Source organism: Mytilus galloprovincialis, chromosome 6, assembly GCF_965363235.1.
Source record: "Mytilus galloprovincialis chromosome 6, xbMytGall1.hap1.1, whole genome shotgun sequence".
Classification (NCBI taxonomy): domain Eukaryota; kingdom Metazoa; phylum Mollusca; class Bivalvia; order Mytilida; family Mytilidae; genus Mytilus; species Mytilus galloprovincialis.
In genome coordinates this window covers 90,713,572-90,846,203 of record NC_134843.1, presented here as the reverse complement: position 1 = coordinate 90,846,203, position 132,632 = coordinate 90,713,572, and the positions used below count along the sequence as shown (strand labels likewise).

General features: G+C 31.7%; 4 protein-coding genes across 5 annotated transcripts; 2 read left to right on the top strand and 2 right to left on the bottom strand.

The window, feature by feature from the left end:
• Positions 1-4,357: 4,357 nt before the first annotated feature.
• Positions 4,358-13,264, bottom strand: LOC143080677 (glutathione peroxidase 1-like). The gene is made up of 2 exons (XM_076256653.1): positions 12,440-13,264; positions 4,358-5,081 (listed from the first exon to the last, which is right to left on the bottom strand). Exons 1-2 carry the CDS (start codon positions 12,632-12,634, stop codon positions 4,617-4,619), a joined length of 660 nt encoding a protein of 219 aa, XP_076112768.1. The 5' UTR covers positions 12,635-13,264; the 3' UTR covers positions 4,358-4,616.
• Positions 13,265-27,855: 14,591 nt separating this feature from the next.
• Positions 27,856-58,823, top strand: LOC143080676 (calcium-activated chloride channel regulator 4-like). The gene is made up of 13 exons (XM_076256652.1): positions 27,856-28,030; positions 32,907-33,195; positions 35,743-35,872; positions 41,371-41,527; positions 43,451-43,583; positions 43,999-44,108; positions 45,107-45,328; positions 45,939-46,226; positions 49,198-49,413; positions 50,392-50,665; positions 55,065-55,220; positions 56,642-56,851; positions 58,156-58,823. The coding sequence occupies exons 1-13, from the start codon at positions 27,881-27,883 to the stop codon at positions 58,551-58,553; spliced, it is 2,733 nt and encodes a 910-aa protein (XP_076112767.1). The 5' UTR covers positions 27,856-27,880; the 3' UTR covers positions 58,554-58,823.
• Positions 58,824-69,214: 10,391 nt separating this feature from the next.
• Positions 69,215-119,584, bottom strand: LOC143080675 (calcium-activated chloride channel regulator 4-like). 2 transcript variants are annotated; one of them, XM_076256650.1, is made up of 13 exons: positions 119,366-119,584; positions 89,800-90,082; positions 88,504-88,627; positions 85,486-85,648; positions 83,913-84,045; positions 82,931-83,040; positions 78,084-78,305; positions 76,951-77,238; positions 74,864-75,082; positions 74,157-74,430; positions 72,882-73,046; positions 71,273-71,482; positions 69,215-69,746 (listed from the first exon to the last, which is right to left on the bottom strand). In XM_076256650.1, exons 1-13 carry the CDS (start codon positions 119,528-119,530, stop codon positions 69,340-69,342), a joined length of 2,763 nt encoding a protein of 920 aa, XP_076112765.1. In that variant the 5' UTR covers positions 119,531-119,584; the 3' UTR covers positions 69,215-69,339. The 2 variants fall into 2 exon arrangements, with proteins under 2 accessions (XP_076112765.1, XP_076112766.1); XM_076256651.1 differs by lacking the exons at positions 89,800-90,082; positions 119,366-119,584 and adding an exon at positions 87,431-87,508 and having other exon boundaries at positions 88,504-88,629.
• A 2,663-nt stretch (positions 119,585-122,247) lies between these two features.
• Positions 122,248-127,683, top strand: LOC143078412 (dermatopontin-like). Its single transcript, XM_076253285.1, has 5 exons — positions 122,248-122,316; positions 124,015-124,256; positions 125,405-125,536; positions 126,043-126,163; positions 127,462-127,683. Exons 2-5 carry the CDS (start codon positions 124,016-124,018, stop codon positions 127,511-127,513), a joined length of 546 nt encoding a protein of 181 aa, XP_076109400.1. The 5' UTR covers positions 122,248-122,316; position 124,015; the 3' UTR covers positions 127,514-127,683.
• The last annotated feature ends 4,949 nt before the right edge of the window (positions 127,684-132,632 follow it).

The following is a 132,632-nucleotide window of genomic DNA, read 5'->3' as shown; positions in this document are numbered from 1 at the left end:
AAAGAGATTTTAGCATGGCTCGCGTATATTATTTTACGATATCAATGTGTAGAAAACCCGATAATTTATACATATTCTGCTTTCTTGATGAAGTTATTTTAAAAATACTGAGCGCATAGAAATTGGCATAATACAATCGAATCAAAGCAATACCTATCCTAGTGTATCTTTCACTCAATTAAAAGATCGACACCATCTTATTTGATAGCGATTATTTTTGTAGTCACCACTTGCTTGTTTAAGGTAACGATAAACATTTACATTGTGAAGAACTACAACGAACCAAACAACGAGAGTAGTGATAGATGCGCTGTTCGACCCCTAAAATCCTGGACACTGGACGTCAACGCCATACCATAATGTTGGACCCTTCAACCCTTAAATCGCAGACACCACACCCTTATATTGGACTATTTGACCCTTTAATCAGGACACCGACGCAATAAGAAGAAATATTGTCCGTTTATGAGTATCCCTATTTTGACATTTTTACCTATTATGTATGTTTTTTTCATTCACACATCGTTGTCAATGTAATGGAAGTTGATGCGATTGTCATACAAGTGAGAGGTTTGGCGCTATAAAACCAGGCTCAACCCACCATTTTCTACATACGACAATGCCTGTACCAAGTCAAGAATATGACAGTTGTTGTCCATTCGTTTGATGTGTTTGTGCTTTAGATTTTGCCATTTGATTAGGAACTTTCCGTATGAATTTACCTCGGAGTTCAGAATTTTTGCGATTTAACTTATTATTCGTTTATAACCACTCAACCCCCCCCCCCCCCCCCCCCCAAAAAAAAACCACGAAGGTGTATTATCAGTCAGTCAGTCGGTTATATTGTAAAACCTTTTCACTGAACGAAAGGACGATTTGAATAATAGTTGATGTATAATGGTTTAGGCGAACAGATAAAACGGTTGATTTATGTTCCCGGTAGGAACAACATCAACCGTTTAAGCGAGTTGCTATCATGTGACAAGAACATCATGGATTTAACGCCATATTCAAGTTACAATACACAAATCAATCAAAGATTTTCAGTTCGCGCATTCTGTACTTTGTTTTTTAAAAGAAGTTATAGATCTATATTATTAAAGACCAGTCACAACCTTTGATACATATACATATGCTCAGTTTATAGCATATACTATCAGTATAAAGATTTACAGACAAGCCATTGATTGAAATTTTTGTATGAAGTATGTTGCGTGAAATGCCAGTAGTCCTATGGAACGCCTTGTATCAAACTTTTTGACAACTGCAGTTTATTGTATACACAAGCAAACACATATCATAGTATCCAATTCAATAAAACTGCAAGTAAGCTAATTAGTCATAAAACCAACAAAAAATTATTTCATCGAATGTGAAACCAACATTGCAATTCATTGTAAACATATAGATTTTTTATGTTACAGAAAGTAATATAGCAATATACGGTTACTGAATCAATACATTTATTGCTTTCATAAAAAAAGAAATAAATCAAATATAAGGTACCGGTACTTCATGTATCTCTAACAAATGTAAAATTCAAATAAAATATTTTAACATTTAAAAAAAAAAAAAAAAAAAATAAATCAAATATTGTTTGTTTTTAAAAGCGAATTTTAATGTTTAACAAGAGTAAATATTTATTGTCATTACCAATATGATAACAAGATTTTAATAATAACGAGCAAACAAAGTTATCTAAAGTGTTCATAATCCGTCAGATTTCAAATTGAGGAATTTATAAAATTATTAAAAAATCTGCTTCTGCGTACAATTTTCTACAGAAATATAAAAACGACTACGTATGAACAAATTATGCTATTTTTTAAAACCGTAATTGCAAATTCTGAACAATCTTGAATCAAACGTGTGTTGTAAACATTCAGAATATCGTCAACCAGAATGAAATAAGATATTTTTTTAAGCTATGGCACCAATGGGGAATCCGCATTGATCTAATGCATTCTTCTTAAAAAAAGACTTCAAATAAATTTTAGGGAAATCTCTGCACACGGTCTTTGTACCAGGCATGATGAATACCTGTTCACAAGTATTATTTGTGGTTATTTAATTTTCTATAAACAAAAAAAATTATAAATAATGTGCACGGAAGAATCGTCTATATCGGTATAAAGAACAACGCTTCGGTCAAACAACCAAATCAATCCAATGACATAAAACTGTTTTTTTATAAGGCAAAGGTATAATTTAACAAAAAAATTTAATTATCGAAGTAAAGTCTTCAGTATGAAGAAAATCACTAACCGACTCAATTAGTTTAATCGTGTGAACCTGGTATAGATCAAAAGTTCAAAGTTTGAGAGAAAACGATATTTACATAATACATTCATCAATTTATAAAAAAAAGAGTATAAAATTAATTAAATTATAAGCAGTGAAATTAAATTCTCGTAGTAATGAACATTGAATAAAAAGAACCGGATATACATAAATGCTCTACATAACGTATTATAATATTGATTCACAAGGGTTGAAATTTCTATGTAAGTCACTCACTTATGTCATTCTACTAATATTTGACTTTTACTTCAATTTAATTTAACGTTAAGTTTAAAGAAGCAATTGAAGTGAAACTTTCCAAATGGCGAAAAGAAAAGTGTAATGTCTGTAATCTGAGTGCATACTTTAAGGTGGCACGGTAGTATTTGCATTCCAGAATTTAGGTTGCTCTTTTGTGTACCCTACTTAGGTAAATGTATCTAAACAGTGTGATTGGAAAAAATACAGTATCAACTGAACATACTTTCCCAAACTGAGGGATGAATCAGGTGTAGAAACATATGAAATAATTTTACATACAGATGAAAATGAATTTTTGAGAATTTTTTTAAATTTTGTATTCACTGCACCATAAAATACCTAAAAGTACTAGTGGCCTTAGGTTTTTAAAAATAGCAAAAAAAGTAAACGGTCATGATACATATTCAAATTCATTTCTGAATAGTTAAATGAAAGTACTTCAGTTAACTGTGATTGTAGAATTGTTTGCAGTGTTAGAAAGTGGTGAAAATTCTAAAAAGGCTATCATTATCCCTTATGGGCCAGGAAATACTACCGTGCCACCTTCAAGTAGGATAATCTAACCTTGTTTTTAATTTTTAGTTGTTGTTCATTTCATGCAAACTGATATGCCTATTTTTACAGTATACCTTTTTAATCTTTGTTTTAGTTCTTAAATTTTAAGTTGTGGTTTAATTCTTGTTTTGCTCATTGAATGTAGATGTGCTTTAATTTTAATAATGTTTCAACTCGTACATGTGTATCATAATGAGCAAGTTGACAGTTTATATGCATTGTAATATATGATTCCTACACATCTTATCTACATGAACTCTGTAGAAAAAAATATATTCAAATCTATCTTAAAATTTTGTCTATCAGTCTATTGTTAGCTTTTGTTAATATTGAAATATAAATAGATTATTGAATTTTTCACGTATTGATAAAGTTAATTATCAGCCGTTCAACCTAATGTGAATTTTGGTTTAGCTCGTTGGCTTCGCTTACAAGTCAAAATGATTTTCCATGTGGCTCGCGTAAATTATTTTTATACGATATCAATCTGTAGAAAACCCAATAATCTATTAATAACCGGCGTTTCTGATGAAGTTATTTCATAAATACTGAGTGCATAGAAATTGAAATACTTCAATCTTATTACAGCAATACACATCCTAATGTATCATATACTCAATTAAAAGATCGACTACATCGTAATTGATAGCAATTTTTAACGCAAATGGAAATCGCAGTCACATCTTGCTCGCTTTAGTTGACGAAAAACTTACTTTGTTAAAAACTATACATTGAATTAATAACACCAGTTTATAAAAACTGTGCACTTATTGTTTTTACTCATATAAAGCGGAATTCATACACAATGTGTACAAATCCGTCCCCCTTTTCCAGAATGTAACCTCCCGAATAAGACTTAAAACGCCGGATGTCACAAATTGAGCAGAATCTGCTTACATATCTGAAGCACATGCCATCACCCCCAATCTTGGCGAGGTTCGTTCTGCGCAGTATGTCTGTCTTAAGTGGTTCTTTGTTGTGTTTTGTGTACTATTGACTTGTTATTTGTCTATTGGGCCATGGGGTTGTCCCTCTGGTATCTTTCGCCTCTCTTGCACCACAGTAACATCTCAAATGAAATGTCTGCATTATTGTCAGGACTATATCATTTTACTTATCACTGAAATAATTAGAAATTAACATGATTGAAGAAGTTTGCTATTTATGTAATATAAAGGGACCAAACATAATGACTCTTCGTTATTCGTCCTTTTGTGTTCAGTTATTTGTGTATGTCAATCATAAAAAAATAACTACGAAGTATTCAGACTATTTTTTTTCTCAAGCATTTCATAAAAAAGTCCCTGTATTATAAAAGTGTCTATGAAGCCGAGAATATATTTTGTAAAAAAATATAGTTTGCATAAAATATATATTGCATGGAAATATTGTCATTATGAAAAGACTTTGACCCAAGTCTATGCATACGCAATTTTTGTCGATGTATATGATTATTAAAAGATAGTATAAATATATCCACAGCTTTCTCAGTATTCTTTTTCACATACATAATTTATGAATCAGTGATGAACAACATGAAGATGTTCCTTTGGCTGCTTTGGTATTCGTTTAAGTTGTATTTCTATATCTCGTTTGATTTGTTCGAATGATGCTTTTTGTGTATAACGTTTTACTGGAGTTCCATCATGCGATATAATAAATTTCTCATAGTTTCCACTAACGTCATGGCGCGTAACGGGATCCCAGCAAATAAATGTATGATCTCGCGAGATTTGACAGTCGTCGTCTGCTGGATACGGCTGTTTCATTTTCAAAAATTCATAAATCGGGTGACAATCTGATCCATTCACTAAAACTTTAGAAAACAAAACGAATCTAGGCTCAAATTTTGACCCTGGTCGTACATAGTAGAAGAACGGTGACATTTCCGTGTTCTCCAGTGGTTCCAGTTTTCCAAGTTGATTTGAGGGAAACACAAGAACCACCAGTCCTCTTGTTCCACAAGTACTGACAAGTTCATTCAGCTGAAAATAAATAAAATACGAACAAATAAAATGTTTGTAATGATAATTACTTATCTAATACAACGGAATTTATATATTTATTTTTACATAAGAAAAATATTATTTGCTATAACCACTATTACCTTACATTTCTAGGAATATGATTTGTTAAAAGCGACCTCGTGGAGATCGTGTATATTTCATATTAGGTTAGTAGGGAGGCGGGGCTTATTTCAATACACGGTAAGTAGCGGATTTACGACTTATGCACTATAATATTTAATTATTTAAAAGTATTGAAAGTTCTGTTTAATATTGTTATATCAAGGTTGTTGATAATAGATATTTATCGTTTACATTAGTTTTTGGTGAAAAACAATTGAAGAAGGTTCTTAAAATTGAACACTTGAACACTTTAATACAGAAATAAGAAGATGTGTTATGATAGCAAATCAGACAACTTTAGTCTAAATTAATCAAATAAAGATAGTCGGTAAGATACATTCGTTACATAGTGTGCTAGTGACCTAAAATGATATATACAGGGTAAGTAAATTCCATATGGGGTTCGAGCTTCGCTTTCATCCCATATGGAAATTACTAACCCTGTATGTATCATATTAGATCACTCACACACTATGTAACTAATAGTACACCCCAAAACCCACGCACGTTTATTATCGGTCAGTCAGTTATATTGTTAACCCTTTTCACTGAACGAAAGGACGAATCGAATTATAGTTGATGTATGGTTCAAGCGAACAGATCAAACGGTTGTTTTATGTGCCAGGAGGAACCACATCAACCGTTTAAGCGAGTTGCTATCATGTGACAAAAACATCATGGATTTATCATTCAACGCCATATTTAAGTTACCATACACATCATTTCTTAGTTCGCGCTTTCTGTACTTGATTTTTTAAAAGAAATTATATATTATTAAAGACAAGTCATAACTTTTGATACATATACATATGTTTAGTTTATAGCTTATACTTTCAGTATGAAGATTTACAGACAAGCCAATGGTTGGAATTTTTGTATGCAGTATGTTGCGTGAAATGCCAGTAATTCTGTGGAACGCCTTGTATCAAACTTTTTGAAAACTGCTGTTTAATGTATGCACAATCAAACACATATCACTGTATCCAATTGAATAAAAATGCAACTAAGCTAATAAGTCATAAAATAAACAAGAACATTATTTCATCGAATTTGAAACTACCATTACAATTTATTTAAAGAAAAATCATTTAATAGGCCCCACAATGTAAACATGTTGATTTTTTATGTTACAGAAAGTAATATAGCAATATACGGTTACGAAATCAATACATTTATCGCTTTCATAAGGAAGAAATGTTAAATTATGCAGCGCTTTATGCACATTCAAGAATGCTAAAGTCAAATATTGTTTGTTTTTAAAATCGAATTTTAATGTTTAACAAGAGTAAATATTTACTGTCAATATTAATATAATAACAAGATTTTAATAGCACAAGCAAACAATGTTATCGAAAGTATTCATAATCATACAGATTTCAAATTAAGGTAAACATTAAATTAAAGTTAAAAAAAAAATCTGCATCTGCGTACTAACTTATAATACAGAAATGTAAAAAGGACTACATAATTATGATCCTTATGATAAATTATAAATTTAATATGTTATTTTGTTTACACTGTAGCTGCAAATTCTTAATAATTTTGAGCAAAACGTGTATTGTAAACATACAGAATTTCGCAAACCAGCATAAAATAAGATGTTTTTTTACGTATGGATTCAATGTGGAAACCGCGTTGATCTAATGCATTGCAGCTTCTTAACAGGACTTAAAACTAATTTTAAGGCAACCATCACAAGCGTGTTTTGTATCAGTCATGATAAATACCTGTTCACAAATATCATTTTTTGTTATTGAATCATCTAATAAAACCAATATATAAATAATATGCACGGAAGAAATTTTTGTATTGGTATAAACTTAAAAAGAACAACGATTTGGTTAAACAGCATAATCAATCCAATGACATTTAACTGTTCTTTTAAGATTTTAAGAGTCAAAGGTGTAATTTAACAAAAGGAAATCTAATTATCGAAATAAAGACTATGTACAGTATTACTAACCCGGTTCAATTACTTTAATCGTGTGAACCTGTTATAGATCAAGTTCAAAGTACGAGAGAAAAAGAAATTTACATTATCAATTCATCAATATATAAAAACAATGAAAAAAATAATTAAATTATTAGCAGTGAAATTAACTTGTCGAAGTCATGAAAAAAGGAATAAAAGAAACAGGATATATAAATGCTCCCCATTACGTATTGTTGTGTTCATTCACAAGAGTTGACATTTCTATGTAAGTCACTCACTTATGACATTCTACTAATATTTGACTTATACTTCATTTCAATATTGCGCTAAGAATAAATAAGCAATTGAAGTGCAACTTTCCAAATGTTGAAAAGAAACGTTTAATGTCTGTCATAGTGCATTTTTTTTATATCCACGTAAAATATTTATCGGGGGTAATATGACTATGATCAGATATTTTGTTCGGTTTCGTATTAAGGGCATACGATAAAGTTACAACACTTTAAAAAGAACGTTGACATGGTTAGTTACTTTGACCTGAGACTACTATAACTGCAGTTGTAGTAGCTTTTTGGTATATTTGTACTGTATATGGATCATCCTATATATTATTATAACTCAACACTACAGACCGAGTGTCATAGAGGCGAGCCACTATATTGATAAACATACGACCTTCAACAAAGAGCAAATACAAATTGAGAATGGAAATGGGGAATGTACCAAAGAGACGACAACCCGACCATAGAACAGACAACAGTAAAAGATCACCAACAGGTCTTCAATGCAGCGAGAAATTCCCTCACCCATACAACATAGCTAGCTATGAAAGTCCCCGAAATGTAAAACAATTCAAATCAGAAAGTCTTTATGGATAATGGCATGAGTTTTGTACAAAACAATTATCGAAAAAAAAAATATGATAAACATCAGTCTGTATGTAAAACAACTTGCTTGTATAATTATGTAATGTTTATTAGTAAGAAACAGCATATGAATGGAATTTATAAATAAATAATCTCGAATAAATATCTAATTTTACTTTCTTAATAAATCAAATTGATGTGTAAAACAGATTAAAAACCCTTATGTAATTTGAATCGTTTTACCATCTGATAATGACTAAGTTTACAATGTTACAATTGTTCTATTTGTACTGATATATCAAAAAGGTATTTTCTCATGGCAGAGACATTGATTGTTTGACTTTTTAAAAAACAGATATATAATGCATTTTATGAAATATTCATCTACACGTAACCACCCAAAAAGCTTTAGCGTACAATAACAGTGTTTCTTAGTGAAAAGTTTACGTTAATCAATAAGTGCAACACAAAACAATACATTCCATAGGATGTATATATATTTAAATAGAGAGATCAGTTATTCTTTGTATATTTCTATAGAATGTACTACTTACTGTTATTTACATTTATATGACTTATTTAATATGATGTAATGATTTTTGTTATAAACATCTGAAAGTTGATTAAATGGTTTGATATCTGAACTTACACCAATATTTTATCAATACACCACACACGGAGTACAGGCAACTTTAAATTCTTTGAATCACCGAGATGCATATTTCCTCTTTGTAATATATAAAGGCGTTTTGTAAATTGTTTTGTATATACCTTTGCAATGTTAATGATAATAGGATAAAAGTAAACGACCTAATAATAATAATGTGTGGATACTAGTATATCAAGACTCCTTAATCAATCAATCAGTCAGTCAGAAATTTGGCAATGGCTGTTCATAAGTGTTCAATGTAAATAATTTTCCATATGACCAGGAAACTGAAAGGATTACTGAGGATAAGAAAAAAGGTAATTTCTTGGTCTTTTTTATCGGTAGTGAACCGGTATCCCTTAAAAAGTGTGATGTCTGTTTGGTTGTTCGGGATGTAAAAATTCGCAGCAAGTTCTGGTCACAATAGTGATGAGTTAAAGCAGATGCATTTTAACATGTTAATGCCACACTCTCGGTTATTAAGGAACTAAGCAACAACTCTATGAAGGAACCGTAGAAGGTCTTTTGCAAGGCTAATTTTCTGTCTCTCTCTATTCTTACCTAATTGACCATTGTCATCCCAAATTATTCACGCAGCCTCCTGGTCGACCAACATTGTATTTATTGTTAATTATGTGTTCTTGTCCGAAAAAAAGGCATAAAATGTGCTACTAGACGTAAACAAAATAATACATATACAATCAATCCTACGATCAACTAAAGAGCAGACCTGAATTGGAGTTCATACAGAAAAACACATACAGAGGCCGTCTCCAACAAAACACACGATAACGGGGTTAAAATATTTACCTTGAATTATTTTTTAGAATGGACGTATTTTTGATAAACATATCATTTTCCCTGACGTGTAAATAGCCCATTGTCCATTATTTGTATATTTTGAGAAATAGGTTAATCCACATTGAACGATGATAGATATGTGATAGCACTGAACTTGTCCTAATATTAAAATATTATGAAACCTTTGGATACTAATTTCAAATATTTACTTTTGGTGAATACCTATCAATCTGAGCATTCAATATTAAAAAAATATTTACCCCTTGAATTGAACTGAAAACAGTCAACGATATATGTATAAATGTTTTAAATTTAGTGATACTTCGTCCAACCAAAATCAGAATGCATTAAGGATTCTTTAAATAAATGTTTCCTTTTAGTTGCATTTACGTCAATAATTTATTGAAAAGTAAGTGGTCCTTAAAAAGTTTTTTATTTATTTTGCAAGTTCCGTAGTAACATCAATTGTACATTCACATATGCTTTGTGAATCAATTTCCCTGACGTACGACCATACAGTAACGTATGCGTGAAAGAAGTCTTAGCATTTTTAATTATTTTTCTACAATCATTTATATATTTGTTTGGTTTTACTCTACGTTTAGGTGCCCAACAATAACTTCTTTGATGATGCATAGTATCATTGTTTGTCTATCGAGACTAGGTATCAAACCAGATTTAATCCATCATTTTCTCTATCGAGACTAGGTATCAAACCAGATTTAATCCACCAATTTCTGCTGTGAAATTTGTGATTAGTGATTGTTCCGTTTTGAATTTTCCTCGTAGTTCGGTATTTTTTGTGATTTTACTTTTCATTCGAAATTTTATTATTACTATAACTTGTGTAACTTGTATAAGTACTATGTAATACCTATAATAACATATTTCCATGCTACCACCCCCCAGTAATTATGATGCAATCGATATAAATTTACAAACTATATTTTCTTTTTTAAACGAATATTTGAGATCACTCAATTATTTAGAACAAATGTTATTAAACAATAATTTTTTTTTATCACAGGACGCGCGATGGCAAAGCAGTAAACGGATGATATGCGATACAAGAAAACAAAAGTCACAGAACTACACAGAGCAAACGGATCGTATTAAAACTGAGAGTCAACCAGCAATGAAAATGTGAGGACAATGCACTATATAAGTACCAACGTTTTCCATGTGTTAGTATTTAAAATCTCTCTTTCTTATTTTTTTTTGCATCAGTTCTGTTACCGTTAGTTTTGCTGTCCGGTGTTTGTTTGCTTTTATGATTTGCAACAAGGAGTTACATAGTAAGACTACAGCAAATGAAGATTAATGTTCGGAGTGACGAACTTTAAACAAAACCCGGCAAAAAGATATCGCATTAATCTTCATATGGTGCGTTAAATCATCATTAATATGAACATACACAATAACGATCATTAAAAACAAATAGTGACTGCATTATAAACTTATTTAGCCAAACATTAAGCGACTAAAGTCAATTAAAGAAAACATACTTATAGGATTCATTTTCATTTTGCACCCTTATGTTCGTTCGTAAGTAGGATGTTATTATGAAAAGTGTGTATAAAATTAGATCACACACAACTTTGATTTCAGGATTATTGGCTGTCATTATAAACTTATCAAACTTAACATTTAACATTTATATGTGTTGCTAAGCTAAACAAAAGTACGTCTTCTTCATAAAATTGTTTGTTTTGTGTTCCTTTATAGTTTTGTTATTCTAGGTTGTAAGTAACCAACCGAAGTTTGTTTGAAATGTGATCGCATAATACTGTGGAAAAAGTCATCGGCGATACCAAACTTATAATTTGGTACAAGAACATAAAAACAATTCGTATGTCGGATGTTATTATTGCAAGAACATAAAAACAATTCGTATGTCGGATGTTATTATTACAAGAACATAAAAACAATGTTATTATAATAAAAAGTGTGTATAAATCAAGATCACACACGACTTTGATTTCAAGTCAAATGGCTGTCATTATAAACTTTATATCAAAATTAAATTTATACGTGTTGCTAAGCTAAATAAAAGTTCATCTAATTCATGGAATTGTATGTTTTGTGATCCCTTACTTTTTTTCTTATATTATTCTTGGTAATAAATTATCCAAAGTGATCACATACTATTTGGGAAAAACTCATATCGATACGAGGCTGATAATTTGTTACAAGAACACAACAAACAACTCATTATAATATATAAGATAAAAACAAAAACAAAATACCCAGGACTACTCTAACATAACGGTACTTGAAATTCAATATTTGTTCAACTTGAGATGCATTGCGTCTTATCCCTGTCATTTTATGCAAGTTATCTTACTGTAAATATTAATATGATAGTTTTATTTACTATGCACATAATCTTAAACTTGATTCATAAGTGTTATGACTACAATTTATAACGCATTTCTTAAACAGTCGGTATATATTAAATTATACGACATCATAATCCTAGCCAACAGCATGTCTGAAATGAAAAAAAATGTTACCCTTCGAAATTGATAGCTTTGATAAAATATTTAAACAATTTGCGCCTGAAAAAACATGTATAGTTATGATTTATAATATTGCCTATGGTTTGTCGTTTTCTTATGTGTTGTTTGGTGTGTTCATTTCTTTTAAACCTCATTTTAGGTCGACCTGATTTTTGTCATGAATTCTTGTCCGATCATATTCTATATAAACTTTGGTTAGTTATACCTAAACAGTGACACTCAAACACAGTGAGCGCGAAAAAAAAAAAAAAAAAACCTCGACGATTTTTAGAAATATACGCACTTTAACTTTAGTTTAGCCATATGTTCTTGATACTGGTACCGACCTAAAATATACTAAATATGTTATTTAAAAAACCTTTTTTAAAACTACAAATGTTTCTTTCGTTCCTTAAGCATCAATCGATTGCTGAAAGACACCTCTTTAATGTATAAACCAAAATCACCTGTAATAATTCCTTTTTAGTATTCTTGTCACAGCTCGCCATGTTAACCACCAATGTTACTTTCCCGTCATACTTAGAAAACTGTTCCATTTTACCATTAGAAAGTACAGCTGACAGTTCATAGAAAGATGAAACACATGACATCGGTATCAGCTTCCCACATGACGATGCCGGACTATGATTGTGGTTGTTCATCTCGAAGTTCTGCCAGAATTTCAAACTATATAAGGAGCTACCACATCAAATGAAGACGAAGTTTCTTTTATTTTAAAATGTATCTTCTCCCATACAGTTTCAAAGTGTAATTTTCCTTTTGCCTTTTTGTATTCTTTGTTTCAGTACTATTGCAGTCCTTAAAATTTCTATTAATATTTCTCTGTAACAGAGTCAACTTAAGTAATTGAGTTGTATATCTATGACACCACTGTGTGTTTATTAATTATTCCATGTATCACTAAAGTATTCAATTCAGTATATTTCAATATACTCCCATTATACTTTTGCTTCCGCTCGATACAGTTTCTACAATATATATATTTTCTCTTAAGTGGAAAATCAAATCACGACTTCAAACGTCCTCTCATATCAAAATTTTTCTATTGATCGAAGATTTTATTTCATACAAATTTAAACAAGATGTAAATCCTAGACCTTTCAGCACAGATAAAAATTTAATCCCGTAATGAATGTATACAAGTTCTTTCAGAAATAGCCCAGGTGAATCCTGTTATATATGTTACCTTTTATTCATACTCTAAACCAACCTATGCCATTTCTCGATCATCTATAAAGTTTCCATCTTGATGGTAAAAATCTATAATACCTATATAAACGACAGGTGTATATAGATATTTATTGTATATGAGTTTAACGATACAATTATTTGACATTTTTAGTAAAACTTGATTTAAATATATTTCATAGAGATCGTAGCTAAAAGGAAATAAGAGAGTTGTTTATAACGTTAAATAAGTACTTATTGGACGACCTGATATGTTACAGGCATTTTTATTTATTCGGTCATTATTGTTTTTAAATATTTGTTATTGTTTTAAGTATATGTAAATACTATATGTTAAATATTATGCCATAAAGTTCTAGTGATTAAAATATTGAATAACAAATAAAAAAGGTTTTATAACAATAAGAAAATGTAAGTACATTTGTATATATTTGACACAGCCATCACATGAAAAGTGCACATTCGATTGAATGTTGCATTATGCACAAATCGGAAGCGTCTATTCTATTTTGAGTTTTTCTCCAGTTTGCACACAGAAAGAGGAACTGTGAACTGGACTCTCGTGAATATGACAAAAAGTTTTCTTCTTTGTTTATATTTTTTAGGAATCCTTCAATTATTGAAAATAAATCGCAGTTTGATTTTTAAGAGAGAATCGTTAAAAATGTTGAAAAGTTTCATACAGCTATTTTGGTGCAATTTTTGGAGTAAATACTATCCATTTGAGGTAAAACCATGTTAACCAACGTAAAATGTATAAAAACAGTATACTAAATTATTTGCTCCAATGAAGTATTACACATATATATTTCATTCTACTTCCATGGTTAGTCTAACTAATCTGATTTAATCGTTTTCATTAAAAACCTAATATGAAATAATCAAATTTACCGGTGTACGTTTCATTACTCAGCGTTCATAGTCGTGTTTGGGAATATTTATTAATTGATTATAGTTTATCGTGCAAGATAACAAATCCTTGATCCTTTAAATTCCTTTGAAAAAAGATCGTATACCCCCTGCCAAACTTTTCATGTTTTATCGACCAAAATGATATAATATTTCAATGAAATCAAATAATTATTGCGTGATTGCAATTTTATTACTTTCGATAAGTTTTGTTAGGTACAGGCGGATACCTTTAAAATAGAAGTATATAAGTTTATTTCTGACTAAATGAAAATCAGACATTAATCAATCTAAATAGATTTTACTGTAATTTTATATTCACGATTATGTTGGTCATAAAGACTCTCTGCTATTGACCAGACTCGAAGGGTTTCTGGGGTATGCACATATTGTCACCTAGACACCTAATGCTAAATGGGGTCGGTGTGAGGAATGAATATATCTAGTCAGTCACGTACGTTTCGACTGCGAACGTTAATACCGATGCCTCTTCAAAAGAAAGTGGCACAGTATCTGCACGTTAAACTAACTCTTTGATGGATCCGACTAGCAAACAGTCTAATGCATTATTTCCGCCCCTTATCTATCACCTCTTTTTCTGCGGCAGTCTAATTTTCCAGTACTTTGTACCGGTCCTGCTACTTTTGCATAGCATAACTATTACATGCATCAACTGGCAAATTGTTCTTTTCTCAGTATGCATTAAACGTTAACATAACTAAAAAGCAAAACACATATATCAATATAAAAAGTAAGATCACAAAAATACTGAACTCCTAGGAAAATTAAAACGAAGAGTCCTTAATAAAATGGCAAAAATCAAAAGCTCAAACATATCAAAGGAATGGATCACAACTGTTATATTCATGACTTGGTACAGGCATTTTCTGTACGAAAATGATGGATAGAACCTGGTTGTATAGCTAAATAAACCTCTTACTTGTATGAAATAAAAGGTTTGTGACATTTACCTGATGTTTTACCAATAGATTATCCTTTACTGAGTTTTTTTTTTGTTTTTAATGCATGTGTTATGATGATATATCTGTTTCCGAAATAAGTGTTTGTGACCATAGATCAATATATCAGTTGTGTTTCAATTGTAATAACGATTTTCTACGGTAAAATATGTTTTCCCCCAACAAAACAGAGTTAATTATAATGCGTGAATTTTTAATATTTTTATGAAATCACCAATAGCGACTATCATAAATTTCTCTTTTTTGTTTTGACCAGCATTGAGTGACACGATAGTGTTATATAGTGGAACTGAAATTACTAACCAATCGCAGCACCTAATATAACCCCAGATATTTTTTTAATATTTAGTTTAATGTTGTGTAAAGAGTAAAATCACAAAAATACCGAACTTTGAGAAAAAATTAAAACGGAAAGTCCATCACCCAATGACAATATCAAAAGCTCAAACACATTAAACGAATGGATATCAAATGTCATATTTTTCACTTGGTAAACGCATTTTCTTATGTAGAAAATGGTGGATTGAACCTGGTTTTATGGTTAGCTACACCTATCACTAGTATGACAGTCTCATAACATTCCATTTTATTGACAATAATTTATGACAAACAAACAGACATACTAGGTAATGTTTTGTGGACTGTTAGTCTCTTTATTGGGGTTTTTGGATCAGCATGTAGTTTGTTCTATCTTATATGGCTTTATTTTCACCTTTGTTTTCTTTTTTCCTATTTTTATTTATATTATCCAAATATTGAAATGCCTGATGGAACGGGTATACGTACTCTTGAGACACTCGATTTGTAGTCGAGTGGTTTTCTTGGCTTTAGTAGACACAAATAAAACACTTCTCAGGTTTTAGATGCTAATTTATTACGACATCAAAAACTTGTAAACAAAAGACCCTGTTATTAAATATAAATTTATAAACAACGGTTCAAGAATAATAGCATGAGTACAATGAGAACTCAATGAATTTCCAATTAAAAAATTTATACAATCTGTTAATACTTTCTCTTATTTTGTTATTCTAACAAAATATCAATGTAATCTAATTGAATTAAATCGCTTATTGATTTTACACTATTCAATTGTATAATAATGTCTTGAAAATACAATTACATTTAAAACTAGATTCTACACGAAACAAACTAAATAGCTAATGTTAAGCAAAAGCAAAGCAATTAAAATAAGCATAAGCAAACAAAATAATAAGCATTGATAGCAAAACATATATAATCCAACTCAATGCTTACCTCACACTTAGATGCGAAGGTCAATAATATGGGATGGAATATACAGTACATAGTAACGCCTGAATATAAGATAAGGAAAATGCACAATTACACTAATACACATTTTGTACATGAAACTTTACTTTTTGTTTATATTTACTAGTTTAATGAAAAATACTACCCAGATAGTTTATATTAATATCTTATGGTTTTAAATATTAACTCATAAACGTTTTTAATACTTTTTATGGTTTTTAATTATTTAATCAATTTAGCTGTATTATCCGTCAGTCAATCAATCACTCATTTCAAATACACTAGAATTATTAATTAAATGACAATTAAATATATGTGAGTAATCATAAATACCTAAATGAGGAATATGGTGACAAAGTAACACAGTGGCTGAGTATAAAGACTTAAATGGACATCAGAATATAAATTATGTTGAGCTTAGAATCGTAAACATCATTGACAGACATTATGGAACTACATAATGAACTGAGAGCTTTATTGGTAGCAATGAAGTTGGATGGAAAAGAGCAGGAATGGAAATTCACCGCCAGTTCTGACCAAGTACCGGTTCAACTCACTTGGATCAAGGCCAAGGAACCAGATACTGCATCTAGGAAACTTGAGTCGGCCCTGAAAAGCAAGAACAAGCCACCATCTACCAGGAGACGCAACGCTAACCGTTACGCCCAGTGGATGGCCAACAAAACAGCCGTTGTACCTGCTGCTCAAAATCAACAAACCACCAGCGTAGACCACTTCACGCAAACCGAGGCAAGAGACAACATAGTCTGTTAAGTACTTACACCAACAAAGTACAAAGGGGAACCAGTTGGGGTTGTAGTCAATAAGGATATTGTCGTCAATCCTTACAACCCAAAAAAGGCCTGCCATCGCCTGGTATTCTACACCTCCACAAATGACAGAGGCAAGCGCAGTATGATCGACTTCGATGAAGGGTTTGACATCATCGACCCAGACCTACTGCGCACACCACCACACACATCGCCCGTCATCTACACTGAATCGAAAGAGGCAATACAAACAGCCATGATAGCAGAACGACCTGATACTCCATACCAGCCACAACAACGCAGTCGGAGTAAAATGAAGGCCAAACGACAAACAGACACCGGTCTGTAAATAGTTTTTTTCAGTCCGCAATGTCCAGACAGGATAGCCGGACGTAAAACATCCACATAATATCATCAGACCTGTAATAGGCATTTTTATTATTCAGTCAGATGCAATTATTGTTTTATATTAGTAATATCTATTACCATAACCAATTTTATATAAATTATATTACACTAACTCAACTGGTAAATGCAGCATTATTTGTACAATCTTTGGAAAGCGAAAAAGCGAACCTCTGTCAGCTTTTACCATGTTTCGTAAACAGGGCCAAACCAGAGGTGACTGATGGCCTAAATTTATAACATTTGTTTTTATAACCAATATTTAAAGTTGCCTCCCTCCGCTCCATTTTGGATGTTCTATATCCAGCAGTGGCGTAATTTACACGTTTTGAATATACACCACTTTAAACCTCCCAATTGATACGATATTCCCGTGATTGCATTTCCTATTATGATTTTCTTGATAGAGGGTTGTTGCTCACAAGGAAGCTATTAAATCAAGAGTTCCAAATGGTGAAGTTGAAATCATCTCTTCGTAAATTTTACGGACATCATCTCGAGTTGGTTGACCGTTATGGAATAACCCTTTCACACATGATATCGAATATGTTCCTTACGTCGTAACTACAATCCCCTTCGCTTTCATAAATGTGACCTACCGAATTAGACTATTAACCGGATTTGTTATCTCATAAGCAACACGACGGGTGCCACATGTGATGCAGGATCTGCTTACCCTTCCAGAGCACCTGAGATCCCCCCTATTTTTTGGTGGGGTTCGTGTTGTTTTAATTCTTTAGTGTTCTCTGTTGTATTATGTGTACTATTGTTTATCTGTTTGTCCTTTTCATTTTTAGCCATGGCGTTGTCAGTTTATTGTCGATTTATGAGTTTGACTGTCCCTCTCTTATCATAGACGCAAATTTGTCCTTTTCTATATGCCTTTTTATGTTTCTTTGACACATATATGACTTGACTCTGAACTTATATACATCCCCGTATTGTGTTATTGTACTATGATAAATCGTGTATTCTTGTCTTTTAAGTTTCGCTAATATGCTTGGTCTATAAACCATTTTGTGCTTCTTTGTTATATATTTGTTGGGTTTAAAATGATAAAATTATAACACAATGTTGACTTTTTTATTTATAAAGTCTATTTGTTTTGTTCATACATCGTTGTCAATAGAATGGAATTTGATGCGACTGTCATACAAGTGAGAGGTTTAGCTTGCTTTAAAACCAGGTTTGATCCACCATTTTCTACATAAGAAAATGCCTGTACCAAGTCAGGAATAAGGCAGCTGTTATCCATTTGTTTGGATGTATGTGAGCGTTCGACTTAACTATTTAATTAGGGACTTTCTTTTTTGAATTTTCTCTGGATCTCAGTATTTTTGTGATTTATTCTTTTTAATATTTACTCACTTCCTACATTAACCTTAATTCTCTCGAAACCAGGAGTTGCATAAGGCCTCCACGCTGTTATTTCACTTGTTATGGTATACAAATGTCCGGCGTCCATCTGTCCGTCCGTCTGTCATTTTGTCCGTCTGTCTGTCTGGCGTAAACATGTCGAACTGTAACTTGGGAACGACTTACCCAAGTTTCATGAAACTTAATATAGTTGTTTCTTATGATGGTCAAACTATCTGTATACTTTTTGGTGAAAATAAGATTTAAACTTTTTGGGTTATTGGACTTTGTAACTTAAATAGGGATGCGTTTTTTTCACATGTCGCAACGTATCTCAAAGACTATTTATGATTTTTGCTTAAAACTTTACACACTTCTTAGTTATATCAAGCTAAAGATCTTTATACATTTTGGTGATGATTCAAAATTTTATTTTTGAGTTATTGAGTATTTTGTAAAAAAGGGGGAGGGGGTTTTCACATGTCGCACCGTATCTTAAAAAGGATTTATGATTATTGCTTAAAACTTTATACATTTCTTAGTAATGTTTTTTATGATCTTTCTTGGGCATTGGTATTGTACAGTATTAACATTCTTTTCGTCAAGGTTTGTGAGTTTCCATGTTTCACACCCATACAATAATTCTCGCTTCAAGCTATTGTTTTTAATCTGATATTTTTAAAAACCAAATCAAAAGTTGTTGAAAAAAATTGAAAACAACACGCTTAATAATTTCTTGCGTCCGAAGCGCTTCCGAAGGAAACACCTAAACGAACTGTGACTCAAACAGTAATTTATATATTTAATAACATTTATGTTAGCAATTTTTTTCTGCACCATATGTGAATTTTAACAAAAAATATCTCTTTGGTTATGGTCGAGGCAAAATATGTGAAAATGCAAACCTAATACAAACTTTTAAGAGCTGAATACACCAAAAATACCTTATGTACAGCCAAAACCGGAATTCCTTGATTTTAAAGGATATTCAAACTTTTATATCATTACTATTCTATTACAAAGAGGACGGAAACTAAATAGGGACTATTATATTTTCTTTGCCTTTCTTTAGAGAGTAATCATGGAAACCTGTTTAGATAATTTTATTGTTGGTGGGTTTTCTTTTCAAGATAGTATTTATAATTTTTATTAGATTAATGATGAAATGTCTATTTAGCATTTTATATGTTCTTCATCGTTTTTTTGTAAAGAAGTGGCAAATCGTTACGACTCCCACAAAGGGAAAAGGCGAACTACTCTTCCACGTTTAATCTCTTTGGTCAATTTCAGACTTTTGAAAAGACGGGTTTTAGTTTTGTACGAAGAGTATATGTTATATACGTGTAATTGTACAACTTAATCGGTGTGAAACAACTGGTTAATTATTGTGTGATACCAAGTATGTATTCAAAAATAAAATAGAAGAATGTCAATGATATTGCAATGAAGGGCGAAATTAATAAAGTTTGGAATGGAATGTGGAATATGTCAAAGAAACAAGAACCAGATCAAAGAGTAGAAACAGCCTAAGGCCTAAGTAGAACTAAACTCCAGAAACAATTTTGATTTTGCCATTTGCTTAGGGACTTTCTGTTTAGAATTTTCCTTTTAAGTTCGGTATGTTTGTTATTTTAATTTACATTATAAGTAAGTAATGTAAGAAATATGCATATACATATAAATAAACTCATCATAGATACCAGGACTAACTTTTGTATATACGCCAGACGCGCGTTTCGTCTACAAAAGACTCATCAGTGACGCTCGAATCCAAAAAAGTTAAAAAGGCCAAATAAAGTACGAAGTTGAAGAGCATTGAGATTGATGGTGGAAAGAAGAACAACAAAAATTAAAAGAAATAACAAAAGAAATAATATATATAAACTTGCTTATTGAGTACATCTCAACGATGCCCATTTTTTCCCTTACAAAATAAGATTAATGGTGTAACATGGAAGCCAAAAAAATAAATAAAAAAAAGCTTAATCATGTAAGCATTAGAAAGCATTCCTTCTAAGAAAAAAACTATCTTTGGACTTTGTACACATTTCTAAGAACAATGCGCATTAGTTTGTACGTCAACTTATAACCTTTAGACATATATACTGTTTGTCTGCGTAGTGAATAAAGCGAATATAATATGAGAAGACGTTTGTCCTTACTGAATACGATGAGTATTGACAAAAGCGAAACCCTAATCTGTATCAATTTAAGGATATTCGCTTGTCATATTTTGGATTTTTTGTCAGATTTTCGAAATCCTCTGGTTTCATCCATTTGAATGCCTTAACAAATTTTGCCAATTGACCCCCATTATTCTTTTGATATATATTTAACATTTATAAGTATAAGCCATCTGTAAAAGTCTGATAAATTTGTTTATTAATAGTTTTTGGAAACTTTAACTGGTCAATGTTAAAGCTATGCAAACTCAAGAGAACACATTTTCCCACCAAAATTTCAAAGGCTAATATCTCGAAAGCAAGCACATTGACCTTTATATTTTTTTTACACTATTTGTTCCTTAATGAATCCCCTATCAATATACATTTATGCTATGGAAAGCTTATTATTTTGAAACTGAGTAGCGAACTTCCTAAAAGATCTTTAACAAAGAATTATTTGCACATGCTATGCAATTTCATTCAGGTATTACATAAACAAGGGCATAATATATTCCCTCGTATTTTTTCTTGTAAAATCGGTTGCTAATGCAGACCTATAATAAGCCAAACAAAGTAAACGGTCATGATACACATTCAAATTCATTCCTGAATAGTAAAACGAAAGTACTTGAGTTAACTGTGAATATAGATTTTTTTGCAGTGTTAGAAATTGGTGAAAATTCTAAAAAGGCTATCATTATCCCTGATGGGCCAGGAAATACTACCGTGCCACCAATAAAAACGTTGAAGAGATAAAAAAGGATAGAAAAGATAGTCAAACTCGGAGAAGGAACGTGTGTTTTTCACGATAACGACATTTCCTTTAATTCAAAGATATTTCGAACTTTTATAGCATAGCAATAATTTTGAAAATTACAATTTACTAATACTCATTAATTTACCTAGCTTATTTAATGGCTCACTATACGGATAACATTGATCACGGTGTGGATACATCTGATGGTGGATTCTCAGTCCGAGGGTATCAGCAGCTTTAACATGCTATCTAATTGTGTCCGTTTATAAACATTGAAATTATACAAAAACTAAAGTTTCAATTCCCTCAGGCATAGTTGGCCTTCAGATGGACTTGGCTCTTTTGTGTGTCCTTTTTGGTTTATAGCTCTACAACGTTTTCGGTCTTCATATATGCTTGGCGTTTAAATATTCGGCTTTGAGCGTTCTTGATGAAGGTAAATAGGAAACAGTAATTTGAACGCATGCAATTTATAACGTGTTTTTTTTGTAGAGCCAAATTTCATTTCGTTTACGTATGCCGTTTGAATAAACGCAAACAAATTATTTTGATGGATAGTTTACGACAAGTCCGTTAGATTAGACGTAGTGCAGCAAATCTTATAAGCATTACTACGGTTTTCATAACTACGAAAAAATATAAACAATATCTGGTTAACACTGCTATGATAAAAATGTAATATTAATTGTTTTACTGTATTTTCCCCGTTGATTTATAAACCAATCAAAACACCCAATACATCAATTACGTCTAATTTCCATACTTACGCATCCGTTATCACAATGTTTACGGAAAATATTTGTGAACACCACGTTGAATTTTAACAAACGTTCCCGTTAACGTCACCGTTAAGTTAACGGATCAGTTAGTTACTCGATGCTTAACATACGTCTGCATAAAACGTAATGCTTCATCGACACAAGACTGGAATATAGTAAATAAGATATGAGTTTAATGCGATATTATTACAGTAGACATTAACAGAGATTAAGGCTGAGGTGTTATAATCTTTCTGAAAATGGACAAAACATGCAGAAAACTCAACAATCATAAAAACGGGATATAACATCAAATTTTACGTTGGTGTATATTATAGAGGGCTATGAATTAGATACGATCTTTGTAAAGTTATTGACACTTCGAATACAATTGTTGTTAAGGTTGACAAAAAATAATGTGTTTTCACCTCAAATCTACTCATGAGTAGAGTACAGTCTAACATGTCAGTCAATTTAACAAAGTTTAAAGGCCTAGCATGTAAAGGTTTAATGCATTTCTTCGTGATTCAGAAAAATAAAATATTTTTTGGATTTTGATTGGCATTTTATTCCGAGCAGGAGGTGTAAAAGCTTAGTTGGAATAAATCCTTCAGATGCTCCCACTCCGGTAACAACTGTATTGAATTATATTGATTATCTTTGATTGGCATGGACAATAGACAGACAATATATATCTTCACAACTATTGGCGAGTTAAAAAGTGTAACTGAGTCGGCAGTTTCAAATGTAATTCAGGTTGGGTTTTTAAAACCACCATGCACAAAAAACAAAATGCTCATCAAATCCAGGAATAATTTTATCTGTCTGAAACAGTAAATGCATTTAACTTTAAAATATCTAGTAGATGACCGGCCTTAAAGGAGCACTAGCTACATATATAAAAAACCTAATATATTATTGTTTTTGCTCAATCATTAATGAAATGAAAATAGTGAAATTATAATTTGATTTCAGCAGCCAGTATAATTCAATTTTGTCTAAATAACATAAAAAAACATTGATTATGAATTATTCACTTGTAAGTGAATAATTCGCCCTCATTGAATCCGTATTCATGTGAACTTCAATTTAACCCCTTACCTTGGGACGAATAACACGTGAATTGTACGTGTACAGATATTTAAAGGAAAAGAATGTCAACATTGAAAGTGAAACAAAGGTAAAACATTTGATTCGATCAACAAAAAACATTTTTATACAGGTAATCATCTATAATATGAAATTAACAAGACCTAGAATAATCCAACAGCACGAGTTTGGTTAATCTATTTATATCTATATTTATGTTTACATTGCTTATATAGTCATCGGATGACTTTAGAGGTCAACTCGATAATTAATTATATGAGCGGTAGACTAAAATACACACGAAACGAAGCTACGTATTTCCGTGCCCGTGCCGTATTAATTGTTAATTTTAGACTTTTAATAATTTGGATAAATATTTCACATTGTCATAAATCAAATATGAATATTTGATTAAAATCGGTGAACAAGAATTTGAAAGCTAGTGCCCTTTAAAACTTTTCCAACTGCACAGGTAAGTATGTACTCAGAGAGCACTTTTTGAGATGGAAATACAGCCAATTTTGACCATTTGTTTTGATGTACCTGTAGGGTTATCAATTTAAAACTGTAGTAAAATCTTGAACTGACAGATTGCTATAAATAAACAGGGCAATGAATTATAATTGCCATCGCACAATCTGGCAATATGGAACACTATTCTTTGGTACCATTTTCCGTGTATTAAAGAAAACTTGTTCTTCGTTGGAAATTCATGGTTTACCAATACTCTAGAATTCCGCGAACATTGGTACCCATGAATAATGATGGATACACAATGGGTCGAATCAGTTAACAAACAGATAGGACGACTATCATGGGATTCAAAGATCTAAAACTGCGAAAACTTGTTTCTCTTGAGTCTACCCAGAGACATATTGTGTCAGTCAACAAACTTGTGATAGTGACCGTAGTACTAACGTTGTATCGATTCTTCCTCATAGCTCTGTTGGAGCACTTTGTGTAAAAAAACACACCCATACTGTGAGGCGGAGGATATGCTGCTACTAAAAAGTAAAATCACAAAAAAAAACTGAACTTAGAGGAAAATCTAATAGGAAAGTCCATAATCACATGGCAAAATCAACTAACAAAACACATCAAAAACGAGTGGACAAGAACTGTCATATTCCTGACTTGGCTAAGGTATTGAAAGTTGACAATTAAGGTTGAATTTACCACGTTTGTCATAAATTATAGTTTATAGTCGTCCAGCTGTGTCAATATCGAGGAAAAAAAACAAGATAAAAAGACACTTTCTGCTTTGGGTGTATATCCTCAATCTTAAATCAACGATATATGAGACGCAAAACCTCACTGAAATGTTGGTTATCGAGAGACAGGACATCATCAATATATCTGAAAGTGAAATTAAAAGCTTTGCAATATTTGTATACCTTTAGTTTCTTTGAGAAAATGTTGAATGAGTTCTGTTTCATATAAGTTCAAGAGAAAGTCGGGTTATAGGGGCACATAATTATTACCTATTCGAATACCCAATGTCTGTTTAAATGTTAGCTAACTAAATATTTCATCGATCAAAAGTTTTTTTGAAAATATCTGCCTTTGTTTTTCAATCATTTTCTTTCTTCACAAAATAAGATTTTTCATGAAATACAACAATGATCAGATCCCCAACTTAACAAAATATATGACAATTCATAGGAATACACTGGTCTGGTTTATGACAAAACAATAAACGAAAACAAACACAAGAGACAGTGACCAATGCCAACCACTGAGAAAAGGTTCCTGACTTGAGAAAGGCCTATATGAGTGGTAAAGATAAAAATAGGGTATGATTGCCAATGAGACATTTATCCACAAAAGTTCATATAAAGTTGATATATTCAATTATAGGCAAGCATACGGCCTTCAATATTAAGAAAAAAACCCCAACTTATGAACTTCTATGAAAGGCCAAGACATGAAAAATATGAAACAAGTCAATTGATAAAACTAACGACCTAATTTATAACAAAGTGATTTACGAACAAAAACAAATATGACAAACATGAACCAACGACGACTGCTTAACAACTGGCTTCTGACTTGGGACATGCACCACAAGAATTCGGGAGGTTAAACATATTTGCGAGCGCTCAACCCTCCCCTAACCTGAGACAGTATTGTACAGTACAACATAAGAATTATGTAAAAATCAATTGAAAAAGGCTTCACTCATCATATGGATACCAATAGAAACACATTTGACAAAGTCAATAAGTGGACATGGACGGGTACTTATACATCGACACAACAAAATCACACTGATTATAGATCTTAGAGTACTCACAGTTACTGACAGCTAGTTCTAAGCAAATAACAACTAATAAGATAATTTAGTGTCTTAGACTTACTATCGAGCATTATTTACCAAACATCCAATGGATTTAGAGTAAACACGTCTCTAACAGTCAGTGAAAAAACATGACCGTGTGCATTGCCAAAATTAAGGCATACCGAGAATGTATATATGTTTAATATTTAGTACGGTTTTAATTTACTGATATCAAAATCCATATTAAAAGCAATAAAACAAAATTTAAAGATATAATTACAGTGTTGAAATAGGTAACCTTTTAGAATAAGTATATTTAAGAGATGGATAAGTTTACACAGATCGTATAGAAATTTCGGGGCTCGGTTTACAACATCACCGTAAAATTTAGAGTGTGATATGTGATATTTCGTTCAGAATAAATTTTCTACAGGTACAGCTAAACTTTAAGACAAATCTTTGTATCTCAGAACGGATTTAGTAAAGGTTTTAAGTAATTCGTGGTAAAGAATCACTGATTCGATAATTTACAAATAAAACAGGTAACGCTCATTGAAATAAAAAAAAACGACACTACAGATCTAACTCTGTTCGATAGAACTGAATCTGCAATAACTACGTTCAGAGGAGCAACACCACACATTATGATTTTACAGTTATAAGTCGACAAAGTTTTGACTCATCACATTTCCAAGATTTCCAAAATGCACAAAATAGCTAATATAAATACAAAAGACACACGTTTCGGTTATTGAGCGTACAAGTTACTGAAAGCTAGTTCAAAGCTGGATACAACGGATAAATAAATATTGTACACTCCGACTATAAGTATCACTACACATCCAACGGATTTAATGTAAAACAACATGCGGAACTGGATATTTTGCATACTTATACAGCCAAAACGGACAACCCCCATAAGAAGAAGTTTTATAGTTCGATTCTGTGTGTGTTACATCGTCGTTTGTTTTGTGTTCTGTATAGTTGATGTGTTTCGCTTGATTTGGTTTGTAACCCGAATTTGTTTTCTCTCAATCGATTTATGACGAACAGCGGTATACTACTCTAGCCTTTATTTACTGCCTGTTGGGAAAGGTCCAGGGAGAATAATCATTGAGTGACTGTCAAAAACTGATTCGGTCACCGCTATGATGATAGCTATGATATTTCTACAAATTACAATGAACTTTATTCAACAGTGAAAATTAAATGAATTTGAAATAAACATTAACCCTAACTCACAAACCAGTACGAGGGATTAACTGAACCAAGGCAGTACATCGTCAAAAAATGTCCCCATAAATATATACATACACCATTTCTTTAAAAATCACCTATTAATTGCATGAATCATGAATGTTATTGCTGACAAGTGGTCCCCTCAGGATTAATTTAATTAAATAATTAATTCAATTATATGGTCATTTTTTTAATTTCCTGTTTCCTAAGGTATGATTTTTTTCGAAAAAAAAAACAAAGGCCTTTCTTATCCCAGGTATAGATTACCTAAGCCAAATTTGGCAAAACTTTTTGGAATGCTCTTCAACTTTATAATTCTTTTGATCTGAGCGTCACTGATGAGTCTTATGTGAAGACGAAACGCGCGTCTGGCGTATTGAATTATAAGCCTGGTACCTTTGATAACTATTTCATAAATTCCTGGAAAGAAATGAATTTTATCACTAGTGTTTTATCAGTTCATATTTTCAACTTACACAACAAAAACGAAAGCCAAAAAAAAAAAAAAAAATACCCATAGGAAAACCACATTATTAAAAATACTTGTTTTGGATAAATATGATCGTAGGAAAAGTCACTAGACTCATAACACAATACAACTGCAATATTAAATGACCAAGGTTGCAATGAATTGTTCCTAACCATTCACCGGTTAAATGTGACGATAAAATAATTTTATTCAATGTGCTTCACGTCTTCTTTGTCAGATAGACGTCTAACAATGAAACTAATATTTTTGATTTCTATTTGTCTAAGTGGGCTAGGTTTTGCTATATCGACTATATCACTTACAGGAAATGGATACACAGACATATTGGTGACAATTGCAGATGATATTGCCGAAAATACACAACTGATTTCGATTCTTCAGGTACTTATAAAAGCTTTTTCAAATAAAACATTGATTTTATTAACTTCATATTGATAATACACCTGTACTGACTTGTACTGAAATAATGAAGAAATGGTTATTTGAAAAAATTCGAAATACATAGTTAAAAGATATTAATAAGTAAAGATTCTTTAACTTTATACAGTACAGTGAAATGGTAGATCGTCGTTATCTAGAATTTTCACTAGATAAAGATAACAAAGTTATCCACTTCGTAGTTCAGGACAGCATATACCTCAATAGCATACTAAAGCCTTTTAATTATTTTAATAAATGTGTAAAGGGCCACTAGTTTCGAGATATAAAATGACATTTTAAATATGACATTTTTTGTTTAATCATTTAACTAAAGTGAAATAGTGAAATGATAATCGCCAGTATGGTTCAATTTTGTCAAAATAAGCTAGAAAAAACATTGATGATAAATTATTCACTTGCAAGTGAACAATTTAACCTTAATGAATCCATATTTATGTGAACTTCAATTTAACCCTTTAGTTAGAGATGAAAAACGCATGAATCGTGCGTGGTGAATTATTGAAAGGAAAAGAATGTCAACATTGAAAGTAAAACGTAGGTAAATCATTGGATCCTAAAAACATCATTTTTATACAAGTAAAAACGATGATATCATATATTTTTAATCTATAATATGAAATTAAACAGACCTAGGAAAAATCAAGTTACACGAGTTCTATATCTTTCTATATTTTGTATTTATATTTATGTTTATATCGCTTATGTAATCATCGGAAGTCCTCGCAGGTATAGTCGGTAGTTAATTAGATGGCGTAGAGACTAAAATACAAACGAAACGAAGCTACATATTCTTAAGCCCATTCCCTGTAAATTCTTTATTTTATACTTTTGATAATTCGTATAAGTGTTTTACATTGTTATAAATCAAATATTAGAATTTGAGTCAAATCGGTGATCCGGTGCCCCTTTAAGATAAGTTCATTGAATAAATAATAACGAATCATTAAAATATATTAGTGTTGTCAACGGTTAATCTGTCGAACGACCGAATACCGAATACCAAAACACTAACCGGTTAACCGGACTTTTTTTCAATTTTGATAGATTTGATATATATTTGTATTGAAATCAATAAATAGTTATTTTTATTTAAAAAATGGCGTCGAGGTAATTAATTTGACAGATCAGTTGTCCAGTATATTGTTGCTATTGTTAATCCTAAAAACATAAAAATTAATTAAAGCTCGAGGCAGGATATTAAAGAAACATAATTAGTACACATATGTTTTTAACAGTAACTTTAAATCAGTAATGGGATTAAATTTTACTCATTACTTCATTTCATTTTTGATCTAATATTGTGTAAACCTACATCTAAATGCGCAACCTCTGTAGTGCAAGGCTTGGTCTTACATTAAACGAAATGCTAACTCAATAATTGTGAAATGCAAACCAGTGTGAATGTACCCAATGTATACGTGATAGTACGAGTTACATGCTTAAAGAAACAAGCAAACAAAGTAGAGAAACATGTCGTACGGTGACATATAGTTTTCATTTCTGTGTCATTTTGGTCTCTTGTGGAAAATTGTCTCATTGGCAATCATACCACATCTTCTTTTTAATAATTAATAACTGAAACACTCCACATTATTTTCGGAGACAACAAGAGAAAAGGAAAGAATAGTCGGTTTCAGACATATTCAATTCTACGAGATCTAGATTTTTTTTTAATTTTTCAATCTAAAGTTGGTACAAACGCCCAATATAGTTGATACGGTGTATTTGATTACATTAGATGTCAAAATTCGCCAGGAATCCTCACAGGCAAGCCTTATAATGCCAAAGGACAAACTTCAATTCAATAAGCGTAAATTTATGACTTGGATGAAAGGTTGTCAAATTGACACTCATACCACATCTTATCTATGTGTAGGATACTATTGATAAGGCTGTCAAACACTAACTTAAACTACCGTTTAATCGGTTAATCGGTCGAACGATTTTTCTTCTAAATTACGAGAGAGGGATGAAAGTTACCAAACGGATAGTCAAACTCATAAATCGAAAAAAAAAAAACTGACAACGCCATGGGTAAAAATGGAAAAGACGAACAGACAAACACTAGTACACATGACACAACATAGAAAACTAAAGAATAAGCAACACGAACCCAACCAAAAACTAGGGGTGATCTCAGGTGCTCCGGAAGGGTAAGTAGATCCTGCTCTATATGTGGCACCCGTAAGATACCGCCCTGTTTGACTCATTTGTTTTGAAATTTTAATGCAATCAGTTTTCAATGCGCTTTGGCGAAAATTTTGCGTAAGCTTCTATACATTTGTAGGAATATCATGGTTTAAGAGCAAACACACGGGGACCATGTATATTTGATATGGGGCTAGTTATTTAAATATACGTTTAAAAATTACGTCCCTTTATAAAAACAAACTTGACGTTGTTAACAAATCTGAAACATTTTGCCTAAACAAGAGATGAAGACATTGATGATGATCGACTGGAAACAAATGCAGTCAACACACCAAAGTTTACAAGTTGTTATTGTTGGTATTTTGTTTTTTTTAAATAGATCAATGAAAATATATAATTAACAATTGATCACATTGTCACTAGTCTAAATACTACATGCTATAATAGTTGGTAAGATAAATTAGTTACACAGTGTGCTAGTAACATCACATTTCATACCTATATACACTTAAATGCGTAGAATTTTTTTGTGTAACATATATGTACTTTTAACTGACTCCATATATATCGTATTAGGTCATTATGCTCACTGTGTAACTAAAATAATCTACCTGAATTCACAAAAAGAGGTATTATAAGAGCCTTCATTGTTTTCTTTTGACCCCTGAAAAATGCAAAAATAGTAAAACTAATCAGACATTCACTACAATGGTAATTTGATCGATAAATGAATAGGTTGGTATAATATGAACACTTTAGTGCATAAAGGAAACTTGGACGTCATGAATCAAAAAAAAATTCGAATACTTAAATCCGACAGACTGGTGTCGTTTATAACATTTGAATAATCTAAAGAATGTTGTGCCGTACTTTTTTTTATTTTCGAGTTCAAGATCTAATAAAGTGACCACAAAGATCTTGCAGTAACAGTCATACATGTTAACCGTTTGTTCTGCTTGTTGATATAGGACACCCATAGGTGCAGGAGTTTCACGCTACACTGAAGACCCATTGGTGGCCTTCGGCTGTTGTCTGCTCTATGGTAGGGTTGCTGTCGCTTTGACACATTCCCCATTTTCTTTCTCAATTCTATTTAACATTTGATTTGATCTAGTTTTATGGATTTCCGCTCAGATCGACCTTTGTTACTACTTTTTATATGGTCCTGATTTTTTAATTTTATGTTATAAATAAGGAATATGCAACATTTGATCACTAAACACTGAGAATGCTTAACAGCCGATTTCAATCTTCAAATTAGAGACACTACATTACTCGACGCGAATCAATATTCTTTACAACTTATTTGATCTGCTTTTCAAAAAAATAAATAGAATTTAGAATGTCTAGAGAAAAGATTGAAATACAATTATTTCGTAATTATAGGTTAACCCGACTTTTTGTATTACTCATATAAATTTTGTGGACATAAGCTATTCAAATAAAGTACATGATGTCACGTTTATAAAAAAAGTAAAAATAATTATATTTATCTGTTATAGCATAATTTCATCAGCTCAGTTGTCATTGTTTGGACACTGACATGATTTACAATACATATATATCACTTTGTAATACTGATAATTTTGTAAATATTCAGATAGCAAGATAAATGTAGCATATGTTCTAATAAACCTTTTATTTTTGTTAAACGACCGCAAAGTAATAAAAAGTAAAACCACAAAAATAATGAACTCCGAGGAAAATTCAAAACGGAAAGTCCCTAATCAAATGGCAAAATCAAATGATTGGACAACAACTGTCTTATTCCTGACTTGGTACAGGCATTTTCCAATGTAGAATGGTGGATTGAACGTGGATTTATAGTGCTAAATCTCTCACTTGTACGACAGTCGCATCAAATTCCATTATATTGACATCGATGCGTGAACAAAGAGTAACAAATAGGGGTACAACAACAACACGAACCCAACAAAAATCTAGGGGTGATGTCAGGTTTTCAGGAAGGGTAAGTATATCCTGTTCAACATATGGTACCCGTCGTGTTTATAAGCCATTCATAAAATATATCCTGATATGAGAGTAAGAAAATGTTGTTTGATTGTCAATGAGACAACACCCAAACAGAGAGCAATGACATCTATAGACGTTAACAATTATAGGTCACCGTATGCCTACAAAAATGAGCAAAACATCTATCTATTTATTCCTATTGTTCCCACTCTTTAAATAAATGAGTAATCTTTAATGTTTATTGTCTTCACTATAGTTTGTTAAATTCTAAAAAAATGTCGATAAATTAAAATGGACCGATCCAGTAACCTCTAAACAGAGTTATTTCTGTGTTTTCCATTAGCATATGACGAAACCCATCAACCATTTACCCCTAGATAACTTGATTATATTGATATGTAATAAGTGGTCTAAATGTAGAAAATTGAGTTCAAGGTCAACTGCCAAGGTTATGTTCTAAATTTGGAAATTTGCTTGTTATCGTTTTCCTAAGCAGTAGCAGTTAACGAAAAGTTTTGAAACTTGTCGATTACGTCATAAAGCAACTTTGATACATTTGAGTGGAATTCGTTAAGTTACTTTTTATAGTCCCCCCTGTTATGTTCGAAATGAGTTTACTTAAATTGATTAACTACAGTCATAAGGTCCGTTTAGATTTTTCATCATTGTATATTACATTTTTGTATTCTAGGATTGGTTAATTGAAGCATCCAGGAAACTTTACATTGCATCAAAATATCGTTTTTTCTTTAAAAAAATAATAATTCGTATCCCAGAAAAATGGTCAAACAATGGCCAATACATTGTAACAAGTGCATCAACTAATAAAGAAGGAGATATACGTATCGAGTCTCCAAAAAAAGACATGAAAAGCAATCCTTATGCATGCTGTTTGCCCGCGTGTGGCGTTGGAGGACAGTTTATACATTTTACAACAGATGTTATGATTAAAGGAGAAAATGCAGGATTTGGAAATTTAGGTAATAAAAGTAACTTTTTAAGTTTTACTATTCAATTCAATTATTTATTAATCAAATGTTTACGACATATATGTTTAAGTGACATATAAAACTTTTGTGAAAGTCACATTTCATTTCACTTTGGTATGTTGTAATTCATTGTTGCCTGGATCTTTCTTTTTCAAATGAAAAAAAAAAAATCATTATTTCATCAATTTGTACCCAAAATTTCTTCTTGAAATCAACCTATTCGGAATTCAAATTTAGGATTCAAAGCATCGAGTGTGATACGATATTTTTCCACTCGAGACAGTTAAATATTAGAAATATATCTGTCAAAGAAAGGATAAATTTCGCATTACATGCGATTTGGTTGTGGAATCTGTTTCTCTGATTTTCAAACGATACGCAGTCAAACGTATTCTTCTTTTCGAAGTTGAGACATCAATACATAATCAAATCGTAAAGGTGACTGTAAAACTTATGTTGTTTCATTTTCAGTCATTCTTCTTCATACTCAGTTTCGTTTTAATTGTTAAAAAGTGCTCAAACCTTTAGCCTGGGATAGTGTTTTATCAGTACAAAATATTCAATTTAAAAAAAAAGGCTTAAAACATCAGATCGTCAAAAAGCAGAAAAGAAAACACTGTAAATAAAAAATCTTAATGAAAAAAGTTATTGAACTAAAAATGTTCAAAGTTACTGAAAGCTTATCCAAAGTCATTTATTTATATTACATAAATAATATTTACTAGACTTAATTAAATCAATCTGTACACATCCAATTAATTAAGTATGAAAAAACCATAAAACAGAATGGGAAAAACATGATTCAGTCAATTTTCCATGATTTAATTTTATCACTCTTTGAAGGTACACATTTTATGTCACCTTTCCGCAGCAGTATTTGTGAGGGCATGTCCTCATTTTGAACTACCGAATAAGACTATTTACCGCCTTTGTAATAACATACGCAACACGAAGGGTACCACATGTGGATCAGGTTCTGCCTACCCTTCCGGAGCATCTGAGATCACCCCAAGTTTGTGGTTGGGTTTGTGTTGCTAAGTCTTTAGTTTTCTTTGTTGTGTATTGTGTAATATTTTTTGTCTGTTTGTCTTTTTGTTTAAGCCATGGCGTTGTCAGTTTATTTTCGATCTATGAGTTTGACTGTCCCTTTGGTATCTTTCGCCCCTCCTTTAAGCTGTGTTTGTAAAGTCTCTCTTCATTTATACATTAACCAAGCGACTGGGCACACATGATGGCGATGGCTATATAAATGTTATGCTTGTTTTTTTTAAATTGAAAAAAGTCAGCATAGTTACCAGGATTTAAATTTTATATTTACGCCAGACGCGCGTTTCGTCTACAAAAGACTCATTAGTGACGCTCGAATCAAAAAATGTTTAAAAGGCCAAATAGAGTACGAAGTTGAAGAGCATTGAGGACCAAAAGTTCCTTAAAGTTTAGCCAAATACAGCTTAGGTAATTTTTCATGAGGTAGCTATATACACAGAAGCCCAAGATTTAAAAAAAATTAAAGTTTTGTTAACAGTTAAGGTGGTATGGGTGTCTTCCTCCATCTTGGATTGTAAAAAACAGAGAACCAAAGGTCCAGATTTTTTATCAAGTTAGCAGAATGTGATGCAGGAATGCAGATATTTAATGTGAATTTTTATTTAAAAGAACCAATTTATAAGAATATAACTTATAAATATTGATATTTTTGCAAATGATGATTATTTTTGGTTGTTTTTAAAAATAAACTAAATTGGCATTTTAAGGGGAGGTAACTCTAAAACAATGCATTTTCTGAAGGATTCTACATGGAATTTTCCTATTTTGTATTTTAGCTGGAAAAAACGTACGGTGACCCTATCTTTTCTTTTGATATTCTCAAAGCATTGTCTGAAAGCTATCTTTTCCTTAAGTATTTAACAATTCTATCATTTTGTTCAGTTTTTAATCACAAAATTGTGTTTTTTCCTGTATAATCCATACAAAATTTGTCATTTTGTCACGCCCTGTAGTTTGAGAAAATGCGCGGTGACCTATCATTTTTATAACATTTTTCAACATATATCAATAGATACTACATTTTGGCAAAGTATGAACAAATTCTATCATTTTTATTTTAGACTCCCATACCACCTTAATTTATAATTATAAACATATCAATGATAACTCAAGTCAACACAGAAGTGCTGACTACTGGGCTGGTGATACCCTCGGGGAAATAAATCTAATTGCGTTTCTTCCGCTGGCTTATCAGTTTAAGGATTTGTTCATTTGTATTGCTGACGTATCAATACAAATGCTGAGAGTAAATTTAAACGTTAGAGTCATAACATAGCAACCTCATGCAAATCACAGCATCTTATATCATTTGTGGAGAGGAAAAGCCGATGTTATAAAACATACAAGTAACTGTCTTTAAAAAAAACGTAAATGAGTAATCAATAATAAATTAAGTACTCAATACTATTTTGTCCGTTCGACCTATTTAGTATGAATTTTTTTCCCTTTTATATGATATCTAGTTTATGTTTTATACATTTATTTACACAGCTACAGTGTTGGTACATGAATGGGGACACTATAGATGGGGCCTTTTCGACGAATATCCCACTAGCAGAGATACATATACAAATAAAATCATCCAGTTCTACTCACATAATGGAGGTTGGGAACCAGTAAGGTAGCTATAGTTATTCATGTCAATACTATTAAAGTTATTGCACTAATTTTAGGAGCATTGTCGAGTAGTATATATTTAACAATCCTGCAAATGATCTTAGGAAGTGATACATGATATACAGTGTATAATATCGCTTTCGAAAATTTAATTTAAAGGGAAATGCGCATTCTTGAAGTAAAAGTATTAAAGTATATCAAGACACCTCATCATGGCATTTAATGATTTCTTCACCGACATAGTTTGCAAAATATTTGCCATCGAGTTTTTTTGCTGAGATAAATATAGACAATTAAGACGCACACATATTTTAATTTCTTATTCATTTTATAGCATTTGGTCGATATTCCTTTGTATAGACTATTACTCCTTGGAAATATCATCAGCTCAGTATTCACCGAGTTTAATTCGGACATGATTTTGACATGCCAATTTTTAAAACCTTTTTGTTACATTGAGAAATGATTACATTATAACTAATGCGATCAAAGTTGACCTTATGTGGATAATGCTCTTCTTTTTTCACTCTTTTGACCATATAATATATGAAGTATTCGATTATTTATACACTCTTGTCTTTCAATAAGACAGTGTTTGAATGTTTTTGGTGAATGAAAAAAGATTTTGCGGAAGAATTGAATGTATAAAGAGTCATTGTTTATCACACTATGTTCTACAAAACTACAAAAACTGTCATATTTAAGCTTTTGAAATTTTATTAATAGAATGGAACCAGTCGTATAATTAGATAGAAAAAGTCAGTGAATGTATATCCATACACAGAAAGGCTACATCTTATTTCAGCTTCGTGTCGGTTTTACGAAAAATCCCAGTATACACGGAAGCGTATCAGGACCATATTTTTTTTCTTTTGTTTTTCTATCTTTTGACTGTTATCTTGGATTTTAACTTTAATCTTGGAATCTTCAACTTTAATCTTGGAATTATCAACTTTAATATTTGAATTATTAATATTTCGATTTTTAGAAGTATTTATTGCATGTTATTATTCTACATACAAAGTATCATAACAACTAGCATAATGGTTAAAAATAAATGATGTATATCACTTTAAAATTACTCATTTAGAAAAAATTCAGGATCACCCCCATACAAATAACGATATCCAAATTTCTACAAGTATATATTGGAATTCTGATTTGTATTGGATTTTAATGAGTTGAAATGAAAATTATTAATAATAATACTTTATTACCAAAAGCAATAAGCTTATAACTTAATATACATGTTTATATAGATTGCAAGTACGTCTGAAATATGATATAAATATTTCTGTGACTGTATGTTGCATTGATTTGTAGGATCCTTAACAATAGATATTTCAGGTGATCTGTAACAATTCCATCGTCATGCCTTATATATGATGTAATGTATTACGACGCTGGATTCAAACTGATGAGGAAAGGTAAACCCGGCCACCGAAAGCTTTATTATTTGTGAAGCCCATGTGGTCGAGTGGTCTAGCGCGTCGGATACAGTGCAGGCGATTTCGTATAACGATATCCCAGTAGCATGAGTTCGAATTACGGCGAGGGAAGAATAAACATTTGCGAAAGCAAAATTACAGATCTAACATTGTTTGGTTGATATTTGGACGATATATATAATTCGTATATATATATATCTACAACCAGTCTTAAAGGGTACAACATCATAAAAAATAACAATAAAATTAAAATGAACAAATTTTAGATATTTGGGATAACGAATATCTGAAGGCGCTCGATTGCGTAATAAGCTGAGCATTTCGATCTATACTTATGCTATGTTTGTTTTCGCATTCTCGGATACCATATCTTTTAGTAGTGATTTTGTACTTGAGAATCTACGGAAACCTAAAACAAACTGTGTCCCAGTTACATTTCAAAGAAATACTATAAACTGCGTGATCGACATAACCACGCCCAGTGACCGTGTTTGTAAAATAAAACACGCCCAGTGGTCTTATCCCAAATAACTAATGGTATTCCTGTAAGATTATAAGAGGTCAAATAATCATATAGATCGTGATTTCACCATAAGGCGATACCGGAACCGAAACCAAAATAGTAGTGAGGTAAATGGTAAATGTTTATAATGTTAATTAACTTAATTTTACTCAACCCTTTAATTTTATTAAATTGTTTGAAATTTTATGACACTAAATTGATTATAACTTCACTTCATCAATTTACATTGATTCCCAATCCACTATTATAAATAAATATATTTAAACTAAAAGAGATTATGTTTCATGTCCTTTGGTTACTTATCTATTTGAAGATGGTGACCCACACTTTGGATGATATATGGGGTCTCAATAATGATGAAGAGAGATATCCGGCTTTAGTGACTTAACAAAAAAGCTAATGATATCAATGAACAATGCCCTTTCCTGGATCTTGATATCTTCATCTTAAACGAAAAGCTTAATACAAAAAAAATATGATAAAAGACATGATTTTTCATTTTCTATTGTTTAATATTCATTTGTAGATGGTAACATTCACTTGTCACCATCCAATGGTGTTTAAAGTTATCAATCTGTTTAAATCGATCGAGTATGTAACATCGTATTTGATTTGTGACGTCAGAGATCCCAGGCTTTTCGACATTACCAACTAGTCACAACATTTACTTAATTTTATCAACGGTGCAAGGACATCATTCGTAAATTCAAATCAACATACATACATCTTATACGTTCAGGTATTTCACATCAAATCCTTTATTGTAATATTCTTCACAAAGCACACAAATTTCGTCATTCTACTCAAAAGCTAACCAAACCTTTAAACAGACTTATTTAGAAGGATATAGTTACGAGAGTGTTATCAAGTCATTAAATATAGCATATTTTGGAATTCATATTTATTCAGTTTTTTCATCGATAATCAACACATTTATTATAAAACCATTTTTTAATATGATACGAGTTGTGTTCTCTCATATATTTTATGATGGCAAGAAACTTAACCCCAGACGGAAGGGTTTGTGATTGATTAATATATGATGGAGACATAATAAAGGCAACAGTAGTATACCGCTGTTCAAACTCATAAATCCATGAACAAAAAACAAAATCGGGGTAACAAACTAAAACTGAGGGAAACGCATAAATATAAGAGGAGAACAACGACACACCACTACAATGTAACTAACACACACAGACACGGACCAAGCATCAGACAAAATCCCACGAGAATTCAAAGAAATACTACAAACTGCGTGATCGACATAACCACGCCCACTGACCGTGTATGTAAAATAAAACACGCCCAGTGGTCTTATCCCAAATAACTAATGGTATTCCCGTAAGTTTATAAGAGGTCAAATAATCATATAGATCGTGATTTCACCATAGGACGATACCGGAACCGAAACCAAAATAGTAGTGAGGTAAATGGTAAATGTTTATAATGTTAATTAACTTAATTTTACTCAACCCTTTAATTTTATTAAATTGTTTGAAATTTTATGACACTAAATTGATTATAACTTCACTTCACATAACTTTTCAACAGTTGAAATTAAGGTGTGAAGTTGGCATGTCAGTAACTGCTAGTAGTCCTTTGTTTATTCGAGCGTCATGATGAGTCTTTTGTAGACGAAATGCGCGTCTTGCGCAAATAAAAAAATAAATAAATCCTTGTATCAACGATGATTTTATTATTTTATCATTGTAATTTTTATTAGTTTCTTCAGTTACCTATTCTGACATCGGATTTGGACCTTTTCAAACTGAGTCTATAATGCGTATTGCCTCGTGTTTGCTTATTCTTCATCGGCTAGATGTCTAGAGGGAAGATTAAAATTTCATAAAATTTTCTAGCCTGCCAAACCTGTGGCCTTTTTTTTTTTTTTTTTTTTTTTTAAAAGTTTATTTAAATATTACATAGTTTAGTGTGACGTCTATTTTCATTGAAATTGTACACATTGCTGCGTGCTGAGGTCTACCTCCGGATGAGGGATTTGTCGCTGTGTTGAAGACCAATTGATGGCCTTTTTTGTTTTCGGGTTTTTGTGTCTTTAATACATTCACTATTTCCATATTCAACGCGTTTGGAAATTGACAGTTCACATAGTTGTCAATATTTATACACCTGTAAAAAAAGTTAGTATCTTATGTGGTATTGAATATCGATTAACGAACTGACCGCTTAATTAACATTCATTCTTTGCTGTCAATTACCTACAATGCAAAATTCTTTCATATGTTACATATTTAAGGAATAACAGTACTGTAGTTGAAGATATGCCACCGTCAAATAGGGACGAAAGATACCAGAGGGACAGTCAAACCCATAAATCGAAAATAAACTGACATCGCCATGGCTAAAAATGAAAAAAGACAAACAGACAAACAATAGTACACATGACACAACATAGAAAACTAAGGAATAAGCAACACGAGCCCCGTCAAAAACTAAGGGTGATCTCAGGTGCTCCGAAAGGGTAAGCAGATCCTGCTCCACATGTGGCACCCGTCGTGTTGCTCTAGTTATAACAAATCCGTCAAATAGTCTAATTCGTTAGGTCAAAATCATGAAAGGGAAGGGGATTGTTGTTACGACATAAGGAAAATATCCGATATGATTTGAGAAACGGTTATTCCATAACGGTCAACCAACTCGTGATGGCGTCCGTAAATTAAGGAAGGGATGATTTCAATTTTAACATTTGGAACTCTTGGTTTGATAGATTCCTTGTGAGCAGCAACCCTCTATCAAAAAAGAAAATGCAAGCACGGGAATATCGTATCAATTGGGAGACATATACCTCGTATGCAGGTGCTACTGGAATGTTGCTACTTAGAAATGGAAAGTTCAAAATTGGAAAGCTGGAATCATCTCTTTTGTCGCAAAGTTTTGTTTTCAACCGACCCTCATTGTCAAATTCTAGATGTAAGTCAAGATATGAGGCCGAACTGTATCGGTTGTATCCCTTATTTCTAGTTCGATGGGATAGATGCGGTCAACATAGTCACCAAATTTTGAATTATTTAGTGAAAGAACATCATCTATATAGCGGAAAGTAGAGTTAAATGATATTGCTAACTTCTTAAATGTATAAATTTGACATTCAAAACTTCATGAATGATTTTGGTGCAAAGACGTCATGGCTGAACATGACGTCATAAAAATGAAAACTTACAACATGGAGGTTATTACGTTAACTCTGCATTTCAAATTCGGATATCATTACATTTAAACGGCGAATTCGAGGTAGGTATGGTTTTATTTTTGATAATATTGCAGTAATCGACAATAGTTGATCCAATCAGTTCAAAATGGTGGGTCCCTCCTTAGTTACGCCTGCTCAACTGTGGATTTGACGGTAACTTTTAGCCAATGAAAAAAGTTGTTACAACTTATTGCATTAGAACCTTGAATATTCTAAATTCTTAAGAGCAAAAATTTAAGTAAAAATCTCACACCGTTAATGTTGACATACGATAAGATGAAATGTATTATCAATTTTAACAGTGTGATTTTTTGTAGGTGTACAACGGAAATTGAGGGAAAGATGTTTAATTATGTTTCCAACAGAAATTGTAAACTAGATTCGAAAGGTAAACCAGAATCGGACTGTTCTTTCCAACCAGATTCTGGATCGAAAGCAATAGCATCAATGATGGGACATGCATACATCAGTTCGGTAAGTAAATATTAAAATTTAAAATTAGCAAGGATTATCAAGAAATTTAACATAAAACAATAGCCCCTAAATGTTAATTTACGTCAATTTAAACGCTTTTCCACCAATTTATAACAAAAACACATACACACATAGAAAACGCATTTTTCTTTTGTTGAATTGATGTAGCTTTTGTTAGTAGCCTGATGCCTTTCATCGTCGGGATGTCACACAGTACATACTATGATGTTACTCCATCAATTTTCTCATTTTTCTATATAAAATGACAGTCACGTACTTTATAATGGGGTGGCAGGAGGAAGTAAAAGTTCTTATCCTGATTTTCAGTTGAAATTAAATTTTTCCAGACAAAAGAGAAAAAAAGAAAAAAAAACACGAATAGCTCGTTAAAAACTGTTGAAAAATAATCTACTTGTTTGCGATAAAAATATCATAAAAAACTGAAAAATATATAACATTCATCCCATTTCATAGACTAAGATGATACAATCAATTACACAGAGACATTATTTTGACACCGTAACAATTCAGGTGAACCTTGCTTCATACAGTTACAGTATTATTTTCAAATTGTAACTAGAGTTCTAAACTTTATATCTAGATATTAGTCAGTTTTATTTCATATTGTGAATGAGCCGTAAGGTGAACGCATCAGAAAAGATTATTCCATTTGAGTGTGGTAGGTAGAACACGTATAACACATTTTAGGATTGCATACAGAAAGACATGCCTACGGTAGATCTTTACATTTTATCAATGCTGAAACCCCTCGGTGTGTTATACGTTAAAAAAAAACCCTTTAAATACTTCATTCAAAAGTCACAATATAATATTTAATTATAACATATACAGTGTAAAAGTTCCGTCTAGCCATGGGAATGCAGAAAAAATCTTTGCAAGCAATAAATTTCAGGATAAACGTAGTCGGCGCGGAGGTACTCGGGGTAAAATCCAGTGCACTGCCACTGGTTGACCATGACTACTAAATTATTCATCTGCCACAGAATTCCCCATATCAAGTTATAGTGATACATGATGTTGATTAGAACACGAACAACAAAACTGAACTGCAACAAAAAATTAACAACCCCGCCAATATATACAGAAACGGACTATTTGATAACAACTGCTATATTCCTGACTAGGTACAAAACATTAAAAAAAAATGGTGGACTGAATCTGATGTTATGGCAATGTTTAAAAAATTTCTAAAATGACAATGCTACTGGAAAGGATTACATAACAAGCAGACAAAAGTACACTCAACACAGAGACATGCATAAATAAATCACAACATGTAAACTGCAGAATAACAACGGACATCTCACATTAATGACACAACAGGACACCACAAACTGCAATTCATAAAAATGGATCAACGCCACAAAACGTTACGTATTTTTGTGACGTATTTATAATCTTGAAATTAATTAAATTATACGGAATGAGATACTAAAATTAACATTTTGCAATAGTAGTCCAAGTAAAAAATTGACCAAGTTTATAGTAAATGGCGATTGAAAAGTTGTGAAGGAACGAGAATGTATCAAATTTTCATATATTGAAATAGAACAAGCAAGATAATGGTGTCTCATAATTTTGTTTTTCTGAAAATGTAGCACATTGCTTTGTTGACAACCCTAACATGGAAAGTAAACTTTAAAAAAAATGGCCCTCTCCGTCTACATTCATGTGTAAGCCTTCAGAAATGTAAACAATGTTGCTGTTATTCAACAATTCCCGACTTCAGAATTATCTTGATGGCAATAAAATGTCATCATTTAGTGCTCCTTATCTATAAATTATTAATTATCAAAGTACAGAATTATCAGGTTATGGTTTTTTATTTTCTTATTTATATTAATCATCCATCAATATAAATGTCATGATGCTAAAAATAAAAGTAAGTATGTTTTTATGTAGATTTCTCAATTTTGTGATTCCGATTCAACTGGCGAAAAAACGAAGCACAACGCTGAAGCCCCAAATATGCAAAATGATAGATGCAGTGGACAGAGTTCGTGGGACATCATAAAACAGCACAATGATTACAAAGGTATTATAATATACGAATGAACATAGAAGTTTTTTTTTAACTACAGCAAACGAACTTCAAATTCTTCAAATGCAATGTCGCTTGCCTTTTAATGTCTTGCTAATTGATTAGATGATAAGCTAGCTGATAAAAATATGCTCGTTTGATACTGCTTGAAAAGAGGAGTGAAAGATACCAGAGGGACAGTCAAACTCATAGAACGAAAACAGACAAATAATAGTACACATGACACAGCATAGCAAACTAAGGAGTCAGCAACACGAACCCCACTTAAAATGTTTGATATCATAAGGCTTAGGTATCAAAGTGAAGAAAAAACCTTATAATTTATCACAGTTCACACGACCAAGATTTTTTCAACTTGTTTTCTTATTTTTTATACCATTACTATAATAAAATTATATTTTCTACACAGCAACATCTCCAGGCAATGCATTTGCTAATACCAGACCTGAAATTATTCTCCAGCAAACGCAAATTAGTGGACGGTTTTGCTTATTGATAGATGTTTCAGGGAGCATGAAAGTAGGTAGTTTCTTGTACTCAAAATTTAATTTAAAAAGGCATGAGATTTGTTGATAAATAATTGAAACTAATAAAACTAAGTCTGAGTAATGTAGCCAGTGAGAAGTTATCGGACTATAACTTAAAAACCTTTTGTCTACATATTCAAATATATCAGACTGAACATTACACTTGTATCATACTTGAGTATTTGGGAGTGTTGATTTGAATACAAGTTTGATTTTTATAGTATTACATGATAAATGATTTTGTTTCACCGTTGTAATTAATGATTTTGAAATGTTTATCGAGCTACCGTATTTCATCTTTCTTGAATTTGGTTGATTGATTATAGCTGGAAATTTGTTATCAATATACTTGTTTATTTTCAAGAAAAATACAAAGCTATGAACATATGAGAACTTCTCGTACTTTAATAGATATCATACAATGCTTATCTTATGTTTACGATATGGATATCAACTTTGAAATTCAATTAGATTACCACATTTTTGTTACTTTAACTAAAGCATTAAATAAAGGCAACAGTAGTATACCGCTGTTCAAAACTCATAAATCCATGGACAAAAAACAAAATCGGGGTAACAAACTAAAACCGAGGGAAACGCATTAAATATAAGAGGAGAACAACGACACAACACCGAAACGCAACACACACACAGGTTTAATTCACCATTTACTACATAAGAAAATGCCTGTACCAAGTCAGGAAAATAGCAATTGTTATCCATTCGTTTGGTGTGTTTCATCTTTTTATTTTGACATTTGATAAAGGACTTTCCGTTTTGAATTTTTCTCGGCATTCAGTATTTTTGTGATTTTACTTTTTTTTTTAGACATTATACCGTTGGTGAAATTGGAAAGAATGTTTAATAAAGAACAACGATTATAACAAGCCATAAACTTCACATTCCTTACAATTTGAGATATGTCCTGCAAAAAATAGTAAGGTATTCTTGATACTTTTTAATATGCCTCAAGCTGTTTTTTTTTTTCAGAATTTTATTGACGATGCAAGAGACGCGTTGACAACTGTTATTAAAACTATACTTCCGAACGAAAGCTATGTTGGAATTGTTAGTTTCAGTGACAATGGTCACCTGCTGAAAAGAATGACAAAGATAACATCAGAATCAGATCGAAATAGTTTGGCCTATAGTTTACCGGCCACAGCGGTTGGAGGCACATCAATAGGTGCGGGCTTAGAAACATGCTATCAGGTAACTCCAATTGAATAACATTTTAATTAAATAAGTACATATATAATGAAAAGATGCGGTAACTAAATAAAATCGCGATACTAAGTAAAGGAAACACAGAAAACACTAATACTTAACTTGCTAAACATTGTGCCATTAAATAATTTCTAGTTAAGGAACAATCACTTCAAGCAATAGACATGGAAACTAAAAACAATATATGTTAATTTGAAGAGGCATTTTGAATTTTTAGTGGCGGATTCAACTAGGATTACAGTTATTTTGTTTTTAGTTGTGTATCAAAACAGCCAATTGGGTTGTTGTTTAAACAGAAACGCCATTGATAAGTATAAAAGGTCTTTCATTTAACCTTAGCTGAAGGTCTTGAGTATTGTAGTTCATATAAAACTTAACTGTAACAATTGTATCTTTAATAAAAAAAATTCTTATAATTTTTAAAATATTACTTTTGAATGTCCCTCTGGTATTCGCCCCTCTTTGAAACTTGAGAAAATATGATAAATGCAAGTTTCTGATTGTTTATGAAAACGATGTAAAGCATTATTTTTAAATATAGTTTTTTTTGTTAAAATGTATTTAATTGAATATTGTTTATTATGAATGATTATAGGAGCTTTTGACTTTGAACAATGTGACTGGATCGGTCATTTATTTAGCCACTGACGGAGAGGAAAATGAACCACCATATACAGAAGAAGTCCTTCCAAAATTGACGGAAAAAGGAATTGTGGTACACACGCTGGCAATTGGAAGCTCGGCTGATGAAAAATTGAATAATATTTCAAAAATAACAGGAGGCTCCAGTTATTTCTATTCAAGTGAAACAGTTGATTCAACCTCCTTAATTGATGCCTTGATTGAACCTTTTACCGAATCTTCAAAAGATAAAATTATACGTGTAAGCATTAGTCTATGTGAATAATTACGAATGGAAATGGGGAATGTGTCAAAAAACAACAACCCGACCAAAGAACAGAAAACAGCCGAAGGCCACCAATGGGTCTGCACAGCGAGAAAATCCCACACCTGGAGGTGGGCCTCGGCTGCCTCCTTTACAAATATGTGTACCAGTTCAGTGAAAATGGACATCATACTTAATTCTAAAACATATAAATTAACTTAAACTAAAAATCTCAATAGACTATCAAAAGCCAGAGACTCATGACTTGGGACGGTACAAAAATGCAGCGGAGTTAAACATGTTTAGTGAGATCTCAACCCTTACTTGTTCATTGATAGTATTACTTGTGTAGAACTAAAGCCATTATAAATCTCTATAGTGTACTGTGGATTCATTTATTTTCGTGGGTATCACTTTTCGTGGATTGAGGAAAACTTGCATTTTCGTGGATATTTGATTTCGTTGTTTTGCCTATCTCTACCAAACAAAGTCCATACAAATTTTGTTATTCGCTGAACATTTGAATTCGTGGTTTACCTGTATCAACGAACCCCACGAAAATTGGTTTCCAACGAAATATAATAAATCAACAGTACTTACTGAAGATATCGTTATTGAGAGCCAATATATCACCCAGATATCTTAAAATGTTATTACGTTTTTGTATCAGATAATGCGTCGATGGGTCTTTTTAAATTTGAATCATTATTCGTAACTCATAACAATACAGAAACAGGTCCGCAATAAGTGTACAGTTAGTCTCCATTGGAATTCCGATAACTTAACAATATGCGAATTACCATATCGACAAAAATGTTATTTAGTAAAAATTCAAGGGCAGTTATTGTATGAAAGCAGGTCCAATTGGTACAGATTTTTTGTTTGTTGTTATTAAACATATGTGTTCTCGAGTCGATATCATTGAATATAAAATTGAGAAAGAAAATGGTAGGTGTGTCAAAGCGACAACAACCCGACCATAGAGCAGACAACAGCAATATATGAGAAGAACATAACCCGTGTCATGCAAACAACTGTTTTTTTTAAATAAATGTGTTTAGTTCCGATGCAAAGACCCTATAAGTGAATCAATATTAAAACCAAAATATGCAATCTTTATTGACCTGACAACAGTATCGTAACTATATCCCTTCTTAGTAAGTATGTTTAAAGGTTTTGTAAGCTTTTGAGGTGAATACTGACATTTTTGTGCTTTGTAAAGAATATTACAATAAAAGATTGGATGTGAAATACCTGAACGTATAAGATGTCTGCATGATGAGTTATATTTACGAATTATTTCCTTATACCGATGATAAAATTTAGTAAATGTTTTGACTAGTTTGTGATATCGAAAACCCTGGTATAATAATTTTTCAGTAATACATAAATTCTCTCGCTAAAATCTAATACGTTGTTACATACACGAGCAAATCGTACAAGTTGAGATATATAAACACCATAAGATGGTGACAAGGGAACGTCATCATTTAAAAATGGATAATTAACGATAGGAAATGAAAAATCATCTCTTTTATCATATTTTTTTGTATTAAGCTTCCCGTTAACGATATACATATCAAGATCGAGGAAAGGGCAGTGGTCATTGTTAGTATTAGCTTTATCTAAAGTAAGTTCACCAGGTTAAATTTCTTTAGTATCCATACTTAAGTCGTCATTATTGAGAGCCAATATATCATCCAAATATCTAAAAGAATTGTTAAATTTTTGTATCAAATGTTGTTTCGATGGGTCTTTGCTAATTTTATTCATAAATTGTAACTCATTACAATACAAAAACAGGTCCGCAATAAGTGGTGCACAGTTAGTCCCCATTGGAATCCCAATAACTTGAAGATACACGGAATCTCCAAAGCGAACAAAGATGTTATCAAGTAAAAATTCAAGCGCATATATAGACTAGTTTTGAAAAATTATGACTCACTGTACAATAGCCTGCCATATACATTTCCGTCTTTCTCCTGTCTTTCACTTTGGAAAAAAATTGAATTTCCACCACAAGTTATTTTTTGGTACAAAACAGATTTAAATAAGATAGAAACATAGGTAAGGCAGATCAAATTTATTCGTTCATAGTGTGTTAACTTACGTTGTTTATGAGTTTAGTCTTCCAATTTGATATTTTATCGTGTGTTTTTCTATGTTGTGATGTTATACTATTGTTTCAGAAAAAGGGATAATGTTTGGTACCAAACGTTTAACTGTTTAATCCCGCTGCAAATGTTTGCACCTGTCCTAAGTCAGGTATCTGATGTACAGTAGTTGTCGTTTGTTTATGTTTTTTATACGTGTTTCTGGTTTCTCGTGGGTTTTTTTTTTATAGATACGACCGTTGGTTTTCCCGTTTGAATGGTTTTACACTAGTAATTTTGGGGCCCTTTATAGCTTGTTGTTCGGTTGAGCCAAGGATCCGTAAAGAAGGCAGTACATTGACCAATAATGGTTTACTTTTATAAATTGTTATTTGGATGGAGAGTTCTCTCATTGGCACTCATACCACATCTTCCTATTAAAAAATCTTGTTCCATTTTTCTTCAACACATTTTTAAATAGTTGAAATGAAAATAATAAAAAAGCAGTTGCTTGCTCCTATCTGAAAAAAAAAATCATAAGTAGGATTATATCCATGTAATATATATTATGAACAAAAAGCTGTTTATATTTATCACATTTCAAACTAAATCAGCTGTGGTTTGAACAGGAATACACGAAGTGTCTGATTCTTGTTGATTTAATATGTGCAAAGAATTAATAGTTCATGTAGTACTGTCTGTTTATTACTCAAACTGATTATTATTATAATAGTTTTGTCTATATGCAACGGATAAAAATTCTGAATGAAATAATTTTATGCATCTTCAATCTAGGAAATAGTAAATCACCTGAAACGAACTATTAACTGATCTTTTATTGTTTTGTTCAATGTCTAATTAGTATTTATTTTTAGATAAAAACTGTACATGCTGACATTTCGACACACCAAGTATTTGAAACAAATTTTGTCATTGATGATACCATTGGCAGAGACACCATCGTTCAATTAACGACACATGTAGTGAGGGATGTTAATTTGACAATAAAACATTCAGAAATGACTTTTACCAAAATAGGCACTGCAGGAGATAATAGTGTGATTTACGTCAAGATTCCAGGTATCGCACAGGTATGCAACAATGATGTACACTGTACCTGTATTGTTTTCACTAAACACGTTGATTTTTTTTTATTGTTTTGTAAATAAGATGAATATATATCTAGATAACTTAAAGAACACAATTTACTATCGTTTTTTTTCAAAGACGTCAATTTCAAAATACTGTGCTACCCATGCCTTTATTTTGTAAAAATTCAGAGAAAAAAAATACACCTAAGCAATTCTTAAAATATTTGTGTAATTTTTGTTTGCTTCTTGATATGTTTTTTCCTTTATCTATCAACGATGAAATGAACATTCGAATGATATCAGAAAAATATTTACAATGATGACTATTTTTTTAATTTTTTGCTACTACCATACAAGTGAGAGGTTTAGCAGGCTATACAATTAGGTCTAATTCACCATGTTCTACATGTGAGCATGTCTATACCAAGTCATGAATATGGCAATTTGTTATACAATTGTTTGCCGTGTTTGAGGTTTTCATTTTGCCTTTTGATAACGGACTTCTCTTTTTAATTTTTCTGCGGATTTTTTTTTGTTATTCTACTTTTTGCATATCAATCTATACAAAAGTTACATATACTGTGGATTCATTTATATTCGTGGGTATCAATTTTCGTGGATTCAGGGAAACTTACATATTCGTGGATATTTAATTTCGTGGTTTTACCGAAGTCTGCATACACGCCTTCGTAAAATTTGTCATTCGTTGAACATTTGATTTCGTGGTTTGCCTGTAACAACGAAATCCACGAAAATTGGTATCCCACGAATAATAATGAATCCACAGTACAATTATTGATCTTTGAATAAAACTTACTGCTTAATATGGTTGTATGACCTGGAATATTAATCACTTAACCCTGCTTATATAACATGCATGGTAAAAAGGTCAAGGTTTATGGTTAATATGCACTGTTCAAGCCTGTACTGTAACGGTATGATTGCAACAGTCACATCATAAACATGCATATTTTTTAGATTGGAAACTATGATGTATTTCTCTCTTCTACAACACATGATATATCTGGTACACTAAGCATCTTTTCAAAACCTGTGTCATCAAAACAAGCTGTTCTACAAGTAAACGTTTTGAATACAGAGCCAGAAATACAATACAGTGCAAGTCTCCTCTTTCCGTTATATGCAGCCGTTTACAAAGGATCAATGCCAGTAACCAATGCAACAGTCATGGCTGTTATTGAGAATGAAATTGGAGATAGTTTCAATACTGTATTGAAAGACAACGCTATAGGTAAACGTATTTAAATGTGTGTATATATATGAGTGTGTGTGCGTTTTAAAGTCTATCATATTAGTTTGGTTGTTATAAATGAAATGAAAAAGACACCTCTCTGGTGATGACTGACACAACATCGTGATACTAAATAAATAAGATGTTGTACTATTGCAAACGATATAACTCTCTTTTCAATAAAGACCAAATGATGGAGAAGTGACTTTGATCGCTGTAAAACACAAGAATTAATAAGTGCAGCATTCTTTTTATTATATTTATTTTATTTTATCAAAACACATAATGCATAATGATGATAATATACAAAGGTATATAAATTATTCTTTACAATGACAGATAATTATAATTAAGCTAATTTGAACAATTCTTACAATTACTAATTCTTAAGAACAGTTTCAGTTTTCTGCTGCAAACTAATTTGTCTATGTTTTGTTTTATTTCTATAGTAAAATTTTGAAGAAAAAAAAAATTTGATAGAGAAAAATATAAGAAAAAAATCAAAAATTTGTCAAAAAAAACCCAACAAAAAAACCCCAAAATATAAGTTTGAAATTTTTAGGAAAAAAAAAGAAGAATTGGCCATCTGCGGTTTGCTCTATAAATTACTACTATTATATGGTTTCTGATTAAAAAAAGATGGAAAGTAAAGAGCCAGATTTATAGGATAAATTAGCAAATTTAAAAAAAACAAAAGTCTCATGTATTTGTGTGATTGTTTTCAGTATAAACACAGAAAGAGCCAGATTTATAGGTTAAATTAGCAAATTTAAAAAAACAAAAGTCTCATGTATTTGTGTGATTGTTTTCAGTATAAACACAGAAAGAGCCAGCTATTCCATTCTCTCTCAAACTGTTCTTGGTTTTGTTTGTAAATAGCTACAGTTTTTTCAGTACAGTACAGATCATTTAACTAATGTTTGATTGCCTGAAGTGATAGAACTTTTTTCAAACATCGACTTGAATAAATATAATACTTAATACAGAGTAATATCTTATTTTGTACAGTACAGTTTCTAACATCAAAAACACCAAATAAAAAAGTCTTACAATTATAGTTTAGTGTTATGTGTGCTGTAGGTGAAGTCCATCTATCAAAATTTTCTAACAAAATTTGTACTTCTTCACATTCCCACAATATGTGTATAATGGTTTCTGGTTGTATATTACAAAAAGTACAAAGAGGACTTTGTACAAGTTTTATCTTTTCCAGGAAATAATTAGTAGTCAAAACTAAGCGGTTTATCCGGTATTGGAACCACTGTGCTCTACTATTTGTAGTAGTTTTAAATGGAAGTGTATAAATGAGTTTCATTTCATCATTAGTGACACCAAACTTTTCCATAATTTTCTTTTTATTTGTTTGTTCGGTAAGATTTTTTTCTCAATATAAAGTACACATCTTTAGAACCTTTTTTATGTCTAAAAAAATCTTGATATTATTAGGAATGCTTGGGTAACAGTTCTTAATTGGAGATGCAGCATTTTTAACAAAATGTTGTGAATACTGTTGAACACAAGAAAATCTGTACGTTTGTGATACACGTCCTGAAATTTAGTCAGAGAAAAAAATTCTCCAGCTTCATCTAATTAATCATTTACAATGTGTACACCTTTGTCATACCAGTCTTTGTAGAAAACAACATCATTTTCTATTTTAATTTTCTCATTTAATAAACCATAAAGGCATATTCAAAATATATTCCCATGTATATTCAATATTTAATGCAACAACTTCTTTCCAGGCACTCAAAACATCTTTCCAAAATGGATGTGTGCATATATTCATACTTTTTTCTATGTTTTTGACACCTGTATTTTCTAATAAATCAAAATCAATTTCTTAGAAAGCAAGAGTTTCCTGTAATTTGTTTTATTATTATTCAACCTTCTAACCCATGTACATTTCAGTGATTTTATGAAAGGTTTCAAACGAATCATTTTTTGATCCCTTTCAAAATAATCTTTCACTAATGTTTCTCTCTTAACTTTACCAACTGGTTTTTGCCAAACAAAACTATAAAACAAGTTATCAAGTTTTTGAATAAATCTGGAGTCTGGATTTGGCAATGATGAAAACAGATGGATAAGCTTTGGTAATGCCTATGTTTTAACCACTCTTATACGCCCAATTGGAGTTAAGTTTCTCTTGCTCCATTGCTTTAAAACAGATTCAATCTCCAATAATTTTTTATCATAATTTAATCGTATCATTTTAAATAAATCTACATCAAAGTCTATTCCAAGGTACGAAAAATTATGTTTACCCCATGATAAGTTTAAGCTAGTACAAAGTTCATTCTGACTGTTTATCATACTGCCAATCCATAAAACCTGGGTTTTACAGTAGTTAATTTTTAAACCTGAGATTTCCCAAAAATAATAAAGGTCTTTCATGCTTCTCATTAGAGATTCTTCAGATCCATCTAAAATAATAGCAGTATCATCAGCAAATTGAGACAATTTATTTTCAATACTAACAGATTTTAACCCTTTTATTTTCTTATTGTTGCGAAGCTAAGTAGCTAGTATTTCAGCACACAATATAAACAAATAAGGAGAAAGCGGATCGCCTTGTTCACCCCTTTCAATGTTAAATTCTCACCCAATTACGAATAGATTGTTCAAAATTGAAAAAAAATTAATACTTCTTGTAGAAAATCCCATGATAGTGAATCGAAAGCTTTTTCGAAGTCTACAAGTCCTGGTAGGTTTTCTTCTTCTGCTATTTGCATCAAGTCATATAACAATCTTGTGTTTTATCCTATAAATCGACCTAGAACAAAGCCAGTTTGATCAGGATCAATCAAATTAATCCCAATACTTGTTTAAATCGATTAGCAATAACCCCTGATGCAATTTTGAAAGAAGTATTAAGGAGAGTAATTGGCCTCCAGTTTTAAAGAAACTGTCGTGGTTTGTCTCCTCTAGGTAGACATGTAATTATACCTTGTTTCTGTGTAATGGAGAGTTGACCTTTTTCAAAACCATAATTTATGGATCTTATAACAAATGGACCAATTTTCCCCCAAAAAACTTTGAAAAATGCAGCTGTAAAACCTGATGATCCTGGACTTTTATCATTTTTCCTTGCTTTTAAAACATTTGATGCCTCATGTAGACAGATTGAACCCTCTAGTTTATCTGACTCCTCATTTTTTAATTTGTTAACATTGTATTTATCAAAAACAGTATCAAAATTCTTAATTTTATCTTTAACAATATTTTTTTTTGAGAACAACTCTTGATAAAAAGATTTAACCTCTTTGAGAATATCTTTTTGATTATTAATCATTTCTCCATCATCTTTTTGTACTTTTGGGATAATTTTATTCGTAAAATTTCTAGATTCCAAATTACAAAAATATTTACTAGGTTTTTCACCTTCTGAGATCCATATTGCCTTGGATCTTAGTACACTCCCTCTTTATTTTTTCCCTCTAATGTCCTTAAGCTCTTGTTTTTCCCTCAAGACTCTGGAAGTCAGTATTGCTATTAATATTTTCTTCTGCCCTTTGAATCTCTTTTGTAAGAATTTCTACTTTGTCCCTCTCTTTTCTGTTCTTGTAACAACTAAATGCTATAGTTTTACCTCTTATTTCCATTAAAATGGTTTCCAAAAAAAAAAAAGTTGATCATCGATACTTAACAAAAAATCGTTATTTGTTATATACACATATTGTATATTTTATGTGAAAATAGTCTATTAAAAATCAATCTAGCGTTTTAGATTACATATTGGTTTAAAATTAAACACAAACTATTTGTTTAAGTATAGACATGATATAATAGAAATAAAAAACAAAAAAACCCATATAATAATGATATATCATATTTAAGACAAAAATGTACTATTGAAATTTTTATGCCAATAGTTTCACAGTTAAAGTTGAAGATATTTAACTTTCACCATTTTCGTTGTTCACATCTTTGGTTCTTTCATATTCAATTCTGTAGCTTATATCATCAAAAATGTCAAAAATGATTCGGAGCCCATCTTTTTTCGTCCCAAATACAGCTCCATTGTAATAGTATGCTACCTCAATGTCTTTATGGTGTCGTAGTCCCTTCATGATATCTCTATTTCTGATGGTAATGTCATCATACAATTTCACATGGTTCTTCATTTGTTTCTTTTTTCTCATAATTGCTGTTTTTAGCTCACTATTCACCACTTTAACAATCACTGGTGGTACTCCAGGTTTGTACGACCTCAGCCTGTGTATTGCCACTATATTTCTCTTTTCCAGCTTTAAATCTAGGTCATCTTTCACTGTTTAAAAAAAAGACTCCCTAAGAAGTGCAGCATTCTTTATTCTGACAGCTGCTTTTCAAATGAGGTAGGATACTAAAATCAAATATGCATATCTATATACATATATACATTTTAACATTTTAGGTGCTGACGTCTCATTGAATGATGGTATATACTCTTGTTATATTCTACCAAATGAATTGAATGCTAACGGTCGCCTAAGTATCAAAGTTATAGCAGAAGGATACTCTGCAAAAGTTGTTGTGGAAGTAACAAGGGCACCTGGAACAAAGTTTACTGGTTTGTTGTTTTTTACTTTCGGTATTTTATTAAAACTGATACAATATGTATATTGGCAATTTCGTTCTAAGCATCATGTGTATATATATATAACAGCACTTCGAGGCAAAAAATAAGCTACTTTGCATGTTTGAGTTACTTGTTATTTTTTTAAACTATATATAGAGATATCATCTATTTGAAGAAACCTTTACAGCTATTTGTTTTTATTTATAATGCAATTAAAGGGTAGAGTTTCAACAAACTTGAAACATTCAAGAAAATATATTGTAAAAAAAATATTGTATAGATCCCTGAAATGAAGTTGGCATACATCATTGTGGCAATTAATAAAATTACCAGATCTTTGTAGTATATAAACTCATCATAGATGCCATGATTGATATTTTGTATATGCGCCAGACGCGCGTTTCGTCTACAAAAGACTCATCAGAGACGCTCGAATTAAAAAAGTTCATAAGGTCGAAATAGAGTACGAAGTTGAAGAGCATTGAGGACTAAACATTCCTAAAAGTTTTGCCAAATTTCCGTTACAACTGAAATGCAAAGTTTTAAGGGTATACGTGTACGGTAATACCAACAAAAACAATCTAAATATATAAAGAATTGTGGAACTGTGCAAAAGTACAGGATCTCAGAATGTTCGGTGCTAAAAAATAAAAAGAATCTTCCATTTGATTAAAAAAAAAAATGGACCTGAGATCACCCCCAGTTTTTGGTGGTGTTCGTGTTGCTTAGTCTTTAATTTTCTATGTTGTGTCTTGTGTACTTTTATTTGTCTATTTGTCCTTCTCTTTTTAACCATGGCGTTGTCAGTTTATGAGTTTGAATGTCACTCTGGTATCTTTCGCCCCTCTATTTGTGATTTTTTTGCACACCTCTCATGAAGGTCAGCAGTTTGGGTTATATGGTAAATTTTTATTGAAGCCAATTATATGAGAAAAAAAAATATAATTGTACCCCCGATTTAAAAAATTGGGGTATCAAGTTTTACCTCTGTCTGTCCGTTCGTCCGGTATTCGTCCGTCCATTCACCAATGCAGCTGTTCATCCGTTCGTCCATCCCATGAATACGTTTCGTCGCATATTTCGCAGGAACTACATCATAAATATTATTAAAATTTGGTTTACATGAGACAACTATACCTTGTGATGCGTTTTCAGATTCATCACTCAACAACTTCCTTTTTACAGAACACTTACATCATTTTACAAATGACATTCAAGTTAACTTTCGTCACATTTTTCTCTGAAACTACATTACAAGGATTTCTGTGTTTATAAGAGCCAACTTAACATTGTGATGCGTTTTCAGATTTATCACTTAACAACTTCCTGTTTACCGTCAACTATTTGGACGGGGGTATCATCAGTGAGCATTAACTCGTAGTATTACTTGTTTATTTTTTTTTTTATTGCAGATGATTTTGAAGAGCAATCTATTAGTCCATTCATGAGAGTTGCTCTTGCTAGAGAAATAACTGTGAAAAATTATACACTTCTCGATAAAAATATTGATTTGATCCCACCATCCCCAATTTTAACTCTACAGTTAACCAATATCAGTAACGAAGACAACACATATACCATAACATGGTATGCAGTCGGCGACGATTTAGATAAAGGAAATGGTAAATTATCACCAATAATATAGATTGATATAAGAAATAGTGAACATCTGTGTGTAGTATTTGTAAATGTGTATGACATACATTCGAAAGGGGATTGTATTAATAAACTAAGATTGAGTTCACTACCATGTCCAAGTATCTTTCCTTTTTTTTATCAAACACCATCGTCTTCTCATTTCCTTGTTTATGACAATACATAAATACCGGGTTAACCGGGATTTTATTTGACATAGGCAACATGACAGGTGACACACTTTACCTGGTATACGCACTTTTTAACCTTTCAGAGAACATGGAATGATAGAAAAAGAATATAAACTTTCATACTATTAATAGAATTCACTTACTAATTTGTCATAAACAAAAGCAAGAACAAAGAATAAGCACCTTAAAAACTGTTCTTTATCATACGTCAAACTCACGCAACATTTATCCGCCCAGTAGCAAAACTACAATTGCATGAACTTACGAATACCCCTAGTTTTTGGAGGGGTTCGTGTTGTTTATTCTTTGGTTTTCTGTGTTGTGTCGTGTTTGCTATTGTTTTTCTGTTTGTCTTTTTCGTTTTTGGCCATGGCGTTGTCAGTTTGTTTTGGATTTGTGAGTTTGAATTTCCCTTTGGTATCTTTCGTCCCTCTTTTATACCATACAAGGATTAAAATGTTATTCGCTGGACGCGTGTTTTATCCACCAGAGACTCACCAGTGAAGCTCGAATAAATAAAGCGGAAAGAAAAATGTAGTACGACGTTGGAGAGCAAAACTATATATAAAACATCGTGCATATCTCACTAATATTTCAACCAGGAACTGGTTATGATCCAGAATGTCTGTTTTTGGAAAACTGACGTCTATGTTGGATAATATCAACATTTCATGACTGTAGCAGGCAAGCAATTTAACAAATAACAAATGCATGAAATATTATTAATAAGTCCCAGATGTCCATCAAATACTTTGTAAGAAATACCATTTTCGGAACTGTACTGCATTACACAATCAAACAGAATGAAAAAGAAAAAAGTACATGAAAAGTTGTATATATTAATTATAAGTACGTCAAATTTCATATTGAGAGACGGAAAATACCGACAGGATGATCAAGTTACATAATCGAAAAATAAATTAATATTGCCATTACAATTAACTAAAGACGACCAAAGACCATAACAGTCTACTATAAAACAGACATATATCAAGATAAAGATACAGAAATACAAGAGACAATTATTCGTAATCCAAATACGTAATATGCAAATATCCCTGAACAAAGTAACATGCAATTTATGAACTTTTATTTTGCAGCATCTAGTTACGACATTCGATATTCTGATAAGTTTCAAAAATTGAAAACAGACCCTGGACGCCAGCAAACCATTACTGCTGGAATAATTCCGAAAGAACCTGGTGAAACCGAGTCTTTCGTTTTTCGAATACCAAACATCCAAACAAACACAACATATTATATAGCAGTAAGAGCAGTTGATGATCAAAACAATACCGGCGATTTGTCAAATATCATAAGCGTTTCTATACTAAATGACCAATACTGGTTTGATGATGAAAACACAGACGGCCTCAGTATTGCGGTCTTGGTGGGAATAAGCATTGGAGCTGTTATCATAGTTGCTTTCTTCCTAGTCTGCGTTATAACACTCATCAAAAAGAAAAAAGTTCCTAGAATGTCAAATTATGCTATATAAAATTCAATTTTACAGCAAATTATTTTTTACGATTGTGCTGACAAACAGAACCTTTTTTTAAAATTATCATCTGGTTACACTATATTAATCCTATATCATTGTTTGTGAAACTGTTAATTGAAACACCATGTCCAAATGAATAAATTATATATGACGTTTGTAAAGAAGCTTAAGGCTATAGAAATTGCATAAACTAACAGTAGCATCGTAATTCCAATCCATTTGTGAATATAACACAAATCATTTTGATTTCAACTTGTAAACACTTGTTTTGGGTGTGTCTATATATAGCTAGATATTTAACAAGGTTCAAAGATGATTGACAAATCAGTCTTAAAGTTTATGATGAACCACACTGGACTTTAATTTGTCCACATAGGAAAAATAAGAGATATATGAGATATATCAAGGATTTTCTAGTATTGCCGTGACTTTCCTTTAACATGTTTTATAGTTCGTTTCTGTGTATATTACATTATAACGTTGTGTCGTTTGTTTTCTCTTATTTTTGAGTGTAAATTCACATTGCGATAAGTACTTGTCTATCCCAAATTCATGTATTTGGTTTTGATGTTATATATATTATTCTCGTGGGATTTTGTCTATGTGTGTTACATTTTAGTGTTATGTCGTTGTTCTCCTCTTATATTTAATGCGTTTCCCTCGGTTTTAGTTTGTTATCCCGATTTTGTTTTTTGTCCATGGATTTATGAGTTTTGAACAGCGGTATACTACTGTTGCCTTATTTTATACATGTATGTGTCTATCTCTTGTCAGGAGCCTGTAAATCAGTGGTTGAAGTTTGCTGTTGTATATCATAATTGTATTTCGTTCATGGTTTTTATTTAACATAAATAAGCTCGTAAGTTTTCTCGTTTTATTTGTTTTTACATTTGTCATTGCAATGCCATTTATAGCTGACTGGTAGGGGTTTTGTGCATTGTTGAATGCCATACGATGAACTATAGTTGTTAAATTCTATTTCATTTGATCTGGTTAAGAGTTGTCTTTTTGGCATTTATGCTACCTCTTCTCACTTTTATATGATACATGTATTCGTTAGCTAGACAGTGGTTTTGTTTTATCATGTGTAGTTTTGTATTTAATCAACAGTTAGGACTCTTCAATTGCATTCTTTTACTACTGTACGGTGTCTTGTATTGATCTGGTGTGTAAAATGTCATTGTTAAAACGTGACATACATCATCGACTCGATCACTCTTTCTTATACATTGCACTGAAGCTTTTCTATTATTCTGCTAGTTTTTATGATTTTGACAACAGAAAATAACTTTCACCAGACTATACAACAATTTCTTCTTTTTTTGTAGTCTTAAAATAAATATGACAAACAGTGTATTGACCTGTTACAAATATAAAATGATGATTAAGATAGTAATGTTCCGTGTTATGAAAGTCTGAATTATAATAATATATTATTTCAAAATAAAATTAGCACAAATTGGAGAGAAAAGTACATTTAACTATAACGCTGCAGAAACGTATGAGTACCACACACTTTTTTTTAATATATTACTCGAATACTTGTGTTATCTTATTTCTTATCCAAGTTTAAGTGAAGCAGTTGTTATACGTCGGTCAAAGGATGTTGCTGAGTGTAATTTTACCACTCTTTGCAGGTTCTGCAAAATTGTTTGTTGGCTAGTTTAGAATAAAATAAAGTCTGCGTAATGAGCAGAAACACATAACAAAAGCAAAGCAAGATTAAAAAAACAACGATTTTAATGATGCCGAATTTATATATCTTCAAAAGAAAGCTGGCGTATTAGCCTTGTGTAAAATAATTTTATATCCAAACAAGCTAACCTCTTAAATACATGTATATAATGAAGATATTTTTACTATTCTTATATATTATACTAAATTGATACCAAAACGTCTTAAAAATACTACCTTACTTGAACGATTTTTGGTCCAATTAATTTTATCATATACTACAATTTCAATAAACGCTTTCTTACGTTAAATTTTTATCAAACTTTCGTATTCTAAATAATTCATCTCCAAGCCGAAAGATCATTTTGTCTATGAGACTTTGCACAAGTTTTTTTCTTATTCCTATGTACTAGCATCTTGATAATAATGAATTGCTCATGTGTTCATTCTCTCCGTCTAAATCACAACCAAACGTTACTGGCAGACGGACACGCTTATGCCAATTTACAAAAGACTACTTTTCACATTAAATTAGAAATATATAATATAACCCAATATATATTGTAGTTGAAGATATACAACACTTAAAGAACAATAAAAATAAAAATGCTTCAGTTATCGAGGAAAGGTTTATAACGCCAACATAGGAAGAAAATAGAAGTTTGTGATGTGTAGTAAAACGTCACCTACGGTACAAAACAATTGATGAATTCATATATGCCGCAATTTTTGCGCCTGTCCCAAGTCAGGACCCTCTGGCCTTTATTAGTTTCTTGTGTATAATTTGGAGTTCACTATGGCGTTCATTTTCACTGAACTAGTATAAAATTGAAAATGGAAATGGGGAATGTGTCAAAGAGACAACAACCCGACCAAATAAAAAACAACAGCAGAAGGTCACCAAGAGGTCTTCAATGTAGCGAGAAATTCCCGCACCCGGAGGCGTCCTTCAGCTGGCCCCTAAACAAATATATACTAGTCCAGTGATAATGAACGCCATACTAATTTCCAAATGTACACAAGAAACTAAAATTAAAATAATACAAGACTAACAAAGGCCAGAGGCTCCTGACTTGGGACAGGCGCAAAAATGCGGCGGGGTTAAACATGTTTGTGAGATCTCAACCCTCCCCCTATACCTCTAACCAATGTAGAAAAGTACACGCATAACAATACGCACATTAAAATTCAGTTCAAGAGAAGTCCGAGTCTGATGTCAGAAGATGTAACCAAAGAAAATAAACAAAATGACAATAATACATAAATAACAACGGACTACTAGCAGTTAACTGACATGCCAGCTCCAGACTTCAATTAAACTGACTGAAAGATTATGATTTCATCAGGCACAATCCTTCCCGTTAGGGGTTTAGTATCATACCATCATAACATATATGAGAAGAACATAACCCGTGTCATGCCAACAACTGTTTTTAGAATAAATGTGTTTAGTTCCGATGCAAAGACCTTATCAGTGACTCAATATTAACGCCAAAATATGCAATCTTTAATGACTTGACAACAGTATCGTAATTATATCCCTTCTTAATAAGTCTATTCAAAGGTTTTGTAAGTTTCTGAGGTGAATACTGACACCTTTGTGCTTTATAAAGAATATTTCCATAAAAAATTGGATGTGAAATACCTCAACGTATTAGAAGTCTGCATGTTGAGCTATATTTACGAATGATGTCTTTATACCGATGATAAAATCTAGTAAATGTTTTGACTAGTTTGTGATATCGAAAACCCTGGTGTAATAATTTTTCAGTAATACATAAATTTCTCTCGTTAAAATCTAAAACATTGTTACATACACGAGCGAATCGTACAAGTTGAGATATATAAACACCGTAAGATGGTGACAAGGGAACGTCACCATCTAAAAACGGATAATTAACGATAGGAAATGAAAAATCATCCCTTTTATCATAAATTTTAGTATTCAGCTTTCCATTAGTTATATAGATATCAAGATCGAGAAAAGGGCAGTGGTCATTGTTAGTATTAGCTTTATTTAAAGTAAGTTCAACAGGATAAATTTCATTAATATACATTCTGAAGTCGTCATTATTGAGAGCCAAAATATCATCCAAATATCTAAAAGTATTATTAAATTTAATTATCAGATGTTGTTTCGATGGGTCTTTGCTTATTTTTGTCATAAATTGTAACTCATAACAATACAAAAACAGGTCCGCAATAAGTGGTGCACAGTTAGTCCCCATTGGAATTCCGATAATCTGACGATATACGGAATCCCCAAAGCGAACAAAAATGTTATCTAGTAAAAATTCAAGGGCATATATAGTATCAAAGCATGTCCAATTAACATATTTTTTTTGTTTATTGCTACTAAAAAACGACCTTAAAGAGTTTGAACATATATATTCACATTCTGATTTTTTGAATGCCCATTTAATTAGGTGTGTGAATTTTTTCTTAATGAGAATGTGAGGCAATGTGGTATACAGAGTAGAAAAATCAAAACTTTGAACAGATTCAAAATCACCAATATAAGCATGCAATTTATCAAGTACTTCCAACGAGTTCTTGACACTCCAAAAGTAATTTATTCTACTATTTTCGAAGGCCTTATTTGAACAATTTATTATCAGGTTTTTAATTGTTCCAAGTGTGCTGGTAAGAAGAATAGACAATTTAGTAGTTGAACAATGACTTGAAGACGAAATAAATCTATATTTGTAAGGAGTTTTATGTAGCTTCGGAAGCAAATACATAGTTTGGACTTTCATTGTATTTGGCTCTGCTTGTAAAGCGGTGGCTAAAAGTTTATGTTTGTTACAGATTTCGTTTTCTGAAAATGGAGTCAGTTGGAATGTTGGTGAATTGGTGATTTCCTTTTTCAGAACCTCAATGTAAAATTTACGTCAAACAATAATAATATTATTAGCAGTTTTATCGGCCGGAACAAAAACAAATTCCTTGGCTAGTTTTTTTAGTTTATGTTTGATACGAGAAATAGGTTTATTGTGGTTATTGTTTATAGTAAAATGTTCTTTAAAATGTTGAATACGTATATCAACTATCTTCATTACTGAATTAAAAAAAGAGTCCAAAGATTTTTTGTCAGCTTTTTTCCGTTTTATCCATTTCATACAGTAAGTATGGAGTGAGTCGTGGATGATATTACGACACTCATTCCAATTAATAATTGACGGGGGACGATATTTAGGTCCTTTACTGAGGAATGATTTTAACTCTCTGTCTTGAACGATGTTAAGATCTCCTGTGATAACATGGGAAATGGGTCCATAAATATATTCGGAATTACTGCAATTACATGAAGTATGTGTATTTTCACTGATATTAATATCTTTACACAATTGACTATAATTAAACACAAATTTCCGGGTAGATTTCTTGTAAATATAACAAATAAGAGGAAGCTCAGTATTGTCAAAATATCCAGGAATTTGTTCTTTAACAGAATGGTCGTTAAATATACCGGCAATATTTACAAAATCAAAGCCTTTATTGACATACTTAATTTTAATAAAATGTTTTTTATGATCTTCAGGGCGATCAATTTTGGGAAATAATTTAGAATAACAATATGCCATAATAATTTGAACAATTTCATACTTAGGACTGCTATATGAAATTGTGTTGCAATCCTCCAAAATTTTATTTAACTTATTAACCGGTAACGAACAGAGTTTTGTTAACAGATAATGTCTGCCGTTGTTTTTTGAAATAGAAATTAGGTCCGAAATATTGGTATGATTGGCCCGAAATTTTCTTTGATTGCGATTTGTTCTACGACCGTTAGAACGTTTTTTACGAACAGTTTTAGAAACTATATCCAAAATGTTAACGGAATTGGTTCTAGAAATATTACCAATTCCCATGATATTATCATTTAGACCGAGAGGGTAAACTGTCTGTAATTTTTTAATCCAATTTAATTCAATTATTTTCCGTGATCGTACAAACTTTGAATGCGATTCACCAGGCTGCTTATTTACTACTTCTAAAGGTTGAACTGCTAAATATTTAAAAGGATGGTTGTGCTTCTTAAGGTGTTGGTAAATGATACTTTTGAATTTATTGGGTCTTTTAAAACAATACAGATGTTCTTGAGTGCGTTTAGATGAATATCGCCCAGTTTCTCCTACGTACTGAATACCACACCCCGCCTTGTTTCATGTGAGTAAATAAATAATACTGTTTGTTTTTCAAGTTATATCAGTTTCAAAATTTAAAGAAAATGTGCGCCCATTAAACGTGGACCTTACCGTATTGTTGGTGGAAAAACGGGGACATGTAAGTCATTTTTTGGCATGACACTTATCGATAGAAGGGTAACCACGAGTTTTATTGTTAAAAATGTTAGCGATGGTAGTATTTTTAGATAACCGATTTTGAAGATTGAGACGTGTAGATACCTTTTGAACAAGTTTAGTATTTAGTAATTTTCCATTTCTAATTTAGGTGCCAGCTGAAGGACGCTTCCGGGTGCGGGAATTACTCGCTGCATTGAAGACCTGTTGGTGACCTTCTGCTGTTGTCCATTCTATGGTCGGGTTGTTGTTTCTTTCACACATTCCCCTTTTCCATTCTCAATTTTATACGACGTTATATTTAAATACCAGTCCCGATACTCCAATATCACTTACGTGACAGACAATACCAGTTGCTTTGTAGAAATAGTGATTGCTTCCTAAAAACAAACATTATGATGCATCAAATCCCTTTACAGTAGGACACACAAATTTGACTTAACAATGCCGTTAAAAAAGGGCTTGTCATTATACATATACAGACATAAGCACTAATGACAATAAACAATCCATGTTAAAAGCTGTCGAAGTATACATTTATAGATAGCCATGATATCAAATTGTATTCCAGCGATTGATAGGAAGGCGGACGAAATTGAAAGCTTGTATACATTGTTTAGTTGTCAATCCCTAGTTTTTTTTACTTCAATGTTCGCTCTTGAAAATATGTCCCAGCAACCAATATATCTTCCTCGTGCAAAGCTTTGATTCCTTGACCGGCTTTGGCTTAAAGTTTTGGTCTTTTTTTGGGTATACATGCTTTTCATTTTTAATAAGTTTTCAAATATTGTGTCCCCAAGCATCTATTGTCGAAAACGAGTCTGGTTCCAAATATTTGGCATCGTTAATCTTACTAATATAATGTTCACCAATCCCATATGAAGGTCTGGATAGAAAGCTTCATATTCTGGATTCTATAACATTTTAGAGCATTTCTCTTTATCTTTGAAAATGACGCTCATTATAAAAAAAATCTAATGAAGTTGATTTTACCATTACATTTACCTTAATTAGGATGATTACATTCAGCTTTAATATCTTCTGTAAGTAATACATTACCTTTGTGTTTTATTTTCCTTAATTATTCAATTACCTCTGCACGAAATTATTCTCATTGAATACGACTTAGGTCATCTATGCCTGGACAAGTCAGAATACTCATAAATTGTTCACCATCTAATGATATAAATAATAACCAAATTATCCCTCCTATTGCCCTCTGTCCCCTGATCACCATGGGCAGGTGGCAATGGGGATTTGGAGCAAAATAAGTATTCCCCTTTCAATGTCATTTGCAAGTAAGACAATTTTTGACTTATTTTTTGCAATGTCATGAAGCTGATGGATGTGTTCACATCTTATTAAATTTGTGCAAAACTGTGACAATTTTACGTCTCTTACTTTAAGTAAAGCATTGTAAAGCATTTTAAATCTCTGGGTTGAATGTTATTTGTTTTGCATTACTTGTAATTAGATCTTTCAATGTTGGCTAGTATACTTGAGGTTTTACCAAATATTTATATTTCGTATACTGAGCCGTTAAGTCTCTGTCTTTTTGGTAATCTACAAAATGGTTATGCTAAAAAAAGTTTTCACAATTGTCACTTGATCACTTTCAGTTAAAATCGTAGCTTTACATGATCTTTTTATAAAATAGTTTTAATGCAATGTGATTTAAATTTGTATTCTGTATGAAATGCAAAATGTGGCGAATGGTTTACCGAATCATAATATGTTTGAATGCAGCTAATGATAGTATAATTTATTGATTTATTAAAGTAAGTGGTAGAATCCATTTCTTTTCTATGCAGATAACCTAATTTCACGTCAAACAAAAAGCAACTTCACCGACATAGACAATTGTTGACTCATACAATAAAACATTGAATTGATCGTTAAAATTACCAGAAGATAGATGAATGGTTTAGAGACCAGATTTCCTTAAACATTTATACTAATAGGTTATCTTATAATCTTTACCCCACATTTTTAATATAATATATGGTAGATGAAATATGATATAAAGCCTTCTTGAATATGATAGGCGAACATGACCTTAGATGGAAGTTGCTATCATTTTTATGTCAATAGTTGCCATATAGCTGATCAACTGTTTCGGTTCCTTCACATTAATGGATTTTGGCTGCAATACACATTTAAGGATTAGCTTGCTGTAAAAACCAGGTTAAATCCACCTCTTTTTTCTAAGAAAATACTGGTATGAAGTAAGGAATATGACAGTTGTTCTTCATTCGTTCGATGTGTATGAGCTTATGATATTGCCATTTTATACGGACCTTTCGGATTTGCATTTACCGTAATGGATATAAGCTGACAACATAATTGACTGTTAGAGGCTAATATCTTACTTAAAACATTGATGAACACGTCGAAAATTAAATAAAGAAATGTTGCAAGCAAAGATTTATTTTCATCAAGTGTGAAAATTGTTTTGTGAATAAATTGTTTAACGTTAAAGTATATCTACATGTTGGCCCCTGTAAACAGTTGTTCAACTTAAACAATAGACAAAAAGAAAGTACAGCTTAAGATCAACCACATGTATTGCTACATGATGAATACGACACAGGGTATTATGAGTATCATGATTTTTGTGTGCGCAAGGTCACTACAAAATATTTTCCGTGAATACCTTTACATACGTTTTGTGCTTCAAAATGGATAGAGTGATGAAAGTATATGCTTTATGTAAAAAAACGAAGAAAGGGATGTCGTTATAAGTGATTGTATTGTAATTGAACGGTTGTTTCAAACTTTAGATTTAAATAAAATGTTTATTCAGAATCTACTCAGATATATTTGATTTCTATGTGGATTACAAAGAGGATATAGTTATAGCAGCTAATAATGGCAAGTTTTATGTATGTTATATTTCAAAATGTAGTCCATGGTTTCTTTCTCAAGTTTGAATATTACTAGATGAATGAGAGAGAAAAAAAAAGTTTGGCATATGAAGACCGGTTCTCGTTGAACCGTATCGAGCGCACCGCACTCAATATTACTTAAAACTTATAATTAATATGAACAGACGAAGAGATAACAATGTGCAATCAGTTATATTCATTTGTTGTCCATCGGAATTTTCAAGATACTGTTATTGTTTACCCAAACGGTACCAACTTAACACCCCCTTTCCCTGTTTTTTTCCTTTCTGAAAGGTCGTGTCGCTCTTTTTTCGTTTATTTGTGTATTGATGTCCCTTGTATTTTTTAATGTTCTCGAAACAAAATTTCGTCTCTCGATTTCCCTTTGCCAAAAAATATTTTATAAAACTATCACTACGAACAAATTGCGAATGGGACAAACGATAGATGTGTTTGACAGACAACATGTGGTAACGTCTTCTTTGATTCTGGTTCCCATTTTCATTGTCGTTCATAAGCGAAGGGTTGCATTATAATCGTATTCAAGCAATGATTGGAGTCTTTGAAACAACTTCTTGTGTGACAGGGTCATATTTGATTGATATATCAAATATTATATTGTTGATCATTAATTTTATTGCAGTGTTTGATAGTTTGATTACTCATTGTTTCTATTTCTAGCACTATTGTTCTAGTATCATTCTCATTTCCCTTTAATGAACCTCTTTTCTGTAATATCATGTTGGAGGGAAAATTCTAACCTTTTGATTGGTCAATCTTTAGACCAAAGGCCTCACTATAAGTCTTTATTCTTTCTGGTTGATTTAGATTGCAGACATATTGGAATGCAGTGAAAATTACTAGCTTGATATATTCAACTCTGAATTTCATGATATTTATATCATACTTTTTGACCTCCATTTTGTCAACAGTAACAACATATTTGAATTTTAAAAGCTTTGGTTGAACGGTTCGTTAGTAAATACACGGAAACAACTGGAAACACCATTTTCAATCATTCAAGAACCATAACTCCTGAACGGTATAAGTCAAAATCGTCATTATTGAACTTGCCCTCCATTTTGACATCAGTAAATACATATTAAAATTTAAAAATCTCTGGTTGAACAGTTCATGAGTAAATGCACGGACAGGACTAAAAACGCAATTTTGCAATATTTCAAGAACCAAAACTCCAGAACCGTATAAGTCAAAATCATCATTATTGAACTTGACCCTTTTAGTTGTCAGTAACAACATATCAAAATCTTAAAAGCTTTGGTTGAACGGTTCATGAGTACATGCACGGACATCATTTGGCTACCACCCGCCCGGCCGTCCGCCATTGATCCCCAAGTCACAAAAATCCGGTTAAAATCAAATATCTCGAAAAAGAGCTCCGGGACCTATCTATATATTTAGCTTATTTTGATCTTTAACTCTTCCGGTTTATAGTATCAATTTTAAAAGTTTTGCTTTATTTTATATCACCCAGTATGTACATTCTTCAAGTCTAATCTGTCAACCTCAGCGTTTACTAACTACATTTTGTTTTATTTCAATAATGTTTCATTCGGGAAATTAACACATAGGAGAAAAAGAAAGCATTTTTGTTCTATATTTATTGATAAATTTGTAGTCGTTGTTCGGCTACACATATGCTTATAATAATGAAAGGATAATGATATTGATAATATTAATAAAAATAGAAAAAAACTAAACAAACAATTTTGAGTTATATAACAACTCATTAATAACTAATCTAATGAAATAAATTTTAGACAAGAAAAAAATATCGCATTTATCGTTTTTCTGTTTCAACAGAATATTCTTTATTTTTCTATGTGTTATTTTTTATCATTTTATGCTGATGACTAACAACCTGACATACGAGAACTTAACATACGAGTTTATCAATAGCTATACTGGTCCTTTAGAGCTTCCACCGCCTCTTCTCTTCCTAACATAAATTACACAGGACACCAATACAACAATCAAAATCAAGGCCAGGCCTGCCGATATACCAATTAGGAATGTACTTCGAAAACCAGAAGACCAAATACTCGGTTTTTCTTTAAGCCATGACGGATCAGTTATAACCGAAACAGTGACAACATTCGAAATATCTCCAGTATTATTAAAATCATCAATAGCTCTTACAATTACAAAGTAGGTTGAGTGTGTGCCTTCTTTGTTCAGTTTAAAAGAGAATGACTCCTCACTTCCAGCTTCATTTGGGATCTGCTCTGAATGTAAAACTTCTTGTTGGTCTGGAAAGGTTGTAATTTTCGTGTAGTCTGCGGAAATTCGAAAATCATATGCTATTGCTGAAAAGCAAACCAATAATGCGTTTAAAATGACAAAGAAGTAGGTATGATACATTGTTTTAAGTGCTATTTTTGTTTCAAATTTTAAAATTCACAACGTCTTTTAAAATATTGGTATTTATTGTTGAATAAGAAGAGAAGTAGTGTCTACTTTTTGGTTAATATTTTACCTTTTTGATAACATTGTGATGTTATAAACATGCTTGTATTTAATAATTGACATAAAACGGCCAATAAACACATAATTCTTTTAATCATTATACTTTAGCAACAGCTTTAACTTCAACATATTTCACCATCTTTTTGAAAAATTTACGTTTGGATACACTGTTTTCACATTTTCCCGTTGAATGCCAATATCCCGGAATAAGGCTATTTGGATAGTTTCTGAATTTTCTTTAAGATGACCATAGTTACGTTTAAAAGGATCACACGCTCGTGTATATATATTTAATGACTAAAAATACGCATACATTACAGATTTATTTTATTGCTAACATATGAATGTTTAATTTGAAGGATGTATAATACATAACAAAAATCGAATTCACGGCACCCTTAATGTGACTATCTTCATTCTGCTTTCAAGTTGATGAATTTACTAAATCCCATAAAAAACGTATCTAGCCTGTAAAAACTTCAGACTGTAATTCTCACTTCATGACGTGCTATTTTGTCGAAAGTTGATATGAGATCAACCCTTAATTAAGTTTTAGTTTAGATAAGTTTAGTTTAAACATATTTATTTATAGTGGATTGGGAAACAAGTTATTTGCAAACTATATTAATCAATTTCCACTTATCGGGTGCGAGTGCTGCCTTGTAGCGACATTAACCTGCTCTTTTTCGAAATCTACAAGGGTGTCTTTAACGTGCGAGAGATATGGCTCTCTCGTAACAAGGGTCAGTAATTTGTCGTCCCCTTCCAATGGACTATCAAAAACCATACTCGCAAATGGTGTCAAGGGAAAGACGAAAATTCAGTCCCTTAGATCAACGCTGACTAGAATACTTAGTAATATGATAGAAACTGTGAACGCAGTAAAATATTTGGTATTATTACATAATTCCCCTTGATGCAACCGAGTTGTGTCGTCTTCAATATTCTTTGTAGTGTTTTGAGAATCAGTGCAGTCATTTCATCGTCTATTTTTTGCCATGATGTTAGCAGTTTGTTTCAGTTTATGAGTTTTGAGTGTGTCTCTTGTTTTATTTGGCTAGCCTCTTAAAAGCTCTAAGGCTTTTCTACCTCAGGCATAGATTACCTTAGCTGGATTTGGTAAAACTTTTAGGAATTTGGTCCTCAATGCTCTTCAACTTTGTACTTTATTTGGCCTTTTTAACTTTTTTGGATTCGAGCGTCACTGATGAGTCTTTTGTAGACGAAACGCGCGTCTGGCGTATATACAAAATTCAGTCCTGGTATCTATGATGAGTTTATTTATACAACAGTATAAAAATTATCTAATCACAATAATAAAAACGGGAATTAAATGGTTTTAGGGGCAATGATTCATCAAAAATACCTGTCCCAGTATCGAAATCATCCCCAACTGCCGTCCATCCTAATGTGAACGTGTTATTATCTGTGTCTACTTTTCTGAGATGTAACGTCAGTATTGGCGATGGTGGGATGACATCAACATCGCTGTCAGATTGGACATAGTTGGAGACAACAACTTCATTTGCCAAATTTACTCGCATAAATTGACCAATCGACTCCTCTTGTAGTTCCACTAAAGAAAGACAAAAATACTCCTGTTTACCAAAAATATTGCACAACTATGTTTGAGAAAAAATCCTAGTCTCTAGTCTTAATTTTAGTCACTAGCTTTCAGTAACTGCGAATACTCTAAAATCGTACTTTACTTTGTTAATTTGAGTTGTTGACACAATTTGTAATGCATTTTTGTTATTCAGTGTTTCCTTTTTTGTGTTATATATCGTCTCGCTATTTTTATATGTAAAACCTTGAATGAGTATTTATTTTCAGATAAATGTTCATGTCTGTTCGTGGACAATGGACAAACAATTTATTTTCTAATTAATATTTCCATTATCCTTTCAATAATGTTATTTAAAGTTACCTGTGAACCTTCTTTTATTGAACGCCATTTTGTTCCAGGTTATAATTTTCTTATTGACATTGTTTTGCATATTGCATGTTTATACTATGTCATAGATCATTTTTTTTTTATTTAGTGTATGTTTACTTGTTTAGTAATTCATTTTAATCGAGGCAAGCCGTTTCAATTAATACATTATAGTGTGTTTTTATGTTGATATGTTATACTTCTGTTTAAGAAAAAAAATCCTTCATGTCATGCTCTATGCTCATTTTAACATGGGAAGGCATTAAATGTGTCGATATATTTCTATAATTAATTTAAGATATGGTCAAATGTAATGCCTACCTTTTTTAAAATGAGCATAGAGCATGACATGACGGAATTATTTCAATTCTTATATGATTTATAGGTCAAAGCGTACAAAAATATCGTAGGAATATTTGTCTGTTTCTTTTTCCTCCTCATGAAGTATGTACCTTTAAATTTTTATATTTAATTAGTTTGAAAACTGATAATAAGGAAAATGTAGGAGTTTTAAGTAATTATTTTTAATTAACTTTTATGTGAGCATTGAAATTTATATAATTTACCAAGAAAAAAGGAAAATAACGAGACTATAAACAAGTTTCTGCGCCTGTGTCAAACATATTTTGTGCTTATCAGAAGACGGCTTTGACCACAAAGCGAAATGAGAACTTCATATTAGAATTCAGATTAGGGTGAAGGTCTGCGCCTGTTAAAACGTTTCAACATGTGCATTTGTTTTCACCAGTCCTTAGCCAGAAACTATTTCAGTGATTGTTGTTTGTTCATATTGTTACATGTAAGTGTTTCTGGTTTCTGTTTTTTTTTAATATTTTTATATTTTTGGGTTTCCCGTTTGAATTGCTTCACACTAGTCATTTTAGGCCTTTTATAGATTGTTGTTCGATGTGAGCCAAGACTCTGTGTTGAAGTCCGTACTTTGACTTATGATGGTTTATTTTTACACATTGTCTAATATCAATTACAAATTCAATTTTGAAATGGACTTAAAATTGCAAAGGAACATAGAACAAAATCAAACCTTCTCCATAAGCCTCTGAGAGAGCCGTCGATACAGGTTTAGATATTACGACAGCTGCATTATATCCTGCTATAATTACTTTAATGCTATGTCGACCGTTCGCTGTGATAAGATTGGGTAGAATGTATCCAGAATAAATACCATCTCCAGCTTCAACATCTGCACCTATAAAAAAAAATCGTAAGAAATTCTATAATAGGATGAACAAACCTTCAATATAGAATGCAATATAAAACACTCCGTTTTCATTCTAAATTCTATTAAAACCTAAATCTGATATCAAGACAAGGATTTTTTTTTTATAGAATATGATCAATGCATGACAGTTTTATATCAAATGCCACGTCAGCTCTAAGACCTGGTACCTGTCCAAGAGCCTATGGCCTATTAACTCGATTTCATAGTTATGTCTTCGTTTAATAAGATGATTAGTAGCATCATATCTGTGTTTACTTAAATGATTTGATTCGTTACTATTTTTCTCAAATTGGGAACGGGAAACACTTATGAACCACAACGACAAAAGACAAGTACTGTACATCAGACTGGTGACTTAGGACAGATGAAAGCAAATGCAGCGAAGTTAACCGTTTTATTAGGTACCAACCTTCATCCTTATCTGAAACAATAGTGTAACATCACATCATAGAAAATATCAACTAAAAAAGGCTTAACTATATCAAAAGACACATTATCAGTAATTAGTGTCTTTTTGTTGTTGAGATATACAGTACCCTCCCACGTCCACTCTGTTTTTGTGAGATGTATTTCTATGTCTATCCATCTGATGATTTAAGCCTATTTCAACTGATTTTTGTAGTTCTTTCTTATGTGGTACTGTTACAGCACTGTCCCATGTTAGGGGAGGGTTTGGATACTACTATCATGTTTAATCCGCCATATTCTGCTTGTATGGGCCTCTCCGAGTCAGGAGCCTGTAATTCAGTGTCATTTGTTGATGTGTTGAATATTTGTTTTTCGTTAATTTTTCTTTACATGAATAAGGCCGTTAGTTTTCTCGTGTTTACATTTGTAATTTCAAGGCCTTTTATAGCTGACTATGCGGTATGAGCTTTGCTCATTGTTGCGGTCCGTACGATGACCTATAGTTGTTATTTTATGTATCATTTGGTCCTCGTGGAGAGTTGTCTCATTGGCAATCATACAACATTTTCTTTTTAACAACACAAGTGTAAATACAGTGAACGAATTTATGATGAGTTTATTTGAATATATTTGTTATTTCTTATGCTGGTTTTTAGTTCGAAAACTCACCAACAGCATTATCCTTCAACAGCAAAGACGATGATTGCCCATTCTGATTTTCAATGTAAGCAATAACCGTGGCTCTTATGACTGGGTTAGCTCCTCTTAATACAGATACATATAAAGGGAACGGTAGGTTTGATGTGAAATTAAAGTTTGAAATTTCAGTCATTACGTCTGTTTGTATAACATCTGCATTTATAGTCCGTGCCCTTGATTGAATACTTATAGTTCCGACAACTCTGTTGATGCTAGATGTAATCCATATCATATATTCACCAATCTGAAAAAAGTCTCTTATAATTGATTTTTACTCACTCTAAACTAATGCAATTGAATAAATGCAGTTATGCGATTGGTTCACTGTACTAGTTGGAACAACTAACTTTTGAACCCAATACATACTAACTGTAAGAATAAACAGAGTTAAATTTAAAAAAAATGAGCAGTCCATTTACCCATACAAAATCAAAGTCGAGGTTTTGGAATACTACAATGTTGAAGCCGGAATCAATATTCAAGATAAAAGTTAGTATGGATGAATTAACTCTTTTCGTGTCACATTTTGGAAGGAACAGAAAGCCTAAGATTTAAAGAAAAATTTAGCATTTAAACAAGATGTAAGTTTATCATATATGAAACACAAACAGCAATTTAATAAGTATTTGCTTTTGTTGTTATTATTTTTAAACGTATAAATCTGGATAAATGCATACCCCTGCAATGCCAGGAATCTTGACGGCAATACCACCTACATCTGAAGAGGCACCTATAATTGTGTATACGTCATCCTCATGGGAAACTGTCAGATTTACATCACGTAAGTTCTCGGCAATCAGCTGAGCTACGGTTTCACGACCTACTGTTCCATCAATATAAAACTTTTCCTCAAAAACGCCATTTTGGTCTTTTGTGTCAACATGAACACTTTTGATCTAAGAAGAAAATCTTATTATGTAATCACTTGATTGCAATTTTTATTATTTAAAAAAAAGAAATTCATCTTAACTACTTTTTTCTTCCTATGAATTAAAGCAATATCCAGCGCAGAGCATGTAAGGAACTGATATAAACTCTGCGACAGAGATTGCAATTAAGGAATTTGTGGGTATATGAAAAATAAATATCAGTAAGATCAAGGATTTTTGTATTAAGTCTTACGACAAGGGCATTAAACCATTGCATTTTTGCGTCGTATGTTGTTTTTTTAATCTAGTTCATTTATATGTTTTGGAGTTAAGTAGGCCGTCCATTTCCAATGAACAAGTACACATTGTGTTTCGGTCCAGCTGAAGCACTCTTCCGATACGGGATTTTCTAACTGCGTTTACTTAATGACTCATTGGTAGCCTTGTCTTGTTTTCTGCTCTTTGGTCGGGTTATTGTCTCATTAACATTTCAATTCCCCGTTTCCATTACCAAATTCGAATGATTAAACATTTCAATTCTGTTTTGTTTAAACTCTCATACTATAAGAATGGTACCTTCTCACATATACCCATATGAAATTTCAATCAGCAGTGGCTTCTGTACCAAACAGATAGTTACCGAAGGTACGGTTAAACAATTTTGCAGGATAACGCGTGGATCAAAGAGAAAAAGATAAAGATTATACAAGTTGTTCTCACATTAGCATATAAACTCTTACCTTTACGGAGCACCTGAGATCACCCCTAGTTTTTGGTGGAGTTCGTGTTGCTTATTCTTAAGTTTTCTATGTTGTGTCATGTGTTCTATTGTTTTTCTGTTTGTCTTCTTTCATTTTTAGCCAGGCTTTGTCAGTTTATTTTCGATTTATGAGTTTGATTGTCCCTCTAGTATATTTCGTCCCTCTTTTACAATCATAGATCTGTTATGTTTTAATTTGCAATCATTTTAAAAAAAAAGTAAATTCTCCAATTCATATGCTTTTGAAAATCAACGACGGCACAATATTAATGCTAGATACTTTATATATTTAAAGACGTAATAGTTGTGTTAAATCGTTATTTAGTCTGCAACCGAAACTGGTCCAGAGTGTTTTGTATTCTAAATCAGTAATAATTGACAATGAACACATTCGTAGTTTTTTTTTATTAATTAACTAGAAAATTACTAGATAATTTTAGAAAATTACTAGATTATTTTCAAACTTTATGTGTCCAAAACACATGAGCTTGTTAGTTGAACTTTCCGGTTTTGTAAAAACTCTTTCGAATTCACCAAAAGCTCAGGCTCTTTCAACAAGGTTAAGATAATGTCACCATGTATAATAGCATTTCATATAAAGGTAAAATTCAACTTGGTTTTCCAGCTTGATGAAGACATTTTTTATATAAACATTTTCACACTTTAGCGAAATCTGTAATGAATTGAAACAACGAGTGCGCTTCCATGGCATTTTACACTCAACAATATTTTGAAGGATATAAATTACAATAAATTCTTGATAACCACTGGTTTCATTCTAGATCGAGATATTATTGATATAAATATTATCAAAATCCCACAAAAAATATAATATATAATAGTTTATAGCGCTTGGTATATGGTTCGATAAAGCATAACCTCATATTTGTTATCGATTGGCAGTTGCTTTTGAATTTTGTTGATATATTGTAGATATAAACCTCCTTAGTGTTTTGTCTTCAAAATTCACATATACTGTAAGAAAAAGTGGTCAATAAAGGTCAGCTTAGCATTTATTTGTCCTCGTTTCGGTCTGCGGCTATGGACATAACATATCCGAATAGACAGAAACCTTTCGAATCGCTTTTAAACCCCATTTAGATAAATCAAAACATCGAAGTTATTTCATAAATACCCGTATTAAAGCATCACTCGACAAATCCTTAAACGGCTCTGTTAATGCATCTAAAAGTGCAGTTGAATTAGCAGATGATGCTGAATAAAAGTAACTCTTTCCACCACTTGCAGAGGCGAGGTCTTGAATTTTTGGATCTGCAGCATTACTTATTGCTAAGCTATGAACAGTTATTCCATTCGATAACAACGTTGGTTGCACATCCGCTATATACGGAGCTCTATTCTCTTGACCATCTGTAGCAAGGTAGATGATTGAGCCATTTACATTACCATTGCTTGACAGAGCCTAAAATATCAGAACTATAATATGTACAAAGTTAGGAACATGAAAGTGGTTGTCCATTAGTTTGATGTGTTTATGCTTTTGATTTTGCCATTTCATAGAGGAATTTCCATTTAAAATTTCCTCGGCGCTAGGCACTTTTGTGATTTTATTATTTATAAAGGGTATATTACGAGTGAACTCTTAAGGAATAAGCTGGTTCCAAATCAACAAGTCTGCATATTTAGACACACGATTCACAACTTTTAACAGTGTATTCTGTGCACTTGTCTTTTAACCAAAGCCTTTGCTGGCAAGTATTCACAGTATTTGCTGATACAAAATCGCCTTTTTAATTTTTTGTTCTCTTTTGTTTTTTGTTATTTTTGAAGTTGTGCTGGTCACATAGCCAATGTTAATAAAAGACTGTTAGAAATAAAATTAACTACTAGTGAGTTTGAGTATCAGTGTTATACATCTCAAAACCAGTGTTATGGACATGGAAAACGTTTATGTCGTCAACGTTATTTATACTAAATCTGTTAGTTATCACCATTCCAATGAAGACTTATCTTATTCAAGAATATTCCCCATCAGCTTTTGAGCTTAAAAGATGTTAATGGAAGTGAAATTACAACTATATCAAGTTCTTTAAAAAAGAAACACAAAATAACAAAATCAATTCTTGGCTATCAGATACCCTCTAGATAATTGTAAGAATACCATAAACATGTTTTGTGAACAGAAACTAGCTTGTGACTCTATCGTCGCTATAAGCATGATAAGATATTATCTGTTGTTGGAATATCAAATCCTGCGTTTTGGTTTAATTATACAGTACATAAGACTATAGAGAAAGATGTAATTACCTGATATGCTGTTTGTAGACCTGCGCCTATCGATGTTGATCCGCCTGTTGTGGTTGGTAAATATGACACGAGAGTAGACCTGTCACCATCAGTTGATATTAAAGTAAGTCCTTTCAATAAAGTTGCAGTACTACTGAACTTAACAATACCCACATAACTGTTATTTGGAAGTCCATACTTAATTAATGAAGCCATACTATCCCTTGTTTGTCGTATGTCACTCTTTTAAACAAAAAATAAATTGTGTATTAAATAGTAAAGTATTTGTTTTGTTTAGTTTCAATGAGTTAAGTGGAACATAAATACACATGCTTAATGTGTTCATCTCGTTTTTTAAATAGTAAACTTAAAAACACTTGAAGATAGCCAGTGTGTCGGCTCGTTTTATGCTCACAACAATTTAAATGTTATGTTTTCCAGATTTCTTTGTGCTACTCCTGAGATTAAAGTATAAAGTAATATTCCTTCAGTTTGTATCCAAATACAATTCCTGACTTTTTAGAGCGATTTCAAGGAAAGTCAAAATTTCGTCTTAAGTGTAATGTACGTTTTACCCTAGTACTGTCGTAGTTAAATTTTAAATAATTGCAAAGTTTGGCACGCGTCACGTTTTAAATTTGAACATTTAACTGTTTCGACTAGATAGATATGATATCACACTCGATACAGTGGTAGAATCAATACATATTTAACGTCCAGCAGGTTATTGTCTATTATATTGCGACTAGAGCTTGTTAACATGATATAAGTGTGCAAATAATTTGTGATACCAGTCCATCAAAGCGTTTTCATTCTTACAAAAAACGTTGCGTGGTTTTCATTAGTGGGAAGCTTGTTGAACCAAGAACAGAATTTAACCAAATACCTCTCGCACCATGTGATGATAAAATGTTACGTTAACTGATAATTATTTTAAATCAATTCACCATTTATTATACATGCAGATGAACAAACTAAAATAGGTTAAGGTGTTTAGTTTTTAACACCCTTGATGGTCCAATGTTATCGTATAATAGTAGTATTTATAATAAAAATTCACTCATCAATTTAACTAAATGGTAATTTATTTATATATTGAACGTTCAAATATTTAAAAATTATAAGCTGTTTTAAATCCCCTTTAGCAAAATTTACCTTCCATTATGGCTATTGTTTGATTTCTTTTCGGTTATCACTCTTCAACTATTTATGTTGTAATACATTCATGTGTTTCAAATATTCGTTTTTGAGCATTACTGATGAAGGTATATCTAGAAAAGCGCTTCAAACGAATAACATTGTTAACGTGTCTTTTTTTAATTTTTTTTTGTTTAATTATCCACTACGACCTATCAAAAACATAAAGAAGGGCGAAAACTATTAAAAATGAAAACACCACTTTATAAATTGGACACTTTTCCTATTTCATCTTCAACAGTCTGTTTTCCCCATTTTTGACATTTTGTTCCTAATATGTCTCTTTATGTGGCCAACACATCGTTGCCATATAATACAATTCTAGGCAAACGTTAAACAAGTGAAAGGTTTAGCTATATATTACAATAGGTTTAATCCACAATTTTCTACATTTGAGAAATTGCCTGTACGATGTCATAAGACGGTGTGTTTCTATTCATTTAATGTGTTTGAACTATATATTTTTTCATTCGATAAAAGACTTTTAGTTTTGAATTTTCATTCGAAATAAATTTGTAAACAATCAATCAGCAAAGCTTTGCTATGGTGCAGCACGTATTGTAGGTGAAGTTTCTACGATGTCACAGAAGCATTAGTTGAAATACGACTAAAGAAAGGACACATTTATTTTATTATCAATTGACTAAATTACAGATAAAAATATGTATTGGTTAACATCCTGACATCTCAGTTTTTATGAAAACGACAATACCATAGTGTAAATGTTTCTAAGTTAAACGAATCTGCTATGAAGAATCGATCTGTACAAGCATAAATGCAAAAGTGAAAAAATAAAAAAAAAAAGAAATCGAATTGCGAAGTCTTTTATATGAAATTTTTAGAATAGGGTACCATTTTTATTTATTTTATAAACACTATTGTAGAAACTGGTTGACATATGTAGCAAGGAAGACAATTTCAATTACTTGAAAAAAGGAAGCACAAAGCATTCCCAGAACAAACAAAAAAATAAAAATAAAAACGCATATAAACTGTATGTCATATAATTTATTTTAACATTTTCCTCTGGGGTCACTAAGTAAAGCATATTTATTGCTATCTCGACAAAAGAAACCTAAACTCCAAAGCATGTACAGTTATTTTAGTTGTTTTATCTTTGAATGAGAAAAGCAACCTTGTTCTAGTCATTTGCATTGATTTTTTTTTAATTTCTTTTATATACATTTCATAAATGCAAAAAAATAAAATACCAAGTTAGTAGGTCCAGTGTTAACATAAATCCTGATGTGAAGTCTTTATTCTACTTTTAGTATTATACGCCTTTTTTCATACCAATATTTCAAGTGCACAAGTTTAAAGGATTATTTTTTGTTTCTAATTGTTCGAAGACATGACAAAAGATTTACTTTTCCTGACTATGTGAGTTTATGTTCTGAGGATTCGATGCCGGGATGTTGGTAATTTCATTTTGTAAACGCGCGACAAATTGTAACTCTGTGTAATACAAACTGTGAAATCGAACACTAATTTGCAATGTGCTGTTAATAAAAGGTTCCATAACGGGTAAGAATTGGATATATCATCGATTGATATCAACTCAAAGAGTTTAATATCAAAACAAAAATAAACGAGCTTTTCGCTTGTTATGATTATCATCAAATAATCGCGAGATGGTAAATTTATTTCTCTTATTTTCAAATTATTTTTGTCCCGGTGAAATGTTTTTGTTGCGCAAGCTTCAATGTAAATATAATTCCGCTCTTTGTATTGCAAATAGTTTGTCACACGCGTAGACTATTGTTAATAGCAGACGATTTTAAGCTTTTAAGACACTTCAATCAAAATATTTAATTTTTGTATCACTTATCATATCAAACTCCGATCAGTATGATACTCGAAATACCTCTTCATTCAGGGCTTTGATAACAGGCGACAACCAAACAAGAGGGACGAAAGATACCAGAAGTACATTCAAACGGATAAGTTTCAAATAAACAATTTACAGGGCATGGGCTCGATTATATATAGCTTCGTTTCGTGTGTATTTTAGTCGAGACGCCATACAATTAACTATCGAGTTGACCTCCGATGACTTCTAATGAATATATGCGCGATATAAACATAGATATAGATATGAATAGATGTCGAAATCTTGCAATTTAATATTTTAGGTCTGTTTAATTTCATTCTATAGATAAAAAATATATGTTAAACATTGACCTGAAAACGAGTGATTTTTGTGTGTATCGGATCAGTCAATGAAATGATTGACCTTTGTGTCACTTTCAATGTTGACATTCTTTTCCTTTAAAAAACTCAACAAGCACGATGCATTTGTAATCAATTTCTAGCTAAAGGGTTAAATTGAAGTTAAAATGAATACGGATTCAATGAGGTCACATTATTTTTTTACAAGTGAATAATTCATTGTCAATGTTTTTTTTACCTTATTTTGACTATATTGAATCAGAATGACTGCATAACGCGAATATCTTTTCACTATTTCACTTTCATTAATGATTGAACAAATACAAATACTATTTTAGATTTTATATTTATCTCGTAGCTAGTGCCCATTTAAACAAAATGCCGCCAAATAGAATAATTTCAACAGGTAAATGAAAATAATTTTGTTGTAAGGTATACAGTATAAATGGAGATTTGAAATATTTTTTACAAGATGAATAATTTTGTTGTGTATAGTACGAGAACAGAATGAACATTTATAACCATACCAAACACTTATCAAAGCTGGTATATATTAAAGAATAAAGAGACGAGATATAACACTAAATAAATAACAACTTGTATCAACCGGTCAAATTAACACAAAAGTACGATTTGAGAGTACTCGCAGTTACTCAAAGTTAGTAAAAAAGCCAAAATCAATTAATAATAAAAAAAAATCATAAATCAGACACTTACATCAACTAAACACATCACAGGGATTAAGTGATTTAACGTCATGGGCAGTCAAAGAATACATGAAATGTGTAATGTGAATATAAAAGTATCGACAGTCAGTACATCCTGTTCGTAAAGAATACACATTTAGCTATGTTTTAATTTGCTGATGAAAAAAATGATATTATGCCAATGTAAACTATATTCAAAGATCTAGTTACAGCAATGGTAAGATAACCTTTACTAATGAATTTGTTAAAAGGTTCGTTGAGTTTACACATAGTGATTTCCGTGCTTTTATTATATATTAATTTATCGTAACATTTGGGATGCAAAATTTAATAGTTACCGTATTTAATAAGTTTACTGCAGATACAGTCAAATTTACTGATCAAATCTTTGTATCTTTGAAAGGATATAGTAAAAGTTTTTAGTAATTCATGGTAGAGATATTCCTGAATTTAAAAAATTAACAGTGTTGTACTGATAACGTTTGTTAAAATGTATTTCATCATTACACACACGGGCATAACGGACGAGTTGGGATGTATTAACGCCATATGATGGAGCCGAAAGGAAACATTTATTATTCATTAGTTGACAGGTTACATAAAAAAGACAGTAATATCACAATTATAAGGTAGATAAAATACTAACTTACAATCTAAGTCTTGAGTTTATTGGTCTAGAATATGATGTGCTGAGAAAGGGTAGATACATTTTAAATTTTAGAAATCAACATCTGAGTATGTGTTTTATAGAAGCAAATATCATGAGTTGACAAATTAGTCAGTTTAGACACTAACCCCCATACTTCCTGAAACGTCAACTACAAGGCATATTTTGTGTTGTTGAGTAACTTGTAAAATACGGAAAGTTGGAACAGTATCCGCTGTTGCACTTCTAGGTACAGTGTCTGAAAAACAAAAGTTAAAGTATATTTTGCATCTGTGTTTAAGAAATATTTAAGGATATTGTTTCAGTTAACATACGAATGTGTCTGAAATGCCAGAATGCAGTTAAATACGTTAAAGCCGCTTTATTTTGCTTCAATACAAAACATAGACGTTTCTTCAAAACCGAAGTATTAACGTATGGTCATATCTGGCATGGCTTTTTTATCACCCCTTTGCAACCCTTGATACCATAAAGGTGTAATCAGAAAATTAGTTTAACATTTCGTATGGAACAGGTCTCTTTCTATTTCGTTTGTTTTTGAAAAGATAAGCATACTTTAATGCCCATTAGAGTTTTAATTTTAACTTTGACCACCACTGTCCGCCTTTGTAATTTTTGATTGACATCAAAGTAACATCACGCCAAAGTGATATATCTATCAGATTTGGTTGCAATAGCCTCATCGATACTTTTAAGAAGATTTATTTAAAAACCCGACATATTAGACTCCTAATTAGTCTCTTTGAAAACATATTGGAATGTTCAGCAACGGCAAACTGATATCTCTGGTTAATTAAGCATTATACTTTCTCTGTTCTTGATTCTTGATTTAAAATAGTTCATAGTTTAACCAGACAGAATTATTGCCGAAATAATCTCATTTGTGGCGTTGTATATATTAACCGATCTCCTTTAAATCATACTTTCAAATACATACGGTGGCATATGTGTAATTGACCAATTAGACATGTTCAGATGTATGCACTACTCATAATTTTCAAACGATTTGGTTACATTGTATCATGTATAACCGTATTAACAAAGTAAACGCGTATACATAACTTTGTAGATTTTTTTAATGGTCAAGCCCTACAGAAAAAAATAACTTACTTCTAAAGTCGCTATGCTGCCGCATTACTTCCCATGCACTTTTGCCCTTACACCTGGAATTCTGGTTATTAGGTGCAAAGCGATTGTGGTATGTTGTTGGATCAGAACTTTCCCCATCACAAAACAATGACATCTTAAATAAAAGAACCATAAGAAATTTGAGTTGATTTTTTTTTATCAAAATTCTTATTTTGATCATCTTACTCTAATAACTCAACCGTATCAGGAAAAAGGGCGCTTACATATTGATAGCTATAAAAAACGCATCTTTGCATGCATTTATGCGGAAGTATGGTTTTTAAAGATCTAAACTCGTAATTGACTCCCAAGAAGCAACACACGTATAAAATTGTGAAGAACTCTGAACGCAAATTAATATTGTGAAATTAGATAGCTGTCTCACTGGCCAAATTTCGTATTTCTAAGCCCCGTCTGCATGTATCAAGGACATATTGTGTTCGGTCGGTTTATGTAAGCGTCTGTTCGTTTGTAAGTCCCGTATTAAGTTAAAATTTATGTTTTTTATGAAAATATTGAGACAGCTATCCGCCAGAAACAAAGGAACGAGAATATAAACAGTTATATGGCATAGTATCTTCATCAACAAAACAATAAAACAAAACTGGAATGAATAAAGGTGTTTCGACATAAAATCACAATGATTAAAAACCAACAAAACAAGGAAGACAAACAGAAGAACCGTGTCACTTTATCTGATTTCCATGCCATTCAAATTCCATAATTCATATTCGTTGACTTTCAAGTGAGAAGTGAATTAAGACAGAAGACTTAAGTATGACTAAATATTATATATAAGATAATAAAGTTATAAAAGAGGCTGTGCACCTTATTTTTACCATTTTTTTTTCGTATCAACTTTTGAAGTGTCAAACCTTTATCAAGGAAATCCATGAGAGAAATATTAAAATCAATTTTTGAATATTACATTATTTTAAAAGCGTTCACATTGATTGGTCAATTGATTGGAAAAAAAGCAGAATATCATTTCCTTTAAGGTAATTTTAAGGAAGTATTGTTAGTTACAAAGTGTGTTAGTGACCTAATACGGTATATATGGGGTCAATAAATTCAGAATCCCCATATTTAATTTACTGACCCAATATATACCGTATTACGTCACCAGCACACTATGTAACGAATTTATATTACAGACTATTTTAACGTGTGATATTTAGACTAGTTACCTATCAAAAGGAGCAGGTCTTTAATACCGTTAAGCAACTCATCAGTTTATTGATCATACACAAAAAACTTAGCTTAAAAGGTCTTTTATGAATTTATTTTAATTCTCTTCATCAATTTCTTCGTCTGTTGAAACCTTTTAAATTTTTCTCAGTACCGTTTTGTTTTTATAAAGGGATACCACACTTCTAACCGTGTATTTAAATAAGCCCCGCCTCCCTACTAACCTATTATGGAATTTACCCGGTCTCCACGCGGACGCTTTTAACCAATCATATTTCTAGAAATTTATAAGAGGTAAATATAATATATTTTTTATATAAAATAAATGTTTTATACCTAATTCTTGTTAAAAAGATATAATACTTACAGTTTTTACATATGCATGTCCCATAATGGATGCCTTTGCTGTTGCTCTATGGTCAGAATGGGGACTGAAGTGGCAGTTATGATCGGGTTTACCGTTTTCGTCAACAGAACATTTTCCTCTGTGTTTCAAGTCATATATATCACCTTCCATACTTGTTACGCATCTTAAATAAACGTATTCAATATGCAGACATTTTTGATAAATGTGGATACTTTAAAACTGAAAGTCGAGAGTCGAGTGTCGCGATATGTCAACCTGGTATCCATGATGAGTTTATTCACATGAATTAGCATCAATATTTTCTTTTTAATTATATCTATAGATATATTATTGAAATGATTTATGGATATCTCTAAATAAAAAGGGTACCAATATTTCGACATTGTTTTACCTAAATGATTAAATGATATTAGTTATGAACGAGGATATCCATAATAAATTATCAATTGAGTAATTGTTTATTGGTTAACGTACAGATGTAAATAATACATGCATGTATTGTACGAGAATAAATTAACAATACATAAAGGTATGTTACATGTATCGAATATGTTAATTGAGGTAGCGGATGAACATTGAAATTTAAAACAATTATCATTAAGGACATTGCCAATTCTTACTTAACTATTGATATCCGTATTTCATATATTGATATAAACTATTTATTAGAAAATGTTATTTATATAATAGAAAATAAAAACTTTGAATAATTTTACGATTTTCTTAGCAATATAATCTATCGATTTAATTAATCGTACGGGGATATTATGTTTTCAGTAAAGTATATAATTAATTATGCTATTATGATATCATACTATCATCAAAACCTAATTGATGATATAATAGAGGACCCAATTAAATTATTTAGGACATTTTCAATATTTGATATCCAAGAATGCCACCTGTTATTTATATCCTTAAAAAATAAGCAATATCTTTAAATCGTTCGAGGAATATTATACTTCGTTCAAGTTCTACCTTAATTCGTCTAGATTTTATCTTGAAATATTAGGTAACGTGACTCGTTGATGCGTGACTCCTCATATATTCTAATGATTCAATTTGTTGTAAAACTTTTACAACGTTTCTAGAGCATTTAAAGCGCTATCCGATATACCAGCTTAAAATTACGTTTGAGATGATCACTTTTTTAATATTTCAACAATCGAACTTTGACTCTCAATTGCCATACTTGGAAATTTCCACATTCTTAGCTATTATTCTGAGTAGTATAAGAGTTCCGAAGGACTTCAAAGGGACTTTTAAACTTACAAGTCGAATATAAACAAACAATGCATAGGCTAAAAATAAAAAAAAATCAATAAAAAAAATTTAAAAAATCACAAAACGAAAATTAGATATCAAAAGACATTGCGATACAAACCCCATCTATAGAGTGTTATAATAGTATAGAAGAACAGTAAGAATCATGACTATCAAACCAAGCTAACAAACATGACTAAAATCATCAAGTAACTGAATATTTAGTCAATGAGGAATAATCAGGGGTGCTGTTTTACAAAAGGGGTATGAAAAGGATAAAAAAAGTGTAAAAATAAACCTAGAATGGCATTTTTTAGGCATTTTCATACCGTCATAGTCATTGTAAATTCAAGAAATTACGAACTGTACTTTGACATTAAGAATAAAATATGTTTCATTCAAAACTTTACTACTGGGTGAATAAAGCCCTTGATGTTCGGAATAATACTTCAACGACAGAAGTATATAAATCATAGTAGTTAGCCAAGTGAAATGATTTAAACTTTATATGCACTAAATGTTCTTTTTTATAATTCAATTTCAACAGACACGTAAAGTAACAAACGTTTGATTAACCAATTACGAAATTAAATCTCAAGGAGAGTTGTATAATGTCAAATGCATTTGTTCAAAATATCAGCTTTCATTTTAATGTTTACCGTAGATTAGACATAAAACATACTTTATCATGTTTATATGGAGGAATTATCTTGTAGTTGCAGTTCATATTCAGAAGATAAACCATTGCTCCTGTTATTTACTTAAATACAAATAAAAAAAATCGTTGACAATTTGTTTTTTATATATTACTTGAGAAGATAATCTTCATGCAGTTAATAATGTACGAGAAGTTGCTGTATTTGATTTATTGTATTTTCTTATTGGGAGAAAAACAGTTTCAATGATAATTTGTGTAATAAGTCTCTTTTTAATCCTCTGTTGAAAGAGATAACGTAAATACGGTAGTTATATCCAACATGATAAATGCAATATTTTTTTATTGATTTCATCACTGAACAAACGCATATAAATATATACATAAAATAGTAAGAACATTTGTGAATAAAACGTTAATATAATGGTTATTCCAAAATATTTCAATTAATGACAAACATGTTACCTTGAAGACATAATTCGTTAACAAAATAACAGCATAAAAACATAGACAACTTTGAGAAGATTCCCAATCATTAAGTAGCGAAGTTAATAAATTGTGTAACTAACCTTGACTGCGACGTTACGCTGGTTTGTGTTAGTTAGCATGATCAATTTTGCATTTTATACTACGCGATACACTTATATAGATAGCTGTATTATATTTCAGATATCAAACACAAACGTCAAAAATCACGACTTTGTTAAATGACAAAATAAAAAAATTAATTAGAAATGTATTTGAAACTAATGGGTTGTTAATGACACAATAATCCTTAAAGTAAGAAAAACAAGATTGATCATTTAAAAGTACTGTCAAAATATGTTCCAAAGTCACTGCTGTTCCCTGTGTAAAATGGAAAGACCGATTACATCGAATCATTCTCAGACCAAATACACATATAATGTAAATGCTTCACTTCTGCAAAAACTCTTGCCCGGGAGATGACGATTCAAACCTATTCAAAACGATAATATAGCATGAAACCATGCAAATAACATGTAATACAATTCAAAGAAAAGAAAATGAAAACGGCCATATGATAGACTATTTCAAATTGTTTGCCTATTTCATAGCTTCTGTTTTAAATATAACTTTACCTTACAGGTTCATATTTTCCATCGTATTGATAAAACTTCACTAACTGGCCTTTTTCTCTTACAGTTGGATATTCATCAAAAATGCCCCATCTGTAGTGCCCCCATTCGTGGGTAAATACTATGCCTGTAATGTTAAACGAAGTCATAACAAAATGTTACATTTAACATTACTGGTCCTTTTGAAAATTTAAATGAGCGAATATATTAACTTATTTTCAAAACCATTTTCTGCAAAAAAGAGAGTCGTAGTTAAGTTCCTTGTCATGATAATTCTTTTTGTGTACAATAACACTGATTTCAATAACAAATACACCAAAGATCAAGTTTAACAAAATGATGAAGAAAACGTGTTTGTTGAGTAGGTTGATAAAGTGAATGCCGTAAATCGTTTACCGAATCTTTGTTTGCACAGAGGTTGGCACATTTATAGAAAGAGACTCTTTTTAGTTTGTAACCCAGCTTTGTTTGTTTTTCTATCGATTTATGAGTTTCGAACAGCGGTATACTATGTTTGCCTTTATTTACTCATTGGATAGAGATCCGCATGCACTAGTTATCAAAGGTACTAGGGTTATTATTTGATACTCCAGAGTCGACTACATGAGACTCATCAGTGACGCTCAGATAAAAAAGTATAAAGTTGAAGAACATTAGGGCCTAAAATTCCAAACAGTTGTGCCAGATACGGCTATGGTAATTTATGCCTGGATAAGAAAATCCTCAGTATTTCGAATAATTCATCTGTTTGCAAACAGTTAATTTATAAAAATAACAATATAGTTGATATTCATGTCAAAACAAAGGTATTGACTAATTGGCTGGTGTTCGCCCACCAGCAATGTTATCTATCCAGTGGTTTTGAATGGTTATAAAAGGTTAATAATCGATTTTGTAAATAAACCACGATTTTGTACGTCACCTCAGCGTCCGGGCTTGGTAAACAACATCTCCGAAAAATTTAGAATGTGATATCCCATTTGCACCTAGGTTTTTCTACGAATAAAACCAAACTTCCCAAATGTTCAAAACATGTGAATCGTATAGTGAATGTAATTAATCCCTTAATATGGATAAAATGTCTCATGGACATTTTGAAGTATTTCCATTTTTTAAGGAATATGTTGTTTTAATCCCCGGCTTTTATTTCAAAGTTTATGTATTGAGTGTTCCATGTTTTGATTATTTAATTCGTAACACATGGAATACCCTCTATCATGAGCACATCTTACTAACCTATTTTCGAGCAATTGATATAAGAATTAATCTCCATGTTTCAAAATTGAGAAAATAACTTACCTAGATTTCCATAACCACCACTGTCTCCCTCTTTGACCACATCAGTCGTAAAATGAATATACAGTCCTTCTTTACCACATTTGCCATATGTCCTTGCAAATGGACTTTCATAGTCTGGATATTCTCCAATTTTCACATGGGCATTTTTGGCTATGGACGAACTGATATAGCTGTAAGCGCCATTATTTGACCATGTAGACGGAATGATAATAGTTATCTCTTTTAGGTATACATGATACTTTGTAGCAATGTACATTTTGTGTGATGCCTCAGTCAACCAGGTCTGTCAAAATAAAAGCCCAACATTTAGTAACAATACACAAATAAAAACATAATCGAAGGTCAGTCAAGTGATAAAAATTTTTGATTTTTATTCATATTTCAAATATATGGAGTTTCAAGTTTTCTTTTAACTACAAAATAATCTTAAGACATTTTAAAACATAACTTCTTTTCATTCCCTCCTTAGTGTCAGTTCTCAGTTTTGCATAGTATAGAAGACAAAGATTTAGTTCTCATGTATATTTTTTATTTTGTTATGAAAGTATATATTCAGGGTTCAGACAAGTCTTGCAAACAGATGCAAAATTAAATAAATTATGACTGAAAAAATTTAGTTTATGGTACGAAATTGTCATCTTGTTTTTATATGTCTATGAAATTGAAGATAGTAATTGCAAGTCAAAAAGGCAGATAGCCAATGAAAAAAAAGACAGTGACTTATTGTTTTCAGAAACAGGCTTTGGACGGACGAGCTTTATAAAGTGTTGTTTTTAATTTTTTTCTTAAAATGATATGAATATCAACTTTTCATTCCACACTTAAGGGAGTTCGCTGCTCTGTTTCAAAATAATAAGCTTTTCATAACACTAGTATATATTTATAGGGGATTAATAAAAGAACCACAGGAACAAAAAAATATATAGGTCAATGTGCTTGTTTTTGAGATATAAGCCATTGAAATTTCGGCGGGAAAATGTTTTCTCTTGATCTTTTATAGCTTTATCATTGACAAGTTTAAGTTCTCAAAAACCATTAAAAAATAGTTAAAATTTTAAAAGACTTTTACCAATGACTTATAATTATATATGTGAAAGATTTATAAAGAAAAAAGGGGGGTCAATAGGAAAAATTTTGAAGGCATTCAAATGGATAAAACCAGAGGATTCCGAAAATCTGACAAAAATTCCAAAACCTGACAAGCGAACATCCTTAATACGGAATACATTTGCATTGAAGATGGGGACTTTCCTGTTGTTTAACATGTTCATCGGGTTAATTCAACTGCAACGACTTTTTGTTGTGTGTTTTCACCTTTCCTTCACAATTCAAAAGAAAACTGTAACCCATAGGAGGTTTAATCATCTTATTGGATTATTCATTTGATAGAAAACCTGCTTGGGAAGAGCCCCAATAGAGGTCAGAACGTCAAATCCTGACGAAAAAGAAAAGACACATACAATCTTATGCAACCTATGGCTATGTTTTCACAACAACTGGAGAGCACAGTCGTGTTCGTAAGATTTCAACTACACAGGCGCCACAGCTAAACATAATGTGCAATTAAAAACTAGAAAAAGTGTAACAATGTCTTAATGGGGATGTCAAAAAATATGCTGTCTATAAACAAATGAAATACTGCACATTGGAATTGTTCTATCAAACTGTCCAATAATATGCAGGGAAGGAACGTTGCTATCTTTGAATTGTTATCTAAGAAACTCTTTTTAACTTCGTATCATTAGTTCAAACAATATTCATTACCAAAATTTCAAAACTACTAGTCAGTGAAATGCAATTTTAGCTTCAATTTCTAAAGCAGATTATCACGCACAATCTATTTCTTCTTTTTCTGAAGAATTATCTTCAAAGGAAAGTTAATTATAATATTTAAATGGTAATTAAAGATACATTTCGCTAATCATGTTAATTCTTATGTGTTGCTCAAAACTAGTTTCTTTCTACATCGTTAGGTCTTTAATTGATACATATCTTATTGACAATGTAATCGATTTTAAAGGACAAAAAGAAGGAAGAAACAAATTACTTTTAAAAGTATGTCATATTCAGATGAATACATGCACAAATATGTTTAATAGGGCAATACATTATATCTCTGTTATACACAAGACAAGAACATTTACTATTAAGTATTAAGAGTTAGATGGCAAAAGTCACAGCATTAAAATTTCTCAACTAGCAGACGAAACAACATTATTTTGTAAAGATAAAAACGATGTAATATCTGCAAGAAATATAATAGAAATGTTTGGCTCGTTTTCAGGTTTATTGGTAAATAGAAATAAAACAGAAGGATTATTGATCTGGAAATTGAAATCATGTAAAGATAAAATTGCGGGGATTAATTGGGGAGATAAACCTATTAAAGCACTAAGGGTGTTTTTTGGACATGATAAAGAGGAATACAAAATAATAAATTGGGATTGTATTGTAAAATAGAGAAAATGATGAAAATGTTCAAGACATGGGGAAAAATGAAATCTTTCAATTTTAGGGAAAACTAATTTTCTAAGCATTTATTTTGCCTTTATTTATATTCTTGGGAAGTGTTTGTATAACTCCTGAAAATTATCTTACAGAACTAGAAACACGAAGCTTTAAATATATTTGGGATGGGAAGACAGACAAAATAAAAAGAAACCTGATAACACTTCCATATAAAAAAAAGGAGGCTAACAAATGGTTTATTTTAAAAGTTATTTTATATCGCTGAAGGCATCATGGATATATAGACTTGTTAATGGTAAATTTGCCAACTGGAAGCTTATACCTTTTAGATATCTAAAAGTGTCTAATAATATTTTTGTTATATTAAATATGAATTCAGATGATACATACATGTCCAAGACCAAACAAGATGTCGATATCGACGATATCGACAATGTCGACACGATATCAAAACCATATCGACAAACGAATAAACCGTGACAAAACACACTGTCGATATCGAATCGATTTTGACGAATGAAGAATGCATGAAAATACATACTTTCGATATCGTCGATATCGACAATAACAACACGATATCGAATCGATATCGAATATTTTTAATAAAAAATGTACGAAAAACAAGAGGTCGATATCGTTTCGATCTCAACAGAGATCATTTTAAACCTCCAAGATAATAAAAGGTATAGAGTGGGGTGCTCATTTTCGCCACATCTTTCCATGTTTTCTACAGTTTATGTTCAGGTCTAAATGTTTTTGAAGTATACTGATATTTCTATATGAAGATAACTTCAAATGCAAAATATACTTAAGCTTGAAAACCGGTCTGTTTTAAGAAAATCATCTGAAAAGTTAGATTAAAGGGTGTTTGAAATTTCCGGATGTTTTGTCAATGGGGGACACATATTCGCCGTTTTTACACATCTATTTAAAACCAAATAACCGCAGCTTTTAACAATTTTTATCAAATCAATTGCATTATTATAGATGAATAGCAGACATTTCAAAGGTATAAAGAATTCAAAATTAGGGCATTCAGTCAAATATTTACTTAGAAATACTTCTTTGAAATCGTGTTTTTAATCAGGAAATTGTCCGAAAATCGTTGTCCGTTTTTCGGTCATTTTCGGTAGGAGCCGCAATTTTGTCTCAGTTTAAAAAAATATTATATTTGTTATAAAAATATAATTTACGGGTACATTTCTTCCATTTCAGCCATCCTTTGAAGTGTTTACACCTCAAAATCCTTAAACGGCGAAATTGTGTCCCCGGCGAAAATGAGCACCCCACTCTATGGATATACATTAAAGGAGAAAAAAAAACATAATCTTAAAAGAAGTGTTGACAACCCAGGACTATCTAAGGAGGAGGGCAAATAGAGGAGAGGACAAAAGACAAACCCGGTAGCAAATAAGACATACAAGGACAAACAACAAAATTTGACATTGAAACTAAAATCAAATGAAAAACGCAGACCCCGAAATACTTTGGCAGGTTACCATAAATTCTTATTGCGTTAAGAAGTATGTATGAATGAATGTCAAGTTAAGATATTTTACATGATCTCTTAAATCCATTGCAAACAAAGACAAACATTGTATGTAAACTTGATTTAAAAAGAAAAGGAGTAGGTTCAGTAAGACCCTTTTTTGGCCCCAAAATATATCAGTTTTACAAAACTGATATAATGTAAACTTTTAGCTATTTATTGGAAAATCGAATACTTCTTCTACATAAATATGGGCTGTTTTTGACAATACAATGCACATATATCGGGCGACAGCTCCATTAAGACATGCTAAATAACTGAAATCTTCACAATTTAAGCATTTGAGTCAAATTTTGGACGGTTTTCGTCTTAAATGGAAGTGGCCGCATTCGTGTTCATTCTTAATATTTAAATGTAAGTTGTATTTGATGATAATACATAACATATATAAAGACTGAGGATGAACACGGATGCGGCCACTTTCATTTTTGACAAAAAATATCGGAAAAGTGGCATATTATGGCATATTTCCTCGATTTTTCATATTTAAACTTGAATATGAGCGTCAGAAATAACTAAATCAGTTCAAATCTTTCACACAAACTAATTGAATCGACTGAAGTAGACACTTAAGTGTTTATAAAGTGTACAAAATCTTAAAATAGATGAACCTGAAATTTGAAGCCAAAATGGACCCTTACCGGTCGGACCTACTCCTTTACGGATTAACATTAACCGGAGGAAACAAAATATAAACGCACATAGACCCCCTTTCGAATGATACAATCAATAATCAAATTACCCTCATACGTTGTGAAATGAAGATCTTCATAGTGTTGAATATCTTATACTATGTAGTTTTAATATTTAATAATCAACATAGAAATTTACATATAACAACATCATAGACAAAATGTCAATTGTGTCAAATTATCAATTCATCTTAAAATATTTCAAATTTACTTTGTTCGTTTAGCATTTTTCGCCATTTTATATATCACATATTGTTAAATGAAAAAGATATATAAACTTCTATATGTCATATGTTTTGTTGCATGCTTGAATTTTGAAATATAATTAAATGTTTGTTCGGAGGTTTCCGTATACCCGTATGACAACCAAGACAGAGGTTTTAGGTCGTTGTTCAAGTTACGTGGTGTTTGTCGATATCGATTCGATATCGTCGATATTCACAACCAAGACAGAGGTTTCAGGTCGTTGTTGAAGTTGTGGGATATTTGTCGATATCGTCGATATCGTCGATATCGACAACAAAGACAGAGGTTTAGGGATATGGATTTGATATCAACATTTAAGACAGAAGATTCAGGCCATGTGGACATAACATCAAACATACGAAAAGTCGTGTATTGATATCGAATTGATATCGACACAACATCGTGTCTTGGACATACAGACCTTCTTAAATTCAAACTGACCATTATTCCGTGCGTTCATCGTGTATCGTGCGTGTTGCGTGCGTGCATCGTGCGTATATCGGGCGTGTACCAATCATGCGCTCTTCATTCATCGTTCCGTGTATTTTCCGTGTAGCGTGCGTGCATCGTGTATTCTTAATCGTGTATCGTGCGTGTATCGTGCGCTCATCAATCATTCATTCTTAACCATGTATCGTGGGTGTATCGTGCGTTCATCAATCATTCATTTTTAACCGTGTATCGTGCGTTCGTCAGTCGTGCATAACTGTGTACATCAGATAACGTGCACTTGTCAAACGTTTATCTCTTATCGTGTAACGTTCACATATTGCGGTTTTTATATGATAGTCGGTTATAGAGCTCACCAAAACTTATATTTTTTCTCACGGTTAAAGTTTATATAAATATATGTTCCGACTTTAAATAAAATTTACATTCATACTTACTTTCTTGTGAACACTTAATTAACTTCATCGTACAATGTACATAACGTTCACACAGATTCATGACTGTTTCTGTAAATATTTTATCATCTGTAAATATTTCGTGGTTATTCAGTAAATCTTGGCTGGGGCTGACACATTGATATAATGATGCATGTTGTACGTACAAACAATAACATGATATTGAAATGTCTACGACAGAACAGTTAAAATTGGAATTTCTATTCAACTGAGCGAAATGGACTTAAATATATACTGTTGGTAAACTGTTATTTGTTAAAAATATTCTGTCAATTAAAAACAAAAGTTCTTTTGCAAAATTTAGATGTGGGGTACTCCACTAAAAAATAGAAACTGGAAAGTATGAAAGAAAAGAAGTCCACGAGATGACATGTGTTGTAACTCTACTATTTGAAGATGAACTTCGTGTCATTTTAAAATGCCCATTATATGTAGATTTAAGACAAATATTATACATTCTAATGAACATTTTAACCTATAATTATCAGATAGCGAAAATTAGGCGAGTGATATGAGAGCCAAATTTACATTTTTAATGCACCTACCTAACACACGGCTAAATTATATATCACTGGAAAGCTAAGAATGTGTACTTTCTAAATATCCCAGTCGTCAAAAGAAATTATGGTGCATTTTTTTTAAATCGAGGTCAAAGGTCATGGGTGCAATTTCAATTCACGGATACTTCCAGTAGAAAAATCGAGTCAAAACAAATGCAAAAACGAAACAATTTTATAGGAATGCTGTATTGCTGTTGGGAAAATATATTTCTATCATAGTATTAATTAATTTTGGTTGATTTTAACGGTAACGCATGTTACGTAACGTTTTCTCTCGGAGTCTTTGAAGATCACACAAATGTATCTGTAGTCGCCCTTGCATTATCTAAATCTTATAATACCTCCATATCATTTGATTGCACGTATTAACAAACATATAATATATGCAAATTTGATATAAATAATCCGAAACAAAATATTTGAAGCAAGGGGAAAATATAACATATGACGTATTTTTAATTGTTTAGAAAAGTCCCATGATGAGCTGTACATTAAAATTGAGGAAGCGTATGGTCTCCTGTTAGTTTGAAAGCCTGCCAACCGCTTCAAGATCAGACAACCATAGGGCAGATTTTTTTTTATTATTGTAGTGCAATATGTTGAGTGTGGACCATGCCGCAATTTCATTTACATCACTAAATCAGATATGATAAGAGTACTAACTAACATTACTAAAATGAGTAAAGTGCTACTAGTATATTTATATCAACAAATTGACAATTTTAATATAAAACATCACAAGGAAAATATGATCACTCATTGTACGTCAAACTGTGTTTGATTTTACTTTAGTCGGCCGCCGTATATCTTGAGATATCTAATTAATCAAACATCACTTGACAAAGTAGTTTGCACTTTTTTTAAATTACGCTAGTGATGACGTTCGGCTACTTTGGCACTAAGTATTACTTTTTTATATCTTGTTTCACCGCTTCAAACGGAGGACAAGGTTAAAATAATGTTGAACCTTTTTTATTTGGCTTTCTTATGTTAAAAAACCGTTAGCGTATAACCTAAATGATCGAAACGTCGGACCAATGGGATGTTGGACCATTTAGGTGTCGGAATATTGCGATATCGGAATATTATAGCTTCGTTTTAACTTGTGATCTCATCATTCTTATCGGTCAACATATCCATACAAAGACAACTTCCTTGGCATGGGCATATATCAGTACAGCAGAGGTTTTACTCAAAGCGGACACAAGATCTACTATATACAGATTGAATTAAAAATTGGGAATGACATGAGGGATTTGTTAAAGAGAAACCAACCCGTTCAAAAAGCAGGCAACGGCCGAAGACCACCAATGGGTCATCAATGCAGCAAGAAACTCCCAATCCCGGAGGCGTTCTTCAGCTGGCCCCTAAACCAAAAATGTACTAGTTTGAAATGATAATGGATACTAAGCTTCGAAATATACTCAAGAAATTAAAATAAAAAATCATACAAAACTAAGAAAGGCCAGAGGCTCCTGACTTGGGACAGGCACAAAATTGCGGCGGGGTTAAACATGTTTTTTGAAATCTCAACCCTCCCCCTATACCTATACCAATGCGTGAACAGATCAAATCTTGTAGAAAGTTGGATGACATCATACCGGACCGATGTTGCCTTTTAGCCAACCAAAGTCAAACGGAGAACTTTTATTGTTTCTGTAGTTAGGTCGACATTGTCTTTGATAAAATTTTGACCCCCAGAAGAAAAATATTGCCATCTAGAATGTATGCCCCATTTTCTAATCTCCTGATCAGTCAAACTTGTTAATAGTAATCAAAGGTGTGTCCATAAATACGGTGCATTTGTAATGATAACCCTAAATGAAAAAGAGTTAAAAACAAATATTTATAGATGATATACATTCTACCAAAGCCATACATCTAAGAACTTTGTCAATAGGAATATCGTACGTTTTATTAACTGCCGCAGATGCGCCATCATCCAAAAGACAATACAGAAATGTTTTTAAAGCAGGTGGCATAATTTCAATTGAATAATTCAGTGAAATGTTTTTAGATAATGGCTATTCATCTGATTGGATTACAACTTTACCCTATATCTGCTTCCGTAAAATACTAGTAGCTGCATAAAGTGCTTGCAACCAGTTTCGCAGTCACTGCTCAGATCTTTAAATTTGTGTTTATCACAGTCATTTTAAACGGGTAATTTTCCGTCATTACGGCATAAGACAAAATTATAGAGCTACTGTATACAATATTGGATGTACCTTGGCCTTGTTGAGGCTGTGTACATGTATATAAATTGATCATATATTTTTAGTTTTTGTTGAAGCAGCTGATAATATGTTGTGTAGTTTTCTCGGCGGCGATCCTCGGGCAGAAATTAAGCCCGGTTAACTGATCAAGTAATTAAAGTTGTTAACCAGAATACTTCCTTGTGTACAGGCACGTCATCTTTAATCGTCGAAATGTTAGTAAAAGCTGTTTTAATGTTCAGAATTAAATAGATCTCTACTTTCTGATTTCAAATTTTGTAGCAAATATTTATCGATGCAAGCTCGATGGTATAAAGATTTAATAGTAAAATTATCATGATTTATTCTGTAAATCAGATCATTGTAGGAGATATATGTAGTAACGCTCAATACAGCTTGAGTTTGCTTCTCAGAGGATACCTTATGAGTTGTAGATCTACTGCCCTCGTTGATATATGAGAAGAGACTGGTCGGTAAAATTGGTACATGTAGTACAAAGTCTTTCTACAGACAACACAGAAGATGATAGGTGGTGCTTACTTTTGAAATATTTATAGCAAATCTTATGATGTTTTCTATTTTCAAATGGGATGTTTTCATTTTTTTCATATTCATCGACCAGTCTTCTGTTAACTTCATCTTTTCGTTTTCCCACTGCGGCAATACAACTGTATCTTCATTTTAAAAGTGTTTAACTACATAGTTTCTATGTAGTAAATACTATGCATATGGGTCAATCAATGGATAGTTGTTGCTTTTTAGCATAGGAAGGGTTTCATTGTGAACTGGACTGTGAAAATTTGACACGACTCGGAAGATTTTCTACAATTTTCCGATACGATTCCTTATTTAGAAAGGGGTGAATTCTACAGAACTCAAAAACAATGTTTTACTTTGATTTGATCTTAATTTCGAACGATTTTATATCTATTTAAGCTACACTGAAGTTAAAGATAGAAATAGAACCGTTTAAATATGATTCATTTATCGTACTCTAATAGCACTATTAAGTACACGGAAATCGACTAATATATTCAGTAAAAAAACGATAACGAAATAGATAAGGGATTCCGGAAACTATAGTGATTTTACCCAACATCATAAAATTACAGAAATTCGTGATTTTAAGAAATGTTGAGATAAAGTCTTGATCTTGAATGAAAAAACGATAACTGGTGAGTAATTTGGTGTGTTCTAAAACGGATAGAGTGCAAAAGCATTTAATAAAAATTTCATTGTAGATCCGAAAAGGTCAGGATTATGAAAATTTTCGTACAAAATGTCAATTATTTAGAAGGAATGCAAAAGCATGCGGACTTACAGTTGTAAATATTGTTTTTCATTATTTTAAGAATCTAATTCACTTAATTATTCTTTCTAAAAGAAGAGATACAACTAATTTCCTTTGCTTGAAAAACATGTCGTAATTTTATAATTTTCATTTAATTTCTGAAATAAACGTCAATTTTACAAAAACACCAGCGTACGATTTTGTGACGACCGGGCAAAAAACAAAGTTATATCATTATTCTTTCATTTAAAAAAGAAATTAGCCGTGTGTTAGGTGGGTGCATTAAAGTCCTTAACTAGACGTCTTTTTCAAATATTAAACTCGCCTAAATGTTATATTGTTATTTAATAACGGCAATGTTGCTGCTATAGTTCCCCAAAACACCAACAATATTTTATTGAAAAGAAACGGAATTTTATTTCCTAGTTCTCAAAGAAAATAAATGTTTTATTTTCATGTAGTACAGGTGGACTTAATGTAAATAAGTAAATTATATTGTCTTAAAAGTATCTCATTAATCTATTTAAAATTGGTACATACAATGCAAATGTTTTAATGTTTTATGTTTATTTCTGTGATTCTCATTTTATGTTTGTATGTGGTGACTATAATAAAATATTGAATCAGTATTAACGTTCAACTTAAGTCATTTCTCCAATGTTGAACTAGGCTAGACTATAATTCTTCGCTTATTTGGCAAATTCATATTCTTCTAAGATATTTTCAAATATTTAAGTTTTGATAAATACCATTACAAAAATATCATTTTTGTCTTAGTTTCTGATGGTCACATGCACGTACATTTGTTTGTAATGTTATTTCATTGAGAAAATACAATACACAAGATTTTCGGGTAAATGTAGATTGTGGATGTGGATGTCAAATCTTGAATTAACAAATGAAACTGAGGCGAATTTACCACGAATATGTATATTCTCTTCAACGGTGTTTGTAGTATGTTTTGTGGAAAATTGAATAAAAATAAACATTATAATGTATTTGAGGCATTTTTTTAATTAAACAAATATAAGATCAGGCAAATATATCATGTATTCCTTAAGAAGGATTTTAAATTTAACTTTTAAAACTTGAAATTGTATTTACAAGTTTAAAATATAATCTTGTTTTTTTTTTTTTTTTTTGTTTTTTTTTTTGTTTTTTTTTATAGAATAGTTTAATATATGGTATTATCATAACAAGTCTTTATTTGAAGGGAATAAACATTTTCACGGATTCATTTTTCATTGTGTTCAATCATGGTTGCCTATCAATGACACCGTTTTTAATGTATGTCTAAAAGATTAATATCCGAAAAAATAATTCACAATAGTACGTTGTTGACTAGGTTGGTCCCCTCCGTAAAACATTCAGTATGCCTTCGGAATATACAAATATTAGGGTATGGTCAAGAATTTCAATAACGGCCGGGAAACAGACTAGTTGTTAACCTTCTAGGATTATTAAAGAATGACGGATGTTTTTTTACCATGGGGTATTTTTGTTCTGTTACTGAGGACATGTTTTGTCCTTTATGAATTGATATGACAAAGACTCCAATAAGGATAAATTTTGTCTCATAGAACAATCGGTAGTTTTTGTTCATTTTTATCGGATATAAAAGATTGAAAAATACAAACAATTCATTAAAGTTTCGTATGCATCTATCAAGATCAAGCAACTTTTGACTAGTATGAAGGGTTGCCTTGGTTTTATAGCTCAAAACGGTATTATTCGGCTATGACTCCTGGGGACACTATCGCTTGAAGTAAAAGACGAAAATCTACACATGTACGTTCTTATAAAAAAGAAGTTGTGGTATGATCGCTAATGCTCATAATTATATCATACATGTACGTTTTGTACTTCCCCTTATAATGAATTTATAATACATGCCACTGGACGTTAAACGATCAACTATTAATTCATCCATCTTATAAAACCTTTTAGTTTTGTGATAATTTGCACATCAAATATATACATGAAACAACTGCAGATTTTCACCAAAGCTAGAAGGCCGATATTATTGCACATATAAAACAGACATTAACATCGATCCCTACGTTTGAACCCCATCACAAAACAACACTTTATAAATTTCATGCATCCGTAACGCTTTTCTGGATTTACTTTCACATAATTGTGACCCGCCATGAAATTTTCAGGCTTATGGAGGTAGAAAGTCATTGTTAGAAAAATTATAAACTTGATAAATATCGAGATTCAATGAAATACGTATTTGTGAAGAAGAGATAAACACTTTCCTTGGCTTCTTTTTTGCGGACGCCGAACTATACATCATATATAAGTTTTGAAGAAGTTTTAGTTTATCGTTTGAAGTGAAAAATATTTGAATCTACATTTTAAATTGATACAAAAAAAAATAATTCTGCTCTATAGATTTCCTTTCATAAATGAAGTCTGAAATATATCCATATTAAATGCACATTATCAAATGCATATAAGAGAACACCTACTTATAAACTGTTACGCGTCGCATACTATGTAAAGAGACCTGCATAATAAATCTAATTTAAAAAAAGGAGTTCTTAAAGCTTACTTTGACAAATTTCAAATTTTAAACATATTTCAACAAGTTTAAATTACATGCTTTAAAATAGAGCTACAAACAAAACAAAAATGCTCTGCTCTAAAGATTTTCTAATTGAAGTCTGAAATATATCCATAATAAATTCACCGTATCAAATGTATATATGAGAACACCTCATAAACTGTTACGCGTCGCATACTATGTTTAGAGACATGCATAATAAATCTAAATTAAAAAAAAGGAATTCTTAAAGTTTAATAAAAACCATTAACAGAAAATCGGAATAAAGGTGTTTGCAATTATTAAAATCGAGTAAAAAGAAGTGTGTATATATATATATATATATATATATATATATATATATATATATATATATATATATATATATATATATATATATATATATATATATATATATGTGTGTGTGTGTGTATGGCTCGGAGGTGCAATGGAGACCAGGAAGTTTTTTTTGATGGTCACACGTGAAGTGTGCTGGTCTGCACCGAAGTGTGCTGAGCTGTTCAATGGTGTGCGATGGTCTATATAACGTGGAATACCTAAATTAAAGTCTACATATGTGCAATTATTATGAGCAGTACAATTGTTTCAATGTCAGTATATAAAACATTTATTGTAGTGTTAACTTATTGTTTATGGATATTATAGTTAAAATTGCCGCGTACTAATTGAGAGATCGTCCTATTTGATGTTTTGTATGTGGAAATTCTTGCTTCAACATGCATATGTATCTATCTTTACTTAATTTGTGAACAGAATACTGGTAAGTTAATCAATATTGGTATCATTATTTTGTACAAAGACTCGCCTTTTAAATCATTTATTTTTTTTCTTTGTTGTTACGTCGGTTTACACAGGTCAGCATTTTTCTCATGTCCAAGAATTTGTCACAAGTACAGTTTTCACACATTTTCCGGCACCAATCCGTCGAATGAGATTAAATTAATTTGTTTTATTGAATATTTCCTTAATTCTATTTACTGCTTTAAAAAGTACAAACCTTTCTTTGCATTTTGAGCCTTGAAACATGACAATGCGCCCAGGTTTGCACAAATTACAAACAAAACCGCATGTCCAATAAAATGTCACATACATGGAACTCCGTTTTTGAAAGTTAAGTTATAGTTATTGACCAAGCAAGTCGGTATATGCCATTTAATCTGCACAGCACGAGATGACCCAATAACCCGAACGACGTAGGAGTTCGGGTTATTGGGTCATCTCATGCTGTGCAAATTAAATGACATATACCGATTTGATTGGCCAATAACTGTTTTAACACATGACGCAATCAATTTACGTGATAATTTGGGTTGTTGAGTTTAAATTAGATTAATTGCTTTTGAATTTCTTTCCCTCAATGATATGCTTAGAGAAAAAAAGAACCGAGGAAGATGTTATATTACCTAAATTTAAAATGTTAAATAAACAGAAAAATACGTTTCTCTTTCAAAACCTTTTACTCCCCGCACCCCCCCCCCACCATTTCTTTTTATTTATTGTATAACTTTTTAATACTTTAAGACACATCCATCTAAATGAAGTCTGATTGATCTCCAGCTTATCACCCTGTTTTAAGACAAACTTAAATATGGTCCTCATTAAATTCGATCCAAAAATAGTCCCTTTATAGGAATAGATATTCCAAAAGTCGTTATAGATTCCATTGAATCTGAACCTAGTGATCCAAATCAGATTTCTTTTATTCTGATATTCTTAGATACATTTCTTTTTTGGCAGAAATTACCAAAAAATGTTTTAACTATCTTTCTAACTTTAAAACATTTTGTACACAAAATATAATAAAATAGTTTATGTCCCATCTAAGATAGAAAAAAATAAAGGAATGAGAAACCTTTCTTTTTCCTATTTTGAAACTACGATGTTTGTACGAAGTTCAACTTTGTCGTACTTTCAAGGCAGATGGCGGATTCAGCGGTGGGGGCGAACAGGTCGTTAACCCTTGGATTGGACAAAATATCGTGTTTTAGCTTAAAATCGTTAATATTGTCTTTAGTATCGCTACACTCGGTGATATTTTTTTTTAATTGATAGAATAACGCCCCTTTCAAAATCCAGGAACCGCCCCTAAAGGTAAAAATAGATTTGAACTCTGCAGTATATCTGAGGTAGTTAATGCACACCTTTGCCGTGCATTATCCAGATTATAGCACAGTAAGAACAAAGAGATTTTACTCTCTTAAATTGCACGTAACGTTACAGACGTTTTTTGTTGTTGATAATTGTCAAAATTATTAATGTATCATGCATTGTATTGCCTTTCGAGGGCCCCTGATTTGAATAAATAAATTAGTCTATTCAGAAGCGAGAAACAAATTCGCTCCTAATAATTTGAAGATTACATTATCTGTGAAAATCAATCGGCTATTATTAAACAATTCAAGATTATCTGCAAGTGTTTGTATTTGTATTTATTTTTTGTCATCGTAAATCTGTCCTAATATAATCGTATCTAAAATAAATTATATAATAAAACTTTCATAATTGTTTCAGTGAAAAAAAAAAAAGGATGTCATCTAAGGAAGGGCTTGCACGGTACAAACAAGAAAATCTTCAAAAGCGACAAGAACAAAGGCTTCAATCTTATTACAGAAATAAAAATCTAAAGGAAAATGAGTATGCTTTATCAGATGAGGCAGTACGCCAAAGACAACACAGAGAGAAGCAAAAGAAAGAACAAATGAGACGGGTCAAAGAAACGGAGAGAAAACGGAAATATAGAAAGAGAAAACGTGAAGAAAATATCAATGATCAAAGGCAAAACGAGGATTTAAATATGCGAAATACTTTCGAGAATAGAACAGAAAAATATCGGGCATTGAAGAAACTGAAACTGGTCCTACCAAAGAGCCCAGACAGGCGGGTGACAACCATGGTAGCATACTTGCAAAATTCGAACTCGCCGACTGTGAGAAAACTGCAATCTTCTGAAGTGATTTTTTCGCCGGAGGAAATAGAAGAACACAAAACATCAAAAGCCTTGACGGAATATTTAAAAGCAGTTATTGCCAACTGTAAGAGGAAAAGATCGGATGACTCTTTGAAAACGATGAATGTTATTATTTCATTAGTAAGTGGTGAAAAAAATCAGTAACAATAACTGCATAAAGAAACTGGCTAGGAAATTGGGATTACCGGTAAGAAGAGTTAGCCGTGGTAATGCAATTAGAACAAGAATACTTAAATCTGAAAAATCAAGCTGGACTTACACAAAAAGAAAAACTAGATCAGATGCAATAACACCTGACACGAAGAAACGTATTTATGAGTTCTGGTGTAAGCTTGGTATTTCTCGTCCGACTGGTAACAAGGCAGATATCAAAAGGGTCCGCATTGGTCCGAAAACTTATTCAAGCCACATGACACACATACTAGAAAAAAAGAATGTTCGAAAGGTGCAAACCCTACTTTATGCGACCCGTCCGACCTAAGGATAGACAAACATGTTGCTGCAAGTACCATGTAGAATTTAAAACTGTCTTTACATCGTGTATGAATTCCGAAAGAAACTTTTGATAGAAAATGACCCGAATGAATGCTATTCTACTCCGGTGTACGATTCAATATCTGATGTCGTTAATGCAGCATTATGCGAAAAAGTTGATGGTTCACACAATTTACATTGCCTTAAAAGAAACTGTTCCGATTGTGGAGTTAAAATCTTGAATTTTCTGCCTTGTGAACTTGATGTATCTGACACTGCGGAATTTGTAAAGTGGGAAAATTTTGAAAATGTAAGAGTTAATGTTAAAGGGAACAAAACCATAAAGAAACTAATGCTCGTGAAAAAAGAAAGTCAAGTTGGTGAATTGTTTTCATATTTCAGAAAACTAATTGAAACTCTTCCAGTGCATCAGCACAGAGCTACATGGCAAAATGAACAATTTCAAAATCTTGTTAGAAATCTCCAAGAAAAGCAATGTGTTGTGTGCATGACTTTAGTGAAAATTACAGGTGTTCCGAGCTTACTGAGATTCAAAGTACTTACTTTCAAAAAACCGAAGTGTCGGTCCATGTTACTATCCTACATAGACATGCATTGCTAGAATACGATGGTGTTGATAGTTCAGAAGACTTTCCTGAAATTATCACGGAACAATTTTTCGTTATAAGCCCAGATCAATACTTTGTTCACCAAGTCCGAAATTATATAGCGGAATATTTACAGTCGATTTCATATTCAGTAGAAACAATTCACGAGTTTACTGACGGGTGTGCAGCCCAGAATAAGAGCAGACACTGTTTCGGAGATATTAGTCAAACAAGCGACGACTTTGGATATCAACATTTCACAAGAAATTTCTTCGAAACTTCCCATGCAAAAGGTATTTATAATAATTTAGTTTATTATCCTCGAACTTACTACTATGATTGCCTTTAACCTTTTCGCTGCTAAAATTTTTCAAAATCCAAAATAACGTTACACCTATGACGTTGCTAAATTTTACTACAACGTCGACGAGTGCCATTGAAAACCTTGTACAAATGCAGTATAAACGTTACGCTGCACACATCTGTCATCTTCAATAAATCAAGTTCAAAATATACTGAATTTATGCAAGTTTTGTTTGGCATATACTAATGTACAAACTACTTAATTCTTTATATTCGAGGGTAAATAAGATTTTTATAATTAAATGCTACAATATCCTGAATATGAGTGAAATGTAACGATTACGAATATTAGTGAAAGAGATTTGCATTTACCGTTAAAGCCTTCTGAGAATCCGTCTACAGAATTTTGATTAAAACCTATGGGTTGTTGCTATTAAACATTTCCGTTAAAATTATGTAAAAATATAAGGGGGTCACCGGATTCCTTTTTTTTTCAGTTGAAAATAATCAGTCTCACTTTCGTAGCGTGGAAAAGGTAAAAAGAAAAAATTAACGTCGTAAATTTCTATCACTCGTACATAAATGATGAAGACAGCAAATATGAATCCGGTGACCCCCTAATATATTCCTATCGTTAAAATGAAAATGTTTACAGCAACAGAATATTATTTGTGAATAGACTTCTGTGGACAGATTTTCGGAAAATTTCAATTTAAAGTGGGAAAAGCATATTCTCTGACTCGTTTTCCTTCAGTAATCCTTTGCACGTAATCGGCATAAACTTGGAAGTATAAAATCTTCTTATTTATAGATTTTTTTAACATGCTGACGATTCCAACGAATGATATAAATGCGTACTAATTTTCAACAAAATCTGAAATATTTTGCTTGAAAGTGAACTCGACTCCGAACCTAATTTACTTGGATAGTCAGGTTTTTCTTTTTTTTGCCGAGTCTGTGTTTTTTTCTCATGGAACTGTTGCTTCATGTTCTTATAAAAACTGTGCATCACAAAAAAAAAAAAGAAAAAAAGACAGGAGTGTTGAATGTTGCGTTTAATTTCAAAAATAAATCAAGAAGATATTGTCCAATTACGCATTATTTGCCTTAAAAAAAGTATACATAATCAGGTCAAATTTATTTATGAAATATTTATAAATTGGGACACGTTCGAAAGAAATAATAATCATGCAAACGAATGCAGCCCTTTTGAGAGTAATGAATGTTATGCAAATAAAGGATCCTCATAGAAACCACGATGGCGTATTCACAATGGAAAATAATCTTCGATAATGTGAAGGTCAGGATTATACAGTGCAATCACAACAAAAGGTAGGACAGTGCTGGTATTTTGGAAAGATATTTGATTCCGCTAATTGAAACACGTAATTTCGAATGAATGCGGTTGGTAGTTTAAAAAATTTCGACCAAAACCATGGTATCAATTTTACCTGACGGCAACTATACATATGTATATGTATACTGTTATGACTAATACAACAGAGGAAATTTAAAAAAAATACTTTTAAGTTACATTTTTTCGGGAACTTAACTTTTTGTCAATTTCATCGGGTAAACAATTAACACTGCATGCAGATTTGAAAAAAAGAAAAACGTTTAGTCTGTGGGAGTGAGTGATAAAAGACTTAAATTGATGTCAGAAATGAATAAGAAATTTTAGACAGCCATTCTAGGGTATCTTTTTGACATAGGTATAACAAAATGGAACCATTTGATGGAGAATACTTTGATCTAATCATGTTTAGAATATTGTATGGAAAGTTACTTGTAAACTGGTAAAATATTATATTTGAGTGGCTCTTGTATTTGTGTGAGGTGACCAAAATCTTGGCTTGTATATATAGTTCAAGTCCGGCAATTTCGTGTGCCTTTAAGTCCAATGAGCGGACTCCGGACGGATTGAAATACCGGTAAGCATCATATAATTGTACATACAGTTGTCTTATCGGCATGATATTACTATACATGTATTCTTGCACGAGCTACATCTTTATCAAACGCAAACAAATTAGCAAAACTTTTTATCAATGCATCACAAGATTGTTCTGTTTTTTGTTTAATATATTTTACATAATGTCCGTTCCTGTCTCGGGATGTTTCTTGAATAGTCAGAAACATGAACAAATCAAAACGACTTCAGGACATGACCCTTCACCAAGACTTGGTGCTCATCTTTAGTGGTCACGGCTAAGTACATTACCAAGCGGATTTTGTTAAATATGTATAGAGGCGATTATTTGATCTTCTGAGGAGGAGGGGCGACAGTTTTCCGGATATATATTCTTTTTTCATTTTTTGCTAGTACAATTGTTTTCATTCATACTTATGCAAGATTTTAGTGCAAATAAATGCAGATTGTTGCCATGGATACACCCAAAAGAAACTATATTTTACCATTTTATATACTGGATATAAAATCTTTGGAAGATTCTGATTACATACATATGCACATATATGACACAAATAGTAAGCTTAATATTGCAAGAAAGCAATGAAAAGGGGATTGTAAAATTGATGAGGGCAAATTTTGATATATTTTCCTAACTGTTTATTGCTACCTATGGCCGCACCTTAATGTTGCATAAGTTTACAAAAAAAGATAAAGAAATACTTTCAGAATATATGTTAAAAGCGGGAAAAAATTAACAAGAAAAATGGGTCCTTTATATCATAAATTATAAATATAAAATTGAGAATGGAAATGGGGAATGTGTCAAAGAGACAACAACCCGACCATAGAAAAAACAACAGCAGAAGGTCACCAACAGGTCTTCAAAGTAGCGAGAAATTCCCGCACCCGGAGGCGTCCTTCAGCTGGCCCCTAAACAAATATATACTAGTTCAGTGATAATGAACGCCATACTAATTTCCAAATTGTACACAAGAAACTAAAATTAAAATAATACAAGATTAACAAAAGCCTGAGAGGCTCCTGACTTGGGACAGGCGCAAAAATGCGGCAGGGTTAAACATGTTTATGAGATCTCAACCCTCCCCCTATACCTCTAGCCACTATAGAAAAGTAAACGCATAACAATCCGCACATTTAAAATTTGTTTGAAAAAACGTAGTTATATATGATAAAGTGAAAGATCACAAGTTACGAATTCTTATGGACCAAATGATAAAAAAGGCCAATCTGTCTTCGGTCAACTTAATATGTCTTATTGAAATTATCGACAATATAAACATAAGAAGATATGGTATTATTAACAATGTAGCAATTACCAAACATCTTCTTTGAGACCATTTGACGTGATGAATGAAATCGTAAACCACCGTACGGCCTTCAGGACCTTCAACAATGACGAGCAAAACCCATATCGTACAGTAAGGATCCGAAATGACAAAGTGTGAAACATTTAAAACAACAACAAAAAAAACCCAAAAAAAACCCAACGGATTGATTAACGAACCCCAAAATTCAGATATGATAGCTTAATATACATGACATAATTGTAACGTCATAAGAATGGCTAAATGACGTCATGAAAAATGAAAAAATGAGACGAGAATGAAATGGCATTGACAGAACATCATTAAATTATGGTTTTATTGCTAAAATCAATATTTATTTTATTATGGGGACGGAGTCCCCTATAACAGTAGAAAATTCAATAAAAAAAAAAAAAAAATTTCCCGAATTTTTCATTGTACTAATGAACTCAAAATCGTTCAATTTTTTTTTTGTCGCGTTTTTGAATTTCCGGATGTGCGCAGAAATCTACTTCCGTTTCCGGTCTTGTTTACATGAGACTTTGAAAAAAATGTATATTTTTCAGTCTGAGAAAGGAACTAATACTCATTCATTCGCGTTTATTAATTTCCGAATCTGCGCAGACCACATAACTCTACTTCCTTCTTCCGGTCTTGTTGTCGTGAGACTTTGATTAGTCTAGTAAAATATAGGAACTCAAGGAACACAATACCAATATATTTCATTTTTAATCATTCTTTGTCTTTGGTATGAACAAAGGTTACCTGATGCATTGCGTTTCTTTGTTTACATTGAACATGACGTCATAACTTAAATAACCTAAATAACGTCACAAGTAAAATCCCTAACAACAGAACCAAAATCGGAAACGTTACGGTATTTCCGTTTCTTCAAACATTTAAGTTACAAAAAATTAAACAAACTTCGTCCCCATTCACTGGTAATGCCTGCCTCATATTAACCTTAACCATCGGCCATATCGGCCCTTTGGCAGTTAAAGAACAACTAAATCGGCCCAATCGGTCCTTTGGTAGTTAAAGACAACGTCAATCGGCCCGATCGGCCCATTAGCAGTTAAAGGTAACGTCAATCGGACAAGATCGGCCCGCTGGCAGTATAAGTCGGGTATTAACATTATCGGCAAACTGTTTTCTTTCAATCCGTCACATTATAGGTTCATGTTTGAAAACATTATTCTAGAAAGTTTTTTTTTCTTTACATGTTTTTTTTTATTATATCGAATTTGAAATATATGTATTTTGATAAACGAACTAAATTACACCTGACACGAAAATAAATACGTTGTATTAAGGAACAGGGCTTTTATTTCTGTTCTTCATCTCAGTTGGCAGTCGCTGTAGGGTATTGAATGTATCTCTTATATTTCTCGTGACTTTTGGTATTGTTACTATTATAAAAATCATAAACCTTGAACGCGGTAAAATGGTAAGGTCCAATGTCATGCAGTTGACATAAAAAAACTTATCTGTGCATTTCAGGACCACAAGACGCTGCTGGAGGAATTATTAAGAGACGAGCCGACTGTGCCATTTTACGCGGACAAACTCAGATAAGGACAGCAAAAGATCTCTATGAATACGCGAGTTTATTTCTAACACAACCGAGGTCACATTGTAAGAGAAGAATATTTCGATATGCGGAAACGATTCACCGTGACAACAGACTGTCTTTTAAGCCGGTGCCTAGCATTCGATCTTTTCACCAAGTAAGAGCTATTCGTGATTCTGCTAAAGGATTGACAAATATCAGTGAATTGTCTTGTTTCTGTGTAAACTGTTGTCATCACATGTATCACCAGTGTTCTTATTCGATTAAAACTGGTGGTTATACTGAATGGGAAATGAAACGAGAATACAGGGGTGCGTCTAAACACTGCTAAGGACTCCTTAGTGCACTAAGGACTTATAACATGCCACTAAGGACTAGATGGGGTGCTGTTACATATAATTTCTTTTCATATTATGCACGTGCCTGTTTTCTTTGATATGCCGAAAACCAATAAAGCTTTTGACACGTGTCAAATTACATAACTGATTACACGGTAATCCTGCTATCTGTTGTATCGACAAGATTGGTAAAGTTGGATTCTAAAAAATGAATTGTTTCTTGAAAATAATATTTCCACCAGAGCAACATATCTAATGTCGGGTTTTTTATTTGATGTTTATATTAATAAATGACTGAAATATATATTTTAAATATTTTAATTCATATATTATATAGTTATTTAAATTACATTTCATAGATCAGACATACAAATGTTCAAAATCGCGTCTGTGTTCGAGCAATCATTGGTCTTTTTGTTTGACATGGTTTCTTTGCAAGTCTCTGAGGTAATGGCATGGTAAAGTCAAACAGAGTACTTGTAACTGTTTTTGCTTTTATTGAAGTCTAACTAGACTTGTCACTGTCTTTCATTAGCTTTTTGAAAAAAGGCGATCTTTTTTATCAGATGTTTTTGTAAGCCAGCATTGATACAACAATTGGTAATTTCCTTGGCTGTACAGACCGAGTGCTCGTCTTAAGTCGGCAAACTCCAGCTTGACTAGTTCGTAGAGCGTTTTCACAAGTTCTGGTATACTTTGTGGTTTCCAGTTAATCGCCTGTTTGGGCAGAAATTATCTCATGCGGTTGCTATGGTTCATATTCAAAAATTATATCATATGAAGAAAATGTTTTACCAATATATTTCAGGACAAAACGAATTCCATATGATAAACAATATTTACTACGTGTAACCAAACTTATTTACTGCAGCATGTAAACAGACGTATTTGGACAGAGTTTATATCTTTTGCGTTTGCTATGGCTCATTTTCTAAATTTATTATCACATGAAGAACACGTTTGAGCAATATATTTATTGACAAAAACGAGTTCAATATGATAATAAATTTTTACTACATGCAACCAATATAAATAAGAAGATGTGGTATGATTGGCGTTATGAGACAACACTTCACAAGAGACAAAATGACACAGAAATAAATTTGGAGAAGACGTTACTAAGTTGAAAAACTTGTGTCTAATCCATTTGTCTCTTTTTGGAAAAATAAAATATGTTTAAACTAACTACAGAAATAAATAACCATAAGTCACCCTACGGCCTTCAACAGTGAGAAAAGCACATACCACACAGTTATTATTTTATAAATTATTTCATGCAATAAACGAAAATATGTTAAACAGATAATTCGGTAAAAAAACAAGATTCTTTTAGTTTTTTGAAAATGAAACTTAATCTGACTTAAGTTCGTTAAATAACTTTTAACCTTCTTATTCTTTTAGAAAAAAAACCCAATGTCGAACAATTACAAACAAATTAGTACCATATGAGGCCGTTGTAAACAGATATCAAACTGGTTGAAAACTAGTGGTTTTGATAAATCCCAAGGACGCCACATGATTTTTTTTTCAATACAATCGTAATTCGTACTATGTATAATTAAATTAAATATTTATTTTATTTATTTATTTATTATATATAAAGCATTAATTAAAAAGTGGAAAAGCAATCATCATGATTTATAGTTTTTTTACTCATATTTTTAGTGAAACCATTTGTATAAAATAATAAATAAATTTTATTTTATTATTGTGTCACATACTCGCAACTTTGTCTGAATTAAAATAAAAACAAAACACTTATAAATATATTTATTCCTTTTTAGTCTTACATAAACATTTTAACAAACTGACCACACTCTAACTTATTAGATGGCGCACATCAAAGTTGTGCACCTATGGCAAATAGCTTTGTCGGGAAATAAATAAAGAAAACTTATTTGGCCTTTAAATCATTTAAATAAGAATAAGACGTTTAATTATAACTATTGAGCATAAATCTTTTCGATACAATTGTTAATTACTTAAAATAAAAAGATCATGATTGTTTCATCAGTAACTGTTGTTATGTTATTTGGCACGTGTCAATCGGTTCATTGATTTTCGGCATATCAAAGAAAAACAGGCACGTGTCTAAATAATGTTAAATATCTTATATATTTATGATTATTTTCCTATAAAATTTGACATTTATGCATTAAATATCTATCTCTACCATAATATGTAAACATAATACATATAACAGCTCTCCTTCTAGTCCTTAGTGGCATTGTATAGTCCTTAGTGCACTAAGGAGTCCTTAGCAGTGTTTAGACGTACCGGTGCCGGTTTTGGGTGCGTCTAATGATTAATTTCAAATTTTATAGAAAAATAATCATAGATAAATAAGATATTTAACATTATTTATGCGCGTGCCTGTTTTTCTTTGATATGCCGAAAATCAATGAACCGTTTGACACGTGTTAAATTACATAACTGATTACACGGGAATCCTGCTATCTGTTGTGTTTAATCGACAAGATTGGTAAAGTTGGATTCTAAAAAATGAATTAATTCTGAAATTTTAATAATGTTTATTTTTTCAGAATGACGAAGTATTTTCTCAAGTGTATTTTGTATTTCTTGAAAATAATATTTCCATCAGAGCAACATATCTAATGTCGGGTTTTTTATTTGATGTTTATATTAATAAATGACTGAAATATATATATATTTTAAATATTTTAAATCTTATATTATATATTATACAGTTATTTAAATTACATTTCATAGATCAGACATACAGATGTTCAAAATCGCGTCTGTGTTCGAGCAATCATTGGTCTTTTTGTTTGACATGGTTTCTTCGCAAGTCTCTGAGGTAATGGCATGGTAAAGTCAAACAGAGTACTTGTCACTGTTTTTGCTTTTATTGAAGTCAAACTAGACTTGTCACTGTCTTTCATTAGCTTTTTGAAAAAGGCGATCTTTTTTATCAGATGTTTTTGTAAGCCGGTATTGATACAACAATTGGTGGCGCTTAAAGTATCCAAACAGCAGGTAATTTCCTTGACTACAGTGCTCGTCTTAAGTCGGCAAACTCCAGCTTGACTAGTTCGTAGAGCGTTTTCACAAGTTATGGTATACTTTGTGGTTTCCTGTTAATCGCCTGTTTGGGCAGAAATTATCTCATGCGGTTGCTATGGTTCATTTTCAAAAATTATATCATATGAAGAAAAAGTTTTACCAATATATTTCAGGACAAAACGAATTCTATATGATAAACAATATTTACTACGTGTAACCAAACTTATTTACTGCAGCATGTAAACAGACGTATTTGGACAGAGTTTATATCTTTTGCGTTTGCTATGGTTCATTTTCTAAATTTATTATCACATGAAGAACACGTTTGAGCAATATATTTATTGACAAAAACGAGTTTAATATGATAATAAATTTTACTACATGCAACCAATATAAATAAGAAGATGTGGTATGACTGGCGATATGAGACAACACTTCACAAGAGACAAAATGACACAGAAATGAATAACTATAAGTCACCCTACGGCCTTAAACAGTGAGTAAAGCACATACCACACAGTTATTATTTTATAAATTATTTCATGCAATAAACGAAAATATGTTAAACAGATAATTCGGTAAAATAATAAAAATTTAATATGCATCGGTTTATGATTAAATGAAAAAAAATACATCGGTTTATGATTAAATGAAAAAAAATAGCTGTTTTTAAGGAAGGAAATAATGTTTGCATTGAGAAAAATAGCCCCTCCCCTATAAATGATCGAATACCAAATGATCATTTATTTACCTAAGTCGGGGCCTAAATATCTTGAGACCGATCGAGAGGCCTGACTGCCATAAACAACAGATAACGAACAGCAAACAGTGGATACACCAATTAATATGTATGAAAGACAACGACGGACACAACATCATTGCAATGAATAATTCAACTACCATTGAGATCGATTTTTCAAATCTCCTTATCAAATTAGACATGTATTTTATAAAACCTTGGAGTATCTGTTACCGTTTGTTTTCAAATTGGAATTAAAAACTGCATTTTCCCAAAGAATTTCAGGTAAAACCCCGAGAATCTCACCTTCTAGAAATTTGAAGTGTCAGGATGTTTGAAAATATGTATGAATTTTCTTACATACTTGAAATTGTATAAGGAATACAAACAAATTCAGTATGTTTACTGTACAAACAAACAACAGACACCTGTTTAATTCATTTTTACTGAGAGCAAAATTTGATTAATTGATTATCCAGTCGTTTCAGAAGTATATATGAAGTATTTGGTATTACAAATGTTTGAATTTTCTAATTATTTGGTAAATGTCATTTTTCTTAACTTTTTCTAATTAATTTGTACGAATCATTTTTTTCTGACAAAATAATATCTTTTGATCTAAATTAACACATACGATTCTGATAACAATGGATAATATAAGGAACATTGTAACTTAAGTAAGAAAAAAAGAGATTATGATTGTTTAATCAGTTGTTATGTCAGTTCACTCGTGTCAGTCGGATCACTGATTTCTGGCAAAATCAAGGAAAACCGACACGTTCCAAATATTGTTCAACTACTCATTTATTGGTGAAATTAACCTAAGATGTCCTGTTGATAAGTATATATGTACAGAACTACAAAAATGTGCACTGCATGTTAACATAAGAGGATCAAATAATTTCCGCTATGCTTGTAGTGAACACGAAAACAGCTAACCATGTTTTTTTATAGATATATTCATATATCTTTTATAAAATGTATCCGTCAAAGTGAAAAAATATAAAACATGAAAATAAAAATACATTTATCATTCATTTATTGCAATCAATTATATCAACCATGTAGTTGAAATTTTTTCTAGAACCAGTCACTGTCTGTAGATATAATGCGACATTGTATGCATACAAATAAAATAGATTTATAACTGTATGAAATAAAATTAGTAAGGGGTTCCGCGGAACACAATGTCTCGCCTTCGTTTGCCGTAAACTTGAACTCTCAGGCTGAACAAAATCAAGACACTATATTTGATTGTTAGGAGCTTCTGTCCAAGTTCACAAATATTTCCGGTGCCTATAAAATAGCCGACTTTAATTAAGTTATTAAGAATCTGAGCTGGCAAAATAGCATATTATATATCATGCTGGTATCGGCAAAACAGCTACAAGTATTGTCTTTAATTAAATGCATATCAATTTTAAATACTATTCTAAATAAAATGGCTTTTAGAATCGTGTAAAAAGCGTCCATTGTTCATTCGTCAATTAATCATTCAACGTGCGTGTATCGTGCGTGTATCGTGTATTTATCATTCATCGTGCATCGTGCGTGTATCGTGCGTTCATCATTTACATTCATTTTGCGTTAATCCTCCGTGTAACGCTCATCGCTCATCGTCCGTGTATCGTGTATCGTACATTCACCGTGCGTGTATCGTGCGTGTGGTCAGTTTGAATTTTAGAAGGTCTGTACCATATATGTCCAAGATCAAACAAGTTGTCGATATCGAAGATATCGACAATGTCGACACGATATCGAATCGATATCGACAAACGAATACACCATGACAAAACACACAGTCGATATCGACAATTTCGGTTCGATATCGAATCGATTTCGTATTCCCGTTTGACAACCAAGACCGAGGTTGGAGGTCGTTGTTCAAGTTACGGGATGTTTGTCGATATCGACAACTTAGACAGAGGTTTAAGGCCGTTGTTTCAGTTAAGGAATGTTTGTCGGCATCTATTCGAAATCGTCGATATCGACAACTAGGATAGAGGTTTCATGTCGTTGTTGAAATTATGGGATGTTTGTCGATATCGATTCGTTATCGACAACAAAGACAGAGGTTTCAAGCTGTTGTTCAGGTTATAGGATTTTGTCGATATCGATTCGATATCGTCCATATCGACAACAAAGACAGAGGTTAAGGGATATGGAATGCTTCTCGATATCGATTTGATATCAACATTCAAGACAGAGGATTCAGGCCATGTGGACATAACAACATACATACAAAAAGTCGTGTATTGATTTCGAATCGATATCATCGATATCGTCGATATCGATACAACATCTTGTCTTGGATATACCTCAGATGATATAAAACATTTAAAATATATATGTTAAATATATTCCAGAATTTTATAAACAAAACAACCAGTGACATATTTTGTTATAAAATAACAAGCAATATGGGGGAATAAATTTATTGCATTCAAAATAAACCAATTATCTTTTTAACTCACTGGATTAAGAGTGATATAATATACTTAAATGACATTCTAGATGACACTGTGTCAATATCAGAAAATTATATTTTGAACAAATTAAAGTGTAAGGTAAACTGAATTGCTGAATTTCATAAATTCAAACAATCTGTTCCACAAATTGGATTGATATAGTTAAACAAGAAAATTCTGTCCAAAGTAAAATAAATGTCCAGAGAAATAAGATCACATGGAAAGATCGTTATTTTGAGACTACATTTTATTCAAATAAAGTGTTAGATGACTCTCTAGTGAATAGTACAAAAGAACCGTCAGTAGGGAAACAGGTTGATGAAAATTCTACCAATGCAAGAAGCTCCAAATATGAATTCATTATATAACTTTATTTTCAAATACTTAACTGAAAATAAATTAAAAATATACAGATGGAAACTACTACAGTTTATTGTACCAACCAGAAATCTTTTATTTCAATGGAAAACTAATAATAGTTTGTGTAATTTTTGTAACATAGAAGAAGACTATATGCTCATTATTTTTTCAATTGTTCTTATTTGACAAGATTTTGGCAACAAATAAACGACCTCTCAAAAAAGAATAATTTACATTTTTCAATAAAATTACAACACCTGATATTTGGATACAGAATTAAAGACAACAAGAATTACTCAATAAATCTTTTGATTAAAATTGTTAGTTTTTCAATATATAAGTCGTACTATGTATCTGAGCAGAAAACCAAAAAAACATAGACGTCTACAGATTTTTTGTTAATGAATTCACCAAGAGAGTAGATAATAATATTAATGGACATAAGACAATAATTTCAATGTTAATTACAATTAAAAAAACCATAATTAATGAATTTGTTTTCTAGCATTGTTAATAAAGTGTTTTGTAAACAAAATGTATGTCAATTAATTTAATCAGCTGATTATTCACTGGGTAGTCAGTGGATTGTAACAGGGTACGTCAAGAGAAGCTTGGAATTTTGATAGATTATAAAACAAATAGTATTTGATGAATAAAATTATGTTGTTAAAAAATAGAAAGACAAGAACGGTGAACCCTTAAATATTTGACCAGATAAGTAGGCACACGTCTTCTAATGAAGACAATATATTAAATATTCAAACTAGTTCTTAACACCTTTCCTGAGTATAAGTAACGCAATTGTCATCTCTGGTCTTTTCCAGGATACTCAGATTGGATGGAACGAAATTAAAAAAAAAATATATATTAAAAAATTTGATATTTTACATGTTGACAAAAAAGAGAACAGGAATATTAACGTGACGTTAAATATAAATTGTTCATAATTATTCAATGGCCTCATAATTATTCATAATTACCTGTATTGTACTTAGTAAAAGCTGATCTTCCGAAACCTTGTCAGAAATAGAAACCACAATTCCTTTGTATCCATTTTGCTGAATGTGTATTGTCATAAAGACAGAATCTATGAACAAACCAAAAACTATAATTTGAATGGTTTGGACGCAGCAAAAATACCTCATCTTTAATTAAAAAAATAAGTGAGACACACAGAAAGAATGATCTATACAAGTGTCGTCTCGAGTAACACTGACACGTACAAATTTTTGATTTTTTGGTTTAAAAGGTTTTATCGAGAAGGAAAACGCATACGTGACATAATATGTGACGTAATCCCAAAAGAAAAAAAGACTTAGCAAAACGTCTTCCGTGTAATACAAAAAAATGTATCTCATAATTTTAAATTCATTGTATCGAAAAGCTATAAATATCGACAACGCTATACAGTCACCGTTAATGACAACGGGATTGGTTGACATAACATTTAAAAAAAAAGTCAGAATTTTTTCGGTGTTATAAAATAATAACTGTAATTCATAATTTTGAATACATTTAAAATTTTCATTTCATTGAAAAGCTATAAATATCGACAACCCTTTTAGTAACAGTGTATGACAACGGGATCACATACTGCAGGGCCGTAACTAGCCACTTCTAATAGTGAGGCAAACTATATTCGCCGAGCGGAACGAGGCGAAAAAATTTTGGCGAGGGGTCTGGGGGCCGCTGAAGGCCGGCCAGAAGCTCTGAGAAAAATAACGCAAAATCGTGCATTCTGAGCGTTTCCCGAACTCTTTCTGACATAGACACGCAATTAATATTTAGCTATTTTTTCGACAATATTTTGGTTTCAAAGCAAAAACATAGATTCATTGTAATTCAAGACTTTTAGGTTTTATGGACAACATTAAAAGACCGAAGTGAAGGTTAAAGCAAAAGTTGTAATTCTCACAATCATTAATACCGGATCTGTCTGTCTGTCTGTCTGTCTGTCTGTCTTGTGCTTAGACTTTTGGTGATTTTTTTATGATTAGATTTAAATTTAGTGACAGTGCAGTACAAATTATACTTTAAGTACTAGTACTGCTTAAGTCGACACTAAGGACTATCTTGCCCCTGTTTTACGGTACTAATGATTCTTTTATTGTTGAAGACCCTCCAGCAACCATTTAAGGAATGACTGTAATATTTTTTTCTGTCTATGAAGAAATAACATAAAAAAATTTGGTGCACACTGAATAACGCGCGTAGCGGGTTATTTAACAGTGTGTACCACATTTTTTTTATGTTATTTCGGATAGACAGAAAAAATATTAGTCATTTCTTATAATTTAATTCTAAATTCCATTTTAAACCGTAGAAAACCATGAAAAAACGTTGATCACATCACAGTCACATGACTAAATTATGTCAATAACGTCAGCCAATCAGAAGACGCGTTACATCCAAAATTAAATTATTGATCATTAGTATTTTTCTATGCATTGACTTTGTGTGTGATTAGGGTTCGTGCACATTTACTCCATTTTTCTTTATTTTCTGTTAAAGGGTCTGAACATGATTTAATGCAAGTTTAACCCTTCAATGTAAAAGGTCATATCGCAATACTTTATCGGTTTTTTTTTCAAATTATTTGATACCGGGAAATTAGTGACCTTACTTTAATTCAAACCATGTCAGCTATCTAGTTTTATCTACCAAAAAAGGCAGTTTTGTATTCTTTGATATCAAGTTCAATTCTCCATGTAGAAACGACCATTTTTTTCTGTGTCTTGTAGCATCGTATATTCTTAAAATATTTTCTCGCACAATATCTGGACATCGGTGGGCATGCAACATTGCAAAACCACACGTTTACAAATGAAAACCAACACTAAGACTTTAGTCACAAAGTAGGACAATAACCGAGTGAACAAAAGACAAAATCCGGGACACAGAAGTACAAACAATAGACCATCAACACTGAAAACTAAAAGAAAAATAAAATCATGGATCACGAAAAACATGCAGGGGCGACAACAGAGAGTGAAGAGAACTTGCTTCTTGCTAGACACTTTCTGTGAAAACAATTTGATATTAAGACAATCTTTTTTTTTTGAAATTTCTAACATGAGGCATTTGCCTCATTTGCCTCAATGTAGTTACGGCCCTGACTGTGTATTGAATTAAGTGTATTCAAATTTTAAGAAAAAAATGTTTAAAAACCAAGGTCAGATCATTATATTGAATTGATTTGACATTTTGTTTAATTGATTTCTTAAGAAATGAAGGCGGTAATTCACCTATGGTTTTTTTTTTTTTAAATTTTATTAAAGGAAAGTCACGAATTGAATTTTAACAAATTCTATCGTTTTATGCTTCCTCAATAATGATAAAATAAAATTCCCTTTATAATCCATAAAAAAGAAATCTGCATTAATTTCAATTTAAAAAACCCCAACCCAAAACAAACAAGATCCGTTTTTATTTTCAAATTTGAAAATATATATACAGCATTTACACAACTTTTTGAAAACATATCGTTGAACATTTAGACCCCATCTACCTTAAACTTTAAGGCATATGTTGTCAATGATATTAAAGATTGTACCATGATTCGATAGAGGAAGAGGCAACAGTAGAAAACCGATGATCTAATCAAGTGAATCCAATTTTACTATACGAATTAAGATACAAAAATGCGGGAAAACTATTATATCCAAACGGCCCGCTAAGAACGGGTGCTTCAACATCGTAAGGATTTTTTATGCATTGATCATTCGTCATGCAAATCAAACCCAGTGAAAATGTACTCAAATCTCTTCTAAAAATATGTGATGTTAAAAGTTTTTTAAGATAACATTTTATCACGAAAAACTTTGGTCTTTTCATCTTGACTGCGTCAGGATAAAGTTCACTTCATGATTATTATATAATAATTTGATAAAGAGATATTTTTTCGCACTTTATCTTATATCTACCGAATAACGTAAGTACTGTTTAATGAATAATATAAATGAAAAATTATTTTTGTGAAATCATGAGGTTGTTTGATATATTATCTAGTGTTTAACACCTTTTTTGTACAATTGACTATTTCGTGGCGGAAACTGGATTTCACAGAGAGAATAAAAGACCTTTGGTAGAAAACTTAAAATGCAAGTCAATCAAAATCTCTTCATTGTGCTATTGTGCCAATGTTTGTTTAACTATTTGTATATTTTTATAGTTTTTTTTTACAAAGATGACTGCTGTACCTCTTTATTGATATATTTTACCTATTATGACTGATTTTTGTTCACACCTCATGGTCAATATATAGATTTTTTTGCTACTGTAATACAAGTGAGAGGTTCAAGGAGCTATAAAACTAGGTTTAATTCACCATTTTCTACATTCATGTACCCAATCAAGAAAATGACAGTTGCTGTCAATTCGTTTGATGTATTTGATCCTGTGATTTTGCTATTTGAATACGGACTTTTGAATTCGAACCTACCGGCCATGAACACAACTACAATACTACTCGGGCATGTTAGCGAGACAAAAAAGCCATTCAACAAACGAATGAATGGTCATCGAAGTGACTACACTTGTAATCGCGACCTCCCCGTAAATCGTCATTTGAGATGACATGGGCACGCTCTAGCAGATCTAAAAAAACATATCATCCCTTTCATAGACCACAACGATGATTGGTCAAGGCCCGCCATACTTACTCGGAAAAGGTTTTTAATTATAAAATTAGGAATAGTTTCCCTACAGGGCAATAATGAAAATAAACCATAGAATGAATCTCTACCATTATTTGGTTCCTGTAACTCAGATTTCCGTACAGCATATTTGTATATATTTTGGAATGCCTAAAAAAATATTTGAATTATTCAAATATTCAATATAGTACTGGTACTTATTATTCATATTCGATGCGAAATATGCTGTATTTTCCAATTTAGCAGTTTAATCAAGACAAATAAGATATCATTAATGGATTACCTATGTTCCATTTAAAAAAAAATACCAAGATCTAACTCTTATGGAATTTCATGCGCTCTGAGCAGTACAAAACCGGTTATATATGCTAAAAAACAGATTCAATCAAAATTTCTACAATTAAGAATAGGATAAAATCAATCTGCAGTCTTATCTACCATAAACTGCTTGATGAGTGTTTACATACATAATAAGGTTAGATATGTTAGAATGTATATCAGTGGGGAAATAAAGAACCACGAGCCTGCGAACTGATTACATTTTTTAAAATGGCCAATGCAAACGAATACTGAAATGAAATACATGAATAAGTAAATAGAAAAAAAAAGATTAAAATTGCAATACTGGTATCTTAGATAAAGTGACATACTTACAAAATATATTAAAATTTGCTCCCAAAGTAGAAGTAATATCTGCTCCGATACTGGCATTCTGCTTTTTACTGATGTTATATCCTTAGTAATGTCTCATACATAGCAAGATATACAATCATATTGGTGAGATATCATTTAATGGTAATTAAAACAATTGGACGTGCTTCATGTACTTATTTAATTGTTTCTCAAAGGGTGAATAAATAATCTCAAATCAAAGTAAAAAGCAATTAGAAACACCTATTCATTTTGAAAATATTATCGTCTAGATCGTAAGAGTGTACGAGGTAAAATAAGTTTATTTTGTGATTCTGTTACAGAATGTCCGTGAAAAGTAAAAAGGAAGTTATAATTTCTCTTTTTATTATAACATTTATGCTGCAACCGACCAATGGTTATATTTGGGCAAATGTGTACGACCAACCATTTGAGTTTTTATGTAAGGACGGAACAGCAATCTCTCAAATACACAGTGTACACGACAATCATCACGAGGACCGTATATTTGCATTCCAGTGTCGAGTAACTGAAATACAACAACACACATTATGCAATTGGTCACGTAAGTTTTATTTTTAGTTTAAAATCAAATCAGAGAAGTATCTAGCAGACAGGCATTACTTCCCTAAAACAGGACTTTTATATTTGATATAAGGTGTCCTTAAAATATAAGATTAGTTACCAATCATGATTAGTTACAATATGGGGTTAGTGAAGAGTTACTTCCCTTTCAAAACAAAAAAGATGCCACAACCTTTTATAAGGCACACAGTGTTGAGGAAAAATCTCAGGAGTTTTCAGCAGTCGTAGAAATTGAAGATGAAAGGTTGAAATAAGTTCATAAATTGAAGCTAACAAGTAGTTGTTGTTGTTGGCATAACGAAGTTACTTCCCTTCCAAAATAAAATAATAAAGAAATCTGAAGGATTCAATAGACGAAGAAATTGATACATATGTAATGAACGATTGAAATAAATTCATAAATCAAAATTAAAGCTAAAAAGTTGTTACTATTTTCTGTATAGACAAATGGAAGTAGGATCTCAATACTAAGTATTGCAGACTTGACCACTTTGATAGGCCGCTAGTCGAAATTCCACATGTGAAGATGGTCGGTAAGATAAATTCGTTACACGGTGTGCTAGTGACCTAATACGATATATATGGGGTCAGTAACACACCATGTAACTAATAATATTCGTTAACGTTTACAATATAGCAGCAAACACTTTATTCAATACGATGATTACAGGCTTGTTATATGAATATTATTGCAGTTTGTATTGATATCTTTGGACAAAAATTAAATGTTTACAAACAATTGAATTGTTCGAAATTCGAAGGACAAAATTACCTTAACTGTACTTGGTAATGTTGTTTCGGAATTTTAGATACTGAATGCCTTTTAACGTCTGTTTTTATTTTGACTTTATTATGTGTTGTAATGATACTGATTAGTGTTATAAGACGAAACACGCGTTTGACGTATAGTTTTCTTAAGACAAAGAATCTAAAAAAAATTTACAAATGTAACCTGATTACTTATCCTACAATGTAGCTATTTGTTGCAATCCCTTGTTTTAGCAAAATAAAAGACAATCTAAGACTTGATTAAGTTGGATATTTGCATTGAAACAACTAAACAATATGAAGCTGCCTCTAGTCTGAACAATATAAGTAATAACTATGCTGAATTAAATGATTTTACAGAGTACGCCAATGCCTTTGACCAGTTTTTCAGTTTCCAGTGTGTTAATCATGGATTTATCACTGGCATACAAAGTTACCATGACAATGGTCGTGAAGACAGAAGATTCAAATTCCACTGTTGCGAAATCCAAGGTATTGTTTATACAAATGTTAAGGATAAAAAACAAATCATTGACATTAAGTGAATTAGTTGTAACTCTAATAAAAAAAATTAGTAGATTTTTAAAGCTTAAAGCATACACAATTGAGTATCAGGAACAATCAAACGTAATATATACATAAATAAAGGCGACAGTAGTATACCACTGTTCAAAATTCATAAATCGATAAAAGAAAAACAAATCAGGGTTACAAGCTAAAACTGGGGGAAACGTATCAAATATAAGAGAACTACGACACAACAGAGACACAACACCGAAATGTATCACACACAGACACGAACTAAAATGTAACAATGGTCATTTTCCTGACTTGGTACAGGACATTTTATGAAAAAAAATGGGGGGTTGAACATGGTTTTGTGACATGCCAAACCTCCCGCTTTAAAATCGTTTGCATTTTACATAAGTGTTGTCACTTCTGTATGTTCTCGAATATTCATTGTATATCGTTACATTTATAATGTTTGTCATTTGTAGAAATGGATGTTACAGAATGTTACTTCACTAATCCAAACCCATTTGATGCTACTTTTACGGCAACAGCTCAGGAGAACTATGTGTTTCGTGGTGTAACAAGTACACACGACAATCACAGAGAGTATGTATAGATACTTGACTAACTCCTTCAAAAGAAAATACGTGCGCTTGTTTAAAAATAACATCTTTCTATCATGTAATATATATAAAAGTCACACAACGATTGGTAAAATTTATGTAGCATCACCAACAAAATAATAAATAGAAAAACAAAAAGTAGCTTTCACAGAAACATCGGCAAGCAACCAAAAATGCAAGACAAAGTGGACAATACTGCATAAAAAGGTTTGAACGGAGTAGTGTCAAATCATTTAGGTGAGGTCTAATCTATTGTCAAATATTTTCAGCCTCTGGTAAATATACAAAAAGAGAAAATGAAATACTAGAAACACTCTGAAATGAGCTGAGCAATTTGTTATTGTAAATTATTTTTAATGTACATTATATTTTACTCTTTTTATTTAAGATGGAAAATGACTTCCAAAAAATATTTTTTATTGTTGTAAATCATCTTGAACGCAACATTCATTAACACAATAATACTCTTTCGAATTGGAGTTTTAATACTAAATAATCTGGATAGATTTGTATAAGTTAATACAAGCATTGTTTGATTATACATTCTGAAATCATAAAGAAACAAAGGTATCAACTGCTTCTGGTCAAGAATATTAAAACTATACTGTGTAAGACGAGTCTGGCTTTTTCAAAGTCCAGTTTTTGTAATACGGCTCTCCAACTATAAGCATTCTTGTACATCTTTGGCTTCAAATAATCGGCTTTGAGCGTTCCAGAAAATCGCCTCGGATGCTTGAAATGTATAAGGTATTGTTTTATGGCGTACTAAATTATAATCCTGGTACCTTTGATAACTATTTTCACCACTGGGTCGATGCCACTGAGGGTATCACCAGCCCAGTAGTCAACACTTCGGTGTTGACATGAATATCAATAATATGGTCATTTTTATAAATTTCCTGTTTATAAAACCTTGAATTTTTCGAAAAACTAAGGATTTTCTTATCCCAGAAAAACTAAGGATTTTCTTATCCCAGAAAAACTAAGGATTTTCTTATCCCAGAAAAACTAAGGATTTTCTTATCCCAGGCATAGATTTTCTTAGACGTATTTGGCACAACTTTTTGGAATTATTGGGATTTTAAATGCTCTTCAACTTTGTTCTTGTTTGGCTTTATAAATATTTTGATATGAGCGTCACTGATGAGTCTAGTGTAGAGGAAACGCGCGTCTGGCGTACTAAATTATAATCCTGGTACCTTTGATAACTATTAGTGTTGTCGCCTATGGCAGAATAAATAGTACCGTTTCCCCTACATATAGTTGCTTCTGTTTTTTCAGAGACAGAGAATTCAGCTGGGAGGTGTGTAGATTGAAAAATCGTAACGAGTAGCGAGTGCTGTGCTCTATCCTATTAATTTAGTCTATTTTGTTTTTAAATATGCTAATGTATGCTCCTTATATATTTTAAACAATGAAATATTGTCAACATTTAGAAACATATGGACATATTAAGCAGTTTTCATTTGATAATTTTGAATTATTAAAATATACTCATCCGAACTACTGTTTTAGTTTTGTTATTCTGTTCGTCCTCGTTTATTACAGGTGTAATGTTTAATTCACGTCTTGGTAGGTCTGATACAAAATCTAAATTTTGCAACAAATGAACGACATTATATTGTCATTTCAGTAAACATGCTTATGTTTTGCACAAGATTGAGTTCTCTGGCTGACAGTTTTTCACTAAAGCCATAATTTAATTAGTTGTTAACGTTTTTGAACTAAGGATTTTCTTATCCCAGGCAACTAAATTATAATCCTGGTACCTTTGATAACTATTTACACCACTGGGTCGATGCCACTGAGGGTATCACCATCCAGTAGTCAACACTTCGGTGTTGACATGAATATCAATGATATGGTCATTTTTATAAATTTCCTGTTTATAAAACCTTGATTTTTTTCGAAAAACTAAGGATTTTCTTATCCCAGAAAAACTAAGGATTTTCTTATCCCAGGCATAGATTACCTTAGACGTATTTGGCACAACTTTTTGGAATTTTGGGATTTTAAATGCTCTTCAACTTTGTTCTTGTTTGGCTTTATAAATATTTCGATATGGCGTCACTGATGAGTCTTGTGTAGAGGAAACGCGCGTCTGGCGTACTAAATTATAATCCTGGTACCTTTGATAACTATTAGTATTGTCGCCTATGGCAGAATAAATAGTACCGTTTCCCCTACATATAGTTGCATCTGTTTTTTAGAGACAGAGAATTCAGCTGGGAGGTGGGTAGCTTAAAAAATCGTAACGAGTAGCGAGTGCTGTGCTCTATCCTATCAAATTAGTCTATTTTGTTTTAATTATGCTAATGTATGCTCCTTATATATTTTAAACAATGAAATATTGTCAACATTTAGAAACATATGGACATATTAAGCAGTTTTCATTTGATAATTTTGAATTATTAAAATATACTCATCCGAACTACTGTTTCAGTTTTGTTATTCTGTACGTCCTCGTTTATTACAGGTGTAATGTTTAATTCACGTCTTGGTAGGTCTGATACAAAATCTAAATTTTGCAACAAATGAACGACATTATATTGTCATTTCAGTAAACATGCTTATGTTTTGCACAAGATTGAGTTCTTTGGCTGACAGTTTTTCACTAAAGCCATAATTTTATTAGTTGTTAACGTTTTTGAACTAGCTTTCACTAACTACGAATACTCAAGGACCACTATCTTGTGTTTTTGGCGTTGTTGATATTAATTCTGGTTTTGATATCACCATGTTGAGATAAGCCCTTTAAACTTTTTTTTTATAATTCTATGTGGTGCTGCTACACCACTGTCTCGTGTTAGGATAAGGGTTTGGTCCCAGCAAACATGTTGAATTCCACCCAGATTTTGTATATGCCTTTTCCAATTCTGCAGGAGCTTTTTAACAGTGGTTGATGTTTGTTGCTATATATCATACTTTATTTTCGATTATTATGCTGTCCCTAAATAAGGCCGAAATTTCATTTTTATAAATTTCATGTTTACAAAATTTTGAATTTTTTAAAAACTAAAATAACAAAATTATATGGAATCCCGTAAACTACTAAAGAAGAACAAACTCCACTCCCCATAATGGAAAACAAGTCGATTAAAAAATGTTTGATTTAGTTCGGACTACAATTGTGCAATACACATAGGCCAAACATAAACCGAAATAACGATTATACATTTTAAAATATTTTTTGTACAAAACAGAGCATAAGATTCATAAATGTATAGGTCAAATCATAATTTATTGAAAACCACGTGTATAAGCCCGTTATCAAAGTACCAAAATGACTTTGAGTACAATGTGATTAAAATATGTTGTATGTATGAAATATAAAATGTGGCGCATATGTATTACCTGTTCATAATCTGTTTGTGGAGTTTTATGCAGCTTATAATGGTCAAATTTATTGGTTGAGTAAAATAAAAAATATATTATTTTTTACACAATCAGAATTGTGATATCGGTTTCTCTTGTAAAAATTGTTGGTGACCTGATTTTAGACGTATTGCATTTACGTCGATGTTTTTTTTTTTTTTACATTTGCGCAATTTTATCTCATTGACGCCAATAATTGTGCTTCGTTTGCGCCAGGTAACAGATAAACACATGCCATGAGACACATTAGTTGTTAATTTATGGATATAGATATAGATATATATAGTTATAATAACAAAAATACCACTCCCGTTGCCCATCCTGTCTAGTCTGTGTAAAATATGGATATCTTGTCGTCTCTTTTTATAAACAGTAAATGAAGCATTCTTAATTCTCCGAGTTGAGTGTGATTTTTTTTACCATTAACTGTAATTCGTTCAAGATTACGATTTTGGCTGGTCCACTTTATGTATTAACCAATTTGTTTTACAGGTAGTCGTTTAGACTTTGTATTGTGGTCATATGCAACATTGTAATACTAATGTAAAGTGTTGACAATTGTAATTCCATCCCTTTCAGTTGCAATCCAAGTTTATCATTGTACTTATTTGTATAATAGGTTTTAGTACAATGCGATGTAAATATGTATTATGTATGAAATTCAAAGTGTTGCACGTGTATTACCGAATCATTTTATGTTTTACAATTTGAATGCAGCTGATAATTTATTGATTAATTAAATAATTGGTATAGTCCGTCTCTTTTCTATGTCGGTCACCTTAGCTATTTTCGAGGGTTTAAATACTAAATTTATTTAATTATTTGTACTGTACGTTTACTTTAGTCTTTACCTAATATTAGTAGTATTGAACATGTTAGATTTGAATTCAGGGAATTCAATAGTATTACAAATAGTACTGCATGTACAACAGACCATGTATGCTTTGAGGCACTCATATCAATTCCTGTTTATATTATTTAATTCTAAGAAGAAGTTGTATGCGTGCCATTTAGAAAACTCTCGATCCAAGTATAAGACGATGCGGTATGAGTGTCATTGAGACAACTCTCCATTCATAACTTATTTGCTTCTAGAAGTGGTTGGCTTCAGAATTATCCTAGTTTGTTTGTCAAACGTTATGAAAACAAGTAAAATCGCAAAAATAAGGGATCATATTCAAAACAGAAATTCACAAAAGCTCAAACACATAATGTATGGAAAACAACTGTCATGTTCTTTAAAATTTGGTACAGGCATTTCTTTATGAAGAAGATGGTGATTAAACCTACATTTAGCTAGCAAAACATCTCACTTGAGTGACAGTCACACAGAATTCCATTATATTGTGAGCAAACTATGACAGGTCTGTGGTTTATCTGTTGATGATTTTGCGATCTACACGTATTTTGTTTTTCTAGATATCTTTTCTTGGGTTGCTGTGTCATTAACGTCTTCATGTCTTTTTCTCAACCTGAAAGATGCTGAGACAACATTTCGTTTATATTTTGTCGTAATCGACTTAGTAAACATTTCTGATTGTAGGCCTTAGCTGGATTAACAATATACGATACAAAGAGTCTTCATTGAAATAAAATTAATCTCATATCAGCACCAAATCAGTGTGATTCCAGTAAGATTGTTTATAGACCCTTTACTAACTGAAAGCCAAAGTTATGCATGTTTTAAAGGAATTGCAATAAAATAATTGTAAACAGATGTGTGTACACAAAGCCGTATATTATTTTCTTTGCGAATAGATAAACAATTAGATGTAGGCTTGTTACACTGGACACATAACAAAATTTTGAGTAATTCGGGAAGAACAAAGGTCAATCAATGTGTCAATACGACAGCACCACTATACCATTTTCAGTTCAATTTGTTAGTAAATATTGAAAATGTAGTGTTATGGATAATTGATTCTGATTTATATATTTGTGTTCTGTTCTCCTTTTTATTATTCAAAATCGTTGCAGCAGTCATCAGATGGCTACAGACAGATTATCAATTAATATTACTCAAGTTGGCTTCGAGTGCCTCCGAACTGGTGTCTGACAGAATCAAATGGAAAAACACAATTATCTGACCGACTTGATATTGGTCTCACATCATAAGTAATACATTTGCATTAGTAATTCATAACATACTTTTATTTATTAAAAGCAAAAACCACTTACCATTTTTTTCTTGGAACTGTTATGGATAACTGATAACTTTGGTATCATTGTGTGATTCCTGGTGAAAGAAAATAATCGTTTTTCGATTTTATAGAAATCCATGTACATGCTTACATAATTTGAATGATTGTTTATTGGATACCTGTTACTAGCCAGGAAAATCGACAAGGCACTTTTTGGGCAGGCGAAAAAAGTAAAGCCAACAAAATGACCTATGTATAGGTAAAATATGTTTTCAGCACTTTAAAAGGAAAAATTGACCTTACATGGATTTGGCTATTATTTTTGGTACTTGTTGGTTATATATATCTTCCGTTGTTTCAGTTTTTACACATTCTTAAGAAAAGCAATTAAGCTTCGGACGTACATGTATGTAAGTTTTTTTTAGTGTTTTTTAATCTTGTGTGGCAGAATTATTGACTAGCGTCTTAGCTGCGTAACAGTCTTTTAATCATTCCAGGTCTAATTCCAGGGTAAATTACCATACCAAAGAATCAGATCCTGTACTCTGCATTGCTTTTGTATTGTTCAAATCAACCGGGAATCCCTACTGTCAAAATTCTAACGGAATCCAAATAAATGAAGAACAAAATAACAGTGAAAACATTGGCAAATCACAAAGACGTTATGACAATGATAACAAAGTAGAGTTACAGAAAGGTCAGCTGATCATAAAAAAAACCCAACAATATAAGATTTCCTTTAAAAAAAAAGCATTTTGAAATACAAATTAGCAACTACAGTTAACTTAAGGTATGAACCGAAGTCATCACTCAACGTAACATAATTATGTTTAGATAGCCAGTCTGAAACTGTACAAAAGTATGTGTTGGAATAGTGCAAAATCCATTGAAGAGCAGATACAAAAACATATTACACAATTATGTAATGATTTCACA

What these genes read in the sequence shown, in the direction of transcription:
- LOC143080677 (XM_076256653.1), bottom strand. Translation starts at nt 12,634, where the DNA reads ATGAACAACCACAATCATAGTCCGGCATCGTCATGTGGGAAGCTGATA. An exon ending in CTAAAAAGGAATTATTACAG is followed by an intron (nt 5,082 to 12,439) that starts GTGATTTTGGTT and finishes ATTTATTTTCAG; the next exon opens with CTGAATGAACTTGTCAGTAC.
- LOC143080676 (XM_076256652.1), top strand. Translation starts at nt 27,881, where the DNA reads ATGAAACTAATATTTTTGATTTCTATTTGTCTAAGTGGGCTAGGTTTT. An exon ending in ACAGCACAATGATTACAAAG is followed by an intron (nt 43,584 to 43,998) that starts GTATTATAATAT and finishes TTTTCTACACAG; the next exon opens with CAACATCTCCAGGCAATGCA. An exon ending in ATGTTTCAGGGAGCATGAAA is followed by an intron (nt 44,109 to 45,106) that starts GTAGGTAGTTTC and finishes TTTTTTTTTCAG; the next exon opens with AATTTTATTGACGATGCAAG.
- LOC143080675 (XM_076256650.1), bottom strand. Translation starts at nt 119,530, where the DNA reads ATGAGGTATTTTTGCTGCGTCCAAACCATTCAAATTATAGTTTTTGGT. An exon ending in GGAAAATATGAACCTGTAAG is followed by an intron (nt 85,649 to 88,503) that starts GTAAAGTTATAT and finishes CGTTTATTTAAG; the next exon opens with ATGCGTAACAAGTATGGAAG. An exon ending in CGAGTGATGCTTTAATACGG is followed by an intron (nt 75,083 to 76,950) that starts GTATTTATGAAA and finishes TTTTCTTCTTAG; the next exon opens with ATCAAAAGTGTTCATGTTGA.
- LOC143078412 (XM_076253285.1), top strand. Translation starts at nt 124,016, where the DNA reads ATGTCCGTGAAAAGTAAAAAGGAAGTTATAATTTCTCTTTTTATTATA. An exon ending in CACATTATGCAATTGGTCAC is followed by an intron (nt 124,257 to 125,404) that starts GTAAGTTTTATT and finishes ATGATTTTACAG; the next exon opens with AGTACGCCAATGCCTTTGAC. An exon ending in ACACACGACAATCACAGAGA is followed by an intron (nt 126,164 to 127,461) that starts GTATGTATAGAT and finishes CTGTTTTTTCAG; the next exon opens with AGACAGAGAATTCAGCTGGG.